The 105416-nt window shown below is 38.2% G+C and overlaps 9 protein-coding genes across 26 annotated transcripts; 1 reads left to right on the forward strand and 8 right to left on the reverse strand.

Annotated features, from left to right (window-relative positions):
- Positions 1–2848: 2848 nt before the first annotated feature.
- On the reverse strand, positions 2849–10066 carry hoxb1b (homeobox B1b). Of its 3 annotated transcripts, XM_084134632.1 has the most exons (5): positions 9956–10066; positions 6432–6653; positions 6164–6202; positions 3750–5908; positions 2849–3635 (listed from the first exon to the last, which is right to left on the reverse strand). In XM_084134632.1, exons 4-5 carry the CDS (start codon positions 4330–4332, stop codon positions 3307–3309), a joined length of 912 nt encoding a protein of 303 aa, XP_083990758.1. In that variant the 5' UTR covers positions 4333–5908; positions 6164–6202; positions 6432–6653; positions 9956–10066; the 3' UTR covers positions 2849–3306. The 3 variants fall into 3 exon arrangements, with proteins under 3 accessions (XP_083990758.1, XP_083990756.1, XP_083990757.1); XM_084134630.1 differs by having other exon boundaries at positions 6164–6653; XM_084134631.1 differs by lacking the exon at positions 9956–10066 and adding an exon at positions 9493–9562 and having other exon boundaries at positions 6164–6653.
- A 4024-nt stretch (positions 10067–14090) lies between these two features.
- Positions 14091–16152, reverse strand: hoxb5b (homeobox B5b). Its single transcript, XM_084134756.1, has 2 exons — positions 15457–16152; positions 14091–15028 (listed from the first exon to the last, which is right to left on the reverse strand). The coding sequence occupies exons 1-2, from the start codon at positions 16037–16039 to the stop codon at positions 14781–14783; spliced, it is 831 nt and encodes a 276-aa protein (XP_083990882.1). The 5' UTR covers positions 16040–16152; the 3' UTR covers positions 14091–14780.
- An 851-nt stretch (positions 16153–17003) lies between these two features.
- hoxb6b (homeobox B6b) lies at positions 17004–18717 on the reverse strand. The gene is made up of 2 exons (XM_084135867.1): positions 18184–18717; positions 17004–17748 (listed from the first exon to the last, which is right to left on the reverse strand). Exons 1-2 carry the CDS (start codon positions 18602–18604, stop codon positions 17495–17497), a joined length of 675 nt encoding a protein of 224 aa, XP_083991993.1. The 5' UTR covers positions 18605–18717; the 3' UTR covers positions 17004–17494.
- Positions 18718–25847: 7130 nt separating this feature from the next.
- Positions 25848–28042, reverse strand: hoxb8b (homeobox B8b). Its single transcript, XM_084135380.1, has 2 exons — positions 27117–28042; positions 25848–26824 (listed from the first exon to the last, which is right to left on the reverse strand). Exons 1-2 carry the CDS (start codon positions 27532–27534, stop codon positions 26505–26507), a joined length of 738 nt encoding a protein of 245 aa, XP_083991506.1. The 5' UTR covers positions 27535–28042; the 3' UTR covers positions 25848–26504.
- Positions 28043–30110: 2068 nt separating this feature from the next.
- On the reverse strand, positions 30111–40589 carry ttll6 (tubulin tyrosine ligase-like family, member 6). Of its 2 annotated transcripts, XM_084134264.1 has the most exons (15): positions 40451–40589; positions 38378–38536; positions 37422–37459; positions 37190–37308; positions 36967–37097; positions 36698–36854; positions 36160–36303; positions 34926–35011; positions 34610–34835; positions 34291–34469; positions 32600–32788; positions 32367–32511; positions 31934–32173; positions 30903–31188; positions 30111–30798 (listed from the first exon to the last, which is right to left on the reverse strand). In XM_084134264.1, exons 2-15 carry the CDS (start codon positions 38533–38535, stop codon positions 30554–30556), a joined length of 2343 nt encoding a protein of 780 aa, XP_083990390.1. In that variant the 5' UTR covers position 38536; positions 40451–40589; the 3' UTR covers positions 30111–30553. The 2 variants fall into 2 exon arrangements, with proteins under 2 accessions (XP_083990390.1, XP_083990391.1); XM_084134265.1 differs by lacking the exon at positions 40451–40589 and having other exon boundaries at positions 37422–37462.
- Positions 40590–41940: 1351 nt separating this feature from the next.
- srcap (Snf2-related CREBBP activator protein) lies at positions 41941–68422 on the reverse strand. Of its 3 annotated transcripts, XM_084134237.1 has the most exons (35): positions 68136–68422; positions 65958–66039; positions 62699–65622; positions 62421–62462; positions 61568–61825; positions 61284–61469; positions 61062–61202; positions 60756–60951; positions 60110–60279; positions 59176–59263; positions 58987–59076; positions 56437–56607; positions 56093–56325; positions 55828–56005; positions 55601–55737; positions 55257–55426; positions 54903–55095; positions 54585–54721; positions 54239–54425; positions 53202–53371; positions 52899–53047; positions 52591–52806; positions 52325–52489; positions 51990–52163; positions 50604–50918; positions 50323–50486; positions 49733–50043; positions 49409–49611; positions 49094–49263; positions 48779–48975; positions 48528–48642; positions 48317–48436; positions 48025–48204; positions 47843–47926; positions 41941–47750 (listed from the first exon to the last, which is right to left on the reverse strand). In XM_084134237.1, the coding sequence occupies exons 3-35, from the start codon at positions 65141–65143 to the stop codon at positions 43575–43577; spliced, it is 11931 nt and encodes a 3976-aa protein (XP_083990363.1). In that variant the 5' UTR covers positions 65144–65622; positions 65958–66039; positions 68136–68422; the 3' UTR covers positions 41941–43574. The 3 variants fall into 3 exon arrangements, with proteins under 3 accessions (XP_083990363.1, XP_083990364.1, XP_083990365.1); XM_084134238.1 differs by lacking the exon at positions 62421–62462; XM_084134239.1 differs by lacking the exon at positions 51990–52163.
- A 977-nt stretch (positions 68423–69399) lies between these two features.
- On the reverse strand, positions 69400–83793 carry fbrs (fibrosin). Of its 10 annotated transcripts, none has more exons than XM_084134249.1 (19): positions 83352–83793; positions 81614–82230; positions 81171–81362; positions 80522–80554; positions 79347–79376; positions 79210–79255; positions 78284–78629; positions 76877–77091; positions 76523–76692; positions 76379–76423; positions 76161–76256; positions 73963–74028; positions 73831–73869; positions 73653–73724; positions 73298–73457; positions 72924–72998; positions 72662–72745; positions 71848–72055; positions 69400–71701 (listed from the first exon to the last, which is right to left on the reverse strand). In XM_084134249.1, exons 2-19 carry the CDS (start codon positions 81920–81922, stop codon positions 70180–70182), a joined length of 3708 nt encoding a protein of 1235 aa, XP_083990375.1. In that variant the 5' UTR covers positions 81923–82230; positions 83352–83793; the 3' UTR covers positions 69400–70179. The 10 variants fall into 10 exon arrangements, with proteins under 10 accessions (XP_083990375.1, XP_083990373.1, XP_083990368.1 ...); XM_084134247.1 differs by having other exon boundaries at positions 73963–74043; positions 78284–78626; positions 83352–83766; XM_084134242.1 differs by having other exon boundaries at positions 73963–74043; positions 76523–76728; positions 78284–78626; positions 83352–83766.
- Positions 83794–85288: 1495 nt separating this feature from the next.
- Positions 85289–88192, forward strand: chmp2a (charged multivesicular body protein 2A). The gene is made up of 6 exons (XM_084134272.1): positions 85289–85477; positions 86574–86741; positions 86830–87009; positions 87109–87239; positions 87534–87595; positions 87680–88192. The coding sequence occupies exons 2-6, from the start codon at positions 86574–86576 to the stop codon at positions 87799–87801; spliced, it is 663 nt and encodes a 220-aa protein (XP_083990398.1). The 5' UTR covers positions 85289–85477; the 3' UTR covers positions 87802–88192.
- Positions 88193–89088: 896 nt separating this feature from the next.
- Positions 89089–95153, reverse strand: msl1b (MSL complex subunit 1b). 4 transcript variants are annotated; one of them, XM_084134270.1, is made up of 9 exons: positions 95108–95153; positions 93520–94213; positions 92802–92983; positions 91826–92130; positions 91683–91747; positions 91517–91584; positions 90624–90751; positions 90443–90515; positions 89089–90317 (listed from the first exon to the last, which is right to left on the reverse strand). In XM_084134270.1, the coding sequence occupies exons 2-9, from the start codon at positions 94132–94134 to the stop codon at positions 90227–90229; spliced, it is 1527 nt and encodes a 508-aa protein (XP_083990396.1). In that variant the 5' UTR covers positions 94135–94213; positions 95108–95153; the 3' UTR covers positions 89089–90226. The 4 variants fall into 4 exon arrangements, with proteins under 4 accessions (XP_083990396.1, XP_083990397.1, XP_083990394.1 ...); XM_084134271.1 differs by lacking the exon at positions 95108–95153 and adding an exon at positions 95031–95080; XM_084134268.1 differs by lacking the exon at positions 95108–95153 and adding an exon at positions 94832–94954.
- Between the last annotated feature and the right edge of the window lie 10263 nt (positions 95154–105416).

The raw sequence follows: 105416 nt of genomic DNA on the forward strand, positions 1-105416 counted from the left end.
AATGGGTCTGTGTGGAGAGAGCAAGAGGAAGGCTTCCTGTTCTTCCTGTTTTCACCGAGAGGAGGAGGCTATCTGCATGTGGCCACTGTCTTAGCTGTTGACTGTATGTCTGTGAAAGACAAGAAGACATATAAAATGACCCCCTGACCCCTGTTTCAAGCCCATGAATAGTGTATACAGTATTCTTTTTATCTCTTTGAGGTCACGCACCCCAGCAGAGTGACATGCTTCAGAGGGACTTGAACAAGACTCAGGAAGTCAAGCCAGGCATTTGATTTGTAAAAGACCTTCTGACAAGCACACCCAGCAGGGAGAGTATATACATAGCAAGCTTCAGATCTACCCTAAACATCACCTTAATAGTGACCTGACAGCAAAGGCGGTGTACCTGTCAATATGATTTTTGTCATTGAATTTTTAATGTGTTATATCACTGGGTTTTTTTTCCCCCATTGCATTTTATTAAGTATGGAGGTAATTTTTTTCAATTTAAATATTTTTTAAAATATAATATATTCATGTGAAAGCTGAACATTCAGCAGCCATTGTTCCAGTCTTCAGCATCACATGATCCTTCAGAAATCATTTTAATGCTGATTCGAGACTCTAGAACATTCTTATTTTTTTCAATGTTGAAAACAGTTGTGTAGCTTAGTTTTGTGGAAACTGTGATACATTTTTTTAAAGAATTTGAATGATGAATAGAAAGCTTAAAACAGCATTTATTTTAAATGTAAATATTTTGTAACATTATAAATGCCTTTACTGTTACTTTTAATCAATTTAATGCATCCTTGCCAAAATATATAAATGTATTTTTAAAAAAATATCTTACCAACCCCAAAAATTTGAACAGTATTTTATACTGTATATTTATATATTATTTGTGGGGAGGTTTAAACATCCATAATTTTTTTTCATAAAAGGATAAAATTTTGCCAGCAAAGTGATATGCAATACTGTGGCATCATTTATCAGAATGTAGAGTGTGTCTTTCTTTGAAATATTTGCCAATCTTACCTGATGTAATCATAAAACAAATATTCCTTCTTTTTTTTTTACACAGAATGACTGACTTTTTGATGACTACTGCTGACTGCCTCTTTCCCAACTACACATCTATTCTCTCTCTCCAAACATAGCCTATTTCTTCCCTATGCATTATTATTGTTTGAGGATGCTACTTTTATCTTCCTCTAATTCCTCCTCTTGCCCCACATTCTGCAGTGTGAGCCTTTTCTGCATGCTGACAACCTGGTGAAAAACAGCCTCCTCCTCCTCCTCCGGGCTGCCTGAACATCTGTCTCTGCAGCACTCTAGCTCTTCCACTGAAACCCACAGATGGGAGACCCAGTAGGAGCCCAGAGCCACACAACCCAAAAGGGCAAGCAACAAACACTGCATACTTAATAACTTTAAGTACACATTGCATTGTTGCTGTTTTCTTCCTTATAGCTGACTGATTATTTTTTGTTTTTTCCTTTTTCCACATTTCATTTGTGCCATTATGACATATTTATGCTCTATTTTAAATGAAATGAAATTAAATAATCAGCATCATGTCCTTAACAGTTTTTGTCATTTGAGTTAGATGGACTGACTTGGAATGGATTTAACTTCGCCATTTTGTAAGGGTTTCACCATTGAATTGATGTGAAATTGCTCAGTGAACTCAATACCCTCAATAGCAGCTTTTGTTTTATTCATTTATTTAAAATGCATTTTATTGTCTATTTATATTAGAGATTCAATTCGATTTTCAGTTTATAGTGGATAATTTGTTTTGGAGAGAGATAACACTCTGATTGACCTTTGGGAAGACACCCTTCTCATCCCCTGCTGGACAGGCCCGTGGCTTTTGTGAATTAATTTAGGCCTGAACTCCAAGTGAACCTGGTCAGTGGAGATGGTGCTGACAGTGCGTGGCTGCTGGGGCAAATACTGTGCAAACCCAACACCCTAAGTAAATATTGGAGCAGTCCATCAGATGATCAGGGGAATGAAACAGGGTTGTCAAGTCTTTGCAAACTTTCTAGAAGAATTGAGGCTAATGGAGATAGTATCTAGGGTTAAACAGTACCCTCCCCCCCCTCCTCTCTCTGTAATAGCAATCTGATGTTCCAAAAATAAATTAAATTAAATTAAATAATAAACAGATTTGCAGTTAAATGTTTATGCAAACGAAGGTAATTTGTTTTATTTCCCAGTACATTACATATAGGCCTACCCCCGGTTTCACAGACAAGGCTTAAGCCTAGTAGCCTAGCTTAAGCCCATGTTTGAGATGTTTTAACTGAAAGCAACTTGCACTGAGATATCTTAAAATGTTAGTGCCATTGTTTTGCCTCAAGATGCACACCAGTAATGTTTTTCTCGAAGGCACTTTGTAAAAGTTACTTAAATGAAATTGAACTACTAAGGCCTTATCCTGGCTTAATCTAAGCCTTGTCTGTGAAACCAGGCCATTATAAATCACTCTTCTTTCTGGCCTTGTTGAAGAATGTTCAAATACGATGAAAAGGGCCTTATGAATTATCATAATGACTTGGAGTTAGAAAGGGTCTTATACTCAGCTACAAGTCCTATTTCTTTACCTGCCATATTGTTGCGCTGTGCCAAGTAGGATTGAAACCTCAAATCTAGACAGTGAGTGTTATTCTGGGCACCAAGGAGTGTTTACATGTTTAGAGAGCTTGGAGGCACAAAAAGGTGAAAAGGTCATAGGAAGCCACCCGGTGTGTAATGCAACATTCCTCTTGTCAAACTATTCAGACTAGAGCAACACTGATTTAAATTAGGTCCCATTGTATTGCAACATCCTCGGACAAAGGACACAATCTTACCAACATCATGAAAAGCCTTTTAATTAAAAGAAAAATCAATAAATTGATTTAAATCGGATGTAATTATAAATCAAACATATTTCAGAAAAATAAAATATTTATTTATCACAATGTCACAGGCCAGGTTGTTTTCTAAATACATGAACATTCAGTCAGTCTGTCAGTCTTTTCAACTGTTTTTTTTTTTTTTTTTAACAGAGGAATGAATCTGTAGTGCAAAATAAGATATCAACTGATGGCAGAAAAAAATAACATTTAAAAGTCTTGCTTTTGACTATTAAGCATATACCCTGTTAAACCATGAATTCAGTAGTTCTAATGCAGCAAAACTGATTACTTTAAACACACTTGCACACACTAGCACAATGCTTTGTCTAGGACAGCAGAATAAGTTAGGTAGTTCTCCACAGCACAGAAAGTTCGTTTGAAACAGAAGTTCGTTTGACTCAAATGCACGTAAGAATCAAATAGTAGTGGAAGTGTCTGAGGTAGGCGAAGCACCCGGGGATGAGCTGTTTGAGTTGTCTGCGCTTTGACCGGAAGAGCAAAGAGTCGCTCGTTTAATTATCGGGACTGTTCCTTCCTTCTCGCGCTTCTTTTGCTTCATTCTGCGATTCTGAAACCAAATTTTAACCTGCGTTTCGTTCAGTTCGAGGGTTGCGGCCACCTCCACTCTGCGAGCCCTGGTCAGGTACTTGTTGAAGTGAAACTCCTTCTCAAGTTCGGTGAGCTGCTTGGTGGTAAAATTGGTGCGTATTATGTTCTGCTGGCCGTGGATCCCATATTCGGCGACTTTAGACAACATTATGAATAAAAAAAGATAAGATTAGAAACATCATTTGACAATATGACAAATAATATGACAAAGCCTTCGTTAATGTAGTGGCCACTGTACCCTAAACTCACCTGTTTTAGGGGGGTTCCTCTTGACTTTCATCCAGTCAAATGTTGGTGCTTGTGTGATGTTCGTCTTGGAGTCGCTGTCACTGTCAGGGGAGACCTGGTACTTGCTGAACGTGCCATAGCCGTGTGGTTCGTGTTCTCCGTAAGGAAATGACTGATAATGGCTTGCAGAGACCGAGCCAGGCCTGCAGTTCGAGTCATTGTAAGTTCCAATGTTGGATCCCATATTCACGACAGAAAAAGCAGGGGACTGAAGGCGGATGTGGTCATCTGTTTGAGTGAGAACGTGCTGATGTCCATAGTCCGAGAGAGGAGGTCGGGTTTGCTTGCAGAAATTGGTGTGTCCAGTTTTCCCCATATCCATATTGATGTGGTATGGCTGTTGTGCATAAGTTGTGCCATGAGTTTCGTGCGACGCTGGTGTAAAACTGTTTCCTCCGACTGGCCGTCCCTCGGGAATGTAACTATTTGTACTACTTGCACAAGCACTTGGCAAGTATTCTTGTTCCATAGAAAAACATCCAACCTTCGAACTGTAAGTGTTAGCACCACGGTTATAAATCGTATAATCTAAGTAGGAATTCATTGTTGACTGACCAAGCAAAATTGATTAAGCAGGGTCAATATACGCCGATGTGTGGTCCCAGTGCCCCTACAACCTCGAAGCAGTACGTCAAACCACACAAAGTTCTATCCGAGCTCATATCAGTTAAGTGACAGATCATGTGACTAATTTTGCACCAATAGTGTGCGACCTGCGGTAGCACTCTGGGCGTTGCAGGTGTCCATCAAACGATTCGTATTTACATGACAAACACATCAATCGAATGCACCCATCAATCTGATGAACTGCCAATGTAGATCTAATGTGAATTAAAGCGAGCGCAGCGATTATAACAGTGAATTTATTGTATTCGTGACGGAGAGGACAACTGAAGTTGTGTTGAAAGCTATTAATAAATAGGCCCTAAAAATTCATCATACCCATAGGCCATAGCCTACGTAGACCATTGACTTGAAGTAGGCTAGTCTGCCTTTGTGTGTGTTTTTTTTTCCCCTAAAGAGTTTCTTGTGCTAATTTCAAGTCAAAATTCCTCATTTAACAGGACTGAATGAACTTCTATACACCAATAGCCAGAGATTGGCTTAATCTCTCTCTCTCTCCCTCTCTCTCTCGATATAGTGAGCCACCCTACTTTCTAAAATAATGCTTATAGGCCTAATCTCCCATTAAGGTAGCCTAAGGTTTTATATAATGCTAGAATATTTTGCTCCTATTTAAGCAGAGGGAGATCGTGAAACATGCCCTTGGTTTATAGGATTAAAAGCAAAAGATAAGATCGTATGGGCTATGCTATTTCGATTAGTGAAACCCAAAACATAATTTTTGTGTGCAAGTGACAAACAATTTCCATTCGAATAGAGAAAATTATTAATAGGCTAAGAGTTGTAAATTGCCCCAAACTCTGATGATTATCTTGATTTCAAATGAACATCGCGAGAACCTTGAATTGAGCCCATCAATGGGCCAAAATAAATTATAAATAACACGCACTAAAATGTCAAATTCACAGAGCTTTTTTAACACAATAATTTGAATTATTACCCCAGTGACGTTATTAAATCAACCAAGTACATTACTATAATACTTATTTACCATTAAAAATTAATTTTGGAAATATTACATCAAACTGGCATTTAATCATTTGAAGGGGGCATTACGCTCTGGGGAACATGACAGTTTTGTGGTTGTCCAGAGAATGCTACCCATTAATGTATATAGACTGGATAAGCATACCCACCCATATTTGCGAAAGGGCCTTTGACCTGAGGCACTGTAGATGCCATCAATAAATAGCCTAAATATCTCGCATGTTTCACTCAAGACGGTGGAGATCGGCTGTTGATCAGAGATGGTCCAGCTATAGCAACGAGAGACATTCTTTGAATCTTTTTTGCCTCATCCTCCGGTTTTGAAAACAGACTATTATTTTCATCTCAGTAGAGGTTTGAGTAAACTGGGCATTTCCACACGTCTCCGCCAGCACAAATATGGGTTGAAGAGGAACTTCGCTGGCTACAGCTGGTCACTTGTAGCCTATAGCAGTACGTGCTCTTTTTGAGGCAATGAATCCCAGCGGGGTTTTCTTGTCGCTCCTGAGCTGTTAAAGAGGATATAATTCATATTATTTGGATTTGAACCAATTATTTGGATAAAACTCGCATTAACAGTATTTGAATTAACAACAGCGAACACAGATTTCCCACATTATCTGTGAAATAGGCTTGCCTATGATTTTTATTTAACATTTATTAGGCTACTAATTCTAATATTGCCTCATTATTTGTGGTAGCCTACTGGTAAATAATAGGCCTAATTTAATTTAGATATCTGAACTGTAGGAATATTTACTCACCACCAAATGCCGCGCTCCTCTTTGTCGTTTGCTTGAATTCTGTCAACCAAGAAAATATGGGTTGGTAATACATTTAGAACTTGTTTCCTTGATTCCTAAAGTTATCTCCGGTAGTTTGCAGGAAGGAACACTGACGTGTTAGTTGTCTTGATTGAGGATGGTGTAACTACAACATCTTTTTCTCTCTCTCTCTCTCTCTCGTTTATACGTCCTCTTTATCTTGTTCTGTATTCCATCTCACTGTGCAAGTTCGTCTTTAGTCTCTTACCCAATGTGTTTGGTGTTGTGATGAATTATGTCATTACGTTCAAATGCAGAACGACATTGTTGCAAATAATTCCGCGACGTTGTGAGACAGGCGTTATTGTTGTTCGTTATCTGCGTTTTCTGGACAGCTTTCATCAGTTATGGTCCTTTCTGTGGGTTTAGAAAAACTCTGGCCTCTCGTGTCATGTGACAGTATGATTCCGGAGGCCCGCTGGAAGATGACCTGCAGGGTCAGAGCAACACGGTGTGAGTCAGGGAACATGAATCCATCATCGCAACTAAAAGGACAAAAAGATATGAATAGTGTTTATTTCGCGGAGCATGCACTGCCAGAAACCAGAATATCTCACTGTGCTGCTGACAAAAACACATAGGCTAAAGTATAACAATAGTCTTTTTTTTTCTTCTTCATATATTCTGCTTATTAGTTAAAATGCGCCTTGTTGTGCAATGTGAGCAAATCACAAACTCAGAATAAATTAAATATAATATATAATAGATTTTAAAACAATTTTTAGCTGACACTGTGCAAAGAAATGGGCTGAATACATGTAGCCTACGAACAATTGCATTAAAAATATTAAACATAGCCTGTATGTGCTAAAAAAAATAATAATAATCCGTTTAAAAATATTTGAGAAATTATTTTCCTTTTAATTGCTTTTTTATTTTATTTTTTATTTATTTTTTACATTCAGGGTGTCGAAATAATTCTACAGATTTGAGAAAAAATAGCATATTGGTAGCGGAACAATTAACTGTTTTATGAAAAACTTAAAAATAAAATAACCATGTGCACTTCATATCCTCGTTTTATTAGACCCATTAGCCTTTAAGTTCTAGAGACATCTGATCTTTGTATTGCTGCGTAATATCGTCTGTCTTTTTCTATGAGAACCAGGAAGGTAATTCAACCAGAAAAACAACGTTTGGAAAATCGTTAATCATGAGCATCAAAATAATAATGCTCTTGAATTAATTATCTCGAATGTAAGTAGGCTACAACAAGATCTCAATTGAAAATCACTTACATCAAACGGTTCTGGTGACATATGGTTATGGAAAATAATAGCTGGAGCATGTAAAATAAGAAGATGGTGGCTCTTTGAAATGACAAAATATATTTATTCTTAATCGTGACTGGGATGATAAAAACATAACTAAATAACAAAGAAAGAGACTAGTTGGGGAAAAACAATGGGGAAGGTTTGTGTGCAGTGGTCTAAAACAACGCACAAAGCCCAGTGAACTCGTCTTGAACCTTTGCCAAAATACTAGGGCTATTAATCACCCAGACAGATCCTCCGCCATTCACAAACTGTGAGCTTATTCTTCAGCAGCTTGATTTCGCAGAGAGTCACAAATCACAGAAATATTTGCTATTACATAGCCTATATTAAATCCTTGTTGAAAACAATAATGTTTTCAGGTACACCCCGAAGTCCTGCTGTAAGTGTCACTGAATATGAGTGATGTCTTATTTATGTATACAAATGTTCCTCTCCATGATATGACGATAGAAATGCAATAAATGCTTACCAGCCTAAGTGATAAAAGCCAAAGGATCGAGTGTATCAAATCTATGGGTGAGCAAAAGACCCGGGTAAAATGTGCATAATGAGCCAACACTAATCAGACACATTTTAGAAAAGAAAACATCATAACCAAACAAAAATACGTTAAATTATCCATATTCTGTCTAAAGCGACATCAGGCTCCTGAAAGGAAATTGTCCTCTTCTGAGAGGATTACAAATGCCTTGAATGTAAAAGCTGATGGAGGCAAAGAAGGATGTCTCTCGGAGTTAGCAATCGATATAAATTGAACTGCGAAACAAACAAAAATTAAGCAAGATCAGGATGTTGCTCTGAAGCGGTATTGATGTGGTGTACACCAAACGATCAAGAACACAAACCAATGAAGAGATTTGTGCTATTTTAAATTAAATAAGCTGATAGTGGCTCGTGTAGGTTTAGTGAGATAAACAAACGTTTAAGGCATTTATTGAGGAGCCAGTTAAAATTAATTAAATGTTAAATTTGCACACATTAAATTACATGTGTGCATACACTAAAATACAGAATACAAATAGGCTATGTTAAAACAGATGATGCATATATCATTGGTTATGACGACGAAAACTGAAATTACTTTTTATCTACAGTAGGATAACGAGTCATATTTCTGAAAACACACAAATAACTCTGACGCGTGCACCATCAAAAACATTTTTAGATTCTCCAATATGTCAGCTAACATCTTTACCATAAAATGGTTGTAAACGCTTGTAAAGGGAACATCTGTTTCGAATTATTCGTGCATGATATTGTAATTAGTGATGTTGAAGATGAGAGAGTGCCGCTGTCTCGGGATGGTTCTGCGATCAATTCCCCAAAGGTCCGAGGGCCTTTGATCTCTCAAGTTGATCTCTAGTGTTCCATTGCTTTGCTCATGTCATTGTAAGAGTGGATTCGTCATAGACGGCCTAAACTGATATAGTCACCATCAGACGAACCAATCTAGTCCTTAACAATCTAACCTTAACCATTTTATTGATATTACCAGTCCTTAACCCAACCTACAACACAATACTTTATAGGCCTATCGGTCACTTCATTACATTAATCATCGAGATAGACTTGTAGGCAAAAAATTTATGAGCTTAGTCTGTTACAATTGTATACTCATATATTTCATAAGGCTGTACAAAAACCTGCAAAAATCCAGGAAACTGATTAATTCACACACATATGCCTACATAAATGTTAAGAATAAACGTATGCGTTTAAAGTAGAAAGTGTGCGGTAGGCTACATAACCGCGTATTCTGTAACAATTTTTTCGCTAGTAAACAAATAGCCTATAACACGAGGTACTTGCATAATATAGTTGAACAGGGTAGTGTTTTCATACAATTATATTTAAATGAACGGATTACGAATTTTTCCAAAGGAAGTGGAAAAAATATGCATCTTAGTATTGGCCTTTACATGTTCTCTTCAATTCTGCGGAACTACAGTAGCATATAGCATCTATTAGCTTTAGATCTAAAGGCTTACTCACAATGTGTGGTGCTTATGCTGTGCGGTTGATCCTACATTCTCCCTCGACTGTTCACAGCAATGAGGATAGCTTCTTGCGAGGGAAAAGCCCCAAGAAATTTCTCCCAAACTCACTCAAGTTAGCTCGGCGAAAAGCCAGTCTTGACGAATTGGCTACGTTGCCTTTCTGCTCTGCAGCCTCTTCATTAATAATTTAATTAATCACGTGACTGGCAAATAAGGGACGTGGAACCAGTATCTTTTCACTTTTACTTAATCCACCTCTTTACCCTTCACCGTGAACTACTCTTTGTATCAACGAGAGACAGAAGTCTATTTTATTCAAGAAATAACAAAAATAGCCTAACCACACAACACTATGGATAGGCTCTGACTTTCTCATTATTCATGCATTATGTAATCTAAAAGCAAAGATAAATCCAGTTGATATCTGGCAGTATTTCCTGATGTAAAAATGAGGCTACCTGTTTCTTGTCATGTTCCTTCTTCTCAATTGTCTGCAGACTGTCCATTTGATGAATAGCATGGAAAACGTGTCCAGGGTCACACGCAGCCTCATTGGAATACACTTGTTGCTACAAATAAAGGAAAGTAAAACCAGGTTTAATTAGCATAATGAGACATTGAGTAACACAGTTTGTCATATCCTGTATTTACAATTTCGATTACTGTATTATTCTTATGTAAATTGCTAGGCTTTATAATTGTTTTATAGCCTAAATGTTATGAGCCTCTGTGCGTTGATGGATTCAGCTTTTTTTGCTTGATATCTGAAAAATAGTCTGTCTCTGAGAACATGGGAAAATACATTTTAGAGAGTTTTAGAATGCGAAAATGGTTAAAAACAAAGTGGTGACCAAAACCACATGAATGATCCTGCAGGGTTTTTAAAAAAAGAATAAATGCCGAAAAATTCCTCACGTTGTCGCAGGCCAGCATTTGTCTCCATATGACAAATGATGTAGCGCCATCAGGTGTCTAACTTTCAAAACCTTCGCATCATGTTTAGGATTTATTTTAAGCATGTCTCTAATAATGACACACACACACACACACACACACACACACACACACACACACACACACACATTAATAAAAAAATAAAAAAGCAGTATGCAGGGGACAAAAAATGTGTAGGCTATCCACAATTCCACTACGGCGTCGTGTTTATGTCAACTACATATTCCCCAAGACACGAATTTGCGACTTTCTATTCACACAAATTCGGATCTACAGGGTATATATAGATGACAGACATCATCGGCATTTGTTAAACTTTTCTGCCAGGCCAAATGTTACCCCTTATTGTGAATTTGTTGAAAACAACAACAACAGCAACATTTGAGCACAGATATAACTTTCAGATTTGCACCCATTATATCATGTGCATTAGGCATTTTAGTTACTTGATATTTACTTTCTCTTATTCCTCAATATTTCTAATCCTATACTAATCAAATATACTATCTTAGTTAGGCTATATTAATATACCAGCTTGTAAAAAATAAAAGCAATAACGCAAACCTGATTCATTGCTTAGTTGGATGAAATCCTGATATCATAAAGAGATAAGTAAACTTACTATGTGCCTCACTCTTTTGCACAAACGGTGGTCCCCATCTTGTTTCTCGATGTCTCTATATTTTCTTTGCCTCCAGTACATTTCACATTGTATATCCATTTGTACAATTTTACGTATTAAGCATATGGCTTTTTTCTCTCGGACTTTCATTTCGTGTGTCTCTGCAGGAGCCTTCCAACAGCTTCATTGAAGACATCGCAGAACCTTTTGGGCGCATAACGATCGATTAAAGATGAAAAATTCAAGATAACCTTAAGCGAAATATCGTTTATCAACTTCATTAGGCAATCCTGCTGCTGCACACTTTCGATTAGTGCTTTCCTGAACGTTATCGCACTACCGAGTACAAACAGACCGCTGATTAAATATTCCCCAAGAATTCTTATTTTAATTTAATTCAACTTTTATAAATACACATATAAAATATATGTTTTAAATGACTAGACAAATAGCAGTATGGTTATTTATAAAGTTATTTCAATTATTTCGGAAAAAATAGCATACCTTCAAATACATCATAGCCTACAAGAATTTAACTAAGTTTTATATTAGTCACTGCTCTCAATTTTTATTTTTATTTTTTGCCATTGCCACAAAAGCTGAGAATGGTGCCATCACAGAACATAAGCTGGATGAGTGACCTCAGCATGAACTCTGATCCTTCACCATGCCACGCACAGTATGTTTTCTTTCTTTTTTTTCTTTTTCTTTTTTTTTAAAAATATATTCTATAGGCTAGCTATGATATTTGGAAATTTCCACATTTAATATTTCTAACAGAAAGCGATTTTTTTCTCACTAGGTCCCATTGCTTTATGATTACACCCTTCCTCATGGTTTATTTAATGAGCTATTTTAACAATAATTGTTTAGACCTGGGTCCCACACCAAAAACCAACAGAAGACAAATTGAAGCTGCCACATTCCAAAAGCTTTCCATTTTCGCAGTTTACGTGTTTTTTTGTTTGTTTTTTAATCCCTAAACATACTAGCCTAATTTTGTTTTCATGAAGAAAAAAAATGAAAGCATCAGAATGTCCCGCTATGCAGAATGAGTAAAAACCGATCAGGAGCTCGGTGTGAGGCGGGCCCTGCTGGTGATGAAGCAACATTACATCAATCTAAATATCAACAAAATAACGTTCAGAGACATTGCTTTTATTTATGAATCAAGCAGAACAAAATTCATAATAACAGAACTTTCAAAATAATTTAATCTGTTTAGCGTTGCGTCGACTAGGATACAATTTACTTGCTCTTACAACTCTCCCACAAAGTCTGTCCCTCTCAACAATGTCGTCTCAGTACAAAAATGCCTTTAAGAGAATTAGACCGAACTGACTGTTGAGTGAAAATGTATTCCAAAACTGCGAAGGATTACCATCTAGTCAGTTTGGCATGGACCTTGTGCTTCTCTCGTATAAGGCATGTGTGCCACTCTTGTCTCCTGACCTCGGAGTGATCCCTTCCCAATGAATAATTGATGAGAACAGCGCCCAGATTACCCCTATCAATATGCAAAACACATTATAGGGGTAAAATGGGACTTTAATAGTTATGAATCGAAGAACCGTTTCTATCGCGAGAAAATAGTTACATCCTTACATCCCATCTTAGTATCTTTAAAAAAATAAAATAAACACACAAACGCTTCAGACCTCACCTCCAAAATATTGCACCAATTTCAAAAGTCCAGACAAAAAATAATGTGCAATACAAAAGAAGGTAAAACAAAAACAATATGTATATATTTTTCAGACTGATCTTTGCCTGATTAATCACACAATTTACCAATGAATAGAATACCAACAAAAAAATGTAGGCTACCATGTGAACTTTCTCTGTATATGTTTAACCATGATAAAATGTCTCTATTCCAATTTTTTGGACATCTGTTGTGAACAAGATTTTTTAAATGTTGTAAAAGTGAAATAATTTTTTGATTTATTTCTTCAAGTATTACTGAAAATATAAGGATAAAATATATTCCATTATCCACGCAAAATAAACAGCTTCGCAAATACAAATTTGAACTTATTATGCATTCAGCCACACATTTAAGGTTAATGACTTTTCTTTTCTTTTTTGACCGAGTCAAAATCCACCGTGTTTTACAAATGTATTTTATCATTAAATAAAATGTAAACCAAACAAGTCTGCATTCTCTGACATTTATAAAGCTTTAAACTAAATTGTAAATTGGCTAAAATTCGTGATCCTTTAAAAACAATTAATTAAAAGCATGAACATCTGTAGCCAAGAAAGAGACTTACTTGAGAACTACAGAGAAGACATCTTATCGTTTCACATCCAGCAGAAATATTATGAAAATCATTGTTGACAGCCTAGTCAGCATGGAATATAAGGACTGTCCAGTTTGAGAAGACTCCGCATGCTGCCCACAACCTTTAGAATCCCGCTGAAGCAGTTAAACAGTCAGTTACATTCAAGAATGTGAATTATGTAGCACATTGTCAACCCCCCTAAAACCATAAAACTAACTTTATGGACCTCACGTGACTTTTTTAGAGCTACATGTTGGTGTTATGGACTGGACTTCAGAAGAAAATAGTCAGGTGGATTTGTGTTTCCAACCAAATAATGCAGATGGTTAGAATATCGTTAATAAGTGAAGGGGTTGAGTTGTTGTGCTGTGACACATAAGTGCTGAGTTTGAGTATTGCCATTTTATCAGCCATTTTCTTTACCGATATCCATAGTTTGCTCGCAGAGCGCAGCAAAAACTGAATGGACTATATGCAACAGAACACATTAACAGTAACACCCATGGCTTAATTTAAGATAGCCTATACATGCACAATGGTGATTTCATTTAAGTGAAAATTAAAATATTTAAAGTGTAAAATATCAGGTGATGAACTGGTGGGTGAAATAAGAACTAGTGTCCCATCATGTAATGAATTGTCCAACGTTGGGATCACTAACCAAACAGGCCTAAACAAAAAGAGACTTTCATGTATGACTGAGAGAAAACTTTATTTTTCTTTTTGGATCAACTCATTTCAGTTCAGACACAAATACAAAAAAAAATGGCAGAGATACCATCAACATGTCAATAACAAAACATTTTTTTTCTCCAACTTTTAACACAGAACGTTCATAACTCACGTTGTGCACTACAAATAACATATTGGTCACTACTGTATAAAGACATTCTTCATGGACATCTTACGAGCCCAAAGTAATCTTGTGCTGCAGCCTAAGTACACAAATGTAAGTGCGAAAAGATTATTTGTCTCGCGATGCAGGTATCATCTATACGAGAAATCAAAAAGCCCGGTACATAACAAGAATATAGCATGTTGCGTGAATAATACATGACGTTTCAATACAAGTTCAAGGATACAACAAAAGTTTATTTTCTTTTTTTTTACACTATCACTTAAGATAGTTAGGTAGTGCGAGTTGTACTGTACATAATTCTTGTAACAGGTCTAGAATACGTTGCACGAATAGCTCACATGGAACATGCTTTCCTCCACGAATGTATAAACTTGACACACTTGACATTCACACTCATTTTATGGCAATTGTAACTAGTTTAGCATATGTGATAACAATATTCAAGAGCTGACAATTTTTGAGTTACACGGGGGAAATCACACGTCGTCAGGTGATACCAACAAGCTGAAAGGTGCAGCGTTGTAACAGTAGTCGAATTTTCCAATTAATGTGACGTGATTTGCTCAATTTTGAAATGCGCTCCCCGCCGTAGCCAGACTCATGCTTTTCAGTTTATTGTCCTTCTTCCATTTCATCCTGCGATTTTGGAACCAGATTTTGATTTGCCTCTCTGAGAGGCAGAGAGCGTGAGCTATCTCTATTCTCCTCCTGCGTGTTAGATATCTATTGAAATGGAACTCTTTCTCCAGCTCGAGCGTCTGGTAGCGAGTGTAAGCTGTTCGAGCCCGTTTCCCATCAGGTCCAGTCATATCTGGCATAAGCAAGGGCAAAGAGATAATAAGCAAACATCACCAAGCCATCAAACGGAAATGGACTTAAATGTCCGTTACATTTTGGATGTTGGACTGCTGGCTGATTACAGTATATTCAAGGCGACGTGTAGTTTAGTAGCCTACCATTGCATTTTATGGCTTTATTGCTGCACACATGCAATAATTTTACATGCAGTCACCTCCCAGATAGAGTGGTTATTCTCTATTTAACCTATACTTAGGTGAAATCAATGGTTCGTCAAAGGATTATTGTTTTTTGTAAGACAAACATTAGTTCTAAACGAATAAAAAAAAACATGCATTTAATCCACGTATACTTCAACTTCTTTAATAAACTGTTATCATCCAAATAAGGCTTTAAATTTTTCATTCTATAATGCCTAAATAAAAAAGGAGATGTGTATACCATGGTTAATGTGCAGCTTCCTCATCCATGGGAATATCTGTGGAGTTTGACCGTCGTTGGGTGTTGTAGTCGAGGTCGCCACAGATTCTTGCTTCTGCGTACGTGTGGTGCTGGTGGTCTGTGCTCCTTCCTCGGTCTCGGACGAGACATTGGTCTCGTCTGTGTCCGCAAAATGTGTGCTATTGCTGCTGGTGAGATTGTTGCTGTTGGTGAGTCTGCTGTTGCCGGTTGGTGTGCTCTGATCAGATGGAGGAGATGAACCCTTCAGTTCCAGAGTCTCGCTGGTGGCACAAGACAGGGGATTTGGAGACGAGAGCGAGCAGCTCGACTGTCTGTACCGGGTCTCCTGACCCGTATTTTGGAAAGAGCGAGAATTATCTCCAACTTCCCCGAAATGGCCATTGTTGGGACGATTTACACTAAGGTCTATTCCATTGTAGTTGTAACCGAAAGACCCGGAATGCATGCTGGTGGAGTCCCTGTAAGAAGCGTTCATAGCGCCGTTAGTACCATAATTTAGTAACTGATAGTCAGACCCATTTGGATAGCGCCCTGAGAACGAGTTTAGAAAATAAGAGCTCATTTGGATGTTTTAAAATGTCTTGATTTGTAGATCTTGGTCGTTAAAATCCAGCGCCGCACAATTTATGATGTAATAATGAATTATAGCAATGCACTGTACTTCGTTTTTGCCATGTATGCGGCCAAATATGGGAGAGCGTTAGGGCATCACGTGCCTTTGTTGACCAGTCGTAAATTCTCTCTGATGACTTCAAGAGGTAATTCATGCTCTATGGTTACAAATGATGACGAAATGATGATCGTTAGGTTCAACTCAATGGTGCCTCCCCGTCGAGCGCCACATCCCACGTTAGCGGAGGGCGTCACCTACTGGAAGAACTGTAACATAACCAAACACCTGCCAATTTCGGAAAGCCTTTTTGCTGCATAATTTTGTAACACTATTGGAACACTAACACTAAGTCGTATTTACAAATAGATGTAAGCTAAATTAAGGCAAAGTTTGAATATTTCTCGTCATTTTTCTTTTCCTTTTTCTTTAGTTTTAGACTCTCAAAGCAATCTTGGCTGTTTCAGCGACTTTATTCAGTGATTCCATAGGCTACCAAACCGCATAGTTGGCTTCTTAACATAGGTTAGTCAACCTAGTTTTTGATAGTCAAACTAAAACATAGACTAGATCTACAAAATAACAAAACAAAAAAAACAAATAAATCAAATAAAAAATAGGCCATATTCCTATTTCAAACTGACCAGCACAGCTTCACGAGGCAGTAAATTAAATTAAAATATATATATATATATAGGCTATATAGCCTAATAATAATAATAATAAATATATATATATATAGGCCTAGCAGATGTCTATCAGATAAAATATTTTATAACAACGCATAAAGCTGATAATAAAATGTCTCTGGCTCATTGAGAAGATGCCCATACAAATAAAGAAGGATAAACCACAGTATTGTTAAACAATCATTTTATTGACAAAATGACATTGCTAACAATGTATGATAACGTGTTATTCTTAGTGCATTCACATATACACATACACAAAAGTGACGACCCAATAAATTAAGCATCAAAATGTCCCATTTTCTTCTTTTTCTAGCACACAACATTGAACCACATATTCAATGTAAGACCATTAATCCCGATGTTTTAAACATGAAATTATGATTTCTTTCAAATTATAGGCATTATAATATTCAAACAGCGAGGAAACATTTGTCTTATTAGTTTAGACAGGCCAAATACCGCAAAATATATAAGTGGTAAAAGCACCTCCCATATCTTTTACCGTCTTTACAGAGGTGATTTAGAAGCATGTTTTTTTTGTTTTTTGTTTTTTTAAATGAAAAAAAGAAAGTCTCTCTTGAAGCTTATTAGGGCAACATAAAACTTATTAGGTAGTTTTTTTCTTGTTGGACAGACCAGTACTTATTAGTTCAAACTACAGGCTACATGTTATGTACAATGTTTCCAGGGCTTCGTCATAAGCTGCTTTTAACATTTACCCCGCCTTTCCACCATCCTCCTCTTCGCTGCCCTTTGCGGAGTTCATCACTTTATTCTCCTTTTTCCATTTCATTCTACGGTTTTGGAACCATATCTTTATCTGACGTTCCGTCAAACAGAGAGCGTGCGATATTTCAATTCTTCTCCTTCTGGTCAAATATCTGTTAAAGTGGAACTCCTTTTCCAGTTCAAGAGTCTGAAACCGAGTGTAGGTTTGACGACCCCTGCGGCCAGTGCTTCCAGGCATTCCTGTCAAAAAGGTGAAAGAAAGATATGCTAGGTCAACATCCAGTAAACATACAAACAGGACAACGTGAACAATAAAAGAACAGTTACAATCGTTACCATTATCATTATTACGAAGACTGTTATTACTGCAGCGACATCAGATTTGACATCTGCATTTTATCTAGCCCAACACGTTAAGAAATTATATTAAAAGTCGTTCAGTTGAGTGCATCTTACTGTAATGGATAGCCTAATAAAATGTGGAAGACTTGAGCGTTTATACTTTACGGTTACTAAAATGCGCAATAGGCTATTCAGGATGCAGCAATTTATTTTACCTGGGTAGCCTATACCTGTCTCTAAAGATTGCAGACTGTGTATCTCTTCTTTTATATGTTGACATAGAGTCGTAGTGGAAAGTAGTGTGAGATTCTCTGACATGCAAACGTGTCTTACCATTACACGAGTTCATCCTCTGCATCCACGGGTAAACCGGGGTACACGGTTTGTCTTCACTGTTAAAATATCTCTCTGTAGCCTGTTCAGAGCAGTCCGTCTTGCACTGGTCCTGAGTTAGGACCAGCGAGTCTTCCAGACCTCCGATAGCGCACGAGCGGTCAGCGGTTCGGTAAATGTTCGGTGTTGTGTAGTCACAAGCACTGGTGGATCCGCTTCGTCCAAAAACGCCCCCAGCTTGCTGGTAATACGAGGAGGTGTAAACCTTGTCCTGGACATTGGTAGCTCCGAACGTAGCGCTTGGATAATGTCTTAAAGGATCTGTATATCCAGAGGAATATAACGGTATCTGACCCAAGAAAGACTCCTGTCCTCCGGGTAGGGACACGGGAAAAGTTGAGTTGACGAAATAGGAACTCATGGGGTGGCCAGTGTTATTGTCCGAGTGTTATGATTTGTTGTGTTTTATAGTCCAAGTGGTTTTTGCCATTACTTTATCTGAGATTTGGTTTTAGCCGAAGGGGGGTGGCGAGGTGCCAATCTGAGACCGCGGGGAAACGGACCAGCTGATCAGTGCCTGGCCAATCCTGAGCACTTCTGACAACAGGATAACGTGTGGTGGGGGCCCTCTTGTTGCACAGAATGGAATCCCCAGGGCATATCAAAACACTCAGACGCAAGTGTTTTTCTCCGTTTAACGCATAAAAAAAGAACGAAAAAAGAAATCTAAAATGCAATAATATCAATAAACAATTACTTTATAGGAGTATGTGGTTAATAATGAATTTCCCCGCCACATTTTCTATTTTTTTAACGAAATATTCAACACGCCTCAAATATGTGTGCAACTGGGCGTCATTTTCATTTCGACTGTCTTCATTAAAAAATGTCTAATGTTCAAAATTTTGAAAATCATGCAGACATCATGGCTTAATTCAGGTGCACGAGAGAATTTCAGAGACGTACAGACGGACTCTCACTCTCCAACACGAACTTGTACTGACCTTTACCCTCTTTAGCCTAATAATACCGTATTGCTGTTTACACATACAGCGCGCCCTCTTGCTATAAAAACAAAACAAAAAAACAACCCAGCATAGATAAGACACAGACACAACTTTACTTCAATACGCTAATTTATGAAGAGTGATTATGCTAGTTTTAGAAAGACTATAACTTGGGCGCATTTTCAATATAGGCCTTCCAAACAATTGATATCTCTATCCATCTATCTATCTATCTATCTATCTATCTATCTATCTATCTATCTATCTATCTATCTATCTATCTATCTATCTATCTATCTATTTTACCGTTCAGAATGGCTTTCACGTTGTATATCGAAATATTGTGTAATGTTCTCCATGCAGATGTGCAACATATTTAGTGAACTCATGAAAACCTGCTTCAGCAATACATTATGTAACCACAGCAAATTTCCTATATTAATAAAAACATGCATCAATGGTAAATAGAAGAAAATACAAACTCAACAATCCACGTTAAAAAAAAATAGGCTACACCTAACACTTCCATTTTAAATTCAATCCAGCCCATGTCGTTCTTTGTTGTCTTGTTTAAAATAGACAACGTCAGAATTATAGCCTATAACACAATTACAGGACCGGTTTGCATTTTATTTTAAAATTGTAATGTCTATAGTGTCTTTGAAATATACAAATTAATTAAAAACAAATGAATAAGTTAAACATGCTTTGAATTGTAATATTTAAATAATAAAGTGGCTTAAGCCTTTAGTTAATGCGAAAGGAAACCTTTCAGAAAAGCTAACCATTAATCACTATTCTGTTTTGTAAATTAATAAAAATTGATCTTTATTATTGAATATCGATAGGCTGCTGTAAGTACTTGATGACGTTATCGTTGTGTTTATCACTTGGAAGGAGGATGGGCCATCCTCGTATATTCTTAAGACTGCAGCGATTCTTTTGTCGTTATAATTAGATTAATTAGATGTCTGATGAAGTAAATTATAGATATGATCACCCTATGACAGGATACAAATCTTTATTTTTTTTAAATATTATATAGTATTGTATTATTAGTAGCCTAAACTTGACCCACTCAAAGAAAGAAAGAAAGAAAGAAAGAAAGAAAGAAAGAAAGAAAGAAAGAAAGAAAGAAAGAAAGAAAGAAAGAAAGAAATTTTAACGAGGACGTTACACAATTTCAGTGCAAGGTCAATTTCTAAGAGCATAGAAATATAAAATATCGTAGAGCAAGAGCAAAGACCATTAAAAATTAGACCCAATGCATAAACCATTCCCAAATTGCATTTGTCGATTACTTGCTCATTGTAGGCACACTTTGGTTAAACATATAGGCAACAATAGACGTCTTGAGTCAGTCAGATCACATGCAGAGAAGACCCAAACACAGACACTGGATTTCACCACAGTTACCACATCTCGTCACTAGATGACATCACAGAGCAAGAACTGAGAAAAGGTGTGCTTCTTCAGGGACACACCAGAACAATTTTTTGATTGTGATTGTAATTCAAAATCAAACATTATTTTGGTTATTCAGATTCAGAATGACAAAGTTATCTAGCCCATACAAAAATAAACAAAATTATCGTTGTCCCCCAACAACAACAACAACAACAACAACAAAAAACATCAATTAGAAAGCTGTTGATGCTATGAGACATAATCCTTCACAAATGTCCTCAGAAACATGAATGAATGATGGAGAGATGATGTCATGGGTTTGAGCAAATTCTGTGAAACATTAAGCTACCGGTATAAACAGCAGAAATTACAATGGCTGAAACATCCAACTTTAACAGCCAACTTTACAGCCCTTAATTTAAAAATAAATCACAAAAGGACTTTGCAGATTACTGTTATTATGGGGAATTGCTTTGCTATTAAGAGACTCGGTAATGCTGATTTGTAAACTCAAAGTTAATGTAAATCTCATAATATTCATTTGAATGGAGCGGCCATCTTGTAACTCTGTAAATAATACTTCTTTTTAAGCATATATATTTAACCAAATAAAAAAGTTAGCATTTAAAAACATTGATACAAATAGGTCTATTTGTGACACGCATCATGTCGATCGTTTTAAACCGTCTTACGATGCCTGAAGTCTTACTGCATGTTCATACTAGCCTAGTTCTTATCTACTTAAATTATCTAGCCTATATCTGTTTGTGTTGTTATACAAAAGACATGCTCAAGAAGATGATATTGTGTAAGGAAATTTGTTTTTGCATCATGACATCGCTGGAATAAGTGGAGTACAGAAGCCTATAGGTCCAGTCCTACCTTTTCTTTTCCCGTTCATCATCGCTTCAGTGGAATGATCCAAAACAATCTCGCAGATTCGTCGGTTAACCAGGATCTCGTGTCGTATTTTTTGGATGTAGCCTACGGGTAAGACCGACAGAGCTAAAACTTGACAAATTAGAGAAGAATAAACTAAGGTCCTCAGTGAATTTTGACCCTTGCACTCTTAGATGATGTGAAAATCTAAAGACGCTTCGTACTAGCGTGACGTCGAGCTTTCCATCCATATTAACGCACACAATTCGCCCAGCTCAGGAGAATTTGTCTTTCCGTCTGCTTTAACAAAACGTAAAAAACATAAAGGACAGAGGTGCTACTGACTGCGCCCTGACCAAAAGAATGCTGCATTATAGCCACTTGGGAAATCATAAAAAGTTCATGTTCACAGAGAGCTGCTCACGTGACCCCTGTCAGCCAATCCACTGGCAGAACCACACATAAAGTTCTATCACAAAGTTGTAAATTTTCATAAACAGCTGTGAGTTTATTGCTTTGCTTCAGCAGCAACTCGGTCGCCGCCATCTTTATTCGTTAAAAGAGAGAAAAAGCACGCCTTCACTTCATTAACAGCCAAAGATATGGGCTATATCCATTATTTTTTTGAAGATGAAGAATTAAGTCTATTAGGCTACTAGCATTTCTGTTTTATAGATGGTTCATAGACCAGCTACACAAAGGTTTTGCAATGTTTATAACTAAACACAACGAAAATGTAACGAAATGTAGAGAGGAAAAACGATTTCCATTTAGGCTATTGAAATAGAGGCTCCTTTGACCAGTTGTGGCTAAAACTAAAATGGGCCAATTACACTAAAAATTAAAGAGCACCATTCCCTCTTTCTCAGTAGTGTGCGTTCTTTTGTCAGGTGACTTTAAGAGAAGAATAGACAAATGGAACGTGAAAGCTTTTTACAGCACTAAACATGCGTGGAGGAAAGAATTGCTTCCTGTATCTACGAACAAACACTTATTTCCGACATTTATTGGGGCCATAAAACAGTATAACCCAAAAGTGACCGAGCATGGTCTGTAGGTTATACCTCGAGAAGGCAATGCTCTTGAAGATTAGCAGCGCGTGCTGTCCAAAAAGGCCCAAAAAGCAGCATACGAGGTATACATTCAGAATTATATTCATTTCAAATTTTAGCGTGTAATACAGTGTATCCACTCTATATTCGTTTAAATTTATGAACTCAGCAAGTATGTTTTTGAAATTGTATAGAACGCTACGTTTTTGTGTAATAGCCTGCTAAATAAAATATAGAATCAAATTCTTACTCATTTAGCTTAACAAACGATATGCATGTCAGTGTTTTTCGGTATTGTATTCTTAAAACTTAAAAAAATAATAATTCCATCCTCATAATATAAGCGTTTCCATCTGTTATATTTTGAGTTTAGTCATTTCTATTGAAGTTTAGCTTAAGAAAGGGAAAATCAGATGGCATAGACTGAGAATTATATTGAATTTAATTTAATGTAATATAATTAAATTACGTTTTTCTTTTAGGCCTATAAACGATTCTAAATGTAGCCTACTTGAATTCGTTAACTGTAGGCATATAGTTTAAATAACTTGTTTTAAACTGTTTTATTTAAAAATGATTAAAAATGTATTTATTAAAAGGACATTTTAATGCATGATTCTGCTAATAGGCCACACATTATGGATTTGAGCCCACAGAAAACGGTGATGTAGGCTATAATATATATGTATATACCACCGTTTTCTGAGAAGAGTAGACAATGTAATACGTACGTGTAATAGCCTACATTTACACACAAACAGAAGTCTTTTTACATTATATATTCCTTCAAACGTATTTTCGTCAATAATAGTAGGCTATTCAGATAATATTTGCCCACATGAGATCAGATGAAAGGCCCAACGAAGTGTGGCATAATATATTTCGTTTTTTATTAATTTAGGATTACATTACAGCTAAAAAAATATATTTAGTTACTCCCGTGAGATTGTTTTAGATTGTGATCTTGATATTCTCAGAAACGAGAAAATAGGCAGCTTTTCATAATTAAAACTTAAGAAAATATCTGATATAATAATTATAATAATAATACATTTATAAAATATATAAACAATCTGTAACACCTCTATATAGGCCTCCTTATAAGCCTGTACGCCCAGCCTAAAGAAAACGCTAACATTTTCTTCTGTCCAGGCCTCAAAATTCGTTTAATCTCTTTCTTTAAAAATACGGGCTTTTAAAATGTTTGATTTCATGATGTCTTCATGTCTTGCTCATAGAAAAAATAACGAAATACAATTTAATACAATTGAAACCATTAAAAAATATATTTATATTTATTCTTGTTCCCGACTGTAGACCCTTGCCAACATCAAAACTAGGTTTCATATTTTGTGGACACACACACACACACACACACACACAAGGCAGGCTTGCAGCATTGGTTTCCTTATATTAAGAACCATTTGAGTGGCTGGTTATAGTTGGATGTTTTATCGTTCTTTGGAAGTTAAAAAGTATATCTGTATTTGAATATACAGCTCAATACCGTTTAGTCCTCAGCAGATAAACTTCAAATCAGTTCCTGTGTTCTATACCCGTTGCATACATTGTTGTTTTAAAATAATGCAAATTCTTATGACATGCGGGCCTACATTTTACCTTACTTTTGTTGTTTTGGCAAAAGAATATCATGCAACATTCATATTTCCATTATTTCGATTTCTCTTTGACAATTTAATAGGCCATAGTCTCTCTTTTTCTAGAATATTCAACATTATTCTGGTTGGTCGTGCACTTCTCATTGGCCGGCTCATTTTATACATGAATACAAATGCAGATCACATTTTGCCAAAATAACGGAATTGGTGCAGGCTACCTTTAAACATAATCGAAATTCGTCAATTTATATTTAATATGCATTTTTCAGTAAAACGATCATACCAATATAATAGGCCAATATTATTTGAAAACATTTAGACTTACATTCCGTTTAACTTGACCAAAATCCTTTAATTTCTTGAATTAAAATTAAGGAGAAAAAACGCATTAAAATGCCATCAAACCATTCTTGTTGTTCTGTATATTGAGGTGATATTATCAGCTTAAATGCGACTTTAACTTTAATTAGAATTTAGAGAATTCTACAACTTTGTATTTTTTTACATTGTCATAGTTTATCTTTGGTTTGAAATGATAGATCAATGATAATGACAATACTTTGAGGTCCATTTTGGACGACATAAAAAGGAAACAACCACTAGTTGATCTATTTCTTTAAACTCATTCAAGAAATATATATATATCATTTTCAAATCACACTATACCAGAGTAAATACCACACCACATTAATAGACCAGAGTGTACACAGAGAAGAGCTCAGTATCTTCAAATATTTAATCTCAGGCAATGAATGTCCTATAGACTGAGGGCAGCCAAAAGCTCTGAAAGAAAGGTATAGCACAATTAAGAGGCATCTGGCACTTGCTGTTCATAAAGGACAGACAGAGATTGAGACCAGACTGCTCGGGAATCCAACCAGAGTAATAAAAGCCTGTAAACTGCCTGCAAGTGCTCATATTGAACTTTTGGCTTGGGGTCAAATGGTTTCGGTGGTCGACACTTTGTTGTCAATATATATGTAATATGTGAATAAGAAAAAAGTATACAGGCTATAGGCTTATATTTGTTCATTAATATTATTGCTTGCTTATTGTTATGGCTTTAAGAGTAACTCACCATACCCTTTAGTTAGGCTACTTTAAAATATCCTCAGATCCAGGTCCTTTAAACACCTTTGAAACCTTTTACCAAGACAACTTTTGGCCACCCATGTTTATTGCAATCCATCTCACATGTAAAAAATTATAATCAAAAGGCTAAGTTATGACAACATATGTTTTTACATTGCTTAACTCATCAAAATAAGTTAAGCAATTTTCAACTTTTTATGTTATACAAGATTCAACAATTTTTTTAGTCAGTTTAATTTAAGTTGAAATGACTTAAACAACCAAGTTGATTGTACTGAATTTAAGGCAGAAACTTTTTTTTTTACAGGGGTAATGCGATTTTTATGCGATTATTGGTTTACAATTTTATTTTATTTTTTAAATTGATTTACAGTTTAATTAATTTCATTTTTACGAGATTGATTTACAAATTATTAAATCCATTATGGCTATTCGTACAATCGAGGCTTTTATATTTGTTTATTCGGGAAGTGAAGTGAGACAATAATTGAGACAACAATTTGGGTGTTTGTGTTCTGAGGAAGAAAAAGAAAACCTTTCATTATAGGCAATCCAGTGGAAGAGGAAAAAGAACAAAGGCGACGAAGGGATTCTTTTCTCATATTTTATTGTGGCTTCTTTCAGGAACCACTTCCAGTTAAAGACAATAGAAAATACAATAGAACAGTGCTTCCACGAAATATTTACACAGCATTTTAAGAATAACATTGTGCGTCTGAACCATCCCCTCTCAGGAAAGCATAACGCATGGATACACTGACATTAATGATTGACGCAATGACCCATATATTAGGTAGTTCGGTTGTAGATTTGTAAACTTTAATAATCCTTTTTCGAACAGTAATTAACAATCACAAAAAGTGCATTTTCTTACAGTAAGAGATACAGTAATGAACTCACTAATGCTGATTCCTCACCCATGTTATAGGCTATGCTGTAGCAAAGTTACTGAAGAGAACATATCTTGGATTGTGGAAGATTTGAAGATAGGAACTAGACGCCATGCAGACCACATCCTTCTCCTCATATGCCCTCACTGCAGTAACCTCAAGAGTAATCTACTCGAGGACAAACACCAGTGGAACCTTACAAAACTGAGATTGATACATCATCAAACCATAAAAAGCGGAAATAATCACTGTTGGAAAACAGAAATGCCTCAATGAACGGAATACATGATTGGCTTTGTATTTGATAGCCTTTGCTTGTCATTTTGAACCTCAAACTTATATTTGCAGCGATGGTTTTCTTTTACAGTCGACAGCCTATTTAGAATTACTGGAAGTCTCCGAGTCATCTTCTCCTGATGTGTGTTTTTCTGATACCTGGCTCCCCTCTTGCCCCTGTCTCTCAATTTCCTCTTGCTCCGTTTTGCTGCAGGGAAACTTGTCTTTGTTGTGTTCTTTTTTCCACTTCATGCGCCTGTTCTGAAACCAGATCTTGACCTGCCTCTCGGTGAGGGCCAGTGCGTGAGACACTTCGATGCGCCGCTTGCGGGTCAGGTAAGGGTTGAACAGGAACTCTTTCTCCAGTTCCAGCGTCTGATAGCGGCTGTAGGTCTGCCTGCCCCTTCTCCGGCCGGTAGCTATTTGGGGGGGAAAGAAGCGTTATTTCCGGCTAAACAGTGTTTGATTGATCATATATCTATCTCTGTAAACGAAATAAAACAACAAAGTCTTAAAACTCTCAAAGTGTCTATTCATTGCCATTAAATAATGTGTACGGAGCAAACCGGATTTTCTTAAGGGGTGTTAATTCCTCACTAATCTATAGGTGCCATAAAGTGTTTAATTGGGGGTAATAAGTAGGCCTACCATTGTCTACAGTGTTTTATGTGGGACTGTAACAGATTAGGTGTTTCTCTTCGCTCATCTCACCTTGTGGTCTCATCCATGGGAAGAGCTGCGCTGCGCACGGTTCTGCACTTTCCAAATCATCCCTGATACTGTTGACCTTTAAATCCCCAAATTGCGTAAAATCCGCATCTGGAGCGCTGAAGAACGACTGTCTCTGTAAAGTGTCCTGGCCCAAGATGTTTCCCGTGGCATCTCCGGAGTAAGCGACTGCGCACGGGTTCTGTTGGTAAGATGCGTGGGAGAACGATGATGTACCGTGGTGGTAGAATTCCGGGAACTGAGCCGAGTGCTGAAACGCAGATCCTGTGTTGTGACCGTACAGCACAGATGGTCTGCTTCCGAGATCCGGCGCGTACCCTGAGCAATCATAGCAGTTGGAGCGCAGAGAATCGCCTCCTTTAAATTTAGTGAAGAGGGAATTGACGAAGTAAGAACTCATTGCTTGTAAGATCAAGTCCCCGATCAACTTTGACAACTGTATTGAGATCAAGCAGTCTATAGATGAATAATGTTTTTGAGCAAATGCAGGGCTATTATTACGAGAAAAGTGAATTCATCCAGGTGGAAATTATATGCGTAAAATGTCGTAAATATTCATGCAAACAAATGTACCCGTAGCTGCACCCACATGACTCCTTAGTAACGGTCCCCGAGCAATAAATAGTTTTCCTTCTTTACTTTCTTTGATAGTGAGTTGCATTTCATAGGAGCGTCAGTCATTGATTCCTTGTATCATTGGATGGACTCGCCATCTCCAAACAGACAAAGCGCGATCTTGTGATAGGAAGAGCTGGAGAGACTGAAAAGGGGAGATGAAAAAGGGGAGAGAGGGAGTTCTTGGGGAGGTAAAGGGGAAGGCGGAGTAGGACTGTTATTGGTAAACCATTTCAGTGCCAGAGCACATGCACACGACAAACGAAATGTTTCCGGTGGGATAACAAAACTAGATTTATTCAGGTCCATCGTATGATGAAAAATATAGGCTACCACATTTGTAATTACATTCATGTTTGTTTTGATGATTAAGATTAAGGCTATTTTTTGTGTGTCCATAAGTATAATGCAATAGGCTACTGACATGAGGCTACTTAGGAAACTAGAGTAGTTTCAAGGTGGAAAGGATTTTTAGCAGTCAACTCAGAGAAGAAAAGACCACCCATGTTTAGGCTGTTTAGGTTTATATCAAGCTTGCATCTCAGAGAAAGTGAGAGAGGGGTTACTTTTAATATTTGGGAATTTATGTAATTGTTTCACAAGCTTTTTATTTACTATATTTGAGAATTAACGGTTAAAAAAAGGGAAAAAAGTCAAGTTAATATTTTTTTGTAAAACGAGTAAAGAGTGAGGATCTCTCTTCAGATTAGACTGGGGATTATAGACTGGGAGGCGAGTTATCCTGTCTGGTTTTAGAGTAACACTGCCACCGTGTGGTGAACATTATAAGTTCACTCGAATTCATTCAAGGATGACAAAGAATCTAAAATGGGAGATAACGGAATAATCTTAACGAATCCATGCGCACAAAAACATTCAACTAATAACATTGTTTGCTTTTAACTGTATTTTTTTCTTGGACTATCGAAAAACAAAAAATGTTTTTGAGTGTATGCTATTTTGGTTGTTTTCTTTCTCTCTCTCTCTCTCTCTTTCTGTTTGCACCATGAGAGGGAAAGGAGAATAGAGTAATTATGTGGAGAAAATGAGAAAGCAAACAACGCGGAGCTGAACAGCTGCACGATATTTTCATACCACAGTTGCTTTCATTTTCCGCACTTAGGCTACTTTACGACCAGAGGAGCAACTAATTAGATTTTTACTGCCTTCATTTTATGCACTATTAGATCAAGCCACGCGAAATTAAGCGTAGGCCTCTTCTGTATCAAGACCTCTGCTTCTGCATTTAACTCGCATTTCGATGTAAAACAACCCCGTCTTATTATTATCTGCTTTTATATGTAAAATAATATTATTTAATCTTATTCTTTAATAATAAATTCATTTGCAAAAGTAAATTATTGAGTGTTTTTTAATATTATATTGCATTATTATTAGTCTTTCATACGTCAGAATAGCTCTAAAATGCGAACTAGTGCATCGTTGAAGCCAAATGCATTTAAAAAAGGAATAAAGAAACTGTTCATAACTGAACTCATTGCTCAGGTGCCAGACAGGATAAAAAAATCAATCAAATAATTTAAAATAATTCTCCAAACTAACTCCAAAGCAGGATGATGCAAAGCTAAAGTATTCAGCAATGAGATGAAATTACACGGATGATTTCGGCAAGCAGTTTGCTTTTACGTGCGATAAAGGAAATCACATTCACATAGAAATAGACGTAATAATTTAATTCGAATTTTTTTTTTTTGTTAAATTATGACTAAGGCTGAAATAATAATAATAATAATAATATAAAGGGTTTTTTTTAGATAAATTAATATATTAAGTGTAAGGCTTATCCTATAGCTAGCATCTGACCCGTGGTCGACGGGGTGTGATGTTACATTACCCGTAATTTTGTATGATTGCCCTCTTTACGTGTCTTTTTTATTTATGACCACATACAAACCTGTACAAAAATACAAACCTTTGTAATGATGATTTGGTAAACATGTAGTGGAGAATTTACCTGCTCAACTTTAGCTAATTCTTTTATTTAGAATGGCTGATATATAGGCTAGCCTACTAGCTAACAACAAAATATATCAAATCTGTTTTGCAGAATTGCAGCACAGAATTAAATTTAACGGAATAGTTAATCCCGAAATGAAAACTGTTAATCAACTTCATGGTGTTCCAAACCTGTATGACTTTCTTCTGAAGAACATAAAAAAGTATTTTGAAGAATTTTGCTGTCCAAACAATATTGTATCCATTGACTTCCATGGACAAAAATGATCTGTGTTTTTGGAAGAACAAGAGGGCGAGTAAATGATGCCAGAATTTAAATTTTTGGGTAATCTATTCCTTTAAGAGTTAGGATTTGCATGCTAGAACTAATAAACAAAATATGATAAAGTTCTATTGAAATGTTTATTCATATTGGCTCAGTATGACATGAAGTAGTGAACATAGCTTACAAAGGCTGTGTTAAATCAAAGAATGTATAAAAGTATATTCACATTAATTATATTAAAATCATTCACTTATGGCTTGTTTCAAACTAATGTATGCTAAAAACATTAAAAAGGCTACAGCAGGCACCAGCCCACTGCATTGTCCAAAATCAAGTTTCCTGACTAACTAACCGAATTACAGAAAAAAGTTGACGAACCTGAGAAATTGCTCTATACTGAAAATAGCAAAGAGCGAAATTTCACATTTCCAGTATTGAATACAGATAGTGAATGCACACCCTCTCATGCAACTTGTACTCCTGACTCATACTGAACAGTTTCCTTAGTCTATACTTGTTGTATTTATTTACTTGGTTATGATGAGCTCTTACACATCCTGTGTCAGTGGCTGTGCTCATGTGGGGGGACTCTGCGAGGGGCCTTTCGAATGGCGTGAGAGAGGTGTGGCCTTGGGACAAGAGGAGCAGGGATGGAAATGACGTAGAGAGACTTGGGGTCACGGAGCATCCCGGCACCCTGTAGTCGCCTTGGAACGAGGGGAGGCACTCCTAACATTGACGCTCTCGCTCTTGACTCGGCAGAAGAGGAACTCATACTGCTCTGACGCCAAGAGAAAAGCCCACCTACTGTGAAGCAGAGAAAGAAGAGAGGTGTATTTTCTATGAACAATCCCTTATTAGTGTTATGATACGGGAGAAAGAGCCAGAGAACTATTCGAAAATGTAATCACTTGTGAAAGGTATCCGCTGAGCACTAGCAGCTTTCATTAGACCAGCAGATGCTTGTCGCCCTGCATTTGACGCCGCCATCTCTTCCGCTCCACAGTGCGCCAAACCGCCCGGTTCAGTCTGGACTGGCCGGAGCAGACCATGTTCCAGAGAGAGCCATGGCTTTCGGTTTTGCAGCGGTTGGGAATGCACACACTGCAGACAGGGCTTGGCTTTTGTAGACACCTGCTGCTGCATGATAGTGCAGATGTTCTTCTGTCTCAAAGAGATCTCTGCAATGGAGTCCAACTGGATAGAAATGGCAATTTATCAGGAGAACTGACAAAAAAGGTGGTTTAAAACATTGTCTAGTCAGAGAGGAGAAACTAAGTTGTATGACTGACTTTCTTCTGTGGAAAAACAAAAGAAGATATTTTGAAGAGTGTTTTAACTGTTTTTGTCCATACAATGAAAGTCATTGGGGTCCAAAACAACATTGGATGTGTGTTGTTACTGTTAACTAAACTAAACTAAACTAAACTAAACTAAACTAAACTAAAATAAAATAAAATAAAATAAAATAAAATAAAATAAAATAAAATAAAATAAAATAAAATAAAATAAAATAAAATAAAAATAAAAATAAAAATAAAATAAAATAAAATAAAAAAATATATTAAAAAAATATGAAAAACGTAAGCTTAAAAAAAAATATAGAAATATTGCGCTGGTAACTACCTGAAATAAGTTGAAGTACTAAAATTGCTAAAACTAAAACTGAAATAAAACTAAATGAAAGCTAAATTGAATTTATAAAAATAAAAATAAAATTTATTCAAAATATGAATAAATACTATAACAGTAATGTAAATAATACTAAAATAACACTGCACTGGACCCCATTGACTTTTATTTCACAAAAAAATTCTAAATATCTTCTTCCAATATTCCAAAGAAGAAGATCATACAGGTTTCAAATGACATAAGTGTGATAACAGTATTTTCATTTTTGGTTAACCTATCCCTTGAATATGGGCTTTTTTTGTTTACATACCTTGTGTTCATGTCTGCAGTGTGGGGAAAAGCTGGCTTGTTCATGCGAGTGTTTGATAAGTTCAGTAAGATGATTGGCACTTTGAAGTAGCTGGCGCACCTGGTTAACCACACCCATGTTCAGCAGCAGAGTCTCTCGCTGGTGAAGTTCACGGACTCTCTCTGCCTCCTCTTCCTCTATTACGTCAAGAGCAACAGGTGTCTCTCCTCTCATTGTGGTCTGATCTAACATAGTTGGTAGCTAAAGAAATTGATAAGATTATCCATGAGTTCTTTGGTGCTAATCAAAAATAGACACCAGGGTCCCTCTAGTGGTAGGTCAAAGGAACCGATGTTTAGTCATCCAAAGCACTATCAATGCATATAATATGTATGTGTATATAATAAACGATGCATTATCAAAGTACACATATAAACACAAGAGAATGACTTACTGCATTGGGGTTTTGGTGAGGAGGAAGAATTCTTCTTGGTTTTGCTCTTTCTCCGGCAGATTCACCTTGAAGATCCTGCTTACGTGATCCTTTCTTTTCCCGTTCTTTCTGCTCCTGCTTCAGACGCAACTCCTGCAGCTGTTGCCTACAAGTATACACATTTTGAATGAAATATTTTCTGTCTAAATTTAGCTCGATGTATTCCTGCAAAACAACAAACGGTATGTGCACACCTGGCACACTCCTCCCTGGCTTTGGAGGCTGCAGTTTCCTGGAAGAGAGAGCTGCTGTGTTGAAAATACTTTTCATATTGCTCCCCTCCTTCCCGAGGGAAGATCCGCCGGAATCCACCCATGTTTTTTGCCTCATATTTCTGCATCTGCTCCATACTAGCAGCCTGAGACTGACGAATCTCCTCGTTCCTTTTGAGACAACACACTTGGCACTTAATAGACAATGTAGATTTTTAAAAGAAAAGAAGTCTTTGCACATATTTTACTCTGTGTTTTTCTATTGCACATGAGTGCATCGCATGATCTACCATATATGGAGATGTTTTTGTTTCTTCCGTTCATTTGTTTTTATCACACCTGATCTATATCAAGGTTGTGGTGAATTCACACCTTTTCTCTTACGCACATACGCAGCACATAAGCTGAAGGCTTTCAATAAAGATTTGACTTTGAGTGAACTACACTTCTGAGTCTGCATCATTCTTGGTCCCTGATATCAGTGTCACTCTCTGTTTGATAATTTGATAAGGAAGATCCATAATTATTTATCTAACAATTTTATATCACAATTGTGACTTTATTTATCGCAATTTTGAGATCTTGACATCTCGCAAATCAGAAATCTTTTCTTTGGAATTCTGAATTTACATCAGATTTCATGATACAGACAGACAGATCCTTTCGACATGAATTTGGACGCCCCTCAATCCCATGAAGCATATATATATGTATGCATGTATGTATAAAAACAATATATTTTAAGTTTATTCGCAGTTCTTCATTGGAGTGGACAGAGCTAAAGAGACATTTTGACTCTTGATTGGTGTAATTTTTTGTACAGAATCATGGGTAATGTAGTTTTTCACCAGGAATTCCACTGTTTAAATACGATTATTTAAAAAAATAAGCTGAAATCACTCTTTTGTTGAAGCACATACTATGGATTAACAACCTCGTAGCTCACAGTAGGTCTGTCTATAAAGGTTATTCGTTATCATTAAAGCTACACTGTGTAGGATTTACTCCCATCTAGCGGTGAAATTGTATATGACTACCAACTGAATATTACTTTCTAGCTCCTCCCATTCCGAAGGCGTTTTAACTCCTACAAATCTCCCTCTCGCATTCGTCACGGTGCCACTGCGTGTAAAAACGCGAAAGGCGAAGCTTTTATGTCCCTCTTTGTCTAATGTATTTTCAAGATGGATGTGCAACATGGCTTCCGCCATTCGAGCGACTCGCTCGTATGTATTCTAAATGGCAGATTATACACTTACGAGAATACTTAATTAGTTGGTTGAAGTGATTACACATTAATGAGAACGTATAATTTTGAAATAACAACGTGTTTTTTGCTAAAAATCTACTTAAAATATTACACAGTGTAGCTTTAAAAATCAATATCCCTATGGAAAAAATTAATGTTTTTACTTCCGGAACCCGACTGTTGAACTCTATATTGTGAGTCATAAACTTGGAATTGCGAGAAATAAAGTCAGAATTGTGTGTTCTGCACTCGCAATTCTGAGAAATTGCCAGATTAACTCAAAATCGCGATTAACTCAAAAAAGTCATAATGTGAGATAAAAAGTAGCAATTAGGCCTACTTTTTTAAAAATGTTATTCCATGTTGGAAACAGGCTTCCATTAACTAGTGCTGTGTTTGAGTGCAGCTGTGGTCTTTGTTGTACCTGGCCTCTCTAGAGCGGTTCTGCTGGAGTCTCTCTTTCACCCGGCGCTTCTCCTCCTCTGTGATCTTCCTGCGGTCACAGGCTCCCAGGTTAATCAGCACCAAAGTGTCATACAACAGACTGTCCTTCACCTCCCGATCTAAACGGGAGTCTGTGGTGAAGCTAGGGGAATGGTTGACCTAAACACACAGGTTCAAAGATTGCATACAGCTAGAATAAAAGCAATTAAAATCGATTCTGTTACATCATGAAGTCACAGGTAATTAAAAATGGTATGAACTACTTCAAGTACAAAATAAGCCTCAAAATGAGCCCAAACCTCAAGAAGCCAAGGTTTAAGTCGACGGTCCAGTAACACATCAAATCCCAGGATCTCAAAACAGGCACTGCCAGATGCATGATTTGGGAAGCAGGTGTGGTAATTGTGTTTGAGGATGGGGTGAGCAGATATTAGTGTCTTAATGATGACGTCTTCAATGTCTCTCCACATCTTCTCAGTATCATAGCTCATGGCTTCCAAGTGCTTCTTGAAGCTGGAGAGTTTCCTATGAAGACGTAAAATGGAAAAAGGGTTTCCTATACAGTTTTAAAGAAAAACAGAAGAAAATCATATTCTGTGAGAACATATAGGTTACCGTTTGCTGCCGGTATCTTCGTCACGTACAAAGTTATCACTATGCTTGTTGATGGCATAGTTAGTTAAGTGCATGCAAACATCCTCCTGTAGAGTTGCATAAAGAAAAGCAAATTAAGATATCTAATAGGCTTTATGCCAACGGTCACATGAACAAACAGGAAAACAGGTCTCATTGCATCCACTTGTCGGAGAGTGTTACCGGTAGTACGCACTGACGGCGATATCTACAGGGTTCATATAGATTCTGTAAAATTAAATTCCATGGCTTTCAAGGACTTTTCAAGCATTACTTTTTTGTTTTTCAAGGGCTAAAATCAGCACTTCAATCTGTTCATCCTATAAAGCCATTTGAACTAAACCGCTCAATTCATATGGATAGTTTTACAATCTCTTTATGAACTTTTTGAAGCGTCAAAGTGGTAGTTGCACAGCTGTCTGTGGAGACACAGAAAGCTCTCAGATTTCATCAAAAAGATCTTAATTTGTGTTCCGAAAATGAACGAGAGTCTTACGGGTTTGGAACGACATGAGGGTGAGTAATTAATGACAGAATTTTCATTTTTGCATGAACTATCCCTTTAAGAGTGAGTTAGTAGACAGTTCATTAAAAAAAGCGCTGACTCATTCTGGAATGAAGCAAGGTTGTAAACAACTTTGAAAATTAAACACTAATTTCTTATATATTGTATTTCAATAATTCAAGCACTTTTCAAGTACCTCATCAAAAATATGGCTGTTTTCAAGGGTTTTCCAGATTAGGGTTAGGGTCAAATTCAAGTACTTCAAGCACTTTAGATCTATGGACTTTTAAGGTAATCCGCTAACCTAGCTAGTTCTTTTTATTTTTTATTTACGATTTAATCATTTTATTCAATTTAAATAACTAAATGTTAGTGACAAGGAAAATGTCAAACTTTTAGATATCAATCTGCACATGCAATAGACATTGGTTATGCTCATCTTTGCTCTCTCTCCTTCAAAGTTATTAGAGTAAAATGGCTCTATACTTAACGAAACACATACAAAAGACCTGAACCTGAAGAGGCGCAACCTGTTTTACAGAATGCGAACGTTTGCTTCGCGTAACCCCCATTAACCACTGGTTTGAAGTCAGCATTTCATTACAAACAATTTTCATCTATCTTCTATGAACCAGCGTGCTTTAAGCAATAATTACTACTAAAATGCACAAATCTGTTTCAAGTTTATTTACTGTCTTTAAAGCCCCTCACCAAATTGCTGCCAGTGGGCTCATTATATTCAGTGGTGCAGAAACGGACTAGTCCCTCATTGTACATGAAGACGCCAAAGGGGTCACAGCTGGTCACTAGCACATAAATGCGCAGGTCAAACTTGAACCCATCAACGATCAACGGCTGTTGAAACAAAGATTAATTATATAATAAAAATAAAATAAAATAAAATAAAATAAAATAAAATAAATGGAAGATATTTTATCAGTGCCTATTTATAATGAATTTATTTTGGGTAGCACTTTATTTTACAGTCCTGTTCCCCATGTACATACTATGTACTTATTATAGTAATTGCATTAACTGGGTAATAACTAGTACTAACCCTGAACCAATCCCTCAACCTAACCTTAACCCATGTAGTTACCTTATTTTACTCAGTACTTTCTTAGGTAAGTACACTGTAAGTACACGTACTGTAAAATAAAGTGCAACTTTGTTTTGAATCTAATTGGATATTAGTATTATGACAGAGGGGCTTCTTGTTGTAACTCTGACTTTATGAACATTTTGTTACCTTGGATATATACACCTGGCAAATCATGTGTTCACCTGGCCGAATATCCTTGTTGGATTTGGTAAGATAGATACCACGACCTTGGCAACCTGAGTCTGGCTTGCAGATATACGTTTTGTGCTTTTTGGCTCTGGTGTAGGCTTGGAAGTCATTATAACTGAAGGACATCGAGAGAGTGGGGAAAGGGAAAAGATTAAAACTTCCATTTTATGCTCATTAAAAGATCTGTATCGTAACTCGAATGTATGATTGAACTCGAATCGACTCACTCTGCAGGGAGGCACCATGTGCGAGGAAAGATGTTGTACTCCTTCGGGAAGAGTTTCAGCATACGGTTCATATTACGTGCGAGTAAATCCTTCCTGCAGATTTCATTCATGCCAGGAAAATGGTTGATTTTCTGTGTGGGGGATATTTAAGCATCTTGTTAACCACAGGGTTACAAGGAACAGGACAATAAACAAGAGAAGAATGATGTTTGACAGCAAACACCTGGTAACGCTTCATATCCATGACCCTGTCTAGTGAGACAGAGCAGTCGGTCCAAAACAGGGTCCAGTCTTCTCCTTCTGCAGCCTCTCGTAGCCCATATCTGCGAGCAGCACGACGCACTTAAAAAAAAACAAAAAAACATGCCATTGGATAAACAAACGTATACTCAAGGCTTTAATAATACAGTCAATCTTGAGACTATATCGACAAATGTTTGGAGTAAAAAACCCACCACTTTCATATTTGCAGTTGGTGAGATTTATCCACAGTCATCTGAAAAAGAGGAAGAGGACAAAGAGACAGACCTGTGCATTGTTCAGGGATTGAAAAGCTCCCTTTTTAATTTTTACACAACAGTTTTTACACGTTTAATTACAATGATCTTGTTCAAAGGTCCCGTACCTACAAATATTGCTCATAGTTATTGATAATTTAAGGTGATAAATACAACTAAATAAGATTCCATTTATTAACACTGGGTAATGCAATTGATCAAGAACTAAGTGATGATCAACATTTTTACTGTATTTAATAATCAAAAAAATCTATAGTTCATTCATTGTTAATTCATGTTTTCTCATTATTATGAATTAATTACTTGATTTTCTTGCCACTTATCCGGGACTAGGTGGTGGTCATTATACATTTTCTAATGTTAATTTATACAACTTGAATTGTTAAAAATGTATATGCTGAAATTAACATTAACCTAGATTCATAAATGATGTACAAGTATTGTTCAGTGTTAGTTTGTGTTACCAAATGCATTAACTAATGTTAATGATTTAATATCTTATGTACACTAACGTTCAAATGTTTTCAAGTCAGTAAGATTGTTTTTAAAGAAATTCGCACTTTTATTCAACAAGAATGCATTAACTGATCAAAAGTGACAGTAAAGAGTGACAATAAAAAGTATCTGAGTTTAAAAAAAAAAAAAAAAAAAAAAAAAAAAGAGCATCAGCAAATTAGAATGATTTCTAAAGGATCATGTGACACTGAAGTCTGGAGTAATGGCTGCTGAAAATGCTTTGCCACCACATTATTAAAATAGATAACAGTTTAACTTGAAATACTATTTTACAATATTACTAGACATTTTTTTTATAAATTACAAAACTTTACAGACCCCAACCTTTTGATCCGTAGTATATATAAAATAAATACCATAACATAGAAATGGCTTACTTCTTCTTTCTCTTTTTCTTCTTGCTCGCTGCAGGCAGAGGGATTGGCGTGTTACAGGGCTCTGCTTGAGTGTCACTTCCCCAGCCTTCTCCCTCCACCCCTGGATCAGACTCACGCCTGCACACTTCACTCACTGAGTGCTCCGCTGGTGTCCCCATTCTGAGAACACACATAAAACTTTGATGAAGACTGAGCGAGGGCTGAGAGATTTAGTGAAACAGCTATTTAAGAACTTATGAGCTAAAAGATCTAATATTGCTGCGTGATGTCACATCCCCAATGTGAAACTTAATCAACCCTATCGGTAGTGTGCTAAGTTGTAAAGGGCAAAATGCTAAGGATTAGCATCATGTTTCTGTCCCCGTTTCTCTCCATAGTTGAGTACCCCACCTGTCAACAACATGATTGAGGTCACTTAATATTTAAACTGAACCATATTTTCAGTATTTAACCATTTCAATGGGTCCAATAAACGTATATCATTAATATTAAAGTCGGCATGAAATGGAAGTTGCAAAAGTCTTTTCCTTATTGTGACGTAATCGAAATTCTTCATGAACAAGAAAAAATATAGGGCGGGGCTTGACCTTATCCATTGGGAATTTATTGGTTTTTTATCGTTTGCTATAGAAGTGCAACGGTGCCCAACCCCTTTTTTTAGCGCCGCTGGTTCCAGAAGTATTTTTTTCATTCATTTTTTCTGTAGGGATTTAAAATAGTCTTTGTTAAAGAGTTATAAGCCATGAACCAAGCCAATCAACTATAAGGTGAATCACAACACTACAAACTTTGAAGCAATTAGATGTAAAAAAAAAGATACAAAAGACAAATTTACAAGACTGTGTACCTAACGGTTTTAGTGAGGGAAAGAACTACAATCCCATGAAGCACTGCGAACAGAATAATCAAATTAAAAATGATGGAGAAATATAAAACTAGTCATTTACAATTGATTATATGTCTAAACCAGGGGTGTCCAAACTCAGTCCTGGAGGGCCACTGTCCTGCAGAGTTTAGCTCTAGCCTGCCTCAACACACCTACCTGGAAGTTTCTAGAATGCCTAGTAAGACCCTGATTATCTGGTTCAGGTGTGTTTAATTGGGGTTGGAGCTAAACTCTGCAGGACAGTGGCCCTCCAGGACTGAGTTTGGACACCCCTGGTCTAAACATTATATTTTAAGTTTATTGCAAAATATGCATTGATAACATTTCAGTATTTCGAGAGCGTAGAGAGATCGACTCCATTACGTCATTCGCAGTGCTTCATGGGAGTGGGCGGAGCTAAAGAGCTATTTTGGAGCATGTCGTTTTTTCTCACTCTCTGATTGGTGTAATTTTCTGTACATCATCATGATTGATGTAGTTTTTCACCAGTAATTCCACTGTTAATCACCATTATTTTAAAAATAGGCTGAAATAATGTGGGCTGACGGCTTCCGGACCATATGGAGAAAATGAACTGAGTTTTTACTTCATGTGAGTGACAGGTCTTGCCACCCTCATGCCAGTAACTCGTCATCAGAGAAGAGTCGCTGCATAAGGTAGGGGAAATTATTTTGATTTAAGATTATGAGAGCACATGAATTAAAAAAATTATGATGTGCAAGGATAAATCATTTAAAATAAACACTAGAAACAAGAATTGGCAATTGATTTCATGGTGACTTAAAAAAAAAAAAAAAAAAAAGTAGCCACACAGCATGCACAAAGCGACATCACTGCGGTCCAACTGAAGGTGCTTCTGTATGCAAGTGTCAGTCAGCAGAGGGAAAGAAGGTCAGACTCCTGAGGTAACTGTATTCTGATCTGGAGAATTTATCCTGACCATGACCCCTTGGTCCTGAGCTCAAATGAAATGGCCTACGAACTTATTAGACAGATAATATTTATTCAGTGAGAACTTTTTTTTAAAGGAGAAACATTTCACCATGATCCGTCAAAGGTTTACAAGAAAATAGGTGGAAGGAAAACAATGGCGTTTTGAAACTATCGATCAAATGAAATATGTAAAACTACCAATTTATCAAATAAAATCTACACATTTTTATATCCAATTCAACACTTACACCAACCTGATCTCTTCAGCTCACAGGCCTCTAAGACGTAAAAGTCTCCTGTCCACAGACACACCACTTGGCTTTAGCTGTCCAGTAGAAGGCTATCATCATCCCCGCTTCGAGCTGTCCTCTGGGAGTGGGTACTGGCACGTAATCCCAGACAAAAAGGAACAAATTCACCTCTTCTGTGATGGGTGGCTCAACTTGGATATACTTACATACTGACACACTGAAACCTTAAGATCAAGTGACCTATTAGAAACACAAGAGACCTAAACCTGATACATGAACATGAAAATGAAGGCCAGGAGGCGAGCAAGAATCAGAGAAGAAAGACAATCCCTACATGTCAAATGTGATGAGATAAGTGTGGTTCCTGGAACAAATATTACATATGTAAAAATAAGCTGTTGGTTTCACTATACTGGGATTTGCAACAATAAAGTCTTTGAAATAAGATGGCAAGTTTATGTAATATAAGGACATCAATTTAAACTCATAATTATTACTGAGTTTCTTAAATAAATCAAATTGCTCCGTTTTAAGAAATAAGATTTTAAAAAGTGTGAATTATCACATGAAGAACAGATGCTGTAGTTACATTTCGAGAAACAGAAAGCGATCACAATCTTTCCTTTTTCCAGTTCACCCTAAATTAACATTACTCTGACATTTAACACTCAAACTGTAACCAATTTAAACAATCTAAACTACTTAAAGGCATTATATCTAACTAATCACAACACAAAAATATTATTAAACTACCTTTTTACAAGTCAGGTTAAACCAAAATAATGGCGTACTTGATTCCCTTGCGATGAAAGTCTGCGCACGACTTTCCCTGTACAATTGCCATGGCAACAGAACGCGTTTCAAAAGCAGGTTAGCCAGCTAGCTGGCTAATATTCTTAAATTAATACAGGGAATAAACTCAATGGGTCCGGTGGAATTAAAGTACGTACCTGTTGCTGTTTTTGTCAGAAATGTTTCAGAGGGGGCCAGTGGTATCGCGGATTTTATTAGCTGTTCAAAAGGAAATGCCATTGGATTTTCTCATGCTTACAATGTTGCCAAGTGCTCTCAAAACGAAATGAGAGCACGAGGTCAAGGGAACAGAGATGTCCAATCTCAATTCACGTTTGCAAATACTTGATCTCCGATTGGTTCTCACTCTGGTATTTTTTTTTTAGATCATTGATATTAACGGTTACTATTTAAATGACACCACAAAAAACAAACATACAAACAAAACAACAACCACAAAAAAAAAAAAAAAAAAAAAAAAAAAACGGTTTTAAGGATTGAAAAGGAACTAGCAGATTAAAGTGGACGTGGCTTATTGGCTTTAACTCAAATCTACTGAGGCAATTCTGCACTTTTACAATCACAACCTTTACATCCATGGTAAATGACCCAATTCCAAAGTCTCCTTGTTGAACAAGAAAATCATGATTAAAATGATTTACAATTTGAATAAGAATTTAAGATGACATCAACAATTAGTGTATTTTTTGGTCTTTTTATTCAACTTACATTTTTGTTTCAATCTTTCAAGTAAAACAATGTGGAATTACAAGGGAACATAAGGAATGTAACAAATTAGAATAGACAAATCAAGAATGAAAATAAGACCATCACCATATTCTACTAAATACCCCCCAAACATCTTTCTGTCCAAAAAGGGCAAAGAAAAGCTATCTTACAATTCACTTGACTGCCAATGTTCAGCAAAAAAAAGAAAAGAAAAAAAAGAGAAGATATTCCTCTTATGAAGTTATTTCAGGTGTATCCTACCAACCCAGCATCGGTCCCTTCATAAAAAGGACCAATACTCCAGAAATAAAATTAGCTGACCGTAGCAATTTTCACTGGAGAACTGATTTCAGTTTTGGTTGCACAAACAGAAATGGCGTTGTTACGATGAAGGGTGGAAGAGCTTATTACACTTAAAGCACTACAGATGACCAAATGTCTATACGTTAACATGGATCCTTGTATGGATCAACAGGCACTCTCATTTTATCAAACTCATTTAGATTCTGTGTTTGAGAATACAACTGAATGTGTAAAGATGATCATGACGACTAACACTTTGGGAAAGAGATAAGAAAAATAGCAATATGTTGTCTCCCATTTCTGTACTGCTATAAAGCAAATGACAAGCAAATTCCAAGATTCATCACAAGCTGAAGAGATACACATACTTTAGAGCTTACAAAATGCAGTGAGGTACCAGTAAAGATGTACTGACAAGTCGATGTTCTGAAAAGAAAAAAGAAAAACACCTAAATCACAATGCACAACTCCAATGTCTGAGACATTTCAGATGTGCCAACGGGGGAAAGCAGGCAGCAGCAGAATTTAAAAGTAATGGACTGAAACATTACAAAAGACAGGTGATCTAAGCAAATTGTAACTCCAGCATAGTGCAGAGGGGGAAACAAATCTCATTTTTTAGACCTGCCCTCTTCTTCATACCCTGGAAGATATAGAAGATATTTTTGTAATTCATCAACTGACTTAACAAACAATAGTCAAAACAGCTGACAAACATTATTCAGAATGCAATGGTCTAAAAACTTTACAATTGTACAATCCCCACTAATCATTTCAATGTAGCATTAATGAATTTCTTCCTCATCAATGCATTTGTAGCACTGGTAAACTCTGTAAAAAGTGTACAATCTATGCAACCAATCTTCTAACATATACTTCACATAGTATTTCCAGTCTTTATGATTACAGTACATAGTGTGAACAAATAATAAATCTTGCCTCTTGCCCAGCTACTTTGAAGTTCCAAAGTCTTTGTGTTAGGGTAAAATATTCTCTGGTTTCAACTCAAATTATTAGGACACATTTTTAAATAGGTGACCAAATGATCTTCATAATTGTCCTGCATCTACAGACCCTTTCCACACAGTAAATGGCTTGACTTAAGATAGCTGAGTGGCAAAGTCGAGGTCAGATCTAATTGCAATGTGCAACAGATCTCTTTTCCCCCCCGTCTTCTCTCACAGCTAAACCATGGCCTTAAATAAAATTGATCCCCATTCCTCCATAAAATCTGCATTATCTCCTTGCTGAAATTGACATCTAACTCCTTGTTTAAACCTAGAGATGATTTCTTCACTCCATATCACGTCTTGGAGTGCCGGTGTTGGGTGGATGAAGAGCGTGTGTTGCTAGCTGGAGTACGTGCCTGAGCGGCTGCCAGTGCAGCTACACTCCTGAGAACCCTGTCCGGAGTCCCATCACTGGACCCGGCACTCAGTTCAGGTTTGTCATGCTTCTGGGACCTCTTCTCTTTCCTGCTCTCCCTGTCTCTGCCTCCATAGCTCTTCCGCCGAATACTTTTGCCTCTCTCTGTATCACTACCAGAGGAGGCTGCTCTGGAACGGGAGCGGGTAGGCTCTGTACTCTGCGAGCTTAGACTGTGTGTGCGCTGACTGCTGTTGCTGCTACTCCGACTTCTACTGCTGCCTGCTCCTCTTTCACTGCTTATACTACTGCAGGCACTATGACCTCTTGAAGACCTGGTCTCTCTATTTTCATATTCACCTTCCTTCTGATCAGATGCTTTTTTCTTTTCTTCTTTTTTAACCCTTTCTGTTTCCAAGGGGGGAACAAGGCTGCCCGGTCGCTGCCGAGTGGATCGAGCAGAAGAGGAGGACTGTGGTGATTCAGTTGTCTGATTGGGGGTTTGCCTACCACTCTCTGCTTTACTGTTAGACATCTTAGGAGAGTCCTGTCCTGTTTTCCCCTTGGGTTTACTGCTTCTTTCAGAGGACAGTGCTCTGCTTTGCTGTACAGAAGTCTTATTTTTGGGGCTAGGACTGGGTGCGTCTGGTCCTCTTCCCCTCATTGCAAAGAGCTTGGCTGCAGCATTAAGAGCTGAGCAGCGTTTGCCCAGTACCTCAGGTTCAGGGGAAGCTAAAGTATTGGATTGTGGGCCAGCAGATTTCCGGGTTGCTCTTGAACACGTTTCACCACTGGACTCCCCTTCTGTGGTATTGGTGGTTTGACCCTTCTTGTCTGACCTCCCCCTTTGTCTATTACTGCTCTTATCATTTTTAGCAATCGTGCCATCTTTCTCCAACTTCTTTTGAGCTGATCTTGTCAGACATCTTTTTATACTATTAGAGTCCTCAGAGTCTGAAGATGAGGAGGAAGAGTTGGACTGGTGCTTTCTGTCAGACTTTTCTTCAGTTTTCCCCTTTTCAGACTTTATATCACCCCGTTTCCTTTTTGAAGGCCTCCTACTGTCTCCAACCTTTTTGGACTGAGATGATCTTGTACCACTGGAGGATACAGAAGATGGGGAAGAGGAACGAACTGACTCCTGGCTGCTTTGTCTACTAATGCTTCGTTTTTTGGCAGAAGTTCTGGTCTCTCTGTCCTCTCTTTTCTCCTCTTCTGATGGCTTAACAGGTCCATCACTCTTGGGAGCATCATGAGTCTCAATATCCGAATTTGATGAGGCAATTCCAGAGGCACTGGGTGTCTGTTCCTTTGGCAAACTATCCAATTTCTTTCTTTTTGGCTGAGGTAAAACGCCATCATTTCCTCCTGCATTATCCTCAGCAACACGGTCTAGTTCCATTTTCTCTGTCTCCTCAGTTACAACCTCCTCCTCCTGCTCAGCTACAACCTCATCCTTGGATGAATGTTGGCCTTCATGATTATCAGCCACTGGCATGTTTTGGGGTGGAGAAGAATCTGCATCTATATAACTGAATGTTGACAGAGAATCTGATTTTGTCTGATTAGCTGTAGATGGAGACTGTAAAGATGTTGAAGACATTTTGTGTGATACAGGTGCTGAATCTGTTGCTGCTTCGATGGCTGTAATTTGAAATTGTGAGGTAGGAACAGAAGTTTGATCAGACTTAGGTGTGAACTGTTGGACTGTTGACAGAGTCAGTGTAACCGAAGCCTCTGGTGCCTCTGATTTAGATGAAGATGATTCTGGCTCAATCCCAGAAGTCAAAGCAGGTGGAAAAGGTTGGGTGGATGACTGATGAGTGGCAATAGGAGATGCAGCTATATTGCACATGGGCTCTACAAAGGTTTGTGAAGAGTCTGCAGTTGTACTGCTTCTGTGTAAGGGTTGTGAAGTGACATGAGTTGATGTATTTGAGCTCTGCAAATTATCTATTTGTTGGTTAGTTGTGAGTGAATTTTCCTCAGCTTCTACAGCAGTCACTGAGGCAGCTGAAGGTTCTGAAAATGCTGTGATTTCACTGGTCTTAGAAAGTAAAGGCTTTTGGGTAAGTTCCTCTGCATGGATGAGGGACAAGTTGGTACAAGTGGGAGGCTCTCTGAGGGGACTTGGAAGCTGTAGTGTAAGGGAAGAAGCAGTACAAGTCTGAGAGACCTCTGCAGTAGAAATCTTGTGTGGTGAAGTTTTAAGTGTGTTGGTGTCAGAGTCAATGCATGCAATTACAGGGGTTGGACTGGTGCGAGTATCACCTTGTGAGTCTACACCATGTTCTGATGTAGACAAGGACATATTTTGAGAGTCTCTATGCATAGAGGACAGTAAAACAGACGTAGTGGATTGATTTGTTTCTGAATCAGTTTTAGAAGACGACAATTCAGCAGCATTTGAGGGTGAAGTGGGGTTGAGAGTTGAAGAGCTTATTGGTGAAGTTTTACTTACAGCAGGCAAAGTCACGGGCATGACATTGGACACTGACAAATTAGGCTCTTGGGAGGAAGGAACACCTGTAGAAGGAGAAGATGGTGGTGAGCTTGTAGTTGTGGTGGAATCTTTACGTGGACGACCCCTTTTCCGTTTTGGTGAGTGAGGGGGACTCCGCTCAGGACTGGTTTTCTGGGTTACTGGTTTCTTGTCTTCTGGCAGCTCTGGTGCCCTTGGGGGTGTTTTAGGTGGCCTGCCCCTCTTGCGCTTCCCTGATATAAGATTGGTGACATTTGAGTCACTTTGAGCAGCACTGTCCTTGTCTGAATTAGTTTCTGGTTTCTTTGGTGACAAAGCAGATCTCCGATCCACCCCTCTACCTCTTCCTACAAATTGCTCTCCTAACTGTGCAGCCATTCTAGACTCTGTCTCAAGCCTTCGGCGCACCGGTAAGTTCCGTAGGACAGGCATATCTGGTGAATGGTGTGTTGGGGAACAGGGGTGGTGCCCTCTCCCTGCACTATACTGTAACGGAGAGGAGGCCTGTTCCTGCTCTCGTGGTAGTGGTGGTGGTGGTGGTGGTGGTGGTGGTGTTGGTGACGAAGAAGCTAAGGATGTGGGGACTGATATAGGAGGAGAGTCTTTAAGAGTTTGACTTGCTCCATCAGATGAGTGAGTGGCTGGTTCTTGAATTGGTTCTACCTGTTCAGAGTCCTCTGATGAACCCTCATTGTGCGCTCCTCCACTTCCACTCATTCCCCTCCGTCTCCTTTTGGGCTCTTTCTCTTCCACCACCGTGACTAGACGACCTGGAAGCTTTCGAAGGACTTTGGCTGATGGAGAATCTTCTGGAAGTCCCTTGAGAATTTCACTTTCAGCAGACTGCCGCTTTCGTGGTGAACGAGAGTTAGGTGATGCAAGAGTAGGAGAAAGGGAGAGCTGACCATCCTGTTCAGAATGATGCTCAGGAGAACAGATGGAGTCTGATGATGCAGATGCTCTCCTATCTCTCCTGCTACACTGTACAGTTTCAGACACTGCCTCTCCCCCCTGCTCTTCACTGTCCTCTCTGCATGCAGCAGAAGCAAAGGACTGATGGCCACAATTTTTTATGTCTATTGCAGGAGATACAGCAGCTGAAGGCACAGAGCTTGATGGGGAGATGGGCTGCAGGTGGGGGGATGGCACATTTCTAATTTTTTGGACTGAGCCCTGCATAGCAGGGGACGTGGTTGTTGAATCTGAGAGCTGCTGGTTGGTTTGGACTGTCTGGTTTTCTGATGACATGAGCGATTCAGATTCTTTGGTTGTCCCTCGCCCGCGCGGACCACTGCGAAGCTTCTCAGGCACTTCTCTGTGTTGGGGCGACTTTTGTGTGGACCCAGGGGTTTGGCTTATACTGCGCTCAGAGTTCATCCATGCCCCCCTCCTGCCTCTTTCTGGCGACAGACGGGTTAGAGGTATATCGTCAGCAGGTGTACCTCTGAGCCTGCCACTGACCCTTGTAGAAGGAGCACCTTTCTCTTTGTGTTTGCGAGGGCGACGGGTTGGAGTAGGTCCCTCGGTACTGGGAGGTACGGAATCCTCTTCATCACTGTCAGATGACTGATGCAGTTTCAAACCTTCTTCCTTTGCCTGATCCAACCCTTTCCTTGCAGCCTCAACTTGCTCCTGTTAAGTAAAGATAAATCTTGTGGGTATGACTGCTAAAGGTTTATTCAACCAGAAAGTAATCAAAGCTTGGTTATTGTTTTAATTGTTACCTCTGCCTGCTTCAGCTCCTCTTTGCAAATATCTTCAAGGGAAGCCTCAAGGAAATTCATGGCATATCGTTCTATGGGAGTGAGCTGTTAAGAACAGGGACAATTGAAATTTAGTGGAAAACATGATGATAAAAACAGGTAAATTCACATTCTATAAAGAAAAGCATAAATATCATGACTACCTGTTCAACCAGGGCATTGATTTCCTGCTCAGCTTTGGAAAGCTCCTCCTCTTCCTGGTCTCGGCTGTCACCATCATCCAGAGGGATGTTCTCGTTAAACTCTGCAAGCTCAGCCACCTGCTCAGCCTTGGCTTGAGAAGCAGCCACAATATCCTCTTCATCCTCAGCACGACACAGGGCCTAGTATAAAGAACACATAAAATAAAATGTTCAATGTTTGTAACAAATGGAATACATTTCTTAGAAACAAACAAATACATGAAATACACCAAATGGATACATTTAAAATTACCTGTTCCAAAATGGTGGTGTGTTGTTTATTGATAGATTCATCATCATCTGCCTGAGGCACACTCAGTTCAGCCACTTTCTTCTCTCCCTCTGACACATCAAACAACTCTCTGATAGTTTGCTGTGGGAAAGAGAGTTGGGCAATCAATCCTTCTAAAGTTTATTCCAATCTAGGATTTCACTGTGAAAACTACATTAAAATGAAAGCATACCTCCTTAAAAAAGGCAGTGGTAAAGTTTCCCCCTTCAATAGCCATATCTCCCAACATCCTTTTTTGATTGGCTTTTTTCAGAATATTTTCTTCAACTGTGCGTTCACTGATTAGCCTAAACAAATAACATTTTAAAATGTCAAATGTGCTTGTACAATGTTAATCATTTATTTATTTAAAAAGGAACAAAAATGGGTCCTGTATGTATAAAAATTTTAAAAAAAGAAGCTTTTTTTGAGTTTTGCCTTTACCTATAGATGTGGACATCTCTTGTCTGTCCAATTCTGTGGCACCGGTCCTGAGCTTGGGCATCCATGGTTGGGTTCCAATCACTGTCATAGAACACCACTGTATCTGCCCCAGTCAGGTTAACACCTACACCTCCACTGCGGGTGGACAGGATGAAGCAGAATATGCGACGGTCTGCATTGAAGCGCTCCATCAGAGCCTGAAAGGTAGAAAAACATTCCAATAATGTCACAGCTGAGAGACAAAACACATTTTTTGTTCTGCTTGCCCAAGTCAAGTTATATGAAAATCACAAATACACAATTCGAGTACTTCACCTGTCTCTGTTCTACACGTGTACTTCCATCCAACCGCAGGTAGATGTGCCCATGGTAGTTGAGGAACTGCTCAAGTATATCTAGCATACGTGTCATCTGAGTGAAGATGAGGACTCTGTGCCCTCCTGCCTTCAACTTTCTAAGTAGGAGGTGGAGTGTCTGCAGCTTACCTAAACACAGATAAACAGCCACAAAACATTTATTGTCCATTTATTTTTGGTACAACACACATTCTATATGTTTATTACGTATAAACATGGTAAATTTAAATAAAATGAAATACTAAAATGCACACTCTGGGGTCCCAGTACTTACCACAGTCATACTGAATAAGCCTCAAGTCAGGGAAATGTGTCCTCATGTTACACTGGATGCGATGGAGCGTGTGTGTAAGCGGGGAGAGACGGGAAGATAAAACAGAGGAGAAAAGAGATTGCTGGTGTCTGAGGGAGGGAGGTGGGTGGCAGCTGTGCATGGTGATAGGCTTTGCCTCTACTGGAGGAATGACAAAAGTGAACCTGTGGAACGAGGGCACACATTTAAACACAGTGTGACACTATTATTTTCAAATGCAGTTTTTATACTTCATTTCTAAATCAAATAAAAGTTTAGTGCTTTATGTATGTTTGTGAGCTATACCTCTCTATGACCTCAGAGAGAAGTTGAAGCTTGTCCTCTGAGTTGTTGATGGCTTCCTTCAGGACTTTGCTCTTTTCCAAAATACTACTGATATCGTGTGACTGAGCAGTGAGGCAGGAGCTATAACCAGAGTAACTCCAGTTGTTTACAACAGGACGTGGCGGAGATGGACAAGGGCCTGGGAGGAAGGTTAGAAAGTCCAGCACCTCACGGCCATACACAGGCTTAGCACTGCAGTGCAGCTCATTGATGCGCATGATTTGAGAGATTCTGTCATCTCGCTGAGCTTTTCGCCTGTCTGCAAGCCATGACTGTCAGAACCAAAGTAACAAATAAGTAAGAGTTACAGAAACAGACAAACAACTAACAGGTCACAAAATTTTTATACCAAGAATAAGGGTACAGAAAATGTACCTAAATGCATTATGATGTAGTTACTGATCCTTGCATTAAGAAGCATCTATATTAGCAAAATATTACACTCTCAGATGTGGGTTGTCATTAAACTGAGATTTAAAGTAGAAACAGTGTTATGCTCCCTTTTGAGTTAAAGAATTAATCAATGTAAGTTTAACAACTCCATTTCTTACCACATAGAAGGGGGAACGTGGTGGTGGCGGTGGCTGAATGCGGGGACGCTGAGATGTTGACCCACTACTCTGAGATGAGGATGTAGGCTTAGGAGTGCTCATGTGCAAAGTTATCACATCATTATTACTGTCCTCACGTACTGATGATGAATTTGCCTTCGTAACTGAAAAGTACAGAGTATTGAATGCATAATTATTCTACTTAATATTCTTTTTACCTTAATATACTGCTTAAACTTCTGTCAAGTAAATTATCAAAACCACACATGGGCTCAACTTACCTGGTGGTTCTGGGGCTGGTGGTGGTGCTGGTCCCTGTACTACTCTCAGCACAGGACGAGTGGGTGGAGTCTGGGAGGAAGCAACAGTTCGGGGTGGAGCAGCATAAACCGGAGGCCGGTGTGGAGGCTGTGAAGCAGCGGACGCTCTAAGAACAGTGCTTGGAGTGCCATGTGGGTGAAGGGTGACCGACTGAGGAGGAGCAGGACGAGGAGAAGGAGGCACGGCCAGAGTAGGGATTGACCCTCCTTCTTTACTTGGTGCCTGTCGTACAACAATCTTTACAATTCCGGGTCCACTTACCATGGATGTTGGGACTGGAATTAAAAAATAGAGAGCGAAAGAGAGTTTACTAACTACACAAGTATTTCGCCTGGAAAGAAAGTTCAGTTAGACTGGGCACCAGACTATTGATTACAGTAGCAGAGCTATCAATACAACGTCTTGAATTTATCAAATACACTACTGCTCAAAAGTTTAGGAGTCAGTACGATTTAAAAAAAATAAATAAAAAAAATAAAAATAAAAGTTTCCTATGCTTAAAGCTGCATTTATTTAAATAAAAAAACACAGTAAAACAGTTATATTGTGAAAAATTATTACAACAGACTTCAGTGTCACATGATCCTTCTAATATGCTCAACATGGTGCTCAAGAAATATTTCTTATTATTAAAAATGTTGAAAAACTGCTTCTTAATATGTCTGGAAACACTGATACATTTCTTTCAGGATTTTTTGATGAATAGAAAGTAGAAAGAAGATGAATAGAAAATAGAAAAGATTTATTTGAAATAAAAATCCTTTGTAACATTATTCATAAATGTCTTTACTGTCACTTTATAAATTTAATGCATCCTTGCTGAATAAAAGAATTTCTCCAAAAAGAAAAAAAAAAAAACTATTCTGACCACAAACTGAATGGTAGTTCAATTCTACAGTCTTTTAACTGTATAGAAGAATGGACAATTACAACTTCATAAATTTAACCTGCATACATTAGACTTAAAGGAACAGAATAAAACAAAAAATGAGAAATAAATAATTCTGAAATGAGAACAATTTAATCCACTAACTACATAAAATAATGAACAAATAAATAAAAATGCAAAACAAACCAAACCATTTCAAACATCATGTACCCTCTACAACATCTGAATTAATATTTGCAGTGTTGTTTGCATTTATCTTTTTTAGATTTCAAATACTTAATTCAACTGTACCTATTAAGTAGCCAACAAACCATCCAAATAAGCTGTCACATGCAGTTAGAAAAAAAGAACCAGTGACAGAATACCCATGCACATGCTCTGCTGAGTAACAGGTAGTTTGGTACCCAGGATACAGGCTGTACCCAAACAAGAAGGAACTCAAGGACAGCACCAATACCTTGAGTAGCGGTGAAAGGTAATGCTAGTCCAGAGCAGGTTGGGGTTGTGCTGGCTGGGTAGGGATTTGCTGAGCTGCTACCTGTCTGACTAACTGTGTGAAGAACTGCCACCTGAGCTGGCTGACTAATAAGGTGGTGCTGCCCACTACTGGAAACCAGATGCATTACATTTCCTAAAGGGCACAACCACAGAAGAAAGTGTTAGGCTAACACCATACACTCACAGAAAGACTGAAGGCGTGCAGGAAAAGCGAAACCTATCCAAAGCAGGCAGTGGATTATTTCCACAAGCAGATTGGGTTTTTTTTCTATTTATGTGGAAGACAGTGGATACCTTGGATGGGTCGTGGCTGTGGAACAGGGACCTGGTGCAGCGGAGTCCCAGAGAGTGTGAGCTTGTTGCCCTGTAGCTGGAAGGTTACTGGTTTACTGCCCTGAGAGGACGACACTGGTCGGCCTGCCAGGGAGGCCAGCTGAGCGATACTTACAACTTCACCAGCTGTACACGTGGGAGATAAATGAAAATAATTGAACTATGTGCAAATATTGTTTCATGGCGATAAACAATGAAGTGAAACAAGTGTGATGCAATTAACTTACATGGCAAACGAGCCTGCATATCTGGACTGAGCAGGACCCTTTGAGTCATAATGTTGCTTGGTGGTTGAGGGGGAGCAGACACAGTTGTGATACTGGAGGGTGCTGAGGGACGCACAGTCACTGGCTGGGGGGCTGGTGGCCTGACTGCAGGTGCAGAAGGGACACTACTAGGAGCCACTGGAGCTCTTAATGTAGTGACAGGAGTAACAGGACAAACTGAAATAAGAGTAAAATGTTATTCTCTTCCCAATTACACCATTACGTGAAAGACACTGATCAGGATGTGAGGCTTGGACCCTTGAGCTGACCTTGAGGTGCTGGCTGGGAGGGAGCTTGGGAAGGGGTAACCTCTGTGATTAGAGGCTTTGGAGTCTGAACTGTGGTGGTGGAAGGACACGCTGACCGAGGACTGTTCACTGCTGAACGCCCATCAGACTTAGGAAGAGGCTGGAGCATCCTGCAGAAGCAAGCACATGCCGAAACTTTATTAAAAGATACGAACAAAATCAAAAAACAAATCTTTAAAATGTATTTATCTTTTACCATTTATTTAACTCAAGTGAATATATTATACATCAGAATTGTGTGCTTAACTATTTTAAACAACATACCTGTTGACCTTCATGCGAACAGGCTTCGGTCTGGGAGGAGGGTCAGGGGACTCCATGATTTCCTGAATAAGCTGATGTGTCACTTTCCTCTGAGGCAGGAAAACATCTGCCTGGTATCGAGACACGCGCTGCTCCAGGCCAACCAGGTCAAATATGGACAAGTCACAGCGCTTTGAAAAGAATATAATTTTTTTAATTAACCTTCAGTGAGGGTTCGGAAAAGAAAAAAGAAACACAAATATGACTTTAAAAATTTCTGAACACAGAAATGTGTAGAAACCGATAAAGATTTTACCATTCATACCACCTTAGCTATACATTAATGTGATCAATGGACAGGGCTACTTCATTGTTATTTACATATGGGAATGATGGAAAGACATGGAAGAATATGAAAATACAGAGCTCGAAGATGACAAGATGACAACACTTGACGTTATATTCGGAGCTGTTCACGTCCTCGGACTGGAAATTATGCGTTTCTATGGCACCACTATCAATTATCAATGCCTAAATGAATCTGCAACGGTCAGGTGGTACAACAGTCACATGGTACAAGTGGGAGCTCTCAGACAATTCCCATTTTACAAGCTGTAATTATGAGCTCTACGAGGATGTGAATGCTTTTTACAAGTTGAAATCACATAATTGCAGTAATTACAACATGGTGTGAATGCATCTTTAATGTGCAACACTCACAGTGCATGGGTATTTTCTAGCGGTTAGCCATTGAAGGTACATCGGTTATACACTCGTTATTGAGGTGCACTGTGGGATTAACCATGGTTTTGGACAGCACTACAAATGGCTGTCCCTTCAAATAGTGCACTACATTAGGGTATAGGGTGTGATTTCAAATACAGCCACTGTCTTCAGGATTACTATAAACTTCGATGCAAATGTGTTATGGCAGGTTGGAGCTAAACTCAGCAAGACATTGGCCCTCCAGAAGCAGGACTGGACACACCTATTATAGATAAACAAGCAAAATTAGAGGATAGTGAAGGTTTAGTAATTGCTGGTCTTCTACCATTTACCTCAAATGGTGAGGTCTCAAGAGCCCGCTGAACCAGTGAAGCAGTAGAATAGATGATGGCCTTTGTGATGAAGGGAGAATGTATGGGCCTTGGATCAAACAGGTTAGGGTGATTACACACTTTCCGCAGCTGCATCAGGATGTTGATTACAGACATGAAATGACCACTGGCTAAAGTCTCTCGTGTCCTGGGGGTACATGGGCACAAAAAAAGACAAACATTAAGAAAAGAAAAAAACACACCATCTGAAGTATGAACAAAGTTAGCCAATTAATAATCATCCAAGGCCTGAGCTTCAAAGTATCTTCCTCAACCCAACCCATGACAGCTTGCCCTGGTTACTCACGAGGCCTGGGCCATGAAGTCATCATAGAGAAAACGCTGTCTTTTCGAGAGTCGACAGCGCACAACATGCTCATATTTTTTGGGCATTTGTTTCTCCACATCTGCTTTTATTCTTCGCAGCAGAAAGGGTCGTAGCACCTAGAAAGAGAGGGAGATGAAGGAAACTTATGTAAAGCCAAATGTATAAATGCTTCCCTGTAATATTACAAATAAACACAGTTCCCATGTTTCTCTTATGAACTTTGCCTGTGTTTGCGCTACATCCATAAATGAAATAGATCAAACAAAATGTCCAACACAATTCATAAAGTGGTACTACCTTGTGAAGTCGTTTGATCAAGCCCTCGTTGTACTCCTGGCTCCCTTCAATCATGCCAGTGAGCGGGTTTGAGAACCACTCCTTGAACTCACGGTGGGACTGGAAAACGTGAGGCATGAGGAAGTGCATAAGAGACCAAAGCTCCATTAGACTGTTCTGGAGAGGGGTACCTGTGAGCAACAATCGCCTTTGACTGCATGGAAGACAGAATTGAGAGGCAAAATAGTAAATAAACTCATTACATTCACGTAATTATATGGGCTTTACACATAAAACGTAAAGAAATTAAAGTTAGAATGGGACCTGTAGTGATAAATTATCAGGTGCATCATAGAAATGACTGTATACAAGTACCTGTTAAAGTTGAGCAAGCTTTGCCAGCGCTGAGACTTAAAGTTCTTGATGTTCTGGGCTTCATCCAGAATGAGATACCTCCAAGACTTGCGTCTAAAAGCCTGATGATCTTGCAGTACTAGCTTATACGAGGTGATGCAAACATGGAAAGCATTGGGTTTGGTCCAGCCCTGAGAAATGATTAAAAGAGAAAAAACAATTCTAAAATCACAAGGATTGAAAGGCTAAATGAACACAATAATTGCTTTAAAGTGTTATGTAAGGTGTTTTTAAAAGGTATTTTTTGTGTTCTTAATTTTTTAATCTTAATTTGTAATAAATATGCTCATTATTGTATTCATTACTTGTCGCTTGAGTTTGCGCTCCTTCTGGCTGCCATAGTAGGTGAGGATTTTGAACCCTGGGCACCAACGCTTCAACTCCATCTCCCAGTTGAGCATTACACTGGTGGGCACAATGATCAAATGTGGACCCCAGTTACCTGTAAGAGATACAGAGAAAATGTTTGTCGAACTGCATATATCGATTATATTTTCAAAACACATCATAGGGATTTATGTGGACTACTTACCCTTTACACAAGCTAGATGAGCTAACAGAGCGATGGTTTGGATGGTTTTGCCAAGCCCCATTTCATCTGCAAGTATGCCATTGAGTTTCTTCTCATTCATGGTGACTAACCAGTCCAGTCCAATGTGCTGGTACTCACGCAAAGTACCATGAAGCAGAAATGGAATTGGTGTTTTGACCTTGTATTAAAAAGAAAACAAATTGCAGTTAATGATAAACAGAAACTGTGTTCTTCAGCCATTGTTTCTGAGGGTTTGTGTTGCTACCTTTGTTGTTGCCAGTGTATATCCCTTAGGTTGAAGGCTCTCAGCAGTAGCAGCAATGTGGCTGATTTCTTTCTTAGGTCGGGGAGCTGTCGTGACAGTGGGACTATGGTCTCCCTCTCTCAGCAGAACCTCCATTCCCTCACCTCCATCATCATCATCCTCATCCTCATCATCACTCTCCTGCACGTCCTCATCCACCTCCTCTTCATCACTGTCTACAGCCGCTTGAGAACCTGAATATTGAGTGGATCACAGTAGGAAAATCTGATGATGTGCTTTATTTTGACACTTCATACAATAATTCATAAGATTCAATGGTTCGATCACCATAAATGTCAGCTCACCTGAGGAGGAGCCACTATCATCAGCACTGTCCTCTCCTTCTGTCTCTTCCTCCGCTTCCTCCTCAGTTCCCTCTGATTCTTCTGAGGAATCTGGTGATGCTGAGGGCTCCTCAAAATCAGAGGCATACGCTCCTCTGTACTTCTCTAAGAGCTCTTCCATGCTCATCTCCCCTGTGAAATAAAGAAACCACAATTACAATATGACCTCAAGAAATTACTGCTTAAAGGGATACTCCACCTCTGGAAAGATGAATGTGTATTTAAATTGTGAAATTATTTTTGAATTTGGAGCTTTCTAGACTGAGAAAAGGCAGAAAATGTATTTTTGGCTCATGTGGATGAAAGACAACAACTCCCAGAATGCACTTGCTTCGCTGCTCTACGAGGCCACTCCCAAGCCACGCCTACCGGTTAGAGAGCAGTTGTAAACAATAAAGCTAACTAGTCTCCGTGAGTCTGCCCGGGTTTTTGAGATCGCATCGCACAAAATGTCCGGGATTCGGCTTTTGCGTTCTACAGTCGCCATTCATTGTGTTTACTGTGGCGAGCAGGACGAGACTAGGGCCGCAGGAGAACGACGCGAGGCCGGTGGCGTGATTACTGATGACCGACACCTGTGAGGCACTGGTCTCGTATCTCTCACGGAGGAGCGGGTATTTTCTTAGCAATGGTAAAACGCACATCAACCGATCACTTGTTTAGTAAACACTACATTCAGATTCACCAATCGGAATGAATTCAGTTAGATTGAAACAAAAGGTGTGCATGTAAACAATGAATGGCGACCGTAGAAAGCAAAGCCGAATCCCGGACATTTTGGACGATCTCGACGGCCGGACATGCAGGTTTCTGCCGGTGAAATCAAACGCACTGGCACTGATCTGTGATAGGTCTGTTAGCGTCTGATAGGTCCAACCCCCTATGGGCGGGTTTGAAAGGGTGGGAACTAGTGCTTGTAGTCTTAACAGAAATCCCCCCCCTTACACTTCCTCAGACAATGACGCAAAATGACGATTTTTGCGTCATTGTAGGAGGAAGTGTAAAGAGGTAAATACAGATTTCTCTCGTCTCAGGGGAAAATGAGAAAATGTTGCACGACCATTCAATAGTATGACTGGGTTTCTAACATTGCAAAGCTTAATGCAAATGGGTGGAGTGTTCCTTTAAGTCATAAACACTCTTTGTAAAATTATTCAAAGGTTTGGAGTTCAGTATGATTTTTTAAAAGAAATTAATCCTGTTATTGAAACTGCTAAAAAAAAAAAGACAGTAAAAACTTATGATGTTTAAAAAGCTTTCTAATAAATGTCAAACTTCAAATAAATGTGATTGAACTTTCTATTCAAAGAATCCTGAAAAAAAAATTACCACGGTTTCCACAAAAATATTATGTAGCACAACTGTTTTAAACACTGCTAACCAAATAAGCACATTAGAATTATTTCTGAAGGATCATGTGACACTGAAGACTGGAGTGATGGCTGCTGAAAATTCAGTTTTGCCGTCACAGGAATAAATTACATTTTAAAACGTATCAAAAGAGAAAACAGTTTTAAATTGTTTCACAATATTACTGTATATTACTTATATTACAATATTACTTTTGATCAAATAAATGCAGCATTGGTGAGCAAAAGAGACTTAAAAAAATAAAATAATAAATATATATACAGTGCAATGCATAAGTGAATACACCCATGCTAAAGTTGACTAAAAAGAGGAATAAAAAATCATATTTTGGAAATTGAAAAAAAAAAAATCCAACCTTTAAGGACACCAATTTTCTTTGTGAATGAATAATGTATCGTAAATAAATAAATGTTCTTCCTTAAAATACATGGTGCATAAGTGAGTACACCCCTATGTTAAATTCCCATAGAGGCAGGCAGATTTTTATTTTTAAGTATTTAAAAAAAAATAATTTTTGGATACTATGCATCCTGATAAAGTTCCCTTGGCCTTTGGAATTAAAATAGCCCCACATCATCACATAGCCTTCACCATACCTAGAGATTGGCATGGGGTACTTTCCATAAGATCATCTCTCAATGCAAATCAAACTAGCTTTTAGGCTAACTGAAATAAAATCATGCCAATCTCTAGGTATGGTGAAGGCTATGTGATGATGTGGGGCTATTTTAATTCCAAAGGCCAAGGGAACTTTATCAGGATGCATAGTATCCTAAAAAAAAAAAAAAAAAATACTTAAAAATAAAAATCTGCCTGCCTCTATGGGAATTTAACATAGGGGTGTACTCACTTATGCACCATGTATTTTAAGGAAGAACATTTATTTATTTACGATACATTATTCATTCACAAAGAAAATTGGTGTCCTTAAAGGTTGGATTTTTCCTCATTTTTTTAATTAAGGCATTAAGTTCAGTTTCCAAAATATGATTTTTTTATTCCTCTTTTTAGTCAACTTTAGCATGGGTGTATTCACTTATGCATTGCACTGTATATAGACCCCAAACATTTTACCATTAGCGTGTTGTGTGTATTTCAATTATAGTGCTACACTTAAATATATTTCAGAATTTAATTTACCCTCTTTAGCAAGGTCATCCAGTTCCTCTGCATGGTCTCCCTCTCCTTCAATAACTTCCTGGGCTGCAATAGTGTCTTCTTCATCTTTCGCTGAAGCAAAGCATAGAATCATTCAAGTGATATCTTTCTGTCCAAATCAATAGGATACCCAAGTTAAGTGTCTATCTATCTAAACAAAACTCTACTAACCATCTTCTTCATTGGCACTGAATTCTTTGTCTTCATCTTCAACTGTAGAAGATGAAGCATCTGAGGCCTCTTCTTCTGATTCAACAACCTTTGCAAGGAAAAATAAGTCTATTTAAATATGTGAGAACTGAAAAAATATATAAATATATGATGCCATACTGAAACATCTGATGTGAACAGTGATGGACCACATGAATCAGAGAATTCTGACAAGGAGTCAATGGCTGCGTAAACACTAATAGGTTTTGGAGGTGACAACTGCATTTAGGGTGCGTTCACACTTGTAGTTTGGTTCACTTGGTTTGGACCAAAAATTAAATAAATCTTTTTTCTCAGTCCTCTTGTTTGGTGTGCACCAGGGTTCGGATGGCAGTTTTAATCCTTATTCAAATTAACCACACTAACAGAGCAATCATACCAGGGTTTGTTTTAATCGAACCAAACATGCCAAGTGTGAAGACACCCTTAAGCAGTATTTAAAGGGTTAGTTCACCCCAAAATGAAAATTATCCATTGTTTTTATTAGATTTCACTCTTCCGTCAGAACTATACTCTCGTACGGACATTACCGAAGCCAGAGATTATGGTTTATAAAGTTATAAATAGGGCTATTTTTTTTTATACAAAAACACATCGCTTCACTTCAGAAGGCCTTTATTAACCCCCTGGAGTCGTATGGATTATTTTTATGATGGACTTTTTTGGGCTTCAAAATCTAAGGAACAATTCACTCCCATAATAAAGCTTGGAAGAGCCAGGATATTTATAATATAACTCAGATTGTGTTTGGCTGAAAGAATAAAGTCAAATACACATAGGATGGCTTGAGGGCGAGTAAATTATGGGATAATTTTCATTTTTGGGTAAACTAACCCTTTAACTAGAGTGCATGTGACCAATGAGTGTTGGAGTTGATCCTGGCAGATTGCTATACCTGGGGGAGAGTTAAAGTACTGAGTAGCTGGTCCAGAGGCAGAGTGCCCTCCTCCCTCAGTAACTCTATCTCTCGCCTTTGTGTCTCTGCATCATTCCCCTCTTGCTGCTCCTCTACCTCTATGGTCTCTTCGTCATCATCCTCCTCACAAGGTGGCTCAAAGTCTCTATCTGCAGCAGAAAAGGGACAATTTATGAACTAACTTAAAGTGTAAATAACAATTTCCTTAATTGTGGTCAAACCATATTGCACACAAAAACACTCACAAGAGCAGATTTTCAATTTACTAAATTTATTAAAGCACAATCTTTATGTGTACAGTGGCCCCACAGAATTTGGACACTTGAGCCATGTTGTTTTTTCCAATACCACTGCATTAAGCTACAATATCAAACCAAAAAAGCACAAGCTTAATATAATAAAGAAATACCATGTTTTCTAGGTTTTGAATGCAACATTAGATACTGTTAAAAATCAGTCTCTCTGTGGAACTGACCTCATACATTCACTAAACAAATTTTGGTCGACTAAGCCTCTTCTCGACGACTAATGTTTAGTCGCCTATTAGGGGGCAGCCCTAGGTAATTTAGTTTCAAGATACTTAATCTGAACAACACCACAGTAAAACAAAACAGTCAGTCCTCACCATCCTCATCGACAGCATTCAGCTGTGGTTCTTTTGAGACAGCTGCAGTGTCTGAACTGTGTTCAGGAGCGGCATGCAGGGACTGACTTAACAAGTCAGAGTAACGCTCTGTCTGACCCACAATGAAATCCAGCTGGAGATCTAGGGCCTTCTTCCGCTTCTCCTCCAGTCTGGACTGTTGTTTATACTGGACCACCTGTGTACAGAAATGGGCAGGAAACAGTTAAAGTGTGAATCATTTACAGTCTTTAGTACAATAGATTCTGTCCAAAAACAAAACAACAAATCAACATCAATGAAAGTCACCTTCTCAACGCTGCTCCAGAAGGCACGGACCTCCTTGGCAATAGAAGAAGCAACTCTCCTCAGTTTGGCCTGCTCCTCACGTTTCGCTCTCTCTTCCTTCTGCCTCAGCTCCTCATGGTGGCGCATCACCATCCGTACTACCTGAAAATGAGTTCAGACTGGTAAGATTTTCAAAATACAAAAAGCATGTTTCAAATAGGATAGCCTGAATGTAACATTTACCTTTCGGGCCACTCCTCTTTTCCATCGCCTCTCTTGTGCAAAGTCTGCAGAGAGCCACTGCATTTCCTCACAGAGGTAATCCCAATGAACTTTTGGCCGGACTGGTTCAGTTATACGAGACAGACGTTTTAGGGACCAGAAACCTTCACGTTTCAGTGCAAGGGTTCGATGTTCTATTTCTGCTTCCTGTTAAAAGTAAAAATAAAAAAAACAAGAATAAAGTCCACTTATGAATCTCAATCACTGTTTCAGAGAGTAAGTCATGTAATTTGTCCTTCTCTCACATGTTTTGCCAGTTCTGCCATGTCTGTGTGCTTCGGGGTGGATTTCAGGGTGGTTGTTTGCTCTGACTGAGAACAGCATCCAGAACCCTGGGAGGAAGTGGAGGGCATGTTTTTGCCATGAGAGTTGAGTACAGGTGAGCCTCTGCCTGTGTGAGAACGCATCCAGTCACTGGATGAGGGAGATGGAGATGGACATGGAACGGGGGAGGAGGAAGGAGTAGAGGCTGCTGTAACCTTGCCTGCAATCCACTGGCAAACCTTGGGACAGACAAATAAAACAGTGTATCTGACTGTGACAGCACAATATTATTCAGCGTAGAGTACAAAGGAGAGATAGAGTGACCCAGAAGAGATAAAAAGAACTTCATAAAAACAGTAAAGTCTACAAGGACATCTTGGTGAGCAAACATCTTACAAGATTTCTCCTTATTTCTAAATAATACATGCTACTCTAGGTGATAAAACAGTTTCATACACTCAGCTCTATTTTCCTTCCATATTGTACTTAAATTTTTTTTTTTAAATAAATGTAAGAAAGTGAGTTGAAGCAGTGACAGACCGATATATATATTCCAGGTCAATTACCTGGCCATTTTGAGATGTTTGGCATCAGTCAGAAACTATGCCAGCGTGGCTGATTGAACACACCTTTACTTTCCCCCTTTTTGTGAATTTAAATATTTGGTCAAATAAATGTCCACTTTAATGTCAGCATATTTGTTAAGCTTAAATTGTATTAACCTATAACCTATATATTGTATAAACCTATATCGGTCAACCACTAGTTGGAAGAAACAGGATCATCGCATCAGCTTGCAACGATCAGATTTGAAGGATGCCTGTCACCTCTTACCTTCAATAACAAGCCTTTTCTGTCTGTCCTGCTCTGCCCATGCTGGAAAACACACATGGCTTAATATACAGCCAAGAAGTGCACTAGCATCAGACTATGGCTTTGAAACTGTTATGGACTGTGCACACAAGCTATCTGAATTATAAAAACACTTTTGCTGACTACCTCTGATGCCTTCATTGTGACTAAACATGAACAATGATGTAGCAGTGATCTTAAGTCTAATTTGTTGTATTTGATTTACAAGTCATAAGAGTTAATAGTTTGGTTGCTTTTACCTTGTTCGCTGCTGGACTGGACATAGAATTGCTATCCTCATTCTGGACCTCCATAGAGCTGTCAACCTCTCCATCGCTGCTCTCTTCTACAGAAGCATCAAGTGGCTCAAGGATGGTGTGTTGAACATTTTGCATTGTTGACAAAAGTTTGTCTGGCAACTGCTGCTGCTCCAACTCCAGTTCACCTCCCAAAGACATTGAATCTTGGCATGGTGTAGTGGCCGATGACGGTTTACACTGATTCCCCTCCGGGACAACACTAGATACAGTACCGCACATATCTCCAGTATATAGAGTAAAGTGGCTTTGTGAGTTATGGAGTTGTCCTGAAACTGATGAAGTGTTAGCAGAGGATTCATTTTGAAGCATCTTGCCAGAACTATTTGATTTATTTATGTTTTCTTTCACAGATCTGTTCTGTGAAAGTACATTAGAAGTGGAAACAGTCTGAGAAGACAAAGAGAAAGTGTTTGAGACAGGGCGGTCAGCAGGTAACGTGGCATCCTCCTTTACTGTGGGAGTTCCAGCTGTATCAGTTTTAGCAAGGCACTCTGAAGCTTTATTTAATCCATCACTGGGGGATCCAGCCTGGACAAGGGAGTTCTGATTGGTTGAGATCCTAGCTGACAGAGAAGAAGGTTGCTTAAGCATAGGGTTGTCACCCTTCTTTAAGATCAATAGCTTTGGGTCAATCGTGCCACAAGACAATGAAATTAATGACACACCTTGTGTGTTTTCCACTACATCAGATTGTTGCTGCTCTTGCACAGAGTTAAGCGTGACATCCAACACTGTGGACGTTAACCCTGTCAATGTGTTCGCAAGATCAGTGGGACTTGAATCATCATGTTGCTTGACAATTATAGATCCTTCTTTTTGCATAGAAGGTATGGTCCTTAAATCTTCTGTGGGTTTGAGTGTATCAGAATGAGTCCCTAGATTACTCTGGGCTTGCGAGTCTTGCGTCAGTGTTTCCATTGGTTCCTCCTCTTCTTTGTCAGTTAACAGGAGCTTAACTTCACTGTGAATGGCAGCTGATGTAAAGCAGGGCACAGTGCATTCATATACAGCAACAGTTGACTGGGATTCGGGGCACTGCACCAGAGACTCCTCGCTGACCTCCATCTCTGCATGCTCGGACTGCCCGTCTATCTCACTTACAACCAGCCATGTATCCTCCAAATCTGGCTGCATTAAAATACCTGCATCAATCAAATCTTTCACCTTGACAGCATTGAGAGCCTCTGCACTCACTTCCTGCCTTTCTTCCACAGTCACGATATCTGGGTTGTCATTCAGGCATATCTGAATTTGTGTGAGTTTATGATCTGCTGGAATTGACTCTTGTACTTGTTGGACCATAGAGTCAGAAAGATTTGGCTGATCTGATTCTTGACCCTCTAAAGTCACACAGTTCTCTGTGTGAGCGAGCAGCATGCTCCTATCCTGTTGGTGATTTGAGGACATAGATATTTCTATTGGATTGGCACTGTCATTCTGCTTCAAATCAGAAGAGCCGCTAACCATGACTTGTGACCTTTCACTTACAATGGGGACCTGTACATTGTCAATGCATGTCACATGCCCAGACAGCTTTGGTTCATCAACAGAAATGTTGTGAAATACTTCTTTAGCAGCCACGTTACAACACAGATCTCCATCAATAGGGACTTTCTTATTGCCTTGTCCCTCCCTTGCACTAGTCTCTTTACCCAACAGAAATTTTTGGGGGGTTTCACTTACATGTACATACTGAGAGCTTAGCTCTTGCACACACTTTGTATTCTCAGGCGGGGTGGGCACGCCAGGTGTTTTATGAAGGGGGCTTGTCTTTTGTGTAGCCCTTTGTGTTTTACTGCAGTCCTCTGAGGGATAACAGCTGCCCTTATCGGAGTCATTTTGCATGCTATTTCCACTCTCAGGGGTAATGTGCTGCCCCCCTTGTTTTGATGATGAATATCCTGAGCAAAGAGAATTTCCGCTAATACCTTGTTTTGTTCCCTCAGCTGACAAGTTTTGTCTACCTGGACTGACGGCACCTTCTTTGTTTGTTTTAGGCAGATCTTGTGTGACAACTTCCATAGCCTCCTTAGAGTCAAGTTTACTAGCCTGCTTCGCTGAATTTGTCGTATTTTGTTCTTGTAGGACGTCAAATGCAGATGATGCGGCAGTCTGATTTGTCTGAAAAAGGGGAGTTGTTTGAAGCTGCTCCATGTCTCTGTCTGTTGTCTTAACTGCACTCGAGACTGGTGGCATGACTTCTGTTCTTGGGTCACAGGAGCTTTCTCCAAGTGTGTGCTTTCCACACATGTTCTTGTGGTCCAATTTGATTGTCTCTGGAGGCAAGGGTCCCTTTTCTGCCTCAATAGGGGCAGTGACACCCCCTGCATCTCCAGGGTGTTGGCTCCAATCTTGGCAGTGGCCTGTGCTGGATCCTTCCGCCATATTGACCTCCCTGTATGCAAGGCTTGATTGCTTTGAGTTACACCCGTAAAGCAAATCCTGTTTTTGCCCAATACTATCAGTCCCGCTCTCAAAAAGTTTGTCTGAGGGAGTTTGACCCTCCAATGCGTCTGTAAGCTTTTGTGAGTTTTTATCAGTAGCTGACACCAGTCCTCTTTGGACCGCCAATATCTCCTCGGGTTCCTTGATGTCGCTGCTTCGTTGAACGCGAGCGATGGTCTGTTCTTTACATGCAGCCTTTGAGTCTCCTTTCTGCTGCTGAGATCCAGTGCCGATGTTAACCGATGACGGTGGTAGAGTGGCAGCTGCGACTGGCTGCAGGGCATGCTGGGGTGGCCCAGCCACATTCTGCGCAGCCACGGAGGTGCCACCCAGCACAGCCACTGCCGGACAGGTGTGCTGCTGCACCGCCTCTTCCCCAGACTGCCCTGCTTCAGAACCAGCAGTGCTACACACTGAACCTGAAAGAACAGTGAGTCGCGTCATAACTAACCCTTTACAAAATGCAAAAAAACATGAAACGCATGTTGAAATGAACATCTAAACCAATAAAACACCTATGTGAAATCTACTGACATTTTTTTGTCAAATTTTCATTTTGGTTTCAACATAATTTTTTCAAGCAGTATTTAAACATGGTGTTATCAAAGCTGAGAGAGCAAAAGCAAGGGGTGGAAGATTTAAAGAATTTTATGGGTGACAGACATTAGTTTTGTGGAAAGTGTGTAATTCTACTACAGCTGCACATTCCGAGTGGGCCTGCATATAACTAAAAAGGAATGAAATGAATAAATACCTCTATGTGATGAAGCACCAGTCTCTTCCGTGATTTCCACTTCCAGGATGCTGAGATCAAGGGTACCGCTGCATCTGAGGGTCTAAAGATAAACATTAGAGTGAATTTCATTAATGTAACATCAAATCTATTATCCTGAAGTTACAGCAAGTGCATAATGCTACATGAAATAAAAACGTGTTTTTTAGAATGCAAATTATAGATGAATTGGCTGCAGAAGGACTATGTAATCTCCTTAAAACCCTATCATTTCTACGTGGTCGGTGGTTAAAATGCAAGTGCAGCAAAATAATTTAGAGCAAAACTCGAGTAAATGGTGTTTGATGGCAGTACTCTCTCTTTTAGAACTATAGGAAATGCATTTTTTGCTTTCAAACTGCCGGCTTCTATCGAGCATATACTTAACGAAATAAAATATTGTGGTTTTGAACAGGAACACTAACTGCCCACACCTTTTAAAACACATCGAATCACTTAGGTTAAAAAGAAAAACTGTTGTATAGCCGGACATATATAGCCGGACAAACGGTCTCATTCAGTACAATAGTGCGGGTGCTTCACGTTCAGCTAGCCTTTAGCGACGAGTTACAGCTTGTTCGGACGTTATTATCCCACGATTGTTCACAAACTTCAGAAGATAGTATGGCGGTTAACGTGTAATATCGAATACAGATAAGAAATGCAGCCGGCAGTTCTGTATACAGAAGCGGGCGCACACACATGGGCCTTTAGCAGGCTAGCAAGCAATGCTAATAGCTTATAGACGTTGCAATGGAGCCGACAGACACGATAACGTTTCATTTATGTTCTAGGCGTTTAAATGACAGGGAGCTACATTCCTTGACTGTTTTGTGTAATAGTGTGTGAGAGGGTGACTGTTATTATCTAACTCAGACAAACACATTGATATTTACACACACCGATAAATACACACACCGTCTCAAGCTCTCACGCGCGCGCTGAAAACACTGCTCGGGCACTGAGCGCGCGTGTATACATCGGCTTCCATAAGAAGTTATGCAATGATCAAGAATAAACTATATCTCATCATTATCCATATCGATGGTTTTTAAAGACTTGTCAAAAACAAACATATTATTGGATATGTATTATAACACCTATTACAGGAACGACGTCTTGACGTCACAGCGCGGGGTCACACTACACAAAAATGCCAGTCAACTAGCGATGCCCCGATTCGCGAACAAGTCGTTCTTTTGAGTCGGATCTTTTCGAAATGAAAGTTAGTTTCATACCCGATTGTTAATTAAAAAAAAATTAAGCTACGTAATCGTATGAGTTTTATAAACAAGTATACGGTCACGCAATTGTTTGACAGTTCGATCAACACGCATACGAAACAGTTGCACTTTTTATTTTTAATAAATAACATTTTAGCATTTGATTAAAACCTTTGTAAACTATTTGACAAGATATGAGTGCATTTCAGTACTATTTAATGTATACAATATTATATATAGGTTCCAAATAACTTGTAATTACAAAGGTAATAAGGAAAAGGTAATAAACAGCTAAATGTGCCTACAGCTTTATTAGGGAAGTTATTTAGGGACCATTGGATGACAAAGAATCACTGAGTCGGTTCTTTGCTCGAAATAACTGATGCGCAGAAATGAGTTGGACTTTCCATCACTAGTCAATAATTCTACAATCTGTCATGCTTACTATATACTGGATTAACTTTATCTTCATGACTCATAGCAGTGCATTGGTTGATATGCAATTTTATATGAATAACTGCTTTAAATAAGGACACTTTACACGTAACGTTACTGGAGGATAAAGTAAAACGCACAATATAACAACTTGGTTGTTGTTGCACTCGCAGTGACAGACGACAGTTTGACCCATCTGACTTACTACGGATTTGGGTACAATTCTGTATTTTGCAATTAAATTAGACCATACGGAGGTAGTTGCAATGATACAAATGTGCAGTTGATCCAAATCGAGTCAGTTCAATAAAGGCCGTACTTTACTCTTAATCTTACACAACCCATACTTTAAGCACCCGACCGCTTGAAAGTCAACTTGTCCCGCCATGTCAAACCCCCCCCCCCCAGTGACCCCCTTACCCTCCTCCCCCGCCCTCTTCTATCACTTCCTCCCCAGCATCCCCCCCTCCTCTCACCACCGCCATCTTAAGTTCCCACCTACCTGAAATTTCCGAGCACTTTTCTTTTACTAAATTCTCGCTGAAGGAGTCGCCATCCGCTTCAAATCGTACTCAATCCGTGTTGAGACTATTCCGAACTGTCTCTCGGTACCCAGTGAGGTACTGGCAGGTTCGTAGGATCAAGTTAAAGAACGGTCCGAGAGAGACTGGGTCCGGAATCGCTGAATCTAGCGGTTGCGGGGAGGAGACTTTCGACGCAGCGAAATGGAGGAACGAGCGACTGCTGACCAAGTTGCGGAGCGAATAGACATCTCGCGAGACGTGCTTCAGCGCGCACTTCACTCACTGCAGGCTTCTGAGACGGCACAGATACCTCAGCCGTTACTGAAAGTTCACTTTGTTTTTCTATTTCTAACAAACCCATGACTTGTTTGCACGGAACTTTATAACACATATTTGGTTTTTCAAACTAGTTTTTAAAATATTATCTCTCACTGCCTAACTGGCAGCAGTTTGACAAGGTAAACGTTATTGATATGATTATATTCACTAATTTTAGATTCATTTTAAGAAAGTTTTTATCCACAGACTCTAACAAATATTATGCTAACAATTATGACTCGAGATACACTTTCAGATCTCCTGAATTTTACTTATGGTGACAATTAATGTTTAGTGCACATGGGCCACATATATTAATTAAAAGAACAAAGTTTAGTCAGATAAGTCACAATTTGGATCTGAAATTTTGAGAAGGGACAATAATACACCATGCATCATTTATACTTGCGCAATGAATTAATACACTAACACATGTAAATAACCAACCATTTGTTTAATAATTAATCTTTGTTTTTCTTTTCAAGAGGGAAAAGGACATATTTAAAATGTATAAAATTGTTTTGCTCAAATAATTAATCCAGAATGTCCTGTATCTCAAGAGCATTTCTAATCCTATAGTTTAGCTGCAAGTACAAGACGTGCACTCCTTTTGTCCAGTCAACAGATGCCTCGTGCCACTCTGTGTGTTTGGATGATGGTTGTTAGAGACTTCCAAAGGCTTCAACTGTGGAAAACATAGACATAACACACACACACACGCACTTCTCTCCCAAAGTATGAAGATATACCATTCTCTGAACTGTATAGGCTGGCTTTGATACATCCTCAGTACATTGACTTTAACATAACCAGTATATTGGAGCAAAATATATCACTGGAGTGCTCTGCTGGACAATTATCATATCTCTGACTTCTTTCAACAAGTGAGTGCATTTGGTAAGACCTGAAACATGACATAACATAAACAGTGAATATATTTATTATGGAAGGTAATTAATGTTAACAATAATTATTACAAAAGCAATATCACTATTCTACTATATTCTGGCCCAGCTCTTGTACCGAGTCAGACTAATGAATGGGAGACAGTTCTTTCCCTTTAAATTTTTAAAATATTATCCAACAAGATGTACATACAGTTCATAATAACTTTTTTTTAAAGAATAAAATAAATCTTAAGTTCATTCTGATGTTAATGGAAGTTGTCTGATGGATGACTTTAATATTTAAAGCAGAATGTGGACCAAGTGTTTCTTTTAATTCATACATTTGTCAACAGTGCTGATTCAGACATTGAGAAGTACTTGATTACTTCAGTCACGGTCTGATTTCTCTTTCTTCAAATGCAAAGCGGAGGACAATAACTCTACAATAGGGTTTCCTTGAGTTCACTAAGACAAACAGGTTTGCAATTTTTGATCCACAACTTTTCAACATAACTTGTCTTCATATTATTAGTAGCAATGAATTGTCTTTGAGCATCCACAGGCCTCTTTTTAAAGAAAACCCTACATAAAAATCAGGCCACAGCAAGAGAGTACCTAAATTGCACCAACATAACCACAGTGGATAAATGTATCAAACAGCCCTGGGAAGTGTCTCCGTTCCCTCCCCAGGTTGTTTCAACACTTGTGTATGGCCATTGAAGCGTAGCTCTTTTTGAGTGTCCTGCAGAACCTTGCCATGTGAGGAGCAGTTTCTTCAGCAAAGTAGTTCTGGAAGCTCCTCAAGCTTTACCTAGTACTATCTCGACTCGCCATCTTTATGTGTGGTAAAAAGGCCCAAGTCTCCCCCGCCAAGTCTGGAGCCACGGGGTGGAGTAGAAGATCTGTTAACAGATGGAATGAGAGGTGGTGGAGCCCCAACTGACAATGCCCCAACTAGACCTGGATTCTTGGTTAGAATGCCATTAGGTACATGAGAGTGTGAATGCAGAGGTCCAAGTCTAGAGTAGAGGCCAGGGTGATGTGATGCTTGTGCTCCAGGATGGAGATGAGAGTGAGACAGTAGCCCTGCGTGAAGCTGTTCAAGGTGGGCAGCATGAGACGGGCTAGGAAGGTGAGGGGCAGACAGATGCGGATGTGGATGCATCCCAAAGTACCGTGCTCTCTCAAAATCTTCCCGCAGTATCTGAGCACGTTGTTCCTCATCAAACGGGTGGGGCATCAAACCAAACTCTGACCTGCCTGCTGAAGCAGAAGACGTAGAGGTAGGTACTTGTGGATGGTGCGGGCTGTTCGCCACAGCGGCCGCTACTGCAGCTCTCTCAGCCTCCAAAAATCGCTGTACCTGCTGATGCTGGAGAAGTCTAGACAAGTGTGGATCAGAGCGAAGTGCAAGGTGGTGATCTGACCTCAGAGTCAATACTTCCCTGCGTTGCTGCTGTTGTTGGGCAGCCAGATCCCTCCAAGGGTCCCAGGGAAAGCTGTGAGTGGCTTGGGAATGACCTTGCGGAGGACCATGAGGATGTGGTGGAAAACGTTCAGCTGCAGCACCTAATACCAGTCCGGCTGGGCCTCCAGCACCACCGAGATAGGCTGCATCAATAGCCCTACGATCTAAAAGGGACAGATGATGATGATGATGATGGGGAGGGTGTGGAGTTGGAGGAGGAAGAGACATGCCAGGTGTAGGCGTCAATGAGAGGGTTGAGGAAGGGGTGGATGGATGGTGTGTGTGTCGACTATTGGGCCGTTCAAAGTTGTGTTGAGGTATGGCTTGATGCGGTAAGGAGATGGGCACTGGCTCAGGCTCCTCTTTACGCTCCTCTTTGACCTTGACTTGGGGGAGAGGCAGCCCAGAGGTTAGACCAAGTCCAGGCTTGGATACGGGAGTTGTGGTCCGATCAGGTTTCTTTACTGGAAGCGAAGTAGAAGAGGAAGAGGCTGGACCATTGTTCTCTCTTTGCGAAGAGTGACTTGATTCAGTGCTGAGTGTGTGTGGTAACTGTCGGTGAAATAGGTCCAGAGGAGAAGAAGCTAAGCGGACATTAGAAGGAGAGGTTGTGAGAATAGAAGACGTTGAAGATCGAGGTCTGTCCGGTGCTGTGGAGGAAGCCGACGCTGGTGTCCTGGATGCAGAATGTTGTCTCTTGTCTGACTCTCTTTCTCGTTCACGCTCTCTGCTTTGGCCATCTGAAGGGACCCCACCTACGCTCAGTGGACCCAAGCCATTCAAATGTGAACTGGGGGTGTTGCTGCGGTGCCTGAGGGATGGGACACCAGGTGACATTCGAACTGGTGGGCGTCCATACATGAGACTGTCTCTGTGTGAAACAGTATTAAACCATTTAAGTATGTGTCAAATTGAGAGACACAATACATAATTCACATTTGATCTTAAAAGCCCCTAGTGACAATGAACCATTTAAAGTTAAAGTGAACAGAAATGTATTTTGTTGTAATGTCATACCTGTCCTTTTCATCTTTTATATGAGTCAGCTCTCTTTTCTCCACTTCCTTTCCTCGATCATCTTTTTTCTCCGGTCCCTTGGCCCAAGACGATCCAGAGGGAAAAGAGGCAGGGGTAACATGCAGACGATTCCATGGATCATGGGGGTTACCTAATCCTCCAACCGCACTTGCAGAGGGCTCGGTCTTATGTCCAAAAACACTGGCCGCTAAAAGGAAAGGTATCAAATTTGATTAGTCTTTGGCTGAGAGAAGAATGTGACTGATAAAGCAGTACTTAAATTAACATTTGAGAAACCTTTTAATTAAAATGCTTAAGAAATGTTATAAAAACACATTCCAGTTAAAGCAGTGGTTCTCAACCAGGGGGCCTCAGCAAACTTCCGGGGAGGCTTTAAGATGACTTAAAATGGTATAAAATGAGACAACTAGCATTACAATGACACAAAAACTAAAAACACTAAAAATTCAGATTTTGATTCACCCCGCAACAACTGTTTTTTTTTTTTCTTTAGAGAATCAGGATTTCCTTGATGTACAAGGAAGCCTAATTTTAAAACTAATTTCTCAACCTGGAAATGTCATGTAAACTGGTAAAATCTTAACCCTATGGCCATTTTATAATGAATATCCATAATGATGCCAAGCTCTATAATATTTTATTGAGTACCAATTGTAAGTAAAACTTATTTTTTACAAATCTTTATCCAATAAATCACCAAAAAGTGATTTTTAATCTTTTTGACTCCAGGGCTAAGTAAGAACAATCCTACTGATTAATATATCTTCATAAAAAACAAAACAGCATGACAAACCTATTGTGGGGCTGCCTAGGCCTCCAAAGGCACCAGAACCCAGGGCTCCCAAAGAGGAGAAGGGAGGTGAACGAACATATGGTTCTGCAACAAGAAACATAGCTGTTAGAGATGATGAAATCAGACATCATTGTTCTACTAAAAGAGAAAATTATGCTCTACAAAGCTAGCGAGTGAAGCAAGCCTGAAGAACAGAGCAACAAGAGCAGCATGGGTAACATTGGCTTTTGATGCCCCTACTTTCTCAGAGACAGTCTCTTACCCAGATGTGCTGCTGGGAGGAAAGAGTGGGGCGTTGATGGAGACATGAATGGTGTGGAGGACGGATTGACTCCACCTGAGAAGACATAGGTCAACTCAGATAAAAGCTTAAACACCCATAAATGGACTACCATTGAGTGTTGACATTTAGCCAAGTTTGTGTCGTATATACTCCTTAAGTCTAATTTAAAACCTTTGTATGACAGCACAGTAGTGCTCTAAAAATCCTTCAGTAGTGCTGTCAAAGTGTCTTGTATCTAAAAACTATTATTTAGGTGGAAACAGCTCACTTCAACAGCTTAAGAATAATCACAGGCTTAGGTCACCTGCAAAATTCCTAAACTGGTTGCATTAAGTGTAAGGAGTATCACCCACCAGCGGCTGCAAACAGGCTTCCTGGCCTTGTAAGATCATGATTTGGGGTAAGGGGACCACCAAGTGGTCCTAGACCTCCAAGTCCACCAATACCAGGGCCAGGGAGTCGAGGCAATGGGTCATTACGGAAGTCAAGCTTTTGTGGATCAGCGTGCATAAGCTGAGGAAGATGGTGACAAAGAGAAGGTCAACAGGAGTGACACCACTGTCTAAAAAACATTTATAAAATCGAATTGTTTCATGGTCAAAAAAATTTGATTGTATATTAATATAAATTTATTATAAAATACTATTAAATATTTCAACCAGTCGATAACCCATTTTTTGAAATGAAAACACAGATGAACGCAAAAACCTTGACTTTTTCTTGATGCCTTAGAATCATCCAAGCCACACGGACATGCATAGCGCACCATTTTCCAGGTTTCTGTAAAGAGACCGTCTATGTACAGTTAGAAAGGAATTCCCCGTACTCATTTAGAGGTCAACAACTAAAATAAATCAAGTACAAAACAAAAGAGAATAAAACTTACATTACTGACTTTTGGTGGTGGTGCAAATGGGTCTGTAAGCTGTGGAAAGAAACACAAACACCATACATTATTCAAACTAAAGTTTCTTGATAATGATGTATGATACAAATGTACAAGATACAACATCTTTACCCTTGTTTTAGGTTGCAGATGGGGCGGTACAACTCCCAAACCAGAAGTCATCTCTGGAGCAGCTCCCTGAAGGGCAACAAGCTGTCAATAACAACACACTATTCAAACGCACTTCATGGACTCAAAATAAAAACAGGGCAAAAAGTGGCTGAATTGGTGCCGTTGCTGAAGCGGCTGAGAAGGGTCAGCACACAATGCGCAGAGAGCGCTGAAACTTCAAATGCGCATTTTAAAGACAGACAGCGAAACGGTATGAAAACAGAAAACTAAAGTACATTTTGCCATATCATTATAAAATAATTAATTTGCTGACTAGATGCTGCATTAGCAGAGAAAGAACAGCAGTATGTTTGTTTGCCGTCAAGGCTGAGAGGACGCCAACATTAGTAGTACCTCAAGCGGTGACAACGAGACAAAAATAAATCTAATCCGACCCAAACGTTTAATGTCGCAATTATTACCATCTATTTGCATTAGTTTATATCCGGCTGGTCACTTTTATGTATTTATTAGCCGGTGAAATTGCATATTTAAAGCTATTGACGTGAGAAAGCAAATTGATATGTTCCTGCAGCCGACAGAAACAGAAACATATTAAAAAATAAAAAAATGAAACTCATTCGATTTCAGTTCTTTTTTAAGTGCGAGACTATAGATGTAATATTCATTTATGTAATTTCAATGCTATGGCCTTTGTGTAGATATTTAAAGATGGCCATCTTTAAGCATCACTGTTTGGATTTATATGAAATGGCAACACTTTACAATAAGATTCTATTTGTAACATTAACTAAGGCTAATAAATGCTGTATAAGTATTGTTCATTGTTAGTTTGTTAATTTCAACATTTACTAATACATTTTTAAATTAAGTTGATTTTTATTTTATCTGTTAACCTTAGTTAATGCACTATGAACTAACATGAATGATCAAAGTACAATTGTATAGCTCAAATATTAATACATGCTGTAAAAATTTATTTTGCATAATGCATATAGTTCATGTAAGCAAGCGAATATACATACTTGTTAACAAATGGGACTTGCAAAGTTTTACCTATGAAATTTACATATATGTTTCTAGGTTATAGCTAAAGAAACACACATTTAACCTGTAATATTATAATGTTTAAATTATTTTCTGTAGAATTTGTTCTGTAGAACTTATTTTAATATATGTCATATTCATTTAGCACATTTTCATGGTTCAGTACTGTTTTTTTTTTTTTACTGTTTGCACTATTCATTTCATTTGTATCTTTGCTCTATAGTATTTATCTATGATTGCAATCTGTTTTTTTTATGCAGATGTACTCCCCTACAAAATCACCCCAATCATTCTAGAAATGATTAATTATTTTCAAATAGAGCAATTCAATTCATCTGGCAAAATTGTTTGAATCTCACCATATATTGCAGAAAAACAAAATATAGTTTTTTCCAATATCGTAGCCCTACTTCACAGGTGGGTCATTCATAAAGTCCTTCCAAAGATACAGTTTAAAAATGGCCAATTTAAGAAAGAGTGGAAAATGGTATTTTAAAAACTACATTTGGACTGTTTATGACTTTATGTTATAAATCACGAGACTTGTTTAAATACTGATGAACCTTATTTTAAGATAATTATAAATGCATTAAATACCACTGAACTTGTGACAGAAATACTATATTTGAACTATGGTACAAAGCCATTTATGATGTCTTTGAAAGACGTCTCTTATGCTCAAATGATTTCTATTTTAATATATTTTAAAATGTAATTTACTTCTTTGATGGCCAAGCTCAATTTTCAGCAGTCATTACTCCAGTCTTCAGTGTCACATGATCCTTCAGAAATAATTCTAATATTTGGTGCTCAAGAAACATTTTTCATTATCAATGTTTAAAACAGCACTTCTTAATATAATACATTTGTTCGGGATTCTTTGATGAACAAAAAGTTGTTGTTTTTTTAAATGTCACTTTTGACCAATGTAATGCATCCTTGCTGAATTAAGGTATTAATTTTGTCTTTTGAACTGTAGTGTACATTATTAGCAAAATATACTATTTTTTTTTTTTTGCAGTGGGCAGATAGCACATTATTGGCTTTCCATGATCACTGGATATTGTGGTAATACACAATCATTCTTCATTTATACACAGATATTAGATATTAATATTTAAAACATGGGCCAAATGACAAGCAACTCTTACCTTAGGCTGAAATGCTCCATGCAATGAACTGAAAGGTCCTGTGGGCGGAAGAACAGGCTGTATTCCAGGCACAGATGGTGGGTACTGAGGAAAAAACTTTGCAGGAGAGGAAAGAAATTAATAATAATCACAAACTAGAAAAACGAGTGTTTTATAGAGGCCTTAAACCATGCTATATTCACCGAAAGTTTGAAAATTGCCACACATACAACACTTACTGGGTGTCGAAAGAGACTGTCTATTTTGCCTGGATACTTCTCAAACTGAAAGACAACAACCACAAGAGAAATGTCAAAGCATGAATTGACATAATCAGCCACTTTCTGAAATGAGCCATCCATGGGCTATAGTTGACTCCTCACCAATGGTGGTGGTGCAGCTGTGGGGTGTAAGAAGTGTTGGTGAGTATGAGTGTGCTGGTGCTGGTGATTGTGCTGATGAAACTGGTAGGCCATTGGTTGGATAGACGTCTGGGCCTGCGAGGATCTGCTACCCGTCCCAGAGCTCGAACTTGAAACAGACGGTCCTCCAGCTACAGAGGCAACATTTGATTGTGTTAAATCCTGATCTGTTAATTGAATAGAAAAGAAAGAACTTTCATCTTTCTTAACAAAAACATACACGCTTTGTTTCTATGAAGATTTTACCGACACATGTGAAATAACAACTGTTAGCATTTCATAACTTTCTGTAGTGTATCGGTTAGTAAACTTTACCTGATGAAGGGTGGGGTGACACCTGCATAAGTGGAGGAGGTGGGGGAAGGCTGGGGGACGGTGTGAAGACGGCACCAGGACTTGGTCGAGAGGAGGGTCTTACTGTCCCCACACCCCCTGGGCCTCGAACTAGGGACACACTTGTAGCAGGAGTAGGGGGTCTGATTGATGAAGAAGTGGCTGATGAAGATGGAGGCTTGCCTGAGGTACTGCTCCTGATGGAAAACCAATGTCACATCATATATTTAGGGAATACAATCTGTCTATTATATTAATAGACACTCTTTTGAAAAATAACTTAAGTCAGATTGCAGCTAAATAAGAGCTGTGCAATATGATAGGGACCATCTGATGCATGTAAATAAAGAAATATTCGCCATAAATTCGATGGGTGATTGATGTCTGAAACATGAGTATGTATCAGTATCAATCACTCTGCATCAATATCAATTATTTATTATATATACACTACCGTATGGGGCCGGTTAGATTTTCTTATGTTTCTGAAAGAAGTCGATCAAAAATATAATAAAACAGTAATTTGTGAAATATTATTACAATTTAAAATGCCGGTTTTCTATTTTAATATATTTTAAAATGTAATTTATTCCTGTGATGGCAAAGCTGCATTTTCAGCAGTCATTACTCCAGTCTTCAGTGTCACATGATCCTTCAGGAAATATGTTGATTTGCTGCTCAAGAACCATTTCTATTATCAATGCTGAAAACAGTTGTGCTGCTTAATATTTAATTTTTCCTGAAGGAACATGTGACACTGAAGTACTGAAAATATAAAAAAGTACTTATCCATGCCAAACGCATTAAGTACAAATTATTTAAAAGATGTAGGCCTACACTACATTTCAAATGTTTGGGGTTGGTAAAAAAGATTTATGTTTTTCAAAGAAATCTCTTATGCTCACCAAGGCTGCATTGATCAAAATATTTGATAAAAAATGCAATAAAAGTAATATTGTGTAAAATATTATTACAATTTAAAATGACCATTTTCTATTTTAATACATTTTAAAATGTTATTTACTCCTCTGATGGCAAAGCTGAATTTTCATCAACTATTAATCCAGCCTTCCTAATTTTTCAGATCCAAAATTGTGTACGGTAGTGTAACTTGAAAAACTAAGTGCAGTATCAACCTAGAATCTTGTAAACATTACTTTTTTTTCCAGGTGGACTGGAAAAAAACAGCTGTGTCCCCTTTACGGAAGCTGTGTCGAGCCAGGCAAACACATTGAAATATTTTGTGTACAATATGGATTAGAGGATATGTGAACAGACTGTAGGTGTGCCGAGATTATTCTATTAGCTTCAACAGCATGATTGTTTTTTAGAAGGCTAAGCGCATTATTTAAGTTAAAATACACAGAAATGCTGTTTCACTACACTGACCTGTTGTTGCTGCCCATTGAGTAGATCGATTGTGACTTTCCATGGAAAAGGAAGGGCTTGTGTTTGTGCTGTGGTGGGCTAGGATCATGGCGGTGATGGGGACCACCATTTCCATTACGCTGATCAGGAAGTGAGTTGGAGACAGAAGCAGTGGAATGGGCTGCAAGGCTAGGCAGAGAGGATGAGGTAAAGATGGGCTCAGGGTAAGGCTGCTCCATACTCCTCTCCTGACTCCTCTCCAGGCCAGAAACCCGAGGTGTGACAGACAGAAGGGGTATTGAGCTATTTGAGGGCAAGAGAGGGCAACCGTTGCCCACAGCAGCGCTTGCAGAGTTGGAGTTAACTGCTTTGGAAAAAGAGAGAGCTACAATGTAATCCATGTAATACTGTTTTCCATGCATGACAACAAAATAATCCAACAATTTTATGCAAGAATGCACAAAAGCATTGTTCTTCATGAAAAAATATCTGTGTGGCATTTAAATTGCATATGCATTTTAATTCATGATGAACACCATTGCCCAATTCAAATCCTTAAAACATACAGTATATCCTAGGGGTGGGAATCTCTAGGCAGCTCACGATTCAATGCAATAAGATGATTAGTGCTAAAATACTGGCGGGCGAGACCGCACGTTGTAAGCGTAACATCAAGCAAAGTGCATATCCTGTGCAATGAAGTTGTGCGATTGCACTTGTAATTCGCTTAAACCTTTTCAAACTTTATAGAAGATTATTTTATGGCAGGTTAAAGGGTTTTTGTGTGTGTGTGTGTGTGTGTGTGTGTGCGCGTCTCCACGTGTGTGTGGAATTGAAAGCAAGCCGAATACAGCTGTTTCTAGAGCGCACACAGTGCTATCATGCATCTGCAGATTTTTTTCTCCCTCTCCTAGTATGTAAACCTGCCACTGGCAGCAGATATTTACCTTCTCTTGTGCAGACGATGAATGCTGGCTCCAGATTGTCAGAAGCCTAAATAATAGCAAGAGAAATGTCACTAATTAAAAACACATCACAATACATACATAAATGCAAAATCAGGTCAACAAAGAAAGGTTTTTACCTTATCTCCCGATTCACTCTCTGTATCGCACTGTGGGTTAAAAAGAATTAAGTGATAGCAGTACAATGACAATTTTCCCCGTTTATGATATAATTTATGACATGCAAACAAACCAAAACATACACTACAGTTCAAAAGTTTGCTTTTAGTTGGCTAAGAAATCAAATACACAGCTGAACAATAACCACTAATTTGTATTCAATTTTTTTCCCTATATTTTCCTTATGACAATTTTATGATTTACTACAATTTACTATGTACTACAAACACTTGTGCAGTAAATCATCATGGATTTTATACAATGCAAATATATTTTATAGTTTCTATACTGTAGTAAAGGCTTTGTCAATCAGCACAGCATTATTCATATACTTTATTAAAAATACCCCGAGATGGCTTGAAAAACACACATAAACCATGTATTGTCGCAATCGTTTATTGTCTTAATATTTCATCACTCTAAAAGTTTCAGCTTTTTTTTCAGCTACAACAATAGCTGGATGCCTTTGTCAAAGCCACTTGAAGGCATGCCTGCAAACACTGTGGTACGCAGGGAAGGAGACCAGATGCCGTTTTTCTTAATGGATGTCAATAGAGGAGAGGCTTCACTACGCTGAATAAACAGCTTTTGTGGGAAAACGACTTAATGAATCAACAGCCCATCAGCTAATCTTCAGCACGTTTCCACTTAAACATTCATTTTGGACTGATCTATTTTTTTATTTTTAAATAAATAAATAAATATTTTTAAATTGTCACGGACAATTAGGCGACAGATATGATTCAGTTTACGGCAATTCTCATTTATTTCTATGGTATCCGCAAACAATGCATTGACTGTCACACAACTTTCAATGATGTCAAGGCTGTAATGTGATTGGTTATCAAGGCACACGTGATCCAAGTTAGCCGTTAAGCTTTCTCCAATGGTAGAGCCACGGACCCTCCTATCTCCCAATAATAAAATCATCTCTGTTATTACTTCTACAAGTCTGTTTTGGACTTTCTACGAGAGAGCGCCCTCCGGCTTATAGTATGAATAATAAATACTGTAAGGGGACGAATTTACGTGATAGTGCATGTGCAAAATATATGTATTTTGAAATTCTGAAAACATTTCAGTCACATTTATGGGCAGCAAGAAAAAGACAACACACGGGAAAAAAACAACTTACAATGTATCCTGTCTCCATGTGATTCCCAGATATCTGAAACCGACATTTGGAAAAGTCAAACCATGGCGAAAAGAATACAGTGTAGCAAATAAATATATTTATTTTTATCTTGCATTAAAAGGGTCGGCTGCCAGTAGTTAGTTACATAGGTCAGACTAACTAATCAGCCTATAGTTGGCCATTATGAGATTACTGCAATGGCTGATAACCATGTACACTTTGATTAACAGAAGTGGCAGTTCCTCCTGGCATCATTTCTGAAATCGACACATTGCCAATTTTTGCTGCCTTTGAATTGCATAACTACATACATGTACACACATTGGCCAGTGGTTACCCTGCTCTCCAGATATCTGTACAGAGTCTGTACAGCAGTCTTTCAACTGCTGCTAGGACAGCGAGAAGCATATGCACATGTGATGCAAATTTTGTTTAGACCAGTCACTGCGTCTAATTTCCCCAACAATACGGCACCATTGCTGCTCAATATTAAAAACTTGTTTTTAAATATACCCAACTGGTTTATCAGGTCAGAAGCGCATCTACGCAGGACTATTGTAGAAATGTTTGTTGTTTAATGGGCGTTTTCAGATACTGATTTTTTTATTTTTTTTTGTCAACTAAGGTGTGATGAAACTGCAGTACTAACCTTAGCATCTCTATTTCTCTTCAGTTTTGATTTGATCTTCCTGCGCTGCTCCCAACTGTTGGTGTACGTAGCAGGAGGTCCTTCCTCCGGCTCTGACAGAGGCCCTCCGTTTTCATCTAGACCTCTCTTTCTTTTGCTTCCTCTACCCATTAACAAGCCAGATCGCTCTGGAGGCTTTAGGGAACAGTCCATCTATCAAAGTAACACAGTAAAACATACCAGAGCAGCAAAATGTCAAGCTCTGTACTTAGATTGTTGTAATTCAACTCACTGTGCTTTTATTTGATTAACACAATTTACACTATCGGGTATTATTATTATAAATATATAATTACAAGCATATTTTGTCCAAAACTTAATATGCAAAATTTCACAACTTCTAATCTCCATACAGTAATGCAACATTTACTACAGAGTAGTGAAAGATGGATAAGCACACAAACCTCCAAGGCCTCCAGGCTTATGAAGCTGGCTATGGCGAATCCATCGATGATATCCTCCTCGCAAGACACCGATTCTCGCTTCCTCCGACGCGGAGGCCGGTGTCTGGCCCCAGGGAAGCCGGGTCTGCATTCTCCTCCATTGGCACGAAGCAGGGAGTCTCCTCTGCAGAGTTCTTGGTCCGAGGCCGAGGATGGCGACGAGGCCCTGTGCTCCGCGAGATCCGCTCTCCTCCGCCGCCGCTCTCGGTCACGCTGCGAGCGGGAGCGGCGGCTCTGCCTGAAGCCTCCGCTTCGGCTGGGACCATCCATATCAATGTCCGTACAAAGGCACTTGTTAAAAACACACCCTGGTCCGGCCTGGGAGACTTTACAACAGTTACAGAATAAAAACCAACGCCTCCAGGACCAGTGCTCCGGATCTCAGATGTAATTGTGGTTTAAGGTTTCTGTCTTATAATTTAATAGTCCAGTGGAAGCTGTATGGTGCGAGCACACTGCAGTCTGAGTTCAGTCATGTCTGGGCATCACCGGGCCTGTTTTATCCAATAACACAGCGATTATGAAAGCTTCTAGATAATCCACTTACTGTCTTTCTGTCAAGACATTGTCACTTTCATCTGGGGAAGGAAAAAAGGAGAAACTACCCATGAGTGGCGCAGTCGGGCTTTTAAAGATTCAATATGGCTGTTTGACTAAGAAAATATGCATTGGTTATGTTGGAAACAACTGGTTTCCTTCATATAGAATATTGGCTTAAGACTAAAAACATGTTTTTACTAAAATTACAAACTAAAACTATCATTTGTTATTGACATATGAGACAATCTGCCTAAAATATGCTACCTTATAAGTTAGGGCTGAGTTTTCGTTAGTAAACTTTATTAAAAGCTATATGATCTGTACAAACAAAGGCCAACCGTGGCGCAAAACGATCCTTATAGACTAAAATATTTCAGCCAAAGTCTTTTTTTCTCAATCTGAAGCAGATAAATCGGTTAATGAAGCGAAGAGTTAAATCGCTCGATGTTAGCTTGCTAACGTTAGTTAGCTAACCAGTTCGGATCGCGGATTAAACACTCGCTTTTAAACGACCAAATTCGTAACATTTTAGTTTATTGTACTATACATGACAGTATTAGAATTATGCGATTGTGATGTTGCCAATTATTCAACGATTATTATATATCCGGTATAAACAACCAGGCGAGCAAACACCAGCCAGCGTTACATGAAACACCTTACCACATAGCAAATGTCATTTTAAAAGATCAATCACTCGTTTTACAAATGTCTAGCTCGTTATATCTCTTCTAAAACATCTGTCGAGGGGGCCCAAAGCTATTTAATATGACTCCAATAAAACAAGCTAACCATGTAACATTAGCCTGTGCTTCGTTGACACCCCACCTTACACTTCACATTTAAGAAGGAAATTTAACTAGTCACTCAGTTCAATACATTAATGCAAACGATGAATGTAACACGAATCTTAACCACTTGTCTATTTGCGGATTTAAAAACAAAACCCGTCAGCTGAAACAACATACTAGCCCTTCAGCTTTCTTTAACGAGCAGAGGAGAAAAGAGGACACTGTGCGATGGGCTTAAATCTCAACTGAACTATAAAACATTTTCCCTTCTTTTTGCTCGAAACTAACCCACTCCGTCTTGCTTTACTAACGATACTCAAAGGCACAGACACGAACAAAACAACGACAATATTTCCAATCACACCCACCACTCGCGCTGTACAGAGGGCCATTTTCCTCTGGCTTCTGCTTTCGTCCGAGCCTCCATTTAAAACGATAATAATATACAACAGGCCCCGAGGCCTCGGTCTGGAGTTCTTCCGTCAGGGATGTTGAGCGCAGCCCCGTCAGCGCAGGTTGGGCTCCTCCTTCCGCGGCCCGCTCTGTGATCCACTGTGTGCGGTCAAGCTGGAGATTTCGCCGGTGTCCGCAGCAGGAGCTGTTTTCTTTCTCAAGTGTATCGTGAAAATGGACCTATGAAAGCTCGCTTTTCGTTGCGATCGTCAAAATGGAATAAATAGATTTCTTTAGTTTATTTGGGAAGCTAAAGCATACATGAAGCCTGGGTGGATAACCCGTAGCAGTCAAACTGCATTGTGTGCTTCTGTCGGGTTTTCTTCCTCTGTTGGTTCACTGAAAACAGGCTGCATTGAATGCGACGATAGTACTGCCATCTACTGTCATTGAAGGGCACGAACGATAGTAAAAGTGCCTTGTATTTACAAATAGCTCATGGTTCCGACCGTTCCGACGTTCAGAGAAGGTCCTGGTAGTAATACACACTTGTTCTCATCATCCGATTCCAAACCAAGTGTTTTAAGTGTTGATATTTATTTCATTTAAACTGTATTACCATTTGTCATTATATTTGATATATGTATAAATAACTTAAACATGCCTATTTTATGTTCTTCCTGGATATTTGGAGATTTTCTTTAATCCAACTATCCATGATGTTTTTTTATTACTGTAGGCTATATGAATTTGTTTGTGTTTCCTAAGTAACATTATGCATACTAGAACAGTGCAGAATATATCAAATTTGCATTGTAGAATACATCCATACCAAAATAAAGAGACTGTATGTGCAGTGAAAGAGGTAAAAAACATATCAAAGTGGTATTACTTTACAAATGTTTTATTTGTATTATTATTATTATTATTATTATTACATTTTAAAAAGTGATTATTTGATTTTACAGAAAAAAAGTGAGGAAACTTATTGTCTGAAAAATATTAAGTAACACTTATTTACGCTTATTTACTTTAATAATAATTGCCTTAAAATATTAAATAAATACACTTCATGTGTAATTGAAAAAATGTAGTTATGTGAACTTGACAATTCCACATAACTTACGCATGAAGTTTATTTACTTAATAATTTTTAGGCAATAGGTTTCCTCACTTTTTGTAAGTTAACTCAACTGATCACTTTTTACAGTGTATAAAATATGAATTATTAATATGAAATGTATCTAATAAATTAAAGATTTTGCCAATGTTTTCAAGAAATGTATCTTTGATTTCATACGATAAAATAATATAGTTCCGTGTAAGAAGAACATAACCAGTATAATCTTGAATTTGATGAATACAATAACAATACAATTTTATAATAAGAAAAAAAAAAGCAATTCATAAATGTCCCTTTTTTATTTATGAATGCTTAAACAGAAATTGCATAACAAAAATGCCAAGGCTGTACATATAAAATATCTAAAATAAATACAATCTATTTAAACAGCCTAAAACTACCAAAAATAAATATAGTAAATAATAAATAAAATAATTAAAGCATTGTTATGTTCACAAAATCTTAAATGTATTAAATAAAGAGACAGTTTTAACAGAATTTATGTTTGTGCTCTCCATGATAGTAACTATATAATTTTCTAATTGCTTCAGGACCACATAAAAAAAAAAGTTTTTTGATTGCTGAATATACACAGATGAATATGAAACTTAACAAGTATAACCACAAGATTAATAATGTATAATTACAAAAAAAAGATTAGTTTGAAAATAAAATTAATTTGTTAAAGAACAAAAATAAATAAATAACTTACTAAAAATAAAGTTTAGTCAATCACAAATGTAGGCTACCTGTTGTTTGTTGAAAAGTATTGTATGACGCATTTCCTGTGACGTAGATCTTTACAAAGGAAGTATTGACATTCATATGCGGAAGAAGCTAGACTTGGGAAAACAATCGGGTGGATCGACGAACTGTAGCTTTGAATAAGGAATAAAAGAAACAGACGACGGAGTGATATTTGGCCTGTTCAACTACTTCTGTCTCTGGTGGACGTTTTCCACACAAAGAAAAGGCAAGGTAAAAACGAGAGCGACGAAGGCCTCCAGCTTTTCTTTCTTTTGTTGAGCTAATTTTAGCAACTGAGCTCATTATTATGTATGTTATTTAGGAAAAGTCTGGGTGATTTCATAAAAGGATAATAATTTTAATATGTTGTTTTTTAAAGTTTGAGTCTGGGTTATCGGTGTCCTTTCGAGTCAGTCACAGAGTGTATATGGCGTTGTTCATTGTCATTAACAGTATCATGTAACTAACTAAGCTAAATATTATGGAGTGTTAAATTTTTTTCTCTGTCTTAAATTGAGAAGAGAACAATATGACCGCAATTACAGTATGGGTGATGCCAGTTGATTCACAGCATGTCAAATATTTTAATTTGAGACTAGCTATAGAAACCACTTGTTCACCTTATGATATTCCTGAAAAGAATGATGTCATAGCATCACGTGCCCGAGAGTCACCGTCATTAAATCACAAATGGAAATATGAATTCCTATCTGTGACATAATCATCTTTCTGTATTGTTGTTTGGATAATTTATCAGATTGTGGAAACCCTTAAAACCATAGTTCAACCAAAAATGTAAATTATTTCATTACTCACCCTCATGTCATTCCAAACCTGTAAGACTTTCGTTTATCTTCGGAACACAAATGAAGATCTTTTTGATAAAATCTGAGAGCTTTTTGGTTCTCCATTGACAGCAACGCAACTACCAATTTGAAGCGTCAAAAAGTCCATAGACTTTTTTTACAACTCGAGCGGTTTAGTCCAAATTTTCTGAAGAAACTCAATCGCTTTATATGATGAACAGATTGAATTTAGGCATTTATTTACATATAAACATTCATCAACTCACACATTAGTTGTGGTAAACAAGCTCAAACATGTTTGCTTGACGCGCGAGAACCAATGAGGTTCATTCTTGTGTTATGCCGCACGTTTGAGCTTCTGCAAGAGGTCCGATCTCACGCGTCAAGCAGGTTTAGTAATTAAGTAATTAATAACGGTGTTTGGTGAACTACCCCTCTAAAATTAATCCTTAAAATTTTCCTTCAAATGCCTAACAATCTGGTATTTTTTCTCTCTTTTTTTTTGTATTTGGTCATGTCAGATGGAGTTCCTGTTTGGAAAAAGAAAGACTCCGGAGGAGATGCTCAGACAGAATCAGAGAGCGCTAAACAGAGCCATGCGAGATCTAGACAGAGAACGCCAGAGGCTGGAGCAACAGGAAAAGAAAATAATTGCTGACATTAAGAAAATGGCCAAACAAGGACAGATGGTTAGGAGAGTTTTAATTTGATACGTCTCTGTTACTGACATGTCCATGAAGTCTCGCTTGAGTGCAAGTAATATTCTTTTACCGACAGGATGCTGTGAAGATCATGGCTAAGGACTTGGTCCGCACAAGACGATACGTTAAGAAATTCATAATGATGAGAGCCAATATACAAGCTGTCAGCCTTAAAATCCAAACCCTCAAATCAAATAACAGCATGGCGCAGGCAATGAAAGGAGTCACCAAAGCTATGGCCACCATGAACAGACAGGTATATCTGCAATAGCATTCTCAGTTTTTATTTGTCTTGTCTACAGACAGCTTGTTGATGTGCATTTATTTGATGTGAATTCTTATTCTCTCAATGCAGTTGAAGTTGCCACAGATTCAGAAGATCATGATGGAGTTTGAGCGCCAAAGTGAAATCATGGACATGAAGGAGGAGATGATGAATGATGCAATCGATGATGCAATGGGAGATGAAGACGATGAAGAGGAGAGGTGAGAATTCCACCAAATCAGCATATTAGGATGAATTCTGAAGGATCATGTAACACTACTAGAGTAATGATGCTGAAAATTCAGCTTTGTCATCATAGGAATAAATATTTGCATAGAAAACAGATGTTTTACACTGATCAAATAAATGCAGCATTGGTGAGCAAAGGAGACTTTTCATAAAAGTCAAAAAGACAAAAACATAAAAAAAAATCAGTAGTGTAACTCCAGAACAGAGATGTCTCTATACCAGACTTCGCGCTCTCCTGACATGCGCTCTTTTTGTTTCAAATGCAGTGATGCTGTGGTTTCTCAAGTTCTGGATGAGCTGGGTCTCAATCTGTCTGACGAACTTTCAAGTAAGCTAAAAAGACACCAGAGTTTCTGTCGTTCTCACATTAACCCAAAGTCGTTCTCATATCAACTTCATTTCATTCAAACAGGCCTGCCTTCTACTGGAGGGAGCCTTTCGGTTGCAGCTGGGAAGAAAGCTGAACCGCAGCCTACGCTGGCAGATGCTGATGCTGACTTAGAGGAGAGGCTGAACAACCTCAGGAGAGACTGAGAAAGACTTTCAGTGAAGGTTTTGATTCAGATATCACATCACTAAAATGTAGACTGATGCAAAGAGAGAGGATGTGAATGCTGTCTTTTATTCTGACATTTGACGCTTTAATGCGTCCCTTTTGTTTTTCTGTCCTCTTTTTATGACGTGTGCTATATAAATGTTACCAAACACGTAACCCAAATGAAGATGCAATGCATCAGACTGCTCCTTCTGTTTAGACAAATCCATCTACAGGTGATTAAATCAACAAAGAATCTGCTTACCCTGCGATTCCAACTTGATCTTTTGAGGAAGCCTTAACACTATTTCATTGCTATAAAATTTGGTTTATCACACATCATCTCTTAATTCTAATAAACAGATGGTGATACTAATCTTTTTATCATACATTAAAAAGACATACATATACATATATATATATATATATATATATATATATATATATATATATATATATATAATATATATATAATGTATGTGTGCAAAATGGAGTCACTCCAAGGGTATATCAGAGAATTCTCTTTGAAATATCTGTGCTATTATACTATCATTATCTTCTAATATTTTTGTGATCTTTTAGTGGTAAATACTTTCATATAATAAATGTGGTGGTATATATACAGTATGTTTGTTTCTCAAAGTGATTGATTTCTATTCCCAGGCCTGTTCAGTGAACTATAAACCTTCATGAACTCTAAAGTTTGTGCAAGGCAACGTCTCACAATAACTTTTCATTCAATTTAAAAAAACATCTTGGAGGCAGTTTTCCAAAGCTTGTTTTGTCACAGAATAATCTAAAGAAATATTAGAAATGTTATCAATGTATTTATCTCATGGTGAATCAAAAGAGGTGGTATATTTTGAAAAGAAAATCTTATTTTGCATTTTTTTTTTTTTTGGTCAATAAACATTTTTCACACTTGAGTTTTGTGACATTTGGTGTTACACTTGCATTAAAATGGCCGCCCGTCAGCTAAAATGTTGCACGCATGGGTAATTCTCACAAAGATGTTTCTAGGTTCTGTGGATTAAAAAAATTAACAAATGACTTAATTTTATGATTGTATTAAAGTGTTTATATAATACATAAACAAAACTTTAAATATTTAAATCATAAAGTCTTTGAATAAATGTGATCTATTTTCATTATCTTGCCCTTGTGGCAAATCACATCTTTGTAATGCTAAGCTGCCAAATCAAGTGATTTGGGAATAAATACTACAGTGAAACCAAATATGGACACAATACATTAAAAACTGTGCATCAATTATGAAATCACAAGAGTGAGTTTTATGTACTTTTTATTTTTTTGAAAAACAAAAATTCTTGTTTTGTAAATAATGCTATCAATATATCTATGCTGGACATACAACATTTCTGACATTAAATAAAAAAATAACAGCAACATTTTCCTTATTTACAGCCAATATGTGTCAGCAAGGCTATTTACATCGGTCCAGTTGTACACATTCACGAAAAAAAAAAAAAAGGATGTGTATGGTGTTCACAAAAGCAACACATTTACACACACACACAAAAAAAAACATTCTGGAAAATTATCAATTTTCAGTTAGAACAGATCTTTAGGAAATGCATTACAAAGGCCCTGAAATAAATCCCATGAGGCACAGAATTAATGCGAAATTCATAAAGACAAGCAACACTTTTGGACATGGATGAGGTTTAATGAAAATGGTGGTGTAAAATAAATGTATTTTAAATAAGAATGTTGATCAAAAACAACCATCAAAAGACCAACTAATCGATCCAAAAATAACGTTAAGGGCATTGTCCTTAAACCTGCATGGGATGCTGAACAGCTTCAGAGAACCCTAAAATGCCGTACAAACAAATTCTCGCTACTCTTTTACAAAGGGTCATTCATCTAAACAATTTAGCATCCTCACTCTAATCCTGCCAATATTTTCTCTCTCTAAACGACTATGCTATGCTTAGAAAAATATGTACATTTTGAGGCAGAGGATTTATCAAGACATTCATGCACAATTACATTTTCAAAAACAAAACAAGCTCTTGACTAAAGTCATTCGGAACACAACTACATGCAAATGTGCAGCAATACTCCATAACCACAGTTTAGTGCACATTAAAACAATATTTGCAGTGGAGCCTGCAATAATCAATATCACTAGCCTCAGTGAAAGTACACAGAACAGGTCTACAAGTAAAGAATTAAATCAAGGCCACACACTGATTGTGAGGGAACTAAAATAGCAGTTAACCGGGCAGTTGTTGCTTTATTATCACGGCACAATAAAATGAAAACTCAGCTGTAATGCTGCCATTTCCTTCTCGCCCAAACAGTGCTTTGCCTCCTTTAACCCCTGTTTTGCCACTGGACATGAAGTAGCACTCCTCTGTGTGGCATTCAACTCGAACACGTGCCCAGGATCGGTGCGGCTTATTTCCGACAGGTCCTGTGGGGAGTTTGCTTCTTCTGATTTTCAATGCGACATCGACTTCTTTCATCAAGCCAGGGCAACTCAAAGTTCCTAGCAGACAACAAAAGTGGCTCGACATTTTCACTATGCCTTATGATTGTTATGACACTTAATCAGTAGTTAAAAGCAGTTACATGTTACACAGAAGATATTTCCAACAGAAAAAAGGCTCTTACTGTGCAGGTATATTGGGCAAAGGCCGACCAAACGCCACTACTGGTAGAAAGGGTGTGACCAAGATGGCCTCCACTGTACAAGGGAAAATCGGTGAAATTATAGTATATAATATGAGCTGGTTTGTTCATAAATACATACAAAATTAATGTTTTATCAAATTAATCTTTCTTAGGCTCATACCATTCTCCAAATCAGGATGAAACGAGGACACTTCTGGCTCGCTCTCCTGAACATTTGTTTTTTTCTTCTCCATGCGCTGCTGTAGTCTTTGAAGCATACGCTGTTCACGTATTCTCTGAATGTCCCATCTAAAGGAAAAAACAGTAAGAATATTAAGAGCATTAAAAGGGTTAAGTGGTGTTGGTAACCATACATAAACCTTTTTGACAGTTATTCATTTAAAGTATATTATATTTTGTTGTGAAGAAAACCTACCACAAAATTAATCAGTTAAGGGAACTCGTGTAACCATAAAGATTGATTTCTTTATATTATATATGCATATGTAGGCAGGTATTATTCCAGCATGCATGGATAGGTTTAAGCTAGAATGAACTAGGCTCTTGCCCAATATGAAATTTAAGCAAGAGGCTTAAATAACACAACATAACTCATAATTTTTTCAATTCTTTTTAATTGAACAATATGTGCTTGTTTAGTTTATGCACAGTGTTGTAGACATACACTACCATTCAAAAGTTTGGGGTCAGTAATTTCTTTCAGCAAGGATGCATCAAATTGATCAAAAGTACAGTAAAGACTTTTACATTGTTACAAAATAGTTTGATTTCAAATAAATGCTGTTCTTTTGAACTTTCTATTTAATAAAGAATACTAAAAACAGCACATCTGTTCTCAATACTACTGTTTTTACTGTATTTTTGATCAAATAAACCAAGCCACGGTCAGCATAAGAGATTTCTTTCAAAGGCACTATAAAATCTTAGACCCTTAACTTTTGAATGGTAGTACAATTTTATCATGCACATGAAAAAAACAAAATAAAATGTTAAAAATGTATTGATGCCACAAACAAAAGATTATGAAAACACTCTTCTAGAAATAAATCTCACCGTTTTCGTCTCTTCTCATCCAGTTCTAACTTTGCGTGTCGTTTCAGAAAAACACTGTCATCAAGACTCTACAGAAACAAATGATGGATACATGACAATGGACCTCATACTTAAGATTCTTGTGACTTGTGTATAATAGATATATGATGCAAATGATGACTCTTACTTCAGGGATGTCAACAGCATCTTCCTCCTGGATGGGTTCCATGATGTTTTCCCTCCATGATGGGACTAAGGAAATATTTTTTGTATTAGAATTTGAAAATCAATGTTTATAACGGCCATTTTGCATTTGAACCAGGCACTTACTTGCAACATCCTCTTCTATCTTTGGACACTCTTCCTGTAACGGAGAGGCTGGAGGTTGCTGCCAACAGCATAGGTACATCTCGGTCGTTGTCATGTACGGAAGCTCTTCGGTTTCTCTGCTGTCGTCTCCCTCTGGATTCAGGTCCACTTGTCCGGATGATTTCACGTTCGTCTTCTCCGGGGTCTCTTTGCTTCGCAGGTCACGCTGACATGGCGACGTCCCTCCTGTATCTGATTTTTGGGGGGTCATTCTTGAGGCCTTACCCCTTGACCTCTGCATCTTTGTTTCCAACATGTTCATCTTCCTAGACCGAGTATTTACAGGTTATAGCAGCCAAGCAGAAACAACAAGAAGAAAGAACAAGTGTAAAATAACAGGAAAGAGTGACTAACAGGTAGAGCTGCACGATTAATCGTTAAAAGTTCGCAATTTCGATTCAAACACCCATTCGATCTCACTCCTAAATGACAATGAAACAGCTTCACAAACAGTCTTTTCAACAACACAGTATCGTTATTTCTGTTACAAATATTCATATTATCACAGAAGTACTAGGATAAAAGTTTATAACTTTATAACATAGTTATACGTTTATAACATAAATACTGATGTCTAGGGAAACGATCAAAATAGAGAAAATCCTTTTGAAAGAAGCTTGATGCTTCAAATAAAGATTGTATCAGTTACATCGTTATGGCAGTAGGTGACAAGTGACATAAAATCATACACTCAAAAAATTTGTTCAAATACACTGATTCATCCAGTAATGAAACAAGTGAAGTATTTTTGAGCGAGTCATTGATTCATTCATTCTGATTTTTTAAAATAATTCATTCAAATTAATTAAACATTTTAAACAGACTCCGGCAATTAACATTTTGTCAGAACCTATAGTAAATTACAGGTTATTTTGTTTTCGATTCTCAATTTATCCAAAATCGCGCAGCTCTACTAACGGGAATTTCCCATTCTTACCTCTTTTGCACTTTGCCACCTGACTTAGATGTCTGAGTTTGAGGGTTGTCCCCCATATCTGATTCCCAAAAGTCATCCGTGTCAGGGACCCATCGCTCTAATGGCTGGAAGAGCTTCTTGTCACGTGGTTCCTTACTTAACAACTGCAAACGGCGCTCCATCCGCTCAATCCGGGCAAGCAACTATTTCAAGGCAGGACAAATACATTAGGAAACAAATAAAAACCAATATCCCACAAACCATGAATCTCACACTTTATTTAAAAGTTTGAGGTCTGTAAGATTATTTAGTCTCTTATGCTCACCAAGGTTGCATTTATTTGATCAAAAATACAGTAAAAACAGTAATACTGTGAAATATCATTACAATTGAAAACAACGGTTTTCTATTTTAATATAGTCATTTATTCCTGTGATGGCAAAGCTGAAATTTTACTCCAGTCTTCGGTATCACGTTACCACATGATTAGGTGCTCAAGTAACATTATTATTAATGTTAAAATCAGTTGTTATGCTTAATATTATTGTGATTTTATTTTATTGTGATATTATTGTGATAGGTTTATCCAGGATTCTTTTATGAATAGAATAGACAGCTCAAAAGAACAGAATTTATTTGAAATAGAAATCAGTTGTAACATTATAAATGTATTTTGATCAATTAAATGCATCCTTGCTGAATAATAAAATATTGCAGACCCTAACGACAGTGTGCATACCGTGTCTCTGTCTGATTTGAGTTCATCTATTTCCTTGTCCTTAGACTGCAACTGTTGCTGTTGTTGCTCTATTAAGTCCAGCTGAAGCAGAAGCAGTTGTTTAAGGCAGGTGGCTTGTGCGTGAGGATGACCCGTGATCTTCCTCAAATTTGTCTTTTTACCCTCCGAGTGTTCATGTGACGCCCCCATGGTCTCTAACCCTTTGGCGTTTTTCTCACCCACAGGGTCTCTAGAATTACTATGTGAATTCATGGATACAAACTCTGGCTTGTTATCAATGGTGTTGGTCTGTCCAAGAGGAGTTTTACTTTTTACAGGGGTGCCTTCACCCCCCATTTGTTTAGCTTGAGATGACAGTGTTTCTGTGCCCACAGAGCCAGCCTCTGAAGCCACAGCCAACTCTCTGCCAAGCTTTAAAGGCAATGAAGTCCGTTCAGTTTTTCCACCCAAAGTCTTGTCCAAGAACAGATGTTGTCTGGTGCTGTCTGGAGTGTCACCAAGAGGATCACTGAGCTCTTTACGGACACTAACTGGGTGTCTTGTTTGAGATGGGCTGAAGTCACAGTTGTTTGAGTACAATCCAACTTTAGAAAAGCATTCAGGTCGCATATTCATGGCGAAGAGAAACCTCTACCCTTTGAACCATGGCTACTATAGAGTTGATATCAACAATTCTGTGTCTGCAGACCTGTACCTGAAAAAACATAAAATATTCAATTAAAATCAATTTCATAGCAAAGTGACGAATATGTAAATAGCACATTATTATGTAAAGATCCCAGTGAATGCGGTGGAAATGTGAAGAAGCATTTCATTCCTGTCTATATATGCCACATATGCTTCTTTCTAAAGTTACAATAAAACCAGAGGGTGAGCAAAGACTAAATAAAACACCAAAAACCGTCAACATTATATCTCGTATGGTATAAGTTGTCAAGAGGCTAAAAATCAGTTGCTTGGTCATAAACAACAGATCACTGCAGCTCAATACCGGTTGGACTTGGGTAAAGACAGGCACACATGTATTATACCAATAGTAAAGATACATGTGAATCTTCTTACTAAACGCTATGATGCATATTGTTCAAGAGATATGAACCATTTTAACTTGAGGTAATAATAAAAAAGCGCGCCTCCATTTTGATCCTCACTGCTAGCTAGCCGCTGTTAGCAAACGAGGTTATGTCGTTTTCGCTGCACAGTTCAGTCTGAAATCCACTCTATACCGCATTTCTTACATAGTTACGGGTTCGCCCAGGATAAATCCTCAACGATCAGAAGAAACGCGTCTTAAATAAGCTTTCTACTTTACTTTTATTGCTGTGTGTCCCCCATTTTCAGGCTTGAATCTGCACAATGTCCCAACATTACGAGTGCGTTTGACTCGGTGCGCATGCGTACTGTCAGGACATGTTTACATTTAGAGTGATGGGGTCTATCGAGCTATATCAAGAGTCAGTATGTATGTAATTTTTTTTATCTGCACTACTATTTAGCGCCGTTACTTTAACCTGTGGAAACTGGTAAAGATAGTTGTGGTAGGCCAGGGAACGCCAGTTGTCCGTCGGAGGGAAATTAAGAATCGTACCGTGCACACTTGGAGAGAGGACCTTTCCAACGTCATTTCCTCCAACGTTTTCGCACTCGTTTCGTTTCATTTTTAAATTTATTTAGACTACCTACCCACCAGTATTAACCCTTTCATGCATGAATTATGATAACCACAGTCAGGATCTTAGGGCACGAAAAACAAGATTTAAACTTTTTTTTTTTTTTTATATATTTATTTACACAATTTACAAAGGGATATTCAGATGTCCATTAAGTGGATGCGTTTATGTTTTTAACTGAATAGATACTTTATTAAACATAATACAGTAATAGCACAGTAAGACTGTGTGTTTTTAACAAAGCAATGCATAAAATGCTATAAAATCATGTGGAAACTATGAAATATATAGGCTAGCCTACAAAAAAAAAAAAAAAAAAAAAAATAGCCTAAGCGTCTTGCCTATTCAAAACGCAACTAAGTTGGTTACCGTTCGATCCATAGACTGTAAAAAATGAGGTTCGACCAGCAGACAGCACATACAAAGGCTTACAATAGTGGTTTATGTGCATCGATGCCATCAGAACCCATGCATTCGCAAGAAAATGGATAATAGCTTTAATAGCTGCATGTCCACTCTAGTGACCTGTATGATTAGCCCAAATGTTCTTTTTGTCATCACTGTGTTTATTGCAGTGTTTTGGATTGACTTTTCGATTTTTGTTTAATTAAATGTATCCTCAAACTTTGTTATTAGCCAAAAATAGTTAATAATTAGGCTATTTTATTACTATAGGCTATATTACACAACATAAGATTAATTTAGTTAATCACAATTAAAGTGCTTGTCAGCAACTAAATTATTCTTATGTGGTGTTGGCCTAATATAAGATAATTCGCTGTAGTTCATTTCAGAATTTCATGTATTTTAACCCTCTTATTAGCCTAATGTTTTCCTTAGGGCTATTGTCTATGTGCTTGTATAACTGTTTTGTTGCAATAATAATAATAAAAATACAATCGACATCTGGCAAAAACTATTACAGACTTACTAAATAACTGTGCAGCTCTTATAAGGTGTTTATTTTCCTTGGATTTTGTGTGTTTCCTAATAAAACAAACAACTAAAAAGTAGCTGATTGGGAGAGTCTAGGTAGAATTAAAAATGAGAAAAGAAAATGCATTTCACACTTCAAATTCTCATATTTATCTTTTCTACGTTAGTCATAAGGTGTGATGGATAAATGTAGAAATTTGCAATTCACACGTATGGGAAATTTATCACCCAATATGCATCCTGTTTTTAATGACTCAGTTCACCTGTTGATTTCAGCGGCATAATATTACATGCATTTACGTGTGTGTAACTGATATGACCAGCAGGGGGAGATGTAGTACAATTGATTATAATTTTCTAACGCTGGCGTTCTCTCGTAGCTGTATGTAGGCTACGTAGGCTATTATAATTCAAAAAGTGTGCATAATGGAACCCAAATGCAATTATGTTGTTTTACAATTACCAGTAAGGCCAAGGAATGTGTCTTAAATGATTGAACACAAATATGTTTAGTTAGAGTGACTATAACGTTCACTTCCTTCAGCTGGAATATTACATGATCAGAGGTCGAGTCTCTCTCTCTCTCTCTCTCTCTCTCTCTCTCTCTTGACTTTTGCAAGCTATTGATCTCTAAAAGACTTAAATGGATCACATCAATGTATGAATGCGTGTTTATGTGTGTGTTCGCAGGCTGTTTATGTTCATACTAAAACGTTGACGTTTTTCTTCATAGAACAGGGAGAAAGGCAAATTCAGAGTTAGAGAGAAAAACGGTACGTAATTAATGGAGCAGAGCCCAACTTATCTTGACTTATCAGACTCGACTTGTTTAAGGTGTTGGCCAATATTAAAGTTTAATGGTTTTGTAGTAGGCCCTACTCAACAATAAGAGTGTCGTGTTCAATCCAGTCAGATCCACTTTTATCACTGTGCTATGGCCGTATATGCCCTGCTAACAAAAATATGTTCTAAGAACAACTTGCTATGCTAATGGTCACACTATAATATGAAAACGTTATTTAATGTTGAGAGAAATCGCGAGTGAGGTGCAGAGGCGTTGTGTGAGCTGTGTGAACATGATGGTTATTGTAGTTCTAGACTAAACGAGGCATTTACTCATCTCACTTGCACAAAACCAGATTCAGTATTCCTCAAATTTAAGAAAAACAGTGAAATGCAAACTCAGTATCACTCAATACTTGTGTACAAATTCCTTATGTATTTAATCTCACTTTATTATCCAATGTCTTTGGTGTTGACCTTGTTGAACAGCTGAAAGGTTTGTTTGAGCTGCGCACTCTACTGTAGCCTACAGGCGTGAATTTGCTTTTCCTCCAGTCTGAGGCTTATTTGTTTCACTTTTGGTGTGAAACAAATAAGCCTTTACATTTGCCACACACACACACACACAAAAAAAAACAAGCAAGCAAGCCCATCCCAGGTGAGAAAAAGTAAGGCAAATGTAGGCTACTGTAATACATTACTTTCCATAAAAAGTAACAAAGTAAATAGGGCTGTCAAAAGATTAATCGCGATTAATCGCATCCAAAATAAAAGTTTGTGTTTAAATAATATATGTGTGTGTACTGTGTATAATTCAATTTGTATATATAAATACACACACATGCTTGTATATATTTAAGAAAAATGTGTAATTTATATATAAAAAAATTATATTTATATATAATATAAATTATATATAAATATATACAGTATATGTATGCAAATATTTCTTAAATATATACATGCATGTGTGTGTATTTATATATACAAAATAATTATACACCGTACATATATTATGTAAACACAAACTTTTATTTTGGATGCGATTAATCGCGATTAATCTTTTGACAGCCCTAAAAGTAACACAATTAGTACTTTTTTAGAAAGTAACTCAATACTTTTAAAACTGGATATGAAACTGGTTCCTCTTGTATAAATCTAAGACTCTTGAATCACTAACCTGTTGCTTAAATTAAATCGTTCTTCATGATTTTGTCTTTAAAAGTACAGAAAAGCTATTTAGGAACACCAATCCTAGATGACTTTACCTTTGCCTGTCTCATGTCCATCGCAGCATCTTCAGATCGAAAGTGATCAGTATTGCAATATAGACAGGTCTTGTGTTATAGTGTAATGTACAAATGGCTCTCCTATATGTGTCTGCTTGAGTATTGAATATGTGAGCATGTGCATGATTAATTATTAGATTATGCTGTATATAATTATAATATCAGTCAATATTTACCCCACCATATGCTGCAGATGCACAGGGGTGCCCTTCTCTCCTCATCACAATGGCTTTCACACCAGGAGGAGAGAACGGGCTAACGTTTGGCAGGTATCTCTCTAATGCTCTTAGCCATCTGCCAATCGCCTGGGCTCTCCCCACAAGAACATAATGTTTCTGATTACTGGGTTAATTTCAACACAGTTTGGCACAGTGGAGGCTCTGCAATCTCTTACTGCACAGTTAGCATGTTTGGCGGGCAGCCATCATGCTGACAGCCTCCAGCCCGTCGTTGAATAGGTTCGGGTTTAGCCGAAGGGGTTGATTCAGAACAGTGGATCCTGGAGTTGCTGAATACTCTGATCGTCTATATTTTTACAGTCGCTGATTTCTCCTCTGCCAGAATTAGAACATCACAGTTTGCTTTATATAACAGATGAAACAATGTATTCAGTCCTCTCTTTCTGCTCCTTTTCCATTCATGCTTTTTGGTGGATATCTGCTTATTTAATATGCCGCTATATCTCCCTCTCCCACATAACTCATCTTGTTTGTCCATCTTTTAAATTGGCATCTGTATTGCCATGCTTTTAGTCTCCATAAGCTCTGTTCCTGCGTTCTATTTCCACAGCCAGCCTTAAATGTGAATGACCCTGGTGGGTGCATGGGGTGTCAAGTGTAGAAGAGGATAACACATTGGCTCATGCTTTTTGTGAATATCATATCAAAAGCCAGTTAAGCTCAATTCATCCACACTTTCTGTTACATTTGTACAGTTACAACACTTCTGGAAGCATTTTAAATAGTTCAAAGAACTACTGCAGAAAGAAAAATACTAAAAAAGTATTGTGAACTAAATAAATCATAATAAGTTTTGGTTGTGACATCTTGTGTAATAAAGTTTAATTTAGACAAATCTAAACTTTGTGCTTAGCTCTGGCAAATGTGAGTTTCGCAACAAATAATTTAAAACATAATGACATAATGACACTGACCCTGCCTAAAAAGAAATTGTATTTGCCACTATATGATCTAAAAAGAAATTACGATTCTACAAACATAATTACTGTTGTTTCCGGTACCCCATAAAGCCCAAAATGTCTCTTCATTTCATACATGAGGTGAAAACATCCTCTAATAAAGAACAGCTGATGTACAATCTGTAGTTGTGAGACTGAAACCAGAGGTGCACAATATTATTAGCTGATTAAAAAATTTAATGATTCTGTCCAAATTCTGTATTTCTTTTGCTAATAAAATCAATTTTCTTTCTATTCAGTCATGTACAAACTGTTAGAAGGAGTGTTAAAAATTGTGTTAGACAGGTGTGATATTTCAGCTGAGACACTCCTTGTGGGTCAAGTCACTACTTTGGCATTTCTGATTCTGTTTCTCTCCTTTTGTGGTTTCTTCATTCCCTTTCTCTGGAAAGGCCTCAAGTACTTCCCGTTTAATGACAGAGAGAGCTACTTCAAAAGGACACAAGCAAAAAGGTTTTTTGGGATATAGTCCTGAGGATTTATTCCTTTTTATTTTACTCTTTCCTATACATTAAAGTTAAGTTTTTTCTTGCACTGATTGATTGATTGATTGATTGATTGATTGATTGATTGATTGATTGATTGATTGATTCATTAATTCATTCATTCATTCATTCTTCATTCTTCATTCTTAAATAATTTATAACAATTTATTTATCTTTTGAGGCCTTGTGAACTGAATGTTTCTTTACTAGTGAAAACTGTTAATTCGGTAAACTAGTTCACTGAAGCTTCTTTTTCTTTTGACTAGTAACTTTGCAAATACATGTCAACTAAATCTCATTAGAGTATTAGTAGACTGTCTGCTTAATATCTGCTAACTCTTTATTGTGATGCTCCTCCAACAGACATTCTACTGACTATAAGTAAGATTGCAAGTACGACAACTTATTCTAACCCTAACTAGTCTACTAACACTCTAATGAGAGTTAGTAGACATGTAGGTGCAAGCATTACTAATAGTCAACAGAATGTGTAAAGGGACCATCAAAATAAAGTGAAACCATTTTCTTCTTAAATCTGCAGTGAACCAAAGACAGTCTCAAAAAAACGTGGTTTGAAATCGCTGGTGTTTCTGACGTCACAAACTACCTTGTAATCAATCACTTCAACGTGTGATCATCTCTGAGCTGGTGTGAGTGAGTGGACGCGGAGCTAATTTGCATATTCATAGAACCGCGTATACTAAATGAGACAAGGGTGTAGAGTTACATTCAAGCTATTTTTTAAGGCATGAAGATTTTTTATTTTCAAGGAAAAAACTTTTGGTGATCACATGTGAGTTTTAAAGGAATAAAATGATTGACTAAAGGGGGATTTTAAGCAAAGAGAACTGTTCGGCCCTATGGTGGAAAAGCATCTTTACAGAGTGTATTGGTAATTTTCACATTTTATGCAAAGTGACTTTTATTGCAAGCATTTCCTGCCTGGGAAACAAACCCATTGTTAGTGCCACGCTCTACTGTTTGAGCTACAGGAAGGCTTTCTATTGTTTCATCCAAACTTCTGTGGCGTCCTGTGCCATTCAAGCGTCTGCCATTGATTTCAGTGGGAATGCTGACAGCTTTCTCCAGGTATTAGCTTTCTCCAGGTATTATAAACCTCCTTTCAGAAATCCAAATTGTTTTACTCCCACTTGATTTTCAGAATGACCCAACTCTTTCCACACCCTCAAAACATATCTTGCTCATTGCTATCCGTCAAACTCTCCCCTAGTGCTTTCTCTAGCATGCAGGCGCCATAATATCCCACCCCATATCCCCAGAACACACATTTGTACACACATCCCCTGCTCGCAGCTATGATACCATTTTATCACCACGTCCAGTAAATATATGGCATTGTGAGAATCATTTGATCATTTGAACTTTTATTAATTACCAAAATAAATATGTGAGTTTGTTCTGAGGGGAGACAAAGGGGTCAGGCGTACCTCTTTGGGTCGACAAGCAAATGGGCGAAAAACAAACAAAAAGGTCTCGTAACCAGGCGGAGGGAGTGACTCAGACACAATCAATTCTCCATGAGCTCTCAGTGGAGCTTCGAAAGCCATGGAAACAAAAACAACACTCCCAACTCAGGTTTACAGCTCAAGGACCCGTCCTGTTTATTTTCAACCTCCAAAACCAACCCTGTTATTATTCCTGCAGCGGTCGGAGTTGACTTGTAAAATACTCTGTGTGGGAGGGATGGAGAAAGCTTTTTGAGTTCCATCACAACAAAGTTCAATTTAAGGTGACAAAAGTGCTCTTTTTGCATGCCAACACCTGGCCCTTATCTAATAGCCTAATTAGTCTGTAATAAAGAAGACTAATGGGTCTGTTCATTTAAACTAATGAAGGTGAATCACTTGGCTTTTGGCACCCTATCCCAACCACATTTAGAGTAAATCTTGAGTCCTTTAGTGTAATTATAAATAGTAAAAATTCATTTCATTAAGTCTGTCCGATATATAATGATTTTAAGTGACGTTTGAATTGACTACGAAGGCTTTGTCAAATTAGGCTTGTTTTAATGGTTCTTTTCTGCCTTTCTGCCTATCATCTCTTCTTCTCTTGGCTCTCTCTTTCATTTTCTGCCCTTCCATCTACTCTTCTGTCCTTTCTTCCGATCTCCTCTCCTGCAGTGACCGCATGATTTATGCCTCTCTCCTAGTCTGAGAGTACATAAATACATATAAAGGTTGTAAACTCCCACCATCCATAAAAATGATTAAAGCACCTATTTTGGTTAAATCGGTGCCTGCCCACAACTGTGTTTGATTTTCCACCTAAACCAGAGCCATGTGACTTTCTGCTCCAGCTTCCAGGTCTACACACACACCCTTCTCCTAGGGTCAGGAAATGAAAGCCAGAACAGGAATGGGAATAAAAAAAAATATTTTAAAATGAGTATTTTCTGATATTTAAACCCAATAGATGTCTGGATGGCATCTTCTAGCATTAGACTGATTGAATGCTAAGAGACTGGTCTGTAGCTAAAAGTAAGATCTATAAGATCTTTTAACACTGGAACTACATAGCGATGTTCAGGATCATGATGCTATTATTGTATGTGTTTTATATGCAATTTGAACAGGTAGTCATCTCTGTGTATATCTGTATATCTGCTAGAGAGCTATAGAGCTGCCGGAACGGAGCGAGTGTCTCATGGAGGAGCTCTGGATGGATAAAAGGAGTGACAACAGTGAAGGACGAGAGAGGACCAGGCCTGGACTTTACGTTATGTTTTGTTTACATTTGTCACTGCCGTCCGCCTGGGTTGTGGAGGGGCGGCTGCCATCCGAGAGGGAGCGGAGGAGTCGCCACCGTTTAGCTGAGGCCGTAACCTGCTGCTGTCCGCCATGATGGAGGACTCGCAGGGAACAGGGGACTCGCTGCCGACTGCCCGAACATGGAGGAACCGTCGCCGTACAGCAGGCGTCCGAGGGGCTAGAGCGCTGTCCACCGAGGGATATCCAGCGCCACCACCAGGCATTGCGGAGGAGTTCACCCAGCTGGTGAAGGACCGGATGGCAGTGCGTTTTGGGAACTGGACCAAGATTTGTATTCCTCTCTCGTCTCTGTCTCTCCTCATCCTTCCATCTCCCTTTCTCTCGCCTTGTCTGCCCTTACCCCAGGTGCTGTGGTGCCCATGACTGGACCCCCCCCGGAGAGGGGAGGAGTAGAGCACAGCCTCGAGGGTACTACGAGGGGTCCTGCAAGGGGTGATGGGGGTATGTGGTTAGCAGGGCGGGTCGAAAGCCGATTGCTAATGAGCGTCACCTGCGCACCATGCCTAGTGTCTCACAGAGGAGCTCCGGATAGATAAAAAGAGGAGTGACGGCAGTGAAGGATGATAGAGGACCAGGCCTTGACTATTTATGTTGTGTTTTGTTATGTTTGTTTATTTTATGATTAAACTATTATGTTATACATTCGGCGGTTCCCGCCTCCTTCTTCCCTGAACAAATAACATTGTTACACTGTATTTATTGGTTATTGTCTTTGTGTATGTGAAGCTGTTGCGGTTTTTATGGCTTTTGTGTTATATCTATTGTGTTAATAAAATGCTGAAATTAGGTCCCCCACTCTCCTTGCCTGTCTGAACCTTACAGTTGTTTTAGCTCAAACTGTAGAGCAATGCTCTAGAATTGCCCATGTCATGGGGTTGATAGCACTGGTTTATACTCAGGAAATAATTAATTATTTATTTCTTATGATTATACGCTCTCTGCATACTTTATTTTGATTGGTCAAGCCATCTTGATATGTCCTAATATCTATGACTGCTGAAACCGGTGGCATGAACAATCAGGTCCGTATTAATTTTATTCTAATATTGTTTTGCGTGTTCATCTTGTTGGTATGTGCCTATACTATCTGTTTTTCAGTGGAGACTGTAAGACAAAAGTAATGTCAATGTATTTATTTTTTTGAGAGTAGTGTTAAATAAACTTTACTACAGTCAGCCATTATTAATGTAAAATAAACATTTTCCTGATTTCTTAGAAAATGTTTTTTCTTTATAAATGTTCTTTCTAAAATGCCTATTGAAATGTTCTGTTCAGAGAGTGTTTATCCACTTGAATCCTCATATTTTCAATTATTTTTTAATAATAACTTCTGTGAATGTGTAACTTTTGCATGTAAAACAAGGTTATGGAACATTAAGTATTGCTTAAGAAGGCTCAGTTTTCTCTGGAAAAATCAGATGCATACCTTCTGGTGAAAGAGAAGTGGGGGAACGCAAGAGAGAAAAAAACATGAGGGATGGAGAGAGGGGGCTTCAGGTGTAAAAGCAGTGGGGGGCTTTTGCTTGACTCATGAAGAATGTCAGCTGGAGTCTTGATGTTAATGTAAAAATCCTGGGTGAGTCCTTCAGGCGAGGCGCTCTCCTTCCCTGTTGAGGCGGATCACCAAGGTGAGGATTCAGTATGTTTTATTCCATAAAATAAATGACTAAGAACAAAAGATGATAGGCACATTCACAATGGACAAAGGCTTTAAATAACTTTTGCTGAACTTGTCAGTTGTACTTATACTTATGTAAAAACTGCTGTAATTCTCTCAGCGTACATATGAGACTAATTAATGCTCCTGATTATCACTGCTTCAAGCTTTTAGACTCTCAAATCACAAACATGTATGTCTCTTTGTCCTAATGTTAGAGAACAGTTAGGGTGTTCACCACACTTCACCCCCTTATTAGTGCCATGGTGAGTAAGGGTTAAACACCAGGATGAGGAGGCCTACTGTTGCTGGCTAACATGCCCAGTTAGAGGTTATTTGACCTGGGGTGCAAATCTGTCTTAAATAGGCCCTCTCCAGAGAGCCAGAGATGCAGGTTGGCATATCCATCGTTACAGGGGGTTGTGAGTCTGTCCACAATGCAGATCATGCTTGAAAAGAAAGCCTGAGTGAGGAGAATGTAAAGAGGCAAAAAGAAAAGAAAGAACTGTAAGTAAGGAAGATATGTTTTTCTGATGTTTTGTATGTTATACATACGTGTTTGCTATTTCTTGTTTGATTTTTTTACATTTGTTGGACATCCTATAATAGACTGTTTAATAGCAGATCCTCATCGTGACAACATAACCCACACGGGTTATGTTGTCACAATGAGGACCTGTTAATAAACAGTGTGATTATTCACCTTATTTTTAACATATTGTGTGCGGCGTGCGCCACCATTTGCAATTTGAATGTGCAAGGCTTCTGGTGTCATCCGCTGCCTGTTATTTTTAGCTGTACAAAAACAGCCCATGCTTGATATTGCAAATTGGTATTTCTTTCTATCACAGTGTAACCATCATGGCTTCTTCCAGCAGCATAACGCATCATGTCACAAAACTTAAACCATCTCAAACTGGTTTCTTGAACATGACAGTGAGTTCACTATACTCAAATTGCCTCCACAGTCACCAGATCTCAATCCAATAGAGCACCTTTGGGAATGGTAGATTCGCATCATGTATGTGCAGATGAAAAATCTACAGCAACTGCGTGATGCTATCATATCAATATGGACTAAAATCTCTAA

This window comes from Abramis brama, assembly GCF_963993115.1.
Source record: "Abramis brama genome assembly, chromosome: 14".
NCBI lineage: Eukaryota > Metazoa > Chordata > Actinopteri > Cypriniformes > Leuciscidae > Abramis > Abramis brama.

What these genes read in the sequence shown, in the direction of transcription:
- msl1b (XM_084134270.1), bottom strand. Translation starts at nt 94,134, where the DNA reads ATGAATATGCGACCTGAATGCTTTTCTAAAGTTGGATTGTACTCAAAC. An exon ending in GGTGGCAAAGTGCAAAAGAG is followed by an intron (nt 92,131 to 92,801) that starts GTAAGAATGGGA and finishes TACTCGGTCTAG; the next exon opens with GAAGATGAACATGTTGGAAA. An exon ending in ATGCTGTTGACATCCCTGAA is followed by an intron (nt 91,585 to 91,682) that starts GTAAGAGTCATC and finishes TTGTTTCTGTAG; the next exon opens with AGTCTTGATGACAGTGTTTT.
- chmp2a (XM_084134272.1), top strand. Translation starts at nt 86,574, where the DNA reads ATGGAGTTCCTGTTTGGAAAAAGAAAGACTCCGGAGGAGATGCTCAGA. An exon ending in TGGCCACCATGAACAGACAG is followed by an intron (nt 87,010 to 87,108) that starts GTATATCTGCAA and finishes CTCTCAATGCAG; the next exon opens with TTGAAGTTGCCACAGATTCA. An exon ending in GAAGACGATGAAGAGGAGAG is followed by an intron (nt 87,240 to 87,533) that starts GTGAGAATTCCA and finishes TTTCAAATGCAG; the next exon opens with TGATGCTGTGGTTTCTCAAG.
- hoxb8b (XM_084135380.1), bottom strand. Translation starts at nt 27,534, where the DNA reads ATGAGTTCTTACTTCGTCAATTCCCTCTTCACTAAATTTAAAGGAGGC. An exon ending in CCCATGGATGAGACCACAAG is followed by an intron (nt 26,825 to 27,116) that starts GTGAGATGAGCG and finishes CCCCCCAAATAG; the next exon opens with CTACCGGCCGGAGAAGGGGC.
- hoxb5b (XM_084134756.1), bottom strand. Translation starts at nt 16,039, where the DNA reads ATGAGCTCTTATTTTCTAAACTCGTTCTCAGGGCGCTATCCAAATGGG. An exon ending in GAAGCTGCACATTAACCATG is followed by an intron (nt 15,029 to 15,456) that starts GTATACACATCT and finishes TGCTTATGCCAG; the next exon opens with ATATGACTGGACCTGATGGG.
- hoxb1b (XM_084134632.1), bottom strand. Translation starts at nt 4,332, where the DNA reads ATGAATTCCTACTTAGATTATACGATTTATAACCGTGGTGCTAACACT. An exon ending in GAGGAACCCCCCTAAAACAG is followed by an intron (nt 3,636 to 3,749) that starts GTGAGTTTAGGG and finishes TGTTGTCTAAAG; the next exon opens with TCGCCGAATATGGGATCCAC.
- srcap (XM_084134237.1), bottom strand. Translation starts at nt 65,143, where the DNA reads ATGGCGGAAGGATCCAGCACAGGCCACTGCCAAGATTGGAGCCAACAC. An exon ending in GGATGACCTTGCTAAAGAGG is followed by an intron (nt 56,608 to 58,986) that starts GTAAATTAAATT and finishes TTTATTTCACAG; the next exon opens with GGGAGATGAGCATGGAAGAG. An exon ending in CTCTCTGAGGTCATAGAGAG is followed by an intron (nt 49,612 to 49,732) that starts GTATAGCTCACA and finishes CTCGTTCCACAG; the next exon opens with GTTCACTTTTGTCATTCCTC.
- hoxb6b (XM_084135867.1), bottom strand. Translation starts at nt 18,604, where the DNA reads ATGAGTTCCTATTTCGTCAACTCAACTTTTCCCGTGTCCCTACCCGGA. An exon ending in GAGGATGAACTCGTGTAATG is followed by an intron (nt 17,749 to 18,183) that starts GTAAGACACGTT and finishes CCTTTTTGACAG; the next exon opens with GAATGCCTGGAAGCACTGGC.
- fbrs (XM_084134240.1), bottom strand. Translation starts at nt 81,922, where the DNA reads ATGGATGGTCCCAGCCGAAGCGGAGGCTTCAGGCAGAGCCGCCGCTCC. An exon ending in TAAGCCTGGAGGCCTTGGAG is followed by an intron (nt 81,363 to 81,613) that starts GTTTGTGTGCTT and finishes TTACTTTGATAG; the next exon opens with ATGGACTGTTCCCTAAAGCC. An exon ending in AAGCCTGTTTGCAGCCGCTG is followed by an intron (nt 72,999 to 73,297) that starts GTGGGTGATACT and finishes ATGTCTTCTCAG; the next exon opens with GTGGAGTCAATCCGTCCTCC.
- ttll6 (XM_084134264.1), bottom strand. Translation starts at nt 38,535, where the DNA reads ATGGGGACACCAGCGGAGCACTCAGTGAGTGAAGTGTGCAGGCGTGAG. An exon ending in ACATGGTGCCTCCCTGCAGA is followed by an intron (nt 36,855 to 36,966) that starts GTGAGTCGATTC and finishes GATGTCCTTCAG; the next exon opens with TTATAATGACTTCCAAGCCT. An exon ending in TTAAACCTTGGCTTCTTGAG is followed by an intron (nt 34,470 to 34,609) that starts GTTTGGGCTCAT and finishes CTGTGTGTTTAG; the next exon opens with GTCAACCATTCCCCTAGCTT.